Source organism: Mustela nigripes, chromosome 17 (assembly GCF_022355385.1).
Source record: "Mustela nigripes isolate SB6536 chromosome 17, MUSNIG.SB6536, whole genome shotgun sequence".
Lineage (NCBI taxonomy): Eukaryota > Metazoa > Chordata > Mammalia > Carnivora > Mustelidae > Mustela > Mustela nigripes.
Genome location: NC_081573.1, coordinates 45,901,150 through 46,042,128, shown reverse-complemented (window position 1 = coordinate 46,042,128; position 140,979 = coordinate 45,901,150). Strand labels below are relative to the sequence as shown.

Genomic DNA, 140,979 nt, shown 5'->3' with positions numbered 1-140,979 from the left:
TAACCCACTGAGCCACCCAGGCGCCCATAAAAGAATTTTTTATTCAATTATTTGAGAGAGAAAGTAGAGCAAGAGAGAGAGCATGAGTGGAGGTGAGGGGCAGAGGGAGAGGGGAAGCGGACTCTCTATTCAGCTCAATCCCAGCAGCCCAAGATCATGACCTGAGCCAAAACCAAGAGTTGGATGTGTAACAGACTGAGCCACCCAGGCATCCCTGTAGTCTGATAGTTTAGAAAATGATCATTGATATTTTACCAGATCTTGGTTATTGCTTTAATTCCCTTTCCACATTTTCCAGTAAGAAAACCATGATCTGAAGGCACTACTAGTGTGTTAACATGACTATTCGCTATTAACTTAGGTTGACTTCTTTCAAGCCATGTGCTCTAGACCCATTACAATTTATCTGGCTACGACGAGCCTGCTCTGCCATCTCTATCTCTTCCTGTAACAGTCTCTCTGCCTTGATAGGACTGTTAGGTCTTATTTAGCAAAGAAGCATTGTAACCACTACTGCTGGGGTAGGACAGAGTTCTGAGATGTACTGATTAGTTGCCATGTCTTTTTCCACTTTATTTTTTAGAGTGACAGCCCATGTGTGAGCATTTGGGGGTGAGGAGGAGGGGGCACAGGGTGCCACCCAGGTGCCCTGATAACTGGTATTTCCTATGGACAAAACTAGAACTAATGAAATATAAGTGATGTATAGGTAAAAGAGAATAGAATTTTCATGAACTAAGAAAAATGTGTATATATAATATCACATTCTAGGCAAAATCAGTGAAAAGTGACCTGGATACCTGCTAAGAAAACTTCTGTATTACAAGGATTAAGAAATTTTACAATCTGATAGAGGGGGGAAAAGGCTACCTGTTTAAAAAAAAAAGTCTGACTATATTCTTTTCCAAGATAACATTAAATGCCAAAAAGCAAGGGAATGGTGTCTGCAGAGTTTTGAGGGGAAGGCTGAGAAAGGAAAGGCTGTTCCTTGTACTGCGGACTACTGCTTACCCCCCACCCCTTCTTCTAAGGAAACACGGCAGCTCCGTTAAGGACTACATTTCCCAGCCTCCCTTGACGGCAGCAGCATGGCATTGTGATCAGCTCCTGACCAATGGGATATGAGAAGTAACGTGCAATTTCCAGGCTGTACCCTTAAAGGAAAGGATCAGGCTTCCCATTCTCCCTTCTCTTCCTAGTTGATAGAATGCGATCATGGAGGCAGGGAGCTAACACAGCTTTTATAGACCATCAGATGCAAGTCACAAGGTGATGACAGTGGAACAAGGCAGGAAGAGCTTGGGTCTCGTCAACTACAGAGCCAACTTCTCAGCCCTGGACTCCTTACTTACACTGTGATGTGGAAGAGAAAGGAACTTCCATCTGTTCAAGCTACCATTCTGACTTCTGCTACAGCAACTGACCCTATGTTTTTAACTTGTACATCCTGCTAAAACATGGCCTATTGGGAAGGGGCTAGAAAGACATTTTGAGTATCCATGAGTTCCCAAAATATTTGCACCAGTGGATCTTCCTTGTAAAAACAACTGGAATAGAAATGATACAAAATTAAGAGCTCAAAAAGGGTAAAGTTATGGTATACAAATGATTGGTGCTAAATGTGAAGCCAGTTAAAACAGATATATGTTCTAATTTGCTGGAAATAGGACTTTGACAAAAGTTTTTAAGTATTCTTAAGTTATATACTAAAAAACAAGGGCGCCCCAGGTGGCCCAGCTGGTTAAGCATCAGCATCCAACTCTTGGTTTCAGTTCAGGTCACGGTCTCAGGGTTGTGAGACTGAGCCCCATGTCAGGTTCTGTGCAGTCTGCTTGAGATTCTCTCCCTCTGCCTCTCCCTCTGCCTCTTCCCTTACTCTCTCTCAAATAAATAAATAAAATCTATTTTAAAGAACCAATATGGGGCGCCTGGGTGGCTCAGCGGGTTAAAGCCTCTGCCTTCGGCTCAGGTTATGATCTCAGGTCCTAGGATCAAGCCCCACATCGGGCTCTCTGCTCAGCGGGGAGCCTGCTTCCTCCTCTCTCTCTGCCTGCTTGTGATCTCTGTCAAATAAATAAAATCTTAAAAAAAAGAACAAATATAATACGGATGCCTGGGTGGCTTAGTCAGTTAAATGGCTGCCTTGGGCTTCGGTCATGATCCCAGCGTCCTGGGATGAGTCCTGCATCGGGCTCCTTGCTCAGCTGAGAGCCTGCTTCCCCCTCTCCCTCTGCCTGCTTGTGCTCTCTCTCTCTCTTTCTCTCTCTGTCAAATAAATAAATAAAATCTTAAAAAAAAAAAAAGCCAACATAACAATAACCTGAAAAAAATCCACACACTATACTAACAAAATCTATGGAGGGAAGGAAAAACGACCATGTACTAATTCCTTTAACCAGGTGAGGGGGCTCCAAAAGAGACTGTTTCACTCCAGAGCCCAACCATTCGAGAAACACAGGTGTGGGAATGTGTTTTCAAAAAGAGCAACTCCTTGAAGGCAAACAATTAAAAGAAGAGTACTGAAGGGCAAAATTCCAACAAAGGACAGAAGAAAGCAGCAAGGAAGGATTACACCCAGAAAGCATAGAACAAGGCCAGAATTGACATCAGTTATTGAAACACATTTAAGTGTGATAAACTCTACTATAAAAATATTCTCAGCATCAAATACACAAAATTTAACAGGAACACAGGTAAAATGAAGTGACAAAAAATTTTCCAAGGACTTTGGGGGGCACCTGGCTGGCGCAGAGGAGCATGCAATTCTTGATCTCAGGGTTGTGAATTTGAGCCCCACACTGGGCATAGAGAGTACTTAAAAATTGAAAAAAACATTTTTTTGGGTAGTGAGATCAAGTCTCTCTGGAAGGGTCGGTTAATGCTCAAGTGTGCATCCTTTCATGCATACATAAACACAAGGCAACTCCTCAGATAAAAGCAAAGTCCTCCTTTCTCAATGAGGAGATTTAAAGATAGTTATTTTAGGGCAAACTTGACTGTATCATTTCTAAGGATGTAAGTGAAACAGTCCAACGTCTAGTTACTTAACGTAGTTAACTTCTTCTACAAAGGCACGTTTAAAACCGCCTCATCTGGGGCGCCTAGGTGGCTCAGTGGGTTAAAGCCTCTGCCTTCAGCTTGGGTCATGATCCCAGGATCCTGGGATAGAGCCCCATGTTGGGCTCTCTGCTCAGCAGGGAGCCTGCTTCCTTCCTCTCTCTCTCTCTGCCTGCCTCTCTTGCTTACTTGTAATCTCTGTCAAATAAATAAATAAAATCTTAAAAAAAAAAAACAAACCCACCTCCTCTGAAGTAGTGTATTAACTTCCCAGCACTGCTCTCTGGAAATTCACTTTTCACCACTTGGCTTTCCTGAAACTTTTCAAATGCGTCCTCAATCTCAGTGCCTTAATTATCATCAGAGTGACTTCTGTAATTACTTAACAGTCTCGGAAGCACACCAATTGTACTTCAATCTCATGCTATTATGAAACACTTCTTGTCCACCTCACAAGTCCCCAGTTACAAAAGAGAAACTGATTTTCACATTTGTTCTTCATAAAGATATTCATGGGTCTAAAATAGCACTTTCTAGATTGCTCTTTTAATGGGTCCTTGGAGGGCTTGCTGACAAAGACACCTATAACTTGAAGATGTGAGGTCAGACCCCGCAGAAGAATCACCAGATGCACTTCAAATTGGTCTCTTTTTCCAGCTGGTTGGTCAGGTGATCTCCGTAGTCATCCAACACTGTATTGACTGAGGTCATTTCAAGCTAATGCATCTTCCCTAAATAGCATTTATTTAAAAAAAAAAAAAAAAAAAAAAAAAAAGGAGAGGACCCCACAGTGTGAAAGACTCTGCAAGGACTTGAAGAAGACTCTTTGGATGGAAAACTTTGTGGGAGAAAACCTTGTCTTTTATTAAGGCACATGTGAAAAGAAGATGGCCAAAGGCCCATTAAGAAAATAAGTATCTATAATATCTATAAAATGAGAGCAAAGATTGCAATAATGAGACCAGACAAAACAGAACATAACAAATACTGATGGCGTACATGAAAGGATGCACACTTGAGCATTAACCGACCCTTCCAGAGAGAATTGATCTCACTACCCATTACCTGCGGTCCTGTTGCTTCTCATTATTGGGACTTCTCCTCTTGTCTTCTCGGGTCTCCCGTGTAAATGAGAATTCACTCCATGTCTTTCGTCTTGGTCTGGAAAGGCATCTATTTGGAGGCCAGTGGAAAAGATAATTTCTAGTATGTAGCTCTAGCTCTAAGTCTGTAAGATAGCTGTCACCAGCACATACATGGTAATCAAGACAACACCAGGAAAGATGACTATCTTTTTTTTTTTTTTTTTTTTTTTTAAGAACATAGGAATTGTCAAGGAGCTCTTCTGCTCTTGACGTCACAACACCTTCTCTTCCCCAACATCACAAAATGAGGTCCATGGACTGGGTCAACACTAAGAAGATAGAACTAACTTCATTTTAAGAAATTATGTTCTAAGTGTAATATTCTCCTCGTAGTGTGTAATTCCTATCGGTAGAGAGAAAAGAGTTCAGTAGGTGAACAATAACGTTCTTGAACGTGCTTCCTTGTGTTGACTTGCTGTTCCTCACACATGCCGCCCAACATGCTTTAACAAAATCACACCACCTCCCTGACTAGGTCTCACTTCAATTCAGATCATACTGTGTCCCCGGGGTCTCCGTGTGCTTCTGCTGAGAGGAATCCTTCCCATGTCTTCCTCTACTGTACTCCAATGACAAGGAAGTCCCTGATCTTTACCCTCAAAGCAGGTCATAACCTTACTTTTTGCTTCAAAAAGAAAATGGAAGCAATTAAGGTCCCTTCCAGAGTCCTGCCACCAAATCTGCCCCCAACCAGCAAGCATCCACACCCACAGATGCCACCTTCTGTCCTGCTCCAACAAGCTCCCTGCATTCCTACCCAAACCCAGCCCCTCTAGCTGACGCCAGCTCAGACCAAGCACACTGTCCTGGCTACTACTTTCTTCTGTCTTAAGACAAACCACCAATCCACATTGCCTCAGGAACTGCTGCCCTAGTTCCTTCCTGCTCTTGAGCAAAATTAACCTTAAAAATTGTCTAAACTTGCTAAATCCAATTCCTCTCCTGTTCTTCTTCCTCATTTTTAAGAAAAACAACTTTTTTTCTATTTATGTAAAACATTTATAGAGTTCCAGTGTCAAAATTATGAAACCTGTTACATTCAGAAAGATCTAAATTCTATCCTTTCTGCCCTATTCCCTCCCTCCCGCACAAGTAATCACTTTCATTAGTTTTTGGTTTTTTATTATGCTTATGGATGCGTGTGCTAGGCATATATTTACATATGTTCATATCACCCTCTGTCTTAGATTCAAGTAGCATCCCGTACATTGTTCTGCAGATTGCTTTTCTCCACTAAAAAAAACAGAAACGACCGCACTACAGTACACAGAGACATTCCTTATTTCTCTTTACAACCAGGGTCCTGTGGACTGTTTCTACTTTTTTGCTATTGTAAAGAGACCCACAATGAACAGTCTCATTCGTGTGTCTTTTTATATTTTTGTCCATGTAACTTTGGGATAGATTCTCAGCAGCAGGAATGCTCAGGCAAAGGGTAGATGTACATGCAATTTTGCTAGTGACTGCCAAACATCCCTCTCCTTAGAAACTGTATCTTGGGGCACCTGGGTGGCTCAGTGGGTTAAAGCCTCTGCCTTCAGCTCAGGTCATGATCTCAGGGCCCTGGGATTGAGCCCGCTTACTCCTCCCTCTGCCCACTTGTGATCTCTATCAAAATAAAATAAAATAAAATGAAAGAAAGAAAGAAAAAAGAAAAAAAGAAAAAGAAACTGTATCTTCTTGCATTCCCATTAGCAATTTAGGGCAGTATCTATTTCCCTACACTCTTGCCAATGGAATATGTTGTTAAGTTTGTGGATTCATGCCCATGTGTTAGGTGGGAAATGGTTTCTCAGTTTTAATTTGCATTTGTCTATTTTTGGGCAACAATACTTCATAATATGAAACATTAAACTTCTCTCTTGAATGTTAAGGAACAAATTTACAAACACTTCTCCCACCAACATGTTATTTTGGAAGAGGCCTGCCTCCCTGCCTGCCTTCCTTCTTTCCTAGAGACAGAGAGAGCAAGTGCAGGAGCAGAGCGGGGAGGGGCACAGGAGAGCATCTTCGGCAGGCTCCATCTCACGACCCTGAGATCATGAACTGAGCCGAAACCGAGAGTTGAATGCTTAACCGACTGCACCATCCAGGTGCCCTGAAGAGGCACTTCTTAAGTTCACAATAAAATAGCGATTTCTTTCTTTTCTTTTTCTTCCTGGGGCGCCTGGGTGGCTCAGTGGGTTAAAGCCTCTGCCTTTGGCTGGGGTCATGATCAGGGTCCTGGGATGGAGCCCCGCATCAGGCTCTCTGCTCGGCGGGGAGCCTGCTTCTCCCTCTACTCTCTCTCTCTGCCTGCCTCTCCGCCTACCTGTGATCTCTGTCAAATAAATAAATTTTTAAAAATCTTTAAAAAAAAAAAAAGGGGCAGTCTTTCTTTTTCTTTCTTTCCTCCTTCCTTCCTTCTTTTTTTCTTCTTTTTTTATTTATTTAAGTAATCTCTACACCCAACATGGGGCTTGAACTCACAAGCCAGAGACCAAGAGTCAGCCGGGGGCTCCAACAATGGCTAGTTCTGAACACTAAGCAATTACATCATACCAATACTTTAGTTTTAAAGATAATTAGCAATACTGGATCTCCGAGATATCCAATGACCTTTAACAGGAATGTGATGCTATCTAGAGGCAGTAATGAACTTTACACAAAAAAGAGAAATTTCATAATATTATCAGTAATAACTGCCAGACTCTGTTCTAATACTGTACTTGTATTATCTTACTAATCCTCATAACAGTCATCTGAAGGACTGCCAAGGGGCCACAACAGGAAAGTCCCAGAATGAAGACATGAACTCAGACATCTGACTTCAGAGCCTGAGCGCTCAACCACAGAAACATTATATCTCATTACTGGATTGCAAGTTCAGAATTTGCTGAGTTGGCTTAGATAATGGAACAGAATTCTCTTTCAAAACATTTTTTGTTGTTTTTTTCCCAAGATTTTTTTATTTTAAAATTTTACTTGTTTATTTTTAAGAATTTTATGTGTAATTAATATCTCCACCCAACATGGGGCTCAAACTCACAACCCCGAGATGCTGTGAGTTTGTATGCTTCACTGACTCAGGGAGATGCCCCTAGAATTCTTTTTGCCCAAGATTATCTCCTGTACGAACACTCCATATTCCAGAGCAGTAATCTCTTGCAAGTACACAAGTGATAATATCAGAAAAATGCATTTTCACTCCAAAACCAAGAGTAGGTGAAAATGTCTAAAAACTCAACTCTTGAAGAGTGAAAAATGAATGGAAAATCATCAACATTAAGGCTGTATTAAGGGTTGTTTTTCCTATCCTGGAGAGGATTTGGGCCCAATAACCTCCTGTAAGGAAGAAAAACAGTTCACAATCGTAAGGTGACACACTCACATTTGTGACAAACACAGGACCACTTGATTTGCGCAGAGACTGGCCTCATGACCTTGGCCTCGCCAACAACAAACAGTGCTATCACAGCAAAATCTAGCAAGTGTATCACAGAGAGCTTGAAAGGGTGGAGAATGAGAAGCTGGAAGCCAAAAATTTATTACCCTGAAATACAGGGTCCTTTCAATATCATCTGAGGAAGGGGATTTTTTTTTCCTTATAATAGACAGTTATTGCAATGTGTTCTGTTTTATCAAGAACCCATAGATGATTCATTTTTTTTTAAAAGATTTATTTATTTATTTATTTGGCAGGCAGAGATCACAAGTAGGCAGAGAGTCAGGGAGAGAGAGAGGAGGAAGCAGGCTCCCTGCTGAGCAGAGAGCCCGATGCGGGACTCAATTCCAGGACCCTGAGATCATGACCTGAGCCGAAGGCAGAGGCTTAACCCACTGAGCCACCCAGGCGCCCGATGTTTCACATTTTTTAAAAAAGATTTTATTTATTTGTCAGAGAGAGTGTGTGTGTGAAAGAGCAGCAGGCAGAGGAAGAAGCCAACTCCCTGCTGAGCAGGGAGCCCAATGCAGGACTTGACCCCAGGACTCTGGGATCATGACCTGAGTGAAAAAAGCAGACACTTAACTGACCAAGCCACCCAGGCTTCCCAGATGCTTCATATTTTAATAAGAATGCATTTGTGACTTTTCAAAGTGGAACAAAATTTTTACTCAGACGGCGACATTGTAAGGTCCTCGCGAATTCACTGAACTAAGAATAAATGCTGGACACACCCACCATGAGAAACACAGATTAAAAGAAAAACCACACACCCCACTTCAGGCACACAATTCTCATCGCCTTCTCCTGCGGAAGCAAAACGACACGACAACAGTCTCGTCACCCTTCACCTTCTCATCTTCCTCCACCAATATTCTGTTTGCCTCCTTTGCTTTTGTGGCCTTCCCTCTGAAGTCCAAGTACCGAATGGCTTAGGGGTGCACGTGAGGAAAACAGAGTTTACTGCGACCCCTTCCCCCACATCCCCCAAGTCAAGAAACGAAGACAGCATCAGGCACAGGTCTAACTACCAGAGTGGGATGTATATGAAAGTCATTCCAGATGAAGAGTTTCTCACTCCAATCAGTATCACGAAGATCATGATAGCGCATCCTTTGCGCTATCATTCACAGATCATTTCTCTGTGACAAGAAACCTTCTTAAGCACATTCTCCCCCAACCCCCATTTTTTTTCATTTAACCAAACGCTTAAGTAAACCTTGAGGCATAATGTCCATGATCTGCCCTGGAGACAGGACTAGGACACACATCTACTCTTAAGCATTCTCCTCTTGGGTGGTTCCTTCTTAAAAAACCACTTCTTGTCAAGCTGGACCCACCAGGCTTTTCCTTTCCTCTGTTGCCTCCTCCTTTGGATGTCACTTGGCATGTATCTCCCTTTCATGGAACAGACTCCTTAACCAATATGTCCACATGCCGTCCTTATGTAGAATCAGTTTCTATAAATTATGAATTTGGTGGCATGGGACTTCATCACTTACCAGCCTGGCAAATGAAAGAATGTTCCAGGGGGCACAAGTCCACTTTTGATGAGATCCAGTTGGAGTTTCTGAACATGTAAATGCAGCTGGGCGGCTCCAGGGGCCGGGGATCCACCATACCTGCCATAGGAGGACCAGACCCAGATGAGCCTCAGACTCCAAAATCAACCTTTTTTCAAAGTAAATATGAAAACCAAATTTTGCTAGCTTCTAAGAGATGGAACTTAGGATATTCCCGCAAATGTGATGTGTTATTAAGGGTCCAGAAGCGAATGGTCAAGAAAGAATTCTTGAAACATCTTCAGTGCAAGGTGGTTTTATTAAACATTGGGACAGGACCTGAGGGCAGAAAGAGCTACCCTGGGATTGTGAAGAGTGACTGATTACATTCTTTTCAATTGGGAAGGGTTAGGGAAGTCTCTAAGTAATTTGAAAGCAAGGTTTCCCGGACCTTGAGGGGGTCATTTTTTACTATGTAGTAAACCTTAGTTACAAGACCCTTTAGATGGCTATCACTGGGCCATACGTTTGAAGGAAGATTGCTAACCTATACCTCTTAGTCAGGGGACGAGATAAAGGAAGTTTCCAAAGGGATTTTTATTTTTTTAATTTTTAATTTTTATTAGCATATAATGTATTATTAGCCCCAGCGGTACGGGTCTGTGAATCGCCAGGTTTACAAACTTTACAGCACTCACCACAGCATATACCTTCCCCAGTGTCCATAACCCAACCACCCTCTCCCTCCAAAGGGATTTTTAGATGTTAAGAAGACTTGCAGGATCCTGGAGGTCAGGTTAATGTCAAGCTAAGGTTGCTTTTTGCCTCCAGAAAAGTATTAACACTGAAGCAGTTAAGCTTCTCTCTGCCCACACATTATAGATAATTTATTTTTTCATATTATGAGCTCTTTATCACAAGGCTTTGTATTAATTTACCTAGACTTCAGTGAAGATGTTGGTCATATAACACGGCCTTAGATATTTCTCCAAGACCACAATATTACGGTGCATGACTTTGAAAATATCTCTGTAAGAAAGATAACAGGCAAATAATTTCTCTTCTGGCTTCTGAATTAGGAAACTTGGAGCCAAGAATGATGAGGAGAGGAGACCTGGGTGTCTCAGGGGGTTAAAGCCTCTGCCTTCGGCGCGGGTCATGATCCCAGGGTCCTGGGATTGAGCTCCACAGGGAGCCTGCTTCCTCCCCTCTCTCTCTCTGCCTGCCTCTCTGCCTACTTGTGATTTCTCTCTCTGTCAAATACATAAAATCTTAAAAAAAAAAAAAAAAATGATGAAGAGATATTTGCCAGGAACAAAGTGGCCATAAAAAGTTTCCCATTTTAGGGGCACCTGGGTGGCTCAAGTAGGTTAAGGGATTGCCTTTGGCTCAGGTCATGATCCTGGAGTCCTGGGATCGAGTCCTACATCGGGCTCCCTGCTCCGCAGGGAGTCTGCTTTCCCCTCTGACTCTCCCCCTTCTCATGCTCTCTCTCTCAAATAAATAAATAAAATCTTTTAAAAAAAGAAAGTTTCCCATTTTAGAATCCTACACAGCACTTTCAGTGAAATATCAGGTAGGCTAGCTTTTGATAAACTCTGAGAAAATCTGTCTTTCTACACAGACAAATCAAAGGTTAAAGACCCAAAAATAAATATGTCAGAGGAACTGAGGTAATGAAGTAAAGCGACTGATTTTTTTTCAATATACAAAAGCGGAAAGATTTAAATTTTTTTCTTTCTCCTGTTCCAGAATAAAAGTAAGGACTTTTCTTTTATAAACACTCATCTCAGAGCCTTACCTGGACTGTTTTTTTCTTGATGTTTTCCCAGGTGCTTTAGATTTTGCCCAATCCACCACTTACTCCCTTCCTCTAGAGAGTCCCAGAGAAGATTCTGGACTTCCAGGTTCCAAGTGTAAGCAAGGTGTCCCCCCGGACACGACAGTGATTTTCTGCTTCCTCGTAGCTGCAGTGAAACCTGTTAAGTTGATAACAATGATTTTTACCGTGTTGCTCTGGGATATTTAGCTCATTTCCTAGAATGACACCTGTTCTGATACATAACCAAAACCAGATTCCTCCCCTGAAGAACATTTTCTCTGTGAATTGTGAGCAAGAACAGTGTAGGCGCTCAGCGGCTTCCTGGTCCTTTAAATATATTTTTGGTGGGTTTGTCATATTTATTAGTATCATTGTTTTAGGAAGAGGGAATAATTTGTGAAGGAGATAAAAGTCTTTTTGTTTTTCTGTTTAAGAACCCAGGTGGAGTCCCTACCAGCTGAAAACAAACAGCAAAGATCAATAAAGCAATGGGCATTTATAAAGTACCCGCACCTGTGTCTACACAGCCAACTGTGCTTTTAGCTTTACAATAGCTCTTTGCTAAGCCTAGGCTGTAAAGGAATAGAAGATATGGAATAGCTAAGTCAATGTTGCCAAAAATTAAGAAATGTAGTGTGTGTGTGTTTTAAAGGAAACCATTCTTACAGAACCCCAGGACAAATTTAAATTATTGTATTCTGCTTTTTAAATACATTCAAACATAAAACTAGGCATAACCTATATGCTAAAGCTCTTACACAATCATAAAAACCAAAAAATAAATATCTGATGGAAGAATACAAATTAAATACAAACAGAACTGAAAACCAATGAAATGAAAACGGGCTGCACTAAATAGCTATCAGACAGAGAAATATGTTTTGACCACTAAATAGCTATCAGAGAAACAAGCTATGACCACACAGGTTGTTCTGATTTGGCAGGTACGCTCTCTCATACTGTAGCAAAAATCCATTCTCTCACCACTTTTCTTTATTTAACTTGCTGAAAAACCTTTGTTCAGACAGCATGTCATTTGTACTTCACCTGCAAGCCATCCATCGTTTATTTCAGCCAGTTTTCTTTCTTGGTACCAAAATATAAGAACGAATACAATAAAATGCGGGCACTGAAATAGCTTGGTAGGTTTCAGGGTTCAGGTGGTTGTCCAAATGATACTTATATTATTTTTAAAAATCATTACAGAAAGACACTGGTATCCAATATTCTCTCAAGTGTCTATGCCAAGAATACACTCCTCCCTCAGTTTGAAAAATAATGCGGTAATGGAACTAAAGATAAATATGGTATGTTCCTTTTAAAACTTTTACAGTCTAGTTGGGGGGGGGGTAAGACCTAACAATTGTAGTTAATAAAGAGAGTGCCACTGGACAGCATATATCTATGAAGACACAGATGAGGAAGAAATTTTCCCCAGCACTTGACCATCTTGAGATAGAGGGACTGGTCATCTCAGCAGGAGTCAACGTGAGTAAATGCATGGCAAATGTCAAGTATTTAAAAGGTGAAAGAAATAATTCTGTGTGGGGCGGGTGGAATGGGCACTTGGGGAGACAGTACTGGGGAACTGAAGCTAAAAAACTGAAATGTCTTCAAATGCCAGGAAAAAGAGTATCCAATTAACATGGAAGGTTTCTAAATAGCGTCCACCAGGTTTTCGCAGCAATGAAACCGTTCGGGGGCAGGACTTTGCTGCAAAGTCTAGATTTCCCAAAACCTTCATTAACACACATACTTACGTACATACATACGTTTCAGACATTTTTAAGTGAACCCTGGCGCTGATGGAATCTTCTCTGAAGTCAACTCGGGTATCTTACACAGTGCGGTCTTTCATTCCCTATTTACGGTGTCTGATACATACTCCCAACACGTGCTTTACCGAGAGCTTTCAATTTAAACGATCATGATATTGGTGAGCGCGTTGCTTAGAACTGAAGATCTACATATGCGACGTCTCTCGCCCACGTCGCTGGACCAGAACACGGGGCCGTGCACCCCCCAGCGCCAACGAGCCGCAGCACCTCACAGCTCAGAGACTAAGTACCGCGCCTGGGGCGGAAGGGGCGTGGCCGCCGTGATAGCGCGCAGCGGCATCCAGCCACGCCCCCGGGGCGGAGCGAGGCTTTTTCCGCCGCCGGGAGGCCGGCCCCACCCTCTTGCCCGGCGATTGGTGAAGTGGCAGCAGCGCGGCGGTGATTGGAGGGCTCACAGCCATCTCCTCCAATGGAAATGAGCCAGAGGCGGGTCCAGAGGCGGAAGGAGCATGGCGTGGAGGCAGCTCAAAGTGAGTTGAGAAAGTGGGCTGTGCAGTAGCTAGTATTGCGGGCGAGGTGTGGGGCAAGAGGAGAATAAAGGGCTAACGTGAGCGAGGTGTGGACGGGTTTCGGCTCCGAGATCGTGGGGCCCCGGGTACGTCTGTGCGTGTGTGGAGGCACCTGCAAATGCCAGTGCGTGTGCATGAACACGCGTAACAGCACGTTCGAGTCTGGGTAGATGCAGGTCTTTGCCAGCGCACGTGGGCCAGACCTTTACTGACCCCGACACACGGGCGTATAGTGAACACATGACCGCCTAACACCGTGCGCAGGATCCAACGTGCAACGGCCCCAACCCTTCTAGATGAAATTTTAGGGCGGGGGCTTGTGAACCGCGTCCAGATACTTGCTGACATTAAGGGGGCGTTCTACAATCCGCTGGCATTAGAAACAAGACAACAAATACTTGCTTTGTATTAACAGCCGGGAGTGATCCTCAAGGGCAGATCTGACCCCATCACTAACTTGTGTAGGGAGCAAAACTCAAATCTTTATTCTGGCCAGGGTCCCTGCTTATCTCCCCAGCTTCTTTTTAAGTCGTTCTTTTCCTTATTCCTTGGTTTCCAACAAGCCCTTCTCCTTCCCCTCTTCCTTGGATGCATCTCATTACCTTCTGCCACTGAGAGCACCTTTACACTTTTTCCTGAGCCCCACTGCGTCCTAGTTAACTCCTATTTATCCTTTGGATGTCAGCTTTTAGTTGCTTTCTCAAGCAAGCCTTCCTCCACCTCGAGGTTCTATTATTACCCTATACGTTTTTTTTTCTTCATAGCAATCCTCACAGTTACATGTTTGCGTGATCATTGACCAATGACTGTCTCCTCCTGGGATTGTCCTCCTTGAGGAGCACTCCTCGGAGTGCTCTATAACTGTTGGGCAGATGATTGACTGACTGACTGAATGACTCATCACCTGGCAGTAATAACCAGAGAAAAAGCATTATGAAGCATGTTTTGAATAGGATTGTGATTCTTGACTCATTAAGACCTGATGCTTCTTTGATAAAAAATATTTTGCAACTGCTTTTATTATCCTGAAGTAGAATTTATGTATATAATGTGGTCTGTCTTTGTATTATTTTAAAAGTTCAACTAATGTCCTAACTGGAATATAAAAGAGAAATTGAAGGAATTTATAATAAAACATGTATTTCAGCATGTAAGTGTTATGGCATGACTCAGTGAGATATAGTCAGGTGTTTAAGTCTCTAGATATTCTAGTGCCTCAGGGACGCCTAGGTGGCTCAGTCAATTAAGCATCTGCTTTCACATCAGGTCATGATCCCAGCGACCTAGAATCAAACCTTACATTGGGGCTGATCAGTGGTGAGCCTGCTGCTTTTCCCTCTGTCTGCTTCTTCCTCTGCCTCACACTCCCCCTGCTTGTGCTCAGGCTCTCTCTCTGAGAAATAAATAAAATCTTTTAAAAAATTCTAAAAAAAAAATATTTTATTGTCAAACACCCAAGCAAAGCACTATACCATTCCTGAGATCTCTGAAATGGGGAATAATCCTTAGTAATGTTCTGTGTAAAGCAGTGTAGTTATCCCTCAGTCATTGAGGGAATTGCATTCCTGGAAAAGTCTGTGCAGGAGATAGTTGTGTTTATGTGGTGGACTGTAGGCTCAGATAATATGAATAGATATTTTTTACATACTGAGTGTCAGTAAGATGTTCAAAAGTCATACAGGACAGGGACAATTCATCTAATAGCCTACAACAATGCAGGATGTCTGCCTTTACTGAGTCCTCCAAAATACCTACGACAGGTCCCCTAGGAGGCGATACTGCCTCTCTTGAAACCTCTGGCTTGGAGTCCTTCAGGGCACGATGAGTGTCAGAAGTGTGGATACAGGGGCGCCTGGCAGGCTCAGTGGGTTAAAGCCTCTGCCTTCGGCTCAGGTCGTGATCCCAGTGTCCTGGGATTGAGCCCCACATCGGGCTCTCTGTTTGGCAGGGAGCCTGCTTCCCTTCCTCTCTCTCTGCCTGCCTCTCTGCCTACCTGTGATCTTTGTCAAATAAATAAATAAAATCTTAAAAAAAAAAAAAAAAAAGAAGTGTGGATACAGCCACTGAAAGTTGAGGCCAATGTGGGAGCAGGACTAGAAATGGAGGAGACCAGAGTTAGCAGAAGGCTGGGGATGTTTCTTCATGTGACATGTCTTTATGTCCTGTGTGTATGGGTGTAAAGGGCACAGAGAATTTACTGCAGTCTGCCTTGTGGGACTCTAAATGGGCTTTTTTTCTCCCCCAGAAGCGGGCCCAGGATGCTGTGGTCATCCTGGGGGGTGGGGGACTTCTCTTCACTTCCTACCTGACAGCCATGGGGGATGAACATTTCTACGCTGAACACTTGATGCCGGCGATGCAGAGGCTGCTGGACCCCGAGGCAGCCCACAGGCTGGCTATTCGCCTCACCTCCTTGGGGCTCCTTCCTCGTGCCACGTTTCAAGACTCTGACATGCTGGTAGGTGCTCTCGGAACACCTTCTGATTAACAAGCTCTATAGGTAATTCTGACCTCGATGGGCTGTGGCCTGCCCTTGGAGAAATACCAGGATAGCCCGCGTATGTCTGGCTTTGTTTCCTTCTTCCTAGGAAGTGAGAATCCTGGGCCATAAGTTCCGAAATCCAGTTGGAATCGCAGCAGGGTTTGATAAGCATGGGGAAGCTGTGGACGGACTTTACAAGATGGGCTTTGGCTTTGTTGAGATAGGCAGCGTGACTCCGAAACCTCAGGAAGGAAACCCGAGACCCAGGGTCTTCCGCCTCCCTGAGGACCAAGCCGTCATTAACAGGTGGGTGAACAGCTCTACCGTGGAGGCCTCCTTCCCCGCAGGGCACTCTGCGATGTAAGATCTGCCGGTTTTTTCTGTCCTACAGTGTGGACATTTTCCTGCTATTTAGAATGTTCAGGAGCTGTGTTGAGCATCTCCTGTGTGCAGGCAGAAAAACAGGTTTTGGTATTCTACTTTAACACACATACACACTGTAGCTCCGAGAGCTACATGACTTACCTATAATCTGGAGATCATAAGCGGGAGAACTTGAGTGCAGATGTAGACTTGACTTTAGAGTTTGTGCTTTTTCCACATTGTTATTCCAGTGCCCTTGCCCAGCACTGTCCAGTAGAAATAGAATGTGAGCTCTGCGTGTAACATAACATATTCATGTGGCCACAAAAAAATAAGAAAAAGAAGTGGGTGAAGTTAATTTTAATAATATATTATATGTAATTATTGTTTATGGTTATTATCTTTAACTCTAAATCATGTATTCTAAATGTCATTTTAACATATAATCAAAATAAAAATGATTAATTAGCTATTTACCTTCTTTCATTGGTACTAAGTGTTCAAAATCCAGGGTGCGTGTGACTTACAGCGTGCTCGGTTTGGGCTGGCCACATTTCAGGTGCTCAGTGGCACATGTCGCTGGCAGTTCTTGCATTGGACCGTGTAGTCCTGGCCTTTAGTAAACTGGAAAATTTAATAGTCCACATGTACAGCTGCTTTTAGTAAGAGAGAGCCTTCTAGTGTAAAGCCCTTCTCTTTGTAAGCCCTGGGCAATATTCACTACAGCGAACCCAGAAAATGAAAAGTCTATTCTTTTTGGTATCGGAGTTTTGAGAGCCTCCTTGGGAGATTCTGATCAGCATCTTTGGGTCCGGTGATGGCCTTCTGGAAGACTGCCCTTGGGGAATTTTATTGGGCCGCACATCCTGTTTCATCATGCTTGTTTCAGGGAAATTTTCCAACATTAGAAACAAAGTTATTGACTTTCTGTTGCAATGCAGGCTGGGATCGGTATTTCCAGGCAAAGTACTTTGGAAGTCTAAGAACTGACTCTGATTTCTTTTTATCCTGTTTCTAAAAATCAGAAGTATAGTGGAAATGGCCTTGAAGCCAGCTCCCCAAAGTCTCTGCCTTCTGGCTGAGGGCTCTAACCTAGTCCCCTCTCTACCCACGTCTGTCCTCCAGATACGGATTTAACAGTCACGGACTCTCGGTGGTGGAACACAGGTTGCGGGCCAGACAGGAGAAACAGGCCAGGCTCACAGAAGGTAAAGTGGGGGTGCTCTCGAGGGACTTTCTTCCTTTATTGGAAGGAAACCTGTGGGAGAAACGTCAGGAACATTCCTAGTGAAATAAACATGACTGAGCAATAGGAAAAAAACCACTATGGAACTAGGGAATTTTCCTGACTTTATCACAGGCGCCAAGATTTTAACTGAATTTTACAGTTTAGCAAAGACTCACTTAGTTTCTGCCTCGTTATATAACCTGGGTTATATCATAACTGGGGCAGCTTGGAAATGAGCAAAGCAAAGCGGCTCCTCTGTGGTCACATGGTTGGTAAAGACGTGAGCAGGCCTTGAGCGCCGTCTTCCTCCATCTTGCTTTATGGTCCCTTTGTGTGTCTATAAATAATGCATGTTAATTATAGAAGCATTAGTAAATACAGAGAAGCATAAAGAAGGCCATTAAAATGACTCATACTCCTTCCTATTTGGGGAGAGCTGATCCTGGCATTTGGGAAACTATCCTTATGACTCGTTCAGAAACCCCCATTCTGGGATGCTTCCATATGTTCTCCGGGGACTCTGCTTTGCTGTCCCTCAGGATGCATGTGAGTGTGTGTAGCCCTATTTTGTCCTCTCCATACCTTCCCAGTCGCCCTCTGAGATTGTGTGGGGCTGTGGCCATTTTCCTCATTGGGTCCCTCTGGACCTCTTTTCAGGAGTTTAGTCTCGTGTTCTCTGTTCTCTAAGGAACAGAAATTGCAAAAGCTGTGATGCCTTTTTAGGACGGAGTAATTCAGGAATTTCTAAATTCAAAGTCTTAGCCCTTTGGGTAGCTAACTGCTGATAGAGGATCCATTAGCTGCATGAAAGGGATGCTTTTTTTTTTTTTAAAGCCAGCTTACCTGCTCAGGGAACAATCAGCTTACAAATGGTTTGGCTTGGTGGAGGCTGGACTTGGGAAGTCTGGAAGTCTGGAGGCCTTGTGGAGCTTTTGTCTAACTGAACGCTAACCCCCTCCTCACCTCCCTTCCCCCACGGTATATTTACTTTAAAGCTGATGACTAAAAGGGTGACTAGTTTAGGGTATGAGAAGGTGGGATGCTGCTGTTTGATCCCACCAACCTGACACACATTTTGGGGGCTTACTTGCAGTTCCAGGTCTTTTCCCAATCACCAGCTGGAAGAAGTAGTGAGCACCCCTGAGGTATCCGTGACCTTTGCAGATAGGGTGGTCGCTTAGAAGTACAGACAACCTCTTGCTTTGATGGATAGCAGGTTTCTGAAATGTTTTTCTTAAAGTCCAAAATGCAGTTCGATAATCCCACGGGTTTTTAAGTTGGTTGGCTTAGTACTTACTGTGCAAGCAGACATTTTGGAGAGCGAAGGGTGCAGGCATTAATAATTATGCCCAGCCTTAGGCTGGATCCTGGAGCCCTGGCATGAGCGCTCACCCTAGTTATGAGGGGGAATCCCTTCTCAGAGAGCTGAAATTCTAAGTTATTAAAGAGTTGTACCTCTATACTTTAGGCATGATTAGTAGAAAACATTTTCCAGTATTGTAGACATATTCTTTAATTTTGCTTTTTCTTCATCACTGCCCACCGGGTCACGTGACTCAAGGCCAGCAGACAGCCCTTGAGTGTAAACATTTGCCCCTTCTGACATGCCTGTGGATTTCCAACGGTCTGTATGACACTTATGAGCTCTAGCTTTTTATCACTAGTATTTGCACTCCAAATTGCTCCATTTTCCATTAAATTTAAAAAAAAAGAAAAAGGGCACAATGCAGTAAAACAAGCTAGTGGTTGCCCTGACACTGCTGCGCCAAGGTGGTGAGCTCCTCTGGGTCAGCCGGCCGCAGCACCCGCCGCTGTCGTGGTGTTTGCCCACCGGTTCGGGAAGTTCCCGTGCAGAGGTCAAGACCTACAGGGCTGTTCGCTGGCCGGCCGGCCGTGTAGTCAAGGACGTTGTGAGCATGTTAAACTGGAAATGGCATTTGGGGACAAAATCTTGACGAGCGATCTTCACAGAGGGGCTACCCCTGGGAATAAACCTGGGGAAGAATAAAACCTCGGTGGACGCAGCTGCGGACTACGCGGAGGGGGTTCGTGTCCTGGGCCCCTTGGCTGACTACCTGGTAGTGAATGTGTCCAGTCCCAACACCGCGGGGCTGCGGAGCCTTCAGGGAAAGGCGGAGCTGCGCCACCTGCTGACCAAGGTAGGCAATTACACGTCTGGGCTCCGTTGGGCCGCCTTTCCAGCCCACTCCTTTCCGGTTCTTTCTCCAGAGGGAAGCTTCATCATCACTGCTGAGGAGCCGGCCTTAGCACCTGGACCGATAGGGCCCCCTTCTATCCTTGAAATCCCCTCTGGTAACCCTGATTACGCTCAACAGTGATTAATGACTCAGTCACCTGTTCCTGCTGTTACACCATAAGGTCTGAGAGAACAGGGGCCTGGGTCTCTCTGTCCCTAGCAGTGAGCACACTGAATGAATGAATTGGATGACTCTTTATCAAATAGTATTTTTGACAGTAATTCCTTGTTAGGAATTACTAACTTTTAAGGAAAGAAGTCTAAATAAACCTTAATAGATTAGCTAATGCCAGTGACAACACTAGGGATTTAATCTTGGCGATCCCTTGGTTCAAGAGAATCAGATTCATCTTCATGGGGTCCTTGGCATAACTGAGAGCTTTACTTCCGGAAAGGGAGATGTTGCTGGTGCTTCCGTGTGAGAATGAGCTGATGTGCGGCTGCAGTCCTGTGCACTGGGGGCTGTGGCCTCAGGGGACCCCGTCTCTGGCCACATGTTACTGTAGGTGCTGCAGGAGAGGGACGCTCTGCAGGGAGTGCGCAAGCCAGCCGTGCTGGTGAAGATCGCACCTGACCTCACAGCCCAGGACAAGGAGGACATCGCCAGCGTGGTCAGAGAGGTGCGAGTCGGGCTGGGCCCTGGGACACCCCTCCCTGCCTGTGGGTTGGGGGCATCTGGCCAGCTGGACTAGTGTGCGGTTTCCTTTCTGTGATGGTGAGAGCTGGGGTTTGGTATGTGCCATGATGTAACCCGACACGGAATACAGGGCGAGTGTTTGGAGGAGTCCTTTCCCTGTACTTCTTCCTCCCACATTCATCCAGCAAGGGGTCTGAGGCTAGTGCTTGCAGCTTGGGTCAGACTGGGGTATTCTGTCACTGTCTCCAGTGTGACCCCAGGTCCCTGTGTCATAGGAGAGTGGTGGAAACACAGACTGAACCTGGAAATCCTGGGTTCACATCCTAGTCCACCACTTATTACCTAAGGGCCTTGGGCAGGACAAAAGTCAGTGGTTCTCACCAGCCCTGACTGGAGGGCTTTCTCTCTCTCACTGCAGCTGGGCATCGATGGACTGATTGTCACCAACACCACAGTGAGCCGCCCTGCCAGCCTCCAGGGTGCCCTGCGCGCTGAAATTGGAGGTCTGAGCGGGAAGCCCCTCCGGGACTTATCCACCCAAACCATCCGGGAGATGTACGCACTCACCCAAGGCAAGAATTCGGTCCCTGTGTCTTCACACTTGTGTGAGGCTCGCCAGGCTCTGGGGTTTGATCCGAATCAGGGTTCCCTGAACTGCTGCACTCAGCAGGGGCTGGAGGGTGGCAGGCACACTGAGGCTTTCGTGTTGCCCAGCTGTCCTGACGCTGTTGCATGTGCTTCGGTGCAGGCGGAGTCCCCATCATCGGGGTTGGCGGTGTCAGCAGCGGGCAGGACGCGCTGGAGAAGATCCGGGCGGGGGCCTCCCTGGTGCAGCTGTACACGGCCCTCACCTACTGCGGACCGCCCGTGGTGGGCAGGGTCAAGCGGGAGCTGGAGGCCCTTTTGAAGTGAGTGGGGCCACAGGTGGCTTGAAATAGGAGAACTTAAATGTGGCATCAATTTCAAAGATTCAAGTGAAGGAGGTGCTATTCACTGTCTCTATTAATCCAAAAGGGATTCAGAAACACAGGGCAAGGAGGCCCCTGGGTGACTCAGTCACTGGGTGTCTGCCTTCGGCTCGGGTCGTGGTCCTGGGGTCCTGGGATCGAGTCCCGTGTCGGGTTCCCTGCTTGGTGGGGAGTCTGCTTCTTCCTCTCCCACTCCCCTTGCTTGTGTCCCTCTTTCGCTGTGTCTCTGTCAAATAAATAAATAAAATCTTAAAAAAAAAAAAACCCCCCCCCCCCCCCACACAGACAGGGAAAGATGACTGTGTTGCTTCTCTGACAAAGGACAAACAGGGCCGAATTCAAGATTAACTTCCCAGACAGTGTTGTCTATGGGCCTGAGGAGTTTGGGCAGCTACCCTGTTCAGTAACATTGGCTTGAGGTCAGGGAGCTGGAGCTGTTAATACTTGACATTGATTCTCTTCCCGGTGTGAAGACTTAGATGGAAATTCCTCTAGTTTCCTGGGCGAGGACCACAGAGGAGGCACAAGGCATGCCTCTGGGGGAGACAGAGGCAGGGGCAGTCAGCGAACATGGCCTGCCAGCGAGAGCAGGAGCTGTCCTTCATCATTTGCTGAAATTGCTTTGTTTTCTCCTTTTCCAGGGAACAGGGTTTTACCAGAATCACAGATGCCATTGGAGCAGATCATCGGAGGTGAGGACGTTGTCGGTGGCAAGCCTCATGTGGAATCTTCTCACTAAAGCAGGAGGGTCTCTGTGGCTGGATTGAGAGAGGAGAGCGACGTCCCCCACCCACAGGAGCCCTTCCTCTGGCCCAGCTTTTGTCAAAGCCAGTCACGAGTGTCACCAGAACCAACGCGCGGCTTTCTTTAATCACTTGTTGAACCACAACTGTGTTAATGATTCTTTCTGGACTCAAATCCCATTAATATTGCAAGGACATTAAATATTTGAGGGAAAAAAAAATCATGAAAAAAAATCATGGAAAAAATAAAGCCATTTAAAACCTGATTTAAATCCCAGCCCTACCTGGAGGGCCCCGGGCTTTGCCCTGATACTGTAGGTCCTCGTGGGTCTCTGCTGTCTGGGGTTTGCATCGAGCTTCTGACGAGCTTGACTCTCTTTCATTCTATCTTAACTTTTATTTACTTAAAGTTTTTCACTTTATTTTGAAAATACTTCAGACACAGACAAAGTTCCAAGAATCGGGCTTGTGGGTGGCCATCCTCACTCTGTCTGCATGTTGTCTTCCCTCTGTGAATCTGGGTCCTCAGCTTTTCTTATAAGGACACAGGTCATGTCAGAGTAGGCCCCACTCCCACGACCTCAATTTAATTTGGTCCCCTCGGTAAACATAGGATCTCTGCAAATAAGGGCCCGCTCTGGAGGTCTAGGTTAGAAGATTTAACGTAGCAATTGGGGGGAGACACGGTTCAACCCATCACAGGAAAATGGGCTCGCTGTCCCCTTTATTATTTGTGACTTGGGGTGCCATCGGGCAGACAGGTTCTCAAGGTGCTCGAAGACTTTAGACAAGATGCTAAAGAGGTGTGCATTAACTAGAGAGACTGAGCAACACCAGTCTTTTCAATACCGAAAAGCAAATGGCGGAGAGAAGCTGGAAACCGTGTCTGGGCAGTGCTGTTAGGTCTGGTGCACCTTCACAGCTGGCAGGAAATCACCTTTGTTCCCATCACCTCAGTACGGATTTTATTCTAAAGTCGATTTCTCAGAAGCTCTGCAAGAGGCCCAGGATGGTAATGGCGCTTATGGGTCCCGTTGCCTCGTCGTTGAATCTTGGCCTCAGCTGGGCCCTCCTGTGTCGGCTCAGTTTCTTGCCACGAAACCAACAGCTTGTCTCATGCTGTCCTTTTCAAAGACCTTTCTCTTTTTTAAAAAAATAGCCCCAAATAAAAGCCATGGACCTCTTTTCCCCTGTAAGTAACTCTTTCCCAGAGGTAATCACAGGTAACTTTTGAATCTTTATAGATTTTTCCAGAAAAAAATTTTAATATACAAACACATATGTTCATAGCTATCTTTTTATCTCTCTGTGCACACATGTATAGAATAATTTTAGGAAAATAAGACAAAGAAGTGTTTTTTAATACCAAGTCCTATGAGAGTACATTGCTGGTCTAATGCCCCATCATCCTGAATACTGGAGTGTGGCTTTCTTGCAAACAAGTACATTTCGCTGCACAACTGCAACACAACCATCAAAAATCAGGAGAGGAGCACAGACATGTCACTTCATCTACACGCTGTGTGGTAGGCAGCATTTCTAAAATGCCTCCCCCGTTCCCAATGCTCTGTCCTCATTCTCTGGAGCCTAGCAACGTGATGAGCTATCCCTCCCATGACTGTTAAGTTACGTGGTTTAATGTTGGAGCCACCTTGAAGACAGATTATCCAGGTGGGCTCCATCTAATCACATGAGCCCCATGAAAAGCAAGACTTTTCTCTGGCGGAAGAAGACATCAGAGAGATCAGAAGTATCAGAAAGCATCAAAGTGTTGCTGTTTTGAAGGCGGGTGGGGGGCATGAGAAGGAAGGTGTTGGCCCCTGGCTGGTAGCCAGCAAGGAAATGGATCTCAGACCTGCAGCCACAAAGAGCTGGATTTTGCCAAACACTTCAGTGAGCTTAGAAGCAGATTCTTTCCAAACTGTCTGAGTAAGAACCCAGCCTGTCCAACGCCTTGGTCCTGGCCTTGTGATACCCTGAGCATAGAACCCAGCAGATGGGGTGTCTGGGAGTCTCCGTCAGTTAAGCGCTGGACTCCTGATCTTAGCTCAGGTCATCATCTCGGGTCCTGGGATTGACCCCTGCAATGGGCTCCCTGCTCAGTGTAGCTTCTGCTTGAAGATTTCCTCCTCTCTGCCCCTCCCTCTGCTTGTGGGCTCTCTCTCTCTAAATAAATCTTTGAAAAAAGAAAAAAAGAATCCAAGTGAGCCTCAACTACTGATACAAAACTGTGAACTGGGGTCCCTGGGTGACTCAGTCGGTTGAAACTCCGACTCTTGGTTTCCGCTCAGGTCATGATCTCAGGGACCTGGGATCAAGCCCCTTGTTGGGCTCCCTGCACAGTAGGGAGCTTGCTTCTCCCTCTCCCTCTGCTCCTCCCCCTGCTTGTGCTCTGTCTCTTTCTCTCTCAAGTAAATAAAATCTTTTAAAAAATCAAGATCTACATGGGGGCAGGGCTTGTTGCCACTGGGGGCGGGGGTTTTGCTGCTCCCAGGCCCTCTCAGTGGACAAGTAGGGAATACACAGGTGTGTCAGCACACACACACACACACACACACACACACACACACTTCTATATATTGAAAACCATGAGTTCAGACTGATGCCTTCAAATCCAATCCCAAGGCGCACCTGGGTGGCTCAGTGGGTTAAGCCTCTGCCTTCAGCTCAGGTCATGGTTCCAGGGTCCTGGGATCGAGCCCCACATCGGGCTCTCTGCTCAGTGGGGAGCCTGCTTCCCTTCCTTTCTCTCTGCCTCCCTCTCTGCCTACTTGTGATCTCTCTCTCTGTCACATAAATAAATAAAATCTTTAAAAAAAAAAATCCAATCCCAAATCACAACGTTCATTCTAGCTTCTTCCCTCCCTGTACTTGTGACTCCCGTCTGACAATGGAAACGCTGGCTCTCTTAACACTTACTCTGTTTTCTTATTTGGCCCATCCTCTCATGTATATCTTATTCCCGGTTTCCACTCTCTGCAGAGTGTGGGCATCCCTTTCCCTGCTTGGGGCCAGGCACCCTCCGCCCTCCCCCCACCCCCTGCCCCGCCCTGGCCCTCCTAACGCCCTGCGGCTCTGACACCTGCTCCAGGCTGCTCCCGCAGCAGACATCCTCCGTACACTACTGACGCTCTGATCCCTGTGTTGGCCTGTCGACTCTGTGTTCACTTTCCTGGTTGGCGGGGACTCTGAGGCTCCTCACCGCGTGCCCCCTCCACTGCTTTTGCGGACAAGCCCCCTCATTCAGCGTGGGCTTCCATGCTCTGTGCCACCTGCTTGTCTTTTGCCCCATTGCGGGCACCTGCCTTGTTCTGCGCCACCTGATGGCTTCATGACTAGCTGCTTGGGAAAGGGAAGGCATCAGGAAGAGTTATTCTTTGGAAGGTTCTCAGTTGGAGACAGACATTCTGTCTCTTAGCACAGTTGCACAGGTGGCTGTTTCTCCCTTGAGGACCAGAGTAAGGAGTTGGCTTGCGTTCAGGGGCCATGTGAGAGAAGGAGTATGAATTCTTCTTGATTCTCAGAATGTTGCTCAGAGCCCAGAGAAGCCCACAGTGCTAGGAGACATAGACTGACGATGCCCACGTAGCCCTTTGGGGCCCAGGATCATTGAGTGGAATGGTGCTCCGAGTTTCTAATACCATTTGCTAATACATTGTTCACTCCTATATTTTATGTTCTGTGCATAATTGGCCTGGCCAATTTCACATTAGTTAAATATAAGCAGTTAGTAAGTTAAAGCTTATTCTGCAACTAGCTTTTTTCACGTACCATCATGGAATTTTTCAGTGTTCTTTAAGATCTACCATGTATTTTCTGACAGAACTCTGGTTTTCGACAGCTGTAGACACACCAATGATTCCTGATGGCGTGTGTAGGCTGTCTTCACGGTTCCCATCACAGACGGTGCTGTAGTGAGTGTCTTGGTTTATGTATCTTTTGTTCTTCTACTAGAATTTCTGTACAATAGACTCCCAGAAGTGTTACTGCTTGGGCGAAGGTTAGAGGCACTTACATTGTTGATAGTTAACTGCTAAATTGCCATTAGAGAGAGGTTTGCCAAGTTTTACTTTCTCTCCAGCTTTGTAAGGGAGGGACTGTTTCCTCTTATGTTGCCCCACATGTGACTTTCCAACTGTGGGTCGGGAATAAGCTGTTCTTCCTTCTCTACTTTCTGCCTGGGAATAACTTACATTATGTCTCTTCCTTGTGGACAAAGAAAACAGGAACTGTGGGTTTAGCAAGCCACCTTGGGCTGCAGCCAGATTGACTGCCACATCCGTTTCTATGTGTGTGTGTGTGAGAGAGAGAGAGGCTTCCACCAAGTCAGACCACAGGGAAGGAAAACATAAGGGGAATAGTTCTCTCTGGGTTCTCTCATTCTTACCTGTTTGGGTCAGCCTCCGGCTGGTGGGGCCTACAGGAGGGCACAGTGCTGTATCAGAAGGGGCTGGGGTTCCTTCCGGCAGTGGTTTCCCTCAAAGGGGAAGGTCCAGGGGCACCTGGGTGGCTCAGTGGATTAAGCCTCTGCCTTCAGCTCAGGTCATGATCCCAGGGTCCTGGGATCGAGCCCAGCATTGGGCTCTCTGCTCAGCAGGGAGCCTGCTTCCCCCTCTCTCTCTGCCTGCCTCTCTGCCTCCTTGTGATCTCTGTCTGTCAAATAAATAAATAAAATCTTAAAAAAAAAATAGCCCTTCTCTGCTGACCTTCCAACGGGCTGCTCTGGCTCAGGTGCCTTAGCCAGTACCTTTTGTCCAGTTATCCATGAGGACGGGAGCAGGAAAACATCCCATCAGAAAGGTGTTCTTGAGGTCAAGCAGGAGACTGAGACCCATAGTTGAGATGATTTGCTCGTCTTCATCTCAGGGCCAGCGGTGTGACTCGGATAGCTCAGGAGGTTGCTGGTGGCATTCAATCAGTGCCCCTTGGCAGGAAAAGCGAGTGTGCAGGACATTGGGGGCCCTTCAGCTCTGCTCTCAGGTGTAGGCTGGAGAGCACAGGCCCCATCTTGAAGAGACTGTACTCTTCTGTTCCAGCTGGCTGGCCACCCAGGAGGGCCAGCCAGCATCTCATTGGCTCAGAGAAGGCAGAAATCTGCCTGTTTAAGATCTGAGCTGATGCTGTACCAGTCCATGAAAACTGGGTTGTGGACCAGATACGAATGAAGGTCTCTGATTCAGGTGTCTGGCCCATTCCATCCTGCGGCAGTAATTAGGAGCTCCCAGGAGCCAGGAGCACCCGCTGGGGGACGGTTGCAGGGCTGGGAATAATACCAGGGGAAGGCCCACCCCAGGGAGTGCTGTTCACTCCCTGACTTACTGTGGTTGGGGGAAGAGCGCAGACTTCAGAGCTCGACCTCAGGAGACTCACTATTCCTGCTGATGCCCCATCTTTTCACCTGGAAAAACAATTGTTTGGAGGATTAAATGATATCCTTACCGCAGCTTTTACAAAGATGTGTACTGTGTCTCTGGCACATTAGGTACTTATTCGCTGTGAGCAGTCATGTTAATGCTGTGTGCCTCAGTTTCCCAAATGTAAAAGGAAAAGAAGGACATTGTCCATCTCAAAGGGCTGGACAAAGTGAAATAGTGCTTATCACTTCCTACCTGCCTCATGAAGATTATTTTAAATATTTCTCATCATCACGAAAGTCCTGCAAATGGGTAGTATCATGCTTGTATTTAACAAACAAACACAGGGATTGAGAGATTAAGTAACTTCCCCAAACCAGGCAGCCAGCGATCAGCAGAACTGGGCCTCGGCGCCCAAGTATCTCCTTCTGATGCAGGTAAAGGATCTCACAGGACATTCAGAAAAGCATTACTAGGGTGCCTGGTTGGCTCAGTGGGTTAAGCCGCTGCCTTCGGCTCAGGTCATGATCTCAGGGTCCTGGGATCGAGTCCCGCATCGGGCTCTCTGCTCAGCAGGGAGCCTGCTTCCTCCTCTCTCTCTCTCTCTCTCTGCCTCTCTGCCTACTTGTGATCTCTCTCTGTTAAATAAATAAATAAAATCTTTAAAAAAAAAAACTTTAAAATAAAAGAAAAGCATTACTAGTCCTCTTTCCCTTTGTTTTGCCTTCAAAAAAGTTCATCTTCTTTTGGGGCTCTTGGTTGGCTCGGTTGGTGGAGCATATGACTCTTGATCTCAGGGTTGTGAGTTCAAGCCCCATGCTGGGCATGGAGGGTACTTAAAAAAAATGTTCATCTTCTTTTAACGGATAGACTTCCCCCGTGTAGAATTAATTTTTTAAAAGCCTTCAGAGACACTGAAATACGGTGGTAGAATGGAGTTTGGTGATCAAAGCTCAGAACCTAGGAAATGTGGGGAACCTTCTGAAGACACCTCCATGCCAGCCAGGGCTGAGCCTGAAACTCCAATGACTTGAAACATCAATGACTTGAAACATCAATGACTTCTCATCCCACACAGCGTCTCTGGGTCAGGAATTCAGGAGCAGCTCAGTAGGGTGGATCTGGCTCAGCCTCTCTCATGAGACTGCAGCCAGGATGCTGGCGGGGGCTTCAGTCAGCGGAGGCTTAGCTGGGGCTGCAGGATCCCCTTCCAGATGGTTTGCTCCTGTGGCTCCTGTGGAGGAGGCGCTGGCTGTTGGCTGGGTGAGTCAGTAGATCTCTCCACACGACTGCCCAAGGATCCTCAAACCATGGCATCTGGCTTGTTGAGATTGAGTCATGCAAGAGAGGAATGCAAGGTAGAAGCTATATGTCTTTCATGATACAGTGCTGGAGTCATAAACTGTTACTTAGGCCACTTCATTCTGGTCATTAGAACAGGGCTGCTGGTTCTAGCAAAACTAACAAACACAAGCAACAGGATGCCCTGTTTATTTTGAATTCCAGATAATCGATGAATAAACTTTTAGTATAAGTATATCCCATGCAATGTTTGGTACATACTTATGCTAAAAATTTTTTGGCGTTTATTGGAAATTCAAATTTAATTGGGTATCATTTATTTTATCTGGCAACCCTATATCAGAAGCAGGTCACTTAGTCCAGCCTACACTCAAAGGGAAGGGAAAAATGGCTACATTTTTGAAGGAGGAAAACCAGAGAATTTGTGGAGATACTTCTAAACCACTACAAGCAGAATTTTGAAAAGTTTCATTTGGTTATGGTGTTTGTGGATGTTTGCATGGGAGTGTCATGGGATGAAGAAGTTCTGGATAATAATCTTGTACATTTGTAACTTTACAGAAAACTACATACAATATCTCCCTTGGTCCTCAGACAGCCCTGTGAGGCAGGGGAAGCAGTGGTCATGATCTTCATTTTACAGATGAGGAGGCGGAAATGCTCCACAGATGTTATGGGTACAAATGCTGGAAGGAGGACAGATTCTTCTGGTTTCAAGTCTAGTGTGTGTTGTACTCTACCCAGCAGTGTCTTCGTACACCACTGATGCCTTCACATTATATGATGATGATTTTGCGTAGTGGATTCATTTTCTACCTCCTGTCACGTTGTTATTTCAAGTGGGTTATGGCATTTGTGGATCTTTGTTGCTGTGCTGTATCCTGGGTAATGGGGGGAGAAGCTAAGGGCCAAGATGTAGTCCTCTCTCTCCACACTCACAGGCTCTGGAATCCACCCTGGCTGACTGTGGGGGGCCAACCCACTAGCAGACCCTCTGAACAGAGTGACCCAAGAGTGTCCAAAAGAACATCATTCCCTTTTGCCAGGAGGCAGCCAGTCTCATGGGAGGCTGTGCCAAACCAAATGGGGAGTTGCTCTCACCTAATTTTTATCACAAGGAATTTAGACATAATTTAAACATTGAAAGAATAGTGTAATAAATATTCATACCCCCTACTCTTAGACTCAGTAATTCTTACTATCTTTTCCATGTTTTCTCTATTGATATTTTTACCTATTGATATATTGTATTTTGATGTACCATTTTGAGGGAAGTGGTGCATGTGGGAACTTTTCATTCCTAAGTACTTCATAGCCTGCAGCTTCTAAAAATAAGGACATGTTCCTATGAAACTGTAATTCTATCATTACAACTAAGGAAATTAGCTATGATTCTCAAATATTTTCTGACATTCAGTCCATATGCCAGTTTTCCCTATTGTCTTCAAAATACCTTCCACAGTCAATCAAAGCTCACCTATGTGTCTCTTTAGTCTTTTTAACAATTAGAACAGTAAACCTAGCCAAAGACGCAAAGAATCTATACTCAGAAAACTATAAAGTACTCATGAAAGAAACTGAGGAAGACACAAAGAAATGGAAAAATGTTCCATGCTCATGGATTGGAAGAACAAATATTTTGAAAATGTCTATGCTACCTAAAGTAATCTACATGTTTAGTGCAATCCCTATCAAACTACCATCCATTTTTTTCAAAGAAATGGAACAAATAATCCTAAAATTTATATGGAACCAGAAAAGACCTCGAATAGCCAGAGGAATATTGGAAAAGAAAGCCAAAGTTGGTGGCATCACAATTCCAGACTTCAAGCTCTATTACAAAGCTACTAAAAAAAAAAAAGTCATCATCAAGAGAGTATGGTACTGGCACAAAAACAGACACATAGATCAGTGGAACAGAATAGAGAGCCCAGAAACAGACCCTCAACTCTATGGTTAACGAATCTTTGACAAAGCAGGAAAAGAATGTCCAATGGAAAAAAGACAGTCTCTTCAAAAAATAGTGCTGGGAAAATTGGACAGCCAATGCAGAAAAATGAAACTAGACCATATCCTTACACCATACATGAAAATAGACTCAAAATGGATGAAGGACCTCAATGTGAGACAGGAATCCATCCAAATCCTTGAGGAGAACACAGGCAGCAACCTCTTTGACTTCAGCCGCAGTAACTGCTTCCTAGGAACATTGCCAAAGGCAAGGGAAGCAAGGGCAAAAATGAACTATTGGGATTTCATCAAGATCAAAAGCTTTTGCACAGCAAAGGAAACAATCAACAAAACCAAAAGAAAACTGACAGAACAGGAGAAGAAGATATTTGCAAACGATGTATCAGATAAAGGGATAGTATCCAAAATCTACAAAGAACTTCTCAAACTCAACACCCAAAGAACAAATAATCCAATCAAGAAATGGGCAGAGGACATGAACAGACATTTCTGCAAAGAAGACATCCAGATGGCCAACAGACACATGCTCCATATCACTCAGTATCAGGGAAATAAAAATCAAAACCATAATGAGATACCACCTCACACCAGTCAGAATCGCTATAATTAATGCTGGTAAGGATGTGGAGAAAGGGGAACCCTCCTACACTGTTGGTAGGAATGCAAGATGGTGCAACCACTCTATAAAACAGAATGGAGGTTCCTCAGAAAGTTGAAAATAAGGCTACCCTATGACCCAGCAATTGCACTACTGGGTATTTACCCTAAAGATAAAAACGTGGTGATCCGAAGGGGCATGTGCCCCCGAATGTTTATAGCAGCAATGTCCACAATAGCCAAACTATGGGAAGAACCTAGATGTCCATCAACAGATGAATGTATAAAGAAGATATGGTGTATATATATACAATGGAATAGAATACTACGGAATACTATGCAATAGTATGGAATGGAATACTATACAGCCATCAAAAGAAATGAAATCTTGCCATTCGCAATGACATGGATGGAACTAGAGGGTATTATGCTGAGTGAAATAAGTCAATCAGAGAAAGACAATTATCATATGATCTCCCTGATAAGACGAATTTGAGAGGCAACGTGGAGAGGTTTGGGGGGTAGGGAAGGAAAAAATGAAACAAGATGGGATCAAGAGGGAGACAAACCATAAGAGATTCTTAATCTCACAAAACAAACTGAGGGTTGCTGGGGGGAGGGAGGTAGGGAGAGGGTGCTGAGGTTATGGACATTGGGGAGGGTATGTGCTATGGTGAGTGCTGTGAAGTGTGTAAACCTGGCGATTCACAGACCTGTACCGCTGGGGCTAATAATATATATGCTAATAAAAGATAAAAATTATTATTATTATTATTATTTTTTTGTCAGAGAGAGTGAGCACAGGCAGACAGAGAGGCAGGCAGAGGCAGAGGAAGAAGCAGGCTTCCTGCTGAGCAAGGAGCCCGATGTGGGACTCGATCCCAGGACGCTGGGATCATGACCTGAGCCGAAGGCAGCCGCTTAACCAACTGAGCCACCCAGGCGTCCCGATAAAAATTATTTTTAAAAATCTAGAAAAATAAACCTCTGAAGATATCAGGTCAGTTGGCTTGTAAACAGGTCTACATTCTACATTTATTCCCAAAATAAAGTTTATATTTTAGCTTTTGAGCTGCATTGCATCTGGGTGTGGATATGTGATCACATCCTACTGAAAGAGATATAAATGGAAGCATTGTGTATAGCTTCTGGGAGGTTTCTGTTGCCTGGAACATGGGTATGATAACCGGAGCTCTGGCAGCCACCTTACAACTGAGAATCAGGGTCACTACAGAGGCAAAGAGCTTCTTTGAATTTCCAACACCAGCTTTGTAAGTTTACTTTCCCACTCCTTTTGATAAAATAAAGCATTATGTGCTTAAGCCTCTGTTATTGGGGTTTTCTTCCATAGGTCGCCAAATTTAATCCCAGCTAAGGCCAGATGAAAGCCTACTGTAATGTTTTATTCGCCTGTGAGATAGGCTAATCTGCTTTCTACTTGGCTAAGACATATTTCAAGATTTCTCTTTCCTGGGGCGCCTGGGTCCTGGGATCAAGCCCCGCATGGGGCTCCTTGCTCTGCGGGAAGTCGGCGTCTCCCTCTCCCGCTCTCCCTACTTGTGTTCCCTCTCTCCCTGTGTCTCTGTCAAATAAACAAATAAAATCTTAAAAAAAAAAAAAGGGTTTCTCTTTCCTCCAGATGTCGGTTGCTAGTGCCAGACCATCATGTTACCTAACCTCTAGTGTTGACTGAATCTTGGCAGCAAAATGTTCTTTAAGAGCCTTGTGGTTCTAACTGTGAGAAGTGAAGTGAGCGTGGCTTCCGTGTAGGAGAATGGCAGGGGACACGTGCGTGTGCGGGAGCAGAGCAGGGAAGACCTGGAACAGGCGCACAGCCAGGCTTGTGAAACACAAACCCGAGCAGTGACTCAGGCGCAAGGCTCCAAAGGGCAGGGCCTTTCGGAGAAGAGATGTGGTAAGCATGCCATGCCGACTCCTGCCAGCCCAGGAGAGGCTTCCTGGGGCTCCAACACTCTATCTGGGAAGTGTCCCACGGGAAACACAAGGAGTCACAGCCTGTGGAGGCCGTCGGGTCGTCTGGTCGTGCCACCTGATTCCCATTCATCGCTAGGGCTGACTGGGTGGGTCCAGGAACAAAGCTGTGCCTCGAAGGTCCGAATGTTGCCCGGGGGCAGTGGCAAGAACTCCCCCACCCCCTTCCCAGGCTTGGGGAAGACTCTTAGCCTTGGTGTTGCCATTTCGGTCTTGGTTATTTGAGAAATCGGCCAGCCTTTTGAGCTTCGACCACTCTGCTGGATGTTGGATTTACAGTCCTCTAATGGATGCAGTCACATCTTCCTACCTTAAAGCAAAAAGTGTGGATCCCAAGTCTGGGGACCCAAAAGCAATCATTTTGGTTAGGGCAGAATTTCAACTATATTTGAGACTCTGGCATAACCAATGAAACAACGTGTGCATGAGAGAGAGAGAGACAGACAGAGAGAGACAGAGACGGAGAGACAGAGAGAGAAGAAGGCTGACCCACATTCATTTGCTCTTTCACTTTCTCATTCTCCCAACAATAATTTCCTGAGATTCTGCTTCCTGCCCGGGGCTGGGCTGCGTGCTGGGGATGAAGACCACTGAGCTTTCTTACCATCTCTTCGGATCTCAGAAGAGACAAATCCGAACACAACTGACAGGAATCCAGTGGGACACACTCTGCAACCGTGGAAGGAGCCCAGTGCCTCCCTAGAGGAAAGGAGGCACCTGGGGGCAGAGCCTCGGGCAGCTGCCGTAATTTCTCTGTGTGGCTAGGACTAATGTCAGACAGTTTCCTGGGGCCATAATTATGCCAATCCCTAATTTCTTGCAGAGTTTTAACACCACTCCTTCTAGAGAGATCTATCATGGGACCGGAAGGGATGGCTCAACTCTTCCTGGAACCTGGCTGGCACTCTGGGGACATAGTTCCCAAATGCTTTGCTAGGCAGTTTTCCTTGGTGTATTTGCTAATGCTTTTTGCAGCCATGGCCCACGTGGTCTTTGGCTGCTTCCTGGAGGTGATGCCCCCAGGTCCTGGCAGGGTGGGGTAGGGGTTGGGGGGGGGGGGGGCATGGGGCTGGGGACTGCTCTGCTCAGAAGAAGCCCCCACTTTGCTGCTACAGGCTTCTTCTGCTTTGACTGTCAATACTTTAGGGTCTTCCCTAAAAAACAGATGTGGAGGGGAGCCTGGGTGGCTCAGTGGGTTAAGGTCTCTGCCCAGGTCATGATCCCAGGGTCCTGGGATCGAGCCCCACGGGCTCTCTGCTCAGCAGGGAGCCTGCTTCCCACCACCCCTCCTTCCCCTCACCTGCCTCTCTGCCTACTTGTGATCTCTGTCTATCAAATAGATGGAGTAAGTCTTTAAAAACAAAAACAAAAACAAAAAACAACAAAAACCCCCCAAAACAACAACAACAACAAAAAACAGATGTGGAGCCTGCAAACCCCCTTTGGGGTTGAGTCTCCTTCACCCTGTTTGCACGGCCCGCGAGTTCGTCTCTGTCTCTGTCCAGGCTCCACTCTCTTTGCCTCAGGCTTCTGATCTCCTTGGCTTTCCAAGAGGCCCTCAGTCTAGACTTACTGGAGGCGCGAACGCAGTGCCGTCCTCAGCTCTCGGTTCAGCCTGCGGTTCTGCATTGAAATCCTGTCCACAGCCCGCACTTCCTGGGGCTTGCTGGTGGGGTCCTTGCTCCAGTTCCAGTCTGCTGTCTCCATAAATGGGTGTGCCCACTTAGCCCGGGCTGGGAATTTCTGGAGGTGCATACACAAGGGGATTATTACGATTATAATAATGTTAAAAAAAGAAACAACGAGCCCCAAATGGAGTCACATCCCCATCCCCCGCAACAGCAAACCAAGACTTAACTACAGTTTCAACATTTTCCGGGAATGTGACCTTTTAAAAGTCAGTCTGGAATTTCCTGGTCAGCACTGGCGAGATCACCTGCGTGATAAAAACCCTGCTTGTTCCTTCCCCCCTTAAAGAAGACGTCCTGGCCAGAAACAACCCCCCCCCCCCTTCTTAGCCTTTCCTTGTTTCTTTGTGCAAATAACTTCCTTGCTCTCCCTTCTCCTATAAAAGCCTCGTTTTGTACAACTCCTCAGAGCATGGTTTTCTGCTTGCTAGATGGGATGCTGCCTGATTCATGAATCACATAAGCTAATTTGATCCTCAAATTTACTTGGATGAACTGTGCTCTTGGACAATATCCTCACACCTTTGACCTCTGACCAATTTCATACTGGCAGATGATATTTGAAGTTTTGACGGACTCCGTGGGTTTACCAGCTCTGCTTGGCTGTCTTACTGATAGGAAGCTGGTTTGAGGATGATGTTTGATGTAAAATCTTGAAACTTAGCAGTTCCTCATTTATAAAGTGTCAGGATCGATGCTTTTTGGCGGGGGGCGGAGGGGGTTGATGCTACTTTTGAGAACCTTTTTAAAAAGCTCAGGACATCAGTATGTACGCCTGTCAGTGACGCAATTTTCAGAGGAGAATTGGTGGCACGAAGGAAGCAATGTCCATGTTCCAGGCGCAGTGGGATCTCATCGTTCCTGGGCCCTGGTGGCTGAGGGGAAGTGAGATAACCGAGATAAGCGAGAAAGAGGAGGGATGGTGGGAACATGTTTGTTTAATTTTCTTATCAAGACAAACTGAAATTTTGAACATGTGCTGTTCCGAATTCAGCACTCACTAAGGTCATGTACACTCCCGGGAGAACGTGGTGGTTCTCATTCCGTGGCGGCTCATGGCACTTGGGTCCACAGGATTCCATCAATTCGGAAATGTTGATTATTTTGCCGTTTTTAACATCTCTGAAATTGACATGCATCTTAAATTGATGGCATCTTAAGCATTTTGTCCAAGTTTAATTGGCAGGGTTTCCTCCGGCTTATAATTCATAGCATATTAAATGTGATGAAATGTGGCTGTGGTTCCCGGTGTGGGGCGGTCGAGGGCAATGGTCAAGAATTCTTGAGATGTTTTATGGCACAAAAGCTGCTTTTATGATAGAACAGGGACAGGACCAGTGGGCAGAAAGAGCTGCACTTAGCGACTGTGAGGAGTGACTGATGATGTATTTCAAGTTTGTGGAGGAAGGGTGGGTAGAGATAAGGTAAGTTTCTAAGGAATTTCTGTATGGGGTGAGGGCGTGTCCACAGAGCTTTGGAAGTCTGGCTTTTGTCCAGATAATGTCGCTTTTAGTCTGTAGTGATGAAGGCAGCATGAGTTCCTTGAACAGTGTCAGGCTCGGCACATCTCATGTGTTTATCAGCGGCTTGCAAGTTGTAAGGAGATTGAATTTTACCTACACTTCTCTTGTCTTTGTTCTCCTCACCAGTTTCTCCACTTTGGCTATCTTTGGAAAAAAAAAAAAAATCCTAATGACTGGTGCACACCAGCATGCATTTTTACATAATAGGGATGGGGTTTGACCTGGGCATCAGGATTTTTCAGAAACTCCCAAGAGATTTTAAAGTACAGCAAGGTTTGAGAACTGTTAAAGTACAGTATATCTGCCTTATTCAAGCCTTTTCCCAACTCCTAGGTTTCACGGACAGCATCCTCACAGATTCCACTTATAGTATATGGTGCACTCCTCTGTCTCAATTCATGATGTCCTTCTAACTCCATCCACTAATCATTATTTTCTTACTAGAATGTCAGCTCCAGAAGGGCAGGAATTTTGTTTGATTTTCTCTCTTACATCCTCAGCACCTAAAACACCTAGACACATTGTAGATGTTTGATAAAGATTTAATGAATGAATGAACAGTTCTTCTTTTATATTCAGTGCCCTGATAAACTCGTTTCTCACACAATTTCCAATAAATGTGGTATTATATTTAGATGACTTCCCAATCTGGTCATGTTTCCAGTGGTCATCTTTTAGGCCTCAATTTCACATAAAATTCATTTTAAAACTTGAGCTCCGTGTTGTTTCTTCCCACCCAAGCCCTAGCATCCCAGTCCCAGCCAGTCCATATGTATCCATCAGTTTCTTCCCTGAGTCTCAAGTTTAACATCTTGAGTCATTTTCTTTTCTTCTTTTTTTAAAAAAATATTTTATTTATTTCTTTGACAGGCAGAGATCACAAGTAGGCAGAGAGGCAGGTGAGGGGTGGGGTGGGTAGGGGGAAGCAGGCTCCCCGCTGAGCAGAGAGCCTGATGCAGGGCTTGATCCCAGGACCCTGAGATCATGACCTGAGCTGGAGGCAGAGGTTAACCCACTGAGCCACGCGGGCACCCCCTGAGTCATTTTCAAGCCTTGTCTTCCCCATATTTAATTACTGAGTTTTGCAATTTGCTTCTCTGAAAATTCTCTTGAATTTGTCCCTTTGTTTAAATTTCCACAACACTGAATTTGTCTTCTTTCTTTCTTTCTTTCTTTCTTTGATAGACAGAGATCACAAATAGGCAGAGAGGCAGGCAGAGAGAGAGAGGGGGAAGCAGGCTCCCCGCTGAACAGAGAGCCTGATGTGGGGCTCGATCCCAGGACCCTGAGATCATGACCTGAGCTGAAGGCAGGGGCTTAAACCACTGAGCCACCCAGGCGCCCCCTGAATTTGTCTTCTTAGCTTCTCTTTATTCACATTTCAAATGGCCTCACATCTACCTGCCAGCAACTGTTTTAATTAAATGCTTATGAGGATTATAATATACAGATGTAAAATATATGATAAAAATAACATAAAGGATGGGAGAAGATAAAGAGAATTAAATTGTTCTAAAGTTCTTATATTGTTTGGGAAGTGGCAAAGGCACTAACTTAAAGTAGATTATAATTAAAGGATGCAAATCTTGAAATCTTTGGGATAACCATGAGAAAAATAATACAAGAATATATAACAAAATAGTAGGGAGGAAAAAATGTAAAAACTGAGTAATATAAAAAAGGCAGGAAACAAGAAACAAAAGATTATGGGTTAAATATAAAACAAATAGTATAATGGTAGACTTGAAACCAGCTCTATTAGGAATTATGTTAAATATAAATAAACTAATAAAGATTCCAATTAAAAGGCAAAGATCATCAGAATTGATAAAAAAAATATATATCAGTATGGAAAGGAACACTCCTAAGTCAAGAAGCCTGCTGTCTATGTTTTCTTCTAGGAGTTTTACTGTTTCAGGTCTTACACATTCAAGTGTTTAATCCATTTTGAGTTAATTGGTGTATATGGTATAAGAAAATGGTCCAGTTTCATTCTTTTGTGTTTAGCTTGCAGTTTCCCCAATGCTATTTATTGAAGAGACTGTCTTCATACAAGACAGTATATTCTTGCCTCCTTTGTTGTATATTTTCTAACTGTATATGCATGGGTTTATTTCTGGGCTATCTAATTTGTTTCACCGATCTATGTGTCTGTTTTTATGATAGTACCAAACTGTTTTGATTACTACAGCTTTGTAGTACAGTTTGAAATTAGGGACCATGATACTTCCAGCTTTGTTCGTCTTAAGATGATTTTGTCTTTTAGGGGTCTTTTGAGGTTCCATGCAAATTTTAGAATTATTTGTTGTAGTTCTGTGAAAAATGCCATTGGAATTTTGAAATGTATTGCATTCAATCTGTAGATCATTTGGGTACTATGGACATTTTAACAATATTAATTCTTCCAGTCCATGAATATGGAATATCTTTCTATTTATTTGTGTCTTCTTCAATTTCTTTCAACAATATATTTTTAAAAAATTTTATTTACTTGAAAGAGAGAGAGAGAGAGAGAGAGCATAAGCACAAAGGGAGAGGGAGAAGCAGACCCCTGCTGAGCAGGGAGACTGATGTGGGGCTTGATCCCAGGATGCTGCAATCATGACCTGAGGAGAAGACAGATGCCTAACCAAACTGAGTCACCCAGGCACCCCCATCAATGTCTTTTTATAAAAAAGGTTTCCCTTCCTTCCCTCTCTTTTTTGACTATAGGTGATGATGCACAACGTTACATTAGTTTCAGGTGTACAATATAGAGATTTGACAAGTTTATATATTATGCTATGTTCATCACAATTATAGCTACCATCTGTCATCACACATCACAATTGTAATATCATTGACTATACTCCTTTATGCTGTGCTTTTTATATCTGTGACTTATTCATTCTATAACTGGAAGCCTATATCTCCCACACCCCTTCACCCATTTTCCCATTCCCCCATACCTCTCCTCTGGCAACCATTAGCTTTTTCTCTGTATTTGTAGGTCTGATTCTGCTTTTTGTTTATTCCTTTTTTCTTAGAGCCACATGACTGAAGTCATATGATATTTGTCTTTTTCCCTCTGACTTATTTCACTTAGCATAATACCCTCTAGATATTTCCATGTTGTCTCAAATAGCATGGTCTCATCCTTTTTATGGTTGCATAATATTCCCTTGCATATAAATACACCACAACTTCCTTATCCATTTGTCTATCAATGGACACTTAGGTTGCTTTCATATCTTGGCTATTGTAAACAATGCTATATGGGGTGCATATATCTTTTCAAATTCATTCTTTTCTGTTTTAGGGGTAAATACCCAATAGTAGAATTATTAGATCAAATGTTATTTCTATTTTTAATACCTCCATACCCTTTCCATAGAGGCTATATCAGTTTACATTCCCATGAATACTGTATAAGTGCTCCTTTTTTTCCCACATCTTCATCAACACTTGTTTTTTCTTATAATTTTGATTTTAGCTATTCTGACAGGTATAACATGTCTTCTTTCATTTCTTATTTTATTTATTTCAGCCATCTTTTTTTTTTTTCTTGGTCTTGGTCTTCTAGTTAAAGGTTTGTTGATTTTCTTTTTGAAGAACCATCTCTTAGTTTCATTGATCTTTTTTTTTTTTAGACTTTTTGGTCTCTATTTCGTTTATTTCTGTGCTGGTGTATTATTTCCTTCCTTCTACTAACCTTGGGCTTCATTAAGTTTTTTTAGTCACTTTGGGTGTAACGTTAAATTGTTTATTTGAGATTTCTTTTATTTCTTGAGGTAGACCTGTATTGGTGTGAACTTCCCTCTTAGAACTGCTTTGCTGCTCCTCATAGATCGGCCAAAAAGATGATCTATCAAGGAGAATGTTCTGTGTGCACTTGAGAAGAATGTGTATTCTGCTGTTCTTTTTTTCTTTTAAAGTGATCTCTATGTCCAATGTGGGGATAAAATTCATGGCCCCAAGATCAAGACTCACATGCTCTACTGACTGAGGACCCCGGGAACCTCTATTCTGCTGCTTTTGGATGGACTATTCTGTATACATCTTTACATCATTTGAGGCTGATGTTTCCTTATTGATTTTCTGTCTGGGTGATCAATCCATTGACATAAGTGGGGTGTTAAAATCCCTTCTGTTATGACTGCTGTCAGTTTCTCCCTTTAGGTCTGTTAATGTTGGCTTTACATATTTTGGTGCTCCTATATTGGGTGCATATGAGTTTATATGTGTTATATTTTCTTATAGTATTGTCCCCTTCATCATTATATAGTGCCCCTCTTTGTTTTCCATTAGTCTTTGTTTTAAATTTTATTTTGTCTGATAACAAGTATAGCTGCATCAGCTTTCCTTTTGTTGTCATTGCATGGGGTATTTTTCCATCCCCCCACTTTCAATTTTTGCATGTCTTTACTTCTGAAGTGAGTCTCTTCTAAGTAGTATATAGATATGTCTTTTTTTTAATCCTTTCATACACTTCATATCTTTTGATTGGAGCATTTAGTTCATTTACATTTAAAGTAATTATGGATAGATATGTATTTATTGCCATTTTGGTAATTGTTTTCCCGCTCTTTTTGTAGTTCCTCTCTTCTCTTATAGTTTGATGATCTTCTTTTAGTGTTGTGTTTAGATTCCTTTCTCATTTTCTTTTGTGTATTTACTTTGTGGATACTGTGAGATTCACATATCTTATCCTATGTTTATAACAGTCTATTTTAAGTTAATAGCTACTTAAATTTGAACACATCCCAAAGCTCTACATTTTTACTCCCCCTGATGTTTTATGTTTTTTTTTTTTTAATTTATTTATTTGTCAGAGAGAGAGGGAGAGAGAGCGAGCACAGGCAGACAGAATGGCAGGCAGAGGCATAGGGAGAAGCAGGCTCCCTGCCGAGCAAGGAGCGCGATGTGGGACTCGATCCCAGGATGCTAGGATCATGACCTGAGCCGAAGGCAGCTGCCTAACCAACTGAGCCACCCAGGCGTCCCATGTTTTATGTTTTTAATGTCACTTTTTATATTTTAATTTTATGTATCCCTTAACTAATTATTGTTTCAGTTAATTTTACTATTTTTGTCTTTCAACTTTCTTAATAACTTTACAGGTGATTAATCCAACCATTACTATATAGTTACTTTTTCCAGTGAGATTTTTACTTTCATATGTTTTTTTTCTTACTAGTTAGTGCCATTTCTTTTCAGCTTAAATAAATCCCGTTAATATTTTGTGAAAGGCTGGTTTAGTGGTAACAAACTCTTTGAGCTCTTGTTTGTCTGGAAAACTTCTCTCTCATTCAAATATGAATGATAATCTTGCTGGATAGAGTATTCGTTGGAAGCTTTTTCCTTTCAGCACTTTGAATATGTCATGCCACTCCCTTTTGGCTTGAAAAATTTCTGCTGAGGAATCTGCTGATAGCTTTATGGGGTTTCCCTTGTATATAACAATTTGTTTTTCTCTTGCTGCTTTTAAGAGTTTCTCTTTAACCTTTTTTTTTTTTTTAAGATTTTATTTGTTTATTTGACACAGAAGGAGAGGTCACAAGTAGGCAGAGAGGCAGGCAGAGAGAGATGGGAAAGCAGCCTCCTCGCCGAGCAGAAAACCCAATGCGGGGCTCGATCCCAGGACTCTGAGATCATGACCAAAGCTGAAGGCAGAGGACCAACCCACTGAGCCACCCAGGCACCCCTAATTTTAACTTTTAACATTTTAATTATAATGTGTCTTTGTGTAGTTCTCCTTGGGGTCATCATTTTTGGAACTCTGTGGACTCCTGGACCCAGACTCTTTCCCTCTCTAAATTAGGGAAATTTTTAGTTATTACATCTTCAAAGAAGTTTTCTGACACTTTCTCTCATTCCTCTCCTTCTGGGACCCCTGTAATGCAAATGGTATTTTGCTTGATGTTGCCCCATTGGTCACTTAACTTACATTTGTTTTTTAAATTATATTTTCTTTTTGCTACCCTGTCTGGGTGAGTTTCATGCTTTATCTTCCAGGTTGCTGATTCATTCTTTTGCTTTATCCAGTCTGCTGTTGAACCCCTCTAATGTATTTTTCATTCAGTTTTGTATTCTTCAGCTCTGTGACTTCTACATGGTACTCTTATGTTTTCTTTTTCTTTTCTTTATTTCTTTTCTTTTTTTTCTCTCCTTCTTCTTCCTTTTCTTCTTCTTTCTCTTCTTCTTTGGTACTTCCAAAGTTTTCATTTTCTATCCGAGCTTGGTAAGTTTCTTTATGATCATTACTTTGAATTCCTCATCAGGTAGATTACTTATCTGTCTACCATTAAGGTCTTTTTCTGAGGTTTCATCTTACTCTATCGTTTGGAACACATTTCTCTTCTTCCTCATTTTGCTTGATTCTTTGTGTTTGTGTGTATGTATTTGGCAAAACATCTACCTCTTTGTCTTGGAGGAGTGACCTTGTTTAGGTGATTATCCTTCTCATTCAACCTTGCCCTAAATCTTGGTTTTCTCATAAATCTTTGTCTAAACTGCCTGATTTAGTATTCATATGACCCCATTGTAGAAGGTGTGCCAAGACTTGTCAGAGACCCAAGAGGAGGAATTTCACTTAGTACCTAGTTTCAGGTTGATTGGTAGCCAGATCCTAAGGAAGCAGTTTTTTTTTTTTTTAAGATTTTTTTTATTTATTTGAGAGAGAGACAGTGAGAGAGAGCATGAGCGAGGAGATCAGAGGGAGAAGCAGACTCCCCATGGAGCTGGGAGCCCGATGTGGGACTCGATCCTGGGACTCCAGGATCATGACCTGAGCCGAAGGCAGTCGTCCAACCAACTGAGCCACCCAGGTGCCCAGGAAGCAGTTTTTAAATCATTCATATATACACAGTCCAGTGGGGTTGCAATTGTAATCTCTGCTGCCTTCTTGACCAGGAGATCTGGAGGTGTCCTCTGGGTGACAATTGCAAAAATCAGGGCTCCAGATGAGTGTATTAGCTTTCTGGAAGTCTTGCTGAACTGTAGCAAGGCCACGGGGGTACAGAAGGATGGTGTCTCCCTGCTTACATTCCCTGGGAGTGCTTCTTTAGCCTCTAGATTCATGGGAAACTTGATGCAGGTCCCTCAAGCTGAAGTTCTAGGTTGAGGAAATAGACTTCTTTACAGGAAGACTGGGATTATGTTCCAGTATGCCATCTGAGCAGTTCTCTGGGGGTTGTGGTCTGCCAAGAACTGTTTTTCTGATTGTTACAGTCCCATTGAGCTCTGGAACACAAGTCCTCTTGGCCACCAGAGCCAGGCAATCAGGGGTGTCCCTGTGTGGGCTGAATGTGCCTGTTGGCTTTGGCAAGGCTGCTGGAGAGTGTTGGGGCTGGGGCACACTAGTAGCTTCAGAGAGGCAGCACTAAAATATCTTGACTTTGCTCACCCATGGGCTTTAGCAATGCAGTAGGATAGTGCCTTGTCTTTGCACAGATCCTGGCTTTAGACTGAAAGCAGGAGAATGCCATGACCTCTTGCACTTGCCAGCTTAAGCCAGGGGCAGCAGAGTATCACAACCACCTGTTTGAAGACTTTAGCTTAGATGGAGTGGGAGGTGCTGCCTCTGAGCTCATCTGCCTATGCTAGTAGACCATGTGGAGAGAGTGCAAACAATGGTGTCCTCCACTGCCTCCATCTCCAGAGAGCATTTCACCTGTCCCCTGCCCCTGCAGGCAATGTCCCCAGATCAGCAAATAAATTTCCCTCACGTATGGTGTAGGTGCTTTTCAAACTGCTGTTTTTTTGCTGGGTCTTTGCTGCTCTTTTCTGTGTGAGAGAGACTTCCAAGAGGGGAATCTCAATTTTCTAAAGCACTTTGGGACCTCCAGATGTCAGCCCCATGGGTTTTCCCAGTCCTACATTCTAGGTCTTGTATTTCTAGAGCAGATATCAGAGGCTGGAGTGTATGATATAGAGCATCAACCCCTTGCTCCTCTGAGAGAATTATCTGCCTGGTGCAGTCCCTACCTATTGTGTTTGTGGGCTGGGGGTGGGCTTTTTTGGTGAGACTGTGTCTCTGCCTCTCTTACCCATCTTGATGTGGTCCTTTTAATCTTTTGTTTTGGAGAGCAGTTTACTTAGTTTTCAAAGGGAAATTATCCATATGTAGCTGTAGATTTGGTATGTCTGTGGGAGAATGTGAGTTCAGGATCTTCCTGTGCCACCACCTTGGATCCTCCCCATTCTGCCCCCTCCAATTTAAAGCCCTTCAATAAGAGAACCAGAGGCCTATATGGCATCATTGGAAAATTCCTCCCAACAATTAAGAAAAATAATATCAATCTTGGGGCACCTGGGTGGTTCAGTGGGTTAAAGCCTCTACCTTCTACTCAGGTCATGATCTCAGGGTCCTGGGATCGAGCCCCGTATCGGGCTCTCTGCTCAAGCGGGGAGCCTGCTTCTTCCTCTCTCTCTCTCTCTGCCTGCCTCTCTGCCTACTTGTGATCTCTCTCTGTCAAATATATAAATAAATAAATCTTAAAAAAGATAATATCAATCTTACACAAACACTTTCATGTAATAGAAACATAGGGAACACTCCCCATCTTGCATTAAGAGATCAACATCAGCTTAATAGTAAATCCTGATAAGGATATTACAAGAAAGGAAAATTATAGACCAATATTTCTTATGAAGTCAGATGGAAAAATCCTAAAAAATAATCAACAAATCAAACCCAGCAATATTTGAAAATTATACTACATCATGAGAAATTGAAGTTTATTCCAGAAGTGCAAGGTTGGTTTAGCATTCAAAAATGGAGCAATGCAATTCATTACATTAACAAAATAGATAATCTGAATGAATAAAGAAAAATATCTGACACCTCTTTATGTTTTAAAAAGACTCCACGAACTAGGAATAGAAAGGAACTTCCTTATGGGCACCTGCAGGGCTCAGTTGGTTAGGTCTGCCTGTGGGGTCTGGTCATGATTTCAGGGTGGTCCTGGGATTGAGCCCCACATCGGGCTCCCTGCTCAGCAGGGAGCCTGCTTCTCCCCCCCCCCCCCCCCCCCGTGGTCTCTCTCGCTCAAATAAATAAAATCTTTTTTTTTTCAAAATGGAACTTCCTTAATCTGATAAAGAATATCTACAAAAACAAACAAAAAACAACAAACGAAACAAAAAAGCACTTAACAGTGAAATTTTGAATGTCTTTTCCCTCCCTGAGTTTTGGAGTCAACAAGAATGCCTGTTCCCCATTTCTATTTAACACTGTAACAAAAATCCTAGTTAGTGCAATAAGGCAAGAAAAAGAAATAAAAGGTATAAACATCAGAAAAGATGAGGTATAAGAGCCATTATTTGCAGATGACATGACTGTGTACCTAAAAAATTTAGATTAATGAAATTATTAGATTTAATTAGTGCATCTACCAAGTTGCTAGATATAATTTCAATATACAAAAATCAAGTGTACTTTTCTATGTTCATTATAAACAATTAAGAAATTAGATGAAAATATCATTTATAATAGCCATATGAATTGAACACTTAGGAGTAAAGCTAATGAAAGAGGTACAAGACATCTACCCTAAAATGTACAAGGCACCGAAATTAGTGACAACTTAAATAAATGAGGGCATATACCTTGCTAATGGATTGGAATATTCAATATTGTTAAGATGTTAATTCTCCCCAAGTTGATCTAGAGATTTCATGTACTCTCAATCAAAATCCCAGCAGGACTTTCTGTGAAAATCGAAAGCTGATTTCAGAACTTATATGAGATGCAAAGGACTTAGAATATAGGATAGTCCATAAAGACAATCTTGAGGAAAAAGAATAAAGTTGCAACACTCATAATACTGGAGAGAAAGATTTACAATAAAGTTCCTTATGAAGACAGAGTTGCATTGACTCAGGACAAGATAAATTGGCTAATGGAAGAGAATAAAGAATACAGAATATAGAAAGAGACCAACACATATGGTCGCCTAATTTCTAACAAAGGTGCCACTGTAATTTAGGGGCAAAGGATGATGCTTTACATGGAAAAAGATGAACTTGAACTTTCATCTCACATCATATACAAACATTACTTCCACATGGATTATAGAGCTAAATCAGAAAGGCAAAACAAACTTCTAGAATAAAATTTGGGAGAATTTTCAGGCAAAGAATTCTTAATCAGGACACAAAAAATTACTAACCATAAAATTTAAAAACTAAATAAGCTAGGACTTATTAAAAAAAGAACTTCTATACTTCTGTTCATTTAAAACGCATGTCTTTTGTTTTTTGTTTTTTTAGAGAGAGTGCCTGAGTTGGCATAGGCAGGGTGCAAAGGGAATCCAAAGCAGGTTCCATGCCCATCTTGGAGCCCAATGCAGAGCTCAATCTTTCAACCCCAATACTGACCCAAAATCAAGAGTTGGAAGCTTAATTGACTGAGCCATCCAGATGCCCCCCAAAATATTCTGTATCTTGATCTGAGAGTGGATTATGCAGTTATTATACATATATATTCATTGGGCTGAACACTTAAGATTTGATGTTTATAGGAAATGATGCTGGATCAACTGTCTACCCATATGGAATAAAATTAGCCTGGCTTCCTACCTCACTTTCCTGAACTTATGGAAGATATTTATAACAAATTAGAATCATCTTAAAGTCCCAACAATGAGGGAATATTTAAAGTATATAGGAGGAGTGCCTAGATGGCTCAGTTGGTTAAACTCAGACTTGATTTCAGCTTAGGTTATGATCTCAGGGTTGTGAGATCAAGCCCCGCATAGGGCTCTGTGCTGGGCATGGAGCCAGCTTAAGATTCTCTCCTTCCCTCTCCCTCTGCCCCCTGTCCCCACGCTCTCCCTCTCTCTTAAAAAAAAAAAAAAAAAGAAAGAAAGAAAGTATATATGACATATTCTTTTTTTAAAAAAGATTTTATTTATTTATTTGACAGAGAGAAATCACAAGTAGATGGAGAAGCAGGCAGAGAGAGAGAGAGGGAGAAGCAGGCTTCCTGCTGAGCAGAGAGCCCGATGCGGGACTCGATTCCAGGACCCTGAGATCATGACCTGAGCCGAAGGCAGCGGCTTAACCCACTGAGCCACCCAGGCACCCCTATATGACATATTCTTAAGTTAGGAATATGATATGACATTAAAAGTGTTTGCTACAACGTGGAAAACACCTACTACACTGGGTAAAAAAGGCAGACCACAAAAATTCTGTATAAAGAATTATCAAAACTATGTAGCAATATGTACAGTCGGGAAGGAAGCAACACCGAAGTGTTGGTAGTGGTTATTTGTCTTGGGGTGACAAAATAATGGGAAGACTTTTTTCTTATTTGCACTTTTCTGTAGCAAGCAAAATTTCAAGACTTCAATAATGGCAAAATAAACTTTTAACAACTATCTTTTTCCTTCCAAAATCAAAAGTCTGCTCTTCACGTTTCTCTGTCAACTGCTGTCCTGCTTTATTAGTCCTTCAAGCTTTTCTGCTTTCTGCTGTCATCACAAAACGTGTTCACTACTTCCTGCACCCGGCTACACTGTGTCCTCTCAGCTGCCACCTCCTCATCTTGTCCCAGCCAAACTCCCGATTAAGACAGAAGGCCTTTGGGCTGGATACTCGTGGTCGTCCAGTTATTAAAGGATGCCCAAGGAAGAGAGGCTGTGAACCCTCCCAGATTGCCCAACAAAAGGGACAGCTGTAACAGAGTTTAGGTTTTGTTCACAGGCAAATGCAAATTTTCATGCACCTCACGGGTAAGCATTTGTTCTCCAGTGGTGGTGAGAAATGTTTTCTTTCTAGAAGGGGCCCTTGCAGCCCCAAGGGACAATCCTTCCCTCCACTTCATAGGACCACAGAGCTGCAGTCGTGTCACAGCAGATATGCAGGGATGGGAGAAGTTATGGCCACTTACAATAAAGATTCTCAGACTACTCAGACTCATTGGAGCTCATCTCTGGAAGGAGGGGCCTGGGCTTTGCCTCTTAATGTCTGTCAGGTGATTCCCCCACCCCCTTCATTTTTTTAAACATCATTTGATACATAGATACATATTTTAATAAAGTACAATTATAAAATGTACATATAGGAACCTATCACCCAGCCCAAAGCTGGATCATTAACATAATTTATCTATATGATTCTCTCTTATGCCTTCCTCTTGGCTCCCTATGAGAAGTAACACTACATTTTGTGTTTTCCATTTTACTAAGATATTAAAAAAAATACAGTTTTTGTCTCCTTGGCATCTATGCTTGCTTTTTTTTTTTTTTTTTTTTTTAGATTTTGGCCTCAAGAGAAAGAACTTTATTTTTTTTCATGAATTTTTTATTGCAATAAAGTATATATAATTTTTCTCTTTTTACCAATTCTAAAGTATACAATTCAATGGCATTGATTACATTTATAATGTTGTGTAACCAACACCACTATTTCCAAAACTTTTTCATCACCCCAAACAGAAACTCTGTACTCATTAAGCAATAATACCCTCTTCTCCCCTCCCCCAATCCTTGGTAACTTCTCATCTGCTTTGTGTCTGTAAATTTGCCTCTCCTAGATATTTCACATAAGTGGAATCATACAATTTTTGTCTTTTTGTGTCTGGTTTCTTTCAGTGAGCATATTTTCCAAGTTTGTTCATGTTGTAGCACGTGTCAAAAATTACACTTTATTGGGACACCTGGGTGGCTCAGTGGGTTAAAGCCTCTGCCTTTGGCTCAGGTCATGATCCCAGGTTCCTGGGATCAAGTCCCATATGGGGGGGGTCCTTGCTCAGCGGGGAGCCTGCTTCTCTCTCTGCCTCTGCCTGCTTGTGCTTTCTCTCTCTCTCTCTCTGACAAATAAATAAATACATAAAATCTTTAAAAAAATTACACTTTATTTGTTCATCTATTGAAGGACACTTGGATTGCTTCTACCTTTGGGCTATTGTAAGTAATGCTGCAATGAGCGTTGGTGTACAAGTATCTGTTAGAGTCCCTATTTTCAATTAGTTTGGGTATATACCTGGAAGGGGAATCGCCGGGTCAATGTTTAGCTTTCTGAGGGAGCATGATACTGTCTTCTAGAGAAACTACACCATTCTACATTCCCTCCAGCAATTCTCCAAACTCTTGCCAACACCTGTTTTATATACATTTTATGTAATTTTAATTTTAAATTTTTTAAGCAAACTCTATACCCAACATGGGGCTCAAATCCACAACAATTGAAATCAAGAGCCACACGCTCCACAGAATGAGCCAGCCAGGGCCCCTTATGTGTGTGTGTGTGTGTGTGTGTGTGTTTAGTTGTAGCATCCTAGCAGGTGTGAGGTGGCATCTGGTGGTTTTTGGCTTGCATTTCCCTCCTGACTTTTCCAGTGACATTGAACACCTTTTCATGTGCTTCCTCGCCATTTGTATATCTTCTTTGAGAAAATGTCTATTCAGATCATGTGCCTGTGTTTTAATTAGATTGTTTCTTCTTGTTGTAGGAATTCTTTATATATTCTGGATATTAAGTTGTTATCAGAGTTATGATTTATAGATATTTTCTCCCATTCACAGATTGTCTTTTCACTTTCCTGATATTGTCTTTTGATGCACAGAAGTTTTAAATTTTGGTGGAGCCCAATTTATCGATTTTGTTGTTGTTGCTGTTACTTGTGATTTTGGTGTTATACAGAAGAATCCATTTCCAAGTATGTTTGGGTTTGAGCTCTAGAAAAGTGGTATCGTTTTTTTAAAAGATTTTATTTATTTATTTGAGAGAGAGATAGAGAGAGAGCATAAGTAAGCAGAGCAGCCGGCAGAGGGAGAGAGAGAAGCAGACTCTCTGCTGAGCAGGGAGCCTGATGCTGGGCTCTATCCCAGGGCCCTGGAATTATGACGTGAGCTGAAGGCAGCCACTTAACCAACTGAGCCAACTAGGCACCCTGGTATTTTTAAAAAATATTTTATTTATTCATCGGAGAGACAGAGCATACCAGAGAGCACAAGCCATGGGGAGGACCAGAAGGAGAAGGAGAAGGAGGTTCCCTGCTGAGCAGGGAGCTTGATCCCAGGACCCCGGGATCATGAATTGAGCCAAAGGCAGATGCTTAACTGACTGAGCCACCCAGGTGCCCCAAAGTGATATCATTCTTACAACCTCCTGAAACTTGCCATTTTCTTTCCAAATTATGATTATCCACGTTCTTTCCCAGTTCATTCATTCTCTTAGATGTATAATACAGATGGTCCCTGACTGAGGAGAGTTTAACTCGTGAGGTTTCTTTCCTCCTTTAAAAATTTTTTTTTTTACTTTATATTTACTTTATATTTAATTTTTAAATTAAAGTATAGTTGACATACATTATTATTAGTTTAGGTATATAACATAATGATTCAACATTTATGTACATTACGAAATGCTCATCATGATAAGCGCAGGTACCGTCTGTCCAACACAAAGCTACTCCGGTATTATTGTGTATATTCCCTCCGCTGCACATACGTCCTTACGACTTATTAATTTTATAACTGGAAGTTTGTACCTCTTAATCCCGTCACCTATTTCACCCATCTCCTCACCCCTGACTTCTGATTTTTTGATTTTATGATGGTGTGAAAGCAATACACATTCAGTGGAAACTGTGACTTGAATTTTGATCTTTTTCCAGGCTAGTGACATGCGCGATGACATTCTCTTGTGATGATGGCAACTACAAGTGGCCACAGCTCCCAGTCAGCGACATGATCATGACGGTAAACAATCAATGCACTTAACCACCATTCTTTACCCACATAACCATTTTGTTTTTAATTTTGAGTACAGTATTCAATGAATTACATGAGACACTCAGCACTTACTATAAAATAGACTCGGTATGAGATGATTTTGCCCAACTGTAGGCTAATGTAATTGTTCTGGGCACATTTAAGGCAGGCCAGGGTAAGCAATGACATTTGGTAGGGGAGGCGTATTAAATGAATTTTTTTTTTTTAAGATTTATTTATTTGACAGAGAGAAATCACAAGTAGACAGAGAGGCAGCCAGAGAGAGAGAGAGAGGGAAGCAGGCTCCCCGCCGAGCAGAGAGCCCAATGCGGGACTCGATCCCAGGACCCTGAGATCATGACCCGAGCCGAAGGCAGCGGCCTAATCCACTGAGTCACCCAGGCGCCCCCATTAAATGAATTTTTGACTTACGATACTTTCATCTTAAGCAGGTTTATCAGGACGCAGTTGCATTATAAGCTGAGGAAGATCTGTGTTCTATTATACAAACAAACCATGTTATTTAGCCATTCCCCTATTAAAAAAAAATTTTTTTTTGGCTTAGCAGTATTTAATGAAAATTAGGCATTCACAAGTCAAATAGGGTCTGTGGCCGTTGAGTTGGAATGTCTATTGTCTATGTGACTTGTTTTCTTTCTTTTTTTTTAAATTAAATTTACTTATTTTCAGCATAACAGTATTCATTATTTTTTCACCACACCCAGTGCTCCATGCGATCCGTGCCCTCCATAATACCCACCACCTGGTACCCCAACCTCCCACCCCCCCTGCCACTTCAAACCCCTCAGATTGTTTTTCAGAGTCCATAGTCTCTCATGATTCACCTCCCCTTCCAATTTGCCCCAACTCCCTTCTCCTCTCTAACTCCCCATGTCCTCCATGCTATTTGTTATGCTCCACAAATAAGTGAAACCATATGATAATTGATTCTCTCTGCTTGACTTATTTCACTCAGCATAATCTCTTCCAGTCCCGTCCATGTTGCTACAAAAGTTGGGTATTCATCCTTTCTGATGGCGGCATCATACTCCATAGTGTATATGGACCACATCTTCCTTATCCATTCATCCGTTGAAGGGCATCTTGGTTCTTCCCACAGTTTGGCGACCATGGCCATTGCTGCTATAAACATTGGGGTACAGATGGCCCTTCTTTTCACTACATCTGTATCTTTGGGGCAAATACCCAGGAGTGCAATTGCAGGTTCATAGGGAAGTTCTATTTTTAATTTCTTGAGGAATCTCCACACTGTTCTCCAAAGAGGCTGCACCAACCTGCATTCCCACCAACAGTGTAAGAGGGTTCCCCTTTCTCCACATCCCCTCCAACACATGTTGTTTCCTGTCTTGTTAATTTAATACCATTCCGATCAAAATTCCACCAGTATTCTTCAAAGAGCTGGAGCAAATAATCCAGAAATTTGTATGGAATCAGAAGAGACCCCGAATCGCTAAGGAAATGTTGAAAAACAAAAATAAAACTGGGGGCATCACGTTACCTGATTTCAAGCTTTATTACAAAGCTGTGGTCACCAAGACGGCATGGTACTGGCATAGAAACAGACACATAGACCAGTGGAACAGAGTAGAGAGCCCAGATATGGACCCTCAACTCTATGGTTAATTAATCTTCGACAAAACAGGAAAAAATATACAGTGGAAAAAAGACAGCCTCTTCAATAAATGGTGCTGGGAAAACTGGGCAGCTATATGTAGAAGAATGAAACTCGACCATTCTCTTACACCGTACACAAAGATAAACTCAAAATGGATAAAAGACCTCAACGTGAGACAGGAATCCATCAGATTCCTAGAGTAGGCAGTAACCTCTTCGATATCAGCCACAGCAACTTCTTTCAAGATATATCTCCAAAGGCAAAGGAAACAAAAGCGAAAATAAACTTTTGGGACTTCATCAAAATCAAAAGCTTCTGCACAGCAAAGGAAACAGTCAAGAAAACAAAGAGGCAACCCACGGAATGGGAGAAGATATTTGCAAATGACAGTACAGACAAAAGGTTGATATCCAGGATCTATAATGAACTCCTCAAACTCAACATACACAAAACAGGCAATCATATAAAAAAAATGGGCAGAAGATATGAACAGAGACTTCTCCAATGAAGACATACAAATGTCTATCAGACACATGAAAAAATATTCATCATCACTAGCCCTCAGGGAGATTCAAATTAAAACCACATTGAGATATCATCTTACACCCAGTTAGAATGGCCCCCCCCAATTTTTTTTGAGTGTAGTTGACACACAATGTTACATTAGTTTCAGGTGCACGACACAGCGATTCAACATCTCTACATGCCATGCTGTGCTCACGGCGAGTGTAGCTACCATCTGTCCCCATACGACGCTCGTACAATATCACTGACTTCATTCCTTATGCTGTGCCTTTTATTCCCATGACTTATTGTCTCTATACCAGAAATTGTATCTTCCTTCTCCTCTTCACCCATTTTGCCCTCCCCCATCAGATAAGTAAATAAATCTTATAAAAAATAATTACAGGATTATAATACCAGGAGAACCACTGCCATGTAGCATGGTTTGCGCCAGCCTACACTAGAGCTTTAATCATTTTATGTGATTTCTTGCAGAGAGCTATCAGAGAAGGCACAATAAATACATTTTACTGATTTCAGCATTGGAGAAATTTTATGCAATAGGCAGATGTCAACACTGGTGGGGGAAATGATTGTGAAAAGGAAATGTTTTCTTTAGAGCCCTGTCTCAGCCAGGTTGCAGGAGCGTCTATAATGGGTTTAAAATAACTCACAGAAGGGCTTTGTTTCTCAGCGCTGAAAATGCTCCAAAACAGAGACACAGATTGATGCTTCCTCCCCCAAGTCCTGCACACAGCATCTGATTTTGGGAAACCCTTTGGCAGCCACATGGGGTCAGAGTGTGGCCAGGCTTCTTTGGGGTTTGTAAAGAAACCAGGGAAACTCAAGTGTGAAGCAAGAGCTCCACTCTGATCAGGGATGTTGTTTGTGGCCCTGTTACTGGAAAATGCAATGACCTTATTAACAAGGTCAAAGTTGTGTAGACACAGGAATTACAACATCGAGAAGGGGTGGAGTGAGATATTGAGGGCATAAAAGCATCGGCAGGGGACCCCACAGCACTGCTCTGCCAGAGGCAGGACAAACCGAGGATGAGGTGAGTACGCAGCTCTGCCCCTCCTGCCCTTTCTCTAGATGACTGCTTCCTTCTCTGTGTACAGCCTTTACCTCCACGACAGTCCAGGTATAGGCGAAACCAAAGGGGAGATGCAAAACAAACCCAAAGAAATAGGGCAGATGCTTTAAATTAGAGCAACTTAAGAGGTTTCGTGTGTTCAATCTTCTGCTTTTCTGCATCCGTGAGAATGCGACTTACTCTAATGGATAGCTCTTTCCTCGAGGTTACAAAGTTTTCACCTTTGCAGGGGATGCCTGCCAGCAGCTCCCATGGTAGGCTTTCTGGCAATTTAAATATATTTATTAGCATATTTTCTCATTTTTAAAAAATGCATAGGACCAAAGGTAACACATTTAAATGACCCAATGAAGGCACTGAGATTTTATCAAAATAACAGAAGAATTTTTTTTTTTTTTGAAATGTTGAAGTCGCACGACTACAAACTTCACATAGCCAAGCGTTCTCCATAGAGCTGGCTTCGGTCAGCGAGATGGGGAACTGGTGAGTGCGGCCCGGGGCACTGGTGCCCACAGTCTGGCTCTCAGGAAGCCAGTTATCTGCCTGGAACCCTTTTGGGCATTTTGAGGTTTCCTGAAGGCAAATTATCATTAGCAGGAAAACCATGCAAGTGTTTTAAATTTTGTATATTTAAAACCTCTTGGAAATGGAAAATTTTTAAAAGTAAAGAGAATAGCATATGAAACCTGTTTTCCATCTTCTGGTGATCCACATTTTATTAGCAGCACCTTGTGGCCCAGGACCTCAGGGGAACAGTGAGGGAGGCTTCTTTTCGCAGGGGGGTTCACGTGTTACTGGCAATTCAACGTTTCCTAAATGCCGCCAGAAACTGAGGCTCACAGATCTATACGCCTTTCTACCTTGGTGGTCCCTCTCGGAAGCGCATGCAGGATTCCTGGCGGGGCAGAGCACACTGGAACCCGGGCATACCGAGGACCTGCCTGAGTGTGTGTGTGGATGGGGGTGGCGGCCGCTTCTTGGTGCCAGCACTTCCGTACAGCTTCTTCTCTGGCGGCCCAGCGGAAGGGGTGTGGGTGCCCAGGGGTGCGGGTGTGAGGCCGGGAGACCAGGTGCTCACTCCTTCTTGTTGTCTCTCGGCAGAGCCCTGGGAGTGGTCACTGCCCTCCTGCTCTGCGGGCAGCTTTACGCAGCGGACACTGGCAGTGAGGCCACAGACCACGCAGGTAGGTGTTGGGGTTCGGGGGGGAGCCTCACGTCTCAGCACTGCCCTGCCTCCTTGCAAGCCTGCCGGATTGGCGCCCTCTCTTCGGGAAGAGCCAGGTCCTGCATCTCGTCCTGATGTCTGGTGTTTCATTCCAGTGGAGAACTCTGGGGAGCCGGGATAGAGCGGGGATGGCCTTCCCTTTGGTTTCCATTGGAGCTGGAGGGTGGCTGATGTGCACAGCAGCCTCTTCTCAACAGATTTCTCAGTCCCTGGGATCAGTTTCTGAGTCTCGCCCTCCTCCTCCAATGAATGACTTTCTCTTTGCAGAGGTCAGTGTCCCAAAGCCCCCCGAGATTGAAAATGGCTACGTGGAGCACTTGATTCGCTACCAGTGTAAGCCCCTCTACAGACTGCGCACTGAAGGAGACGGTAAGACTTGGACAAGTGTCCCCGCACCCTCCTCTGCCCTGGCCTTTCTGTGATGAGCGGAGCCAGGGGCGATGGGCCAGAGCGCTGACACATTCTCCATGGAACCAGAAGAGGTAGATTCTAGTAAGGGTTTTGTCACCAGTAACTGTGGCCTCTTGGGAAAATGAACTCAGCCTCGAGTTTGCCCCTTTGTGAAGGGAAGGCGATGCTATGTAGCCTGCCCACCCCAGAGGGACATCTGCATCTCCCAAAGGAGACGTGGTCAAAGAAGCAAGGGTGGCACTAGTGAAGACGGCAGGTGGCCCTGACCTAGCACTGTGCTCCGCGCGCTAAGTGCTTCACATGTGTCTGCTCATGGAGTTTTCATGACGTCCACCCCCACCCAGGAAGCCAGTTACTATTCTCATAGCGCTGATGAGGCACAGCGCGGTTGAGTAACTTGCTCAAGATCAGGTGGCCTGGAGGAGGGAGAGGTCAGGATCTGTAGTCACCGCGAGTCTGGATGGCATCGCTGCTGCCACACATCCGTCTTGCGGAGCGCCACCGGACCCCAGCACCTGGCCTCCAGCGCAGCGCTGCTCCCTGCCTCCTCGTTCCTGCCCTTCCTTCTCCTCTTTTTCTAGTTCTCTTTAAACACCTTCCCTCCTCATGCTCAGGGTAGACTCAATTTCTCTTTTGATTCATTTCTTTCCTTTTGTTTCAGGAGTGTACGCCCTGAACAGTGAGAAGCATTGGACAAACAAGGTCACTGGAGAGAAGCTGCCTGAGTGTGAAGCAGGTAGGAAGCCAGGAGCCCTGGGAAGCTGACCGAGGGTGGGTGTTGAGAGTCTCCTGCACCGGCAGGCATCTCGATCGAAAGGTCCCAAAGGTGCATCCTTCCCGACTGCTTTCCTTCAAGCACATGAGAGCCAAGATGCGGGACCGGGGAGAACCACAAGGGGTCAGGCTAATAAGCGAACTTTTAGGTGAGGATGCTCCCCAGCAAAGTTCACTAAGGATCCTGATCATTTGGACCTTCAGGATATTGGCTGAATCCACTGTCTACCCTGGCCTCTAGGGTCAGGAGGCCCTGTATGTTCACATAGGCTGTTCAGGGAGCCCAGAGTCAAGTGTAAAGCAGGCAGAACGAGTTGTGGGAGGGCCGAAACCAGCCAAATCCACAGACGGGTGATGCAGGCTGGCGAGGGGTTGGGACCTGTGTTTCTAGTTATTAGGAAGAGATGTTGCTCTTTCCGTGTCCCTCCTGGGACCAGAGGATCCCGCCTGCCCTCTTCTGCTACTACTAACTACACTAAGTTCTCGTGCAGAACTACTAACCTATCTTGTATTAACTGCAAGATCTAAAATCTGAGCTCCAGCCAGTGCTGGGACACATCGCTCTTTATGCAGAGGATGAATCATTATAGCCTCTCATCCTTATGACGAATTTCAGGGAGTTGTGGACGTGTCTTTTTGTGATAAATGATTTAAATATACATACAGTTCATCAGCCAGCATTTGAAAATCTCAGCATTCCTTTTTTTTTTTTTTTTTTTTTTTTTTTTTGGTGAGTTAGAAGAGCACTTAGTGTCTCAGTGATGTACACAAGAACCACTTTAAACTGTTAACTGTGGAAATGAGAGCAGCAGGTGGTAAAGGCAAGGCGTGTCGATATTTCTGTGTAGAAATCAACACGACAGTTTCGACAGCAGCACCTGGCCCCGCCGGCCCCCTCTCTCCCACACCGGGAGACTCACACTCCCGCTCCTGACTTTCTTGCTCTCCCTGACAGTATGCGGGAAGCCCAAGAACCCGGTGGACCAGGTGCAGCGCATCATAGGTGGATCCGTGGATGCCAAAGGCAGCTTTCCCTGGCAGGCCAAGATGGTCTCGCACCATAATCTAACCTCCGGGGCCACGCTGATCAATGAGCGATGGCTGCTGACCACAGCTAAAAATCTCTTCCTGGGCCATACGGATGATGCGAAAGAAAAAGACATCGCCCCTACTTTAACACTCTATGTGGGGAAAAACCAGCTTGTGGAGGTTGAGAAGGTGGTTCTCCACCCTGACTACTCCAAGGTAGATATCGGGCTCATCAAACTCAAGCAGAAGGTGCCCATTAATGACAGGGTAATGCCCATCTGTCTGCCTTCCAAAGATTATGCACAAGTCGGGCGTGTGGGCTATGTGTCTGGCTGGGGGCGAAATTCCAACTTTAGGTATACCGAGCTACTCAAGTACGTCATGCTGCCTGTGGCCGATCAAGACAACTGTGTCCAGCACTACGAAGGCAGCACAGTGCCCGAAAAGAAGTCGTCCAAGAGCCCCGTGGGGGTGCAGCCCATACTGAATGAGCATACCTTCTGCGCTGGCATGTCCAAGTTTCAGGAAGACACCTGCTACGGGGACGCGGGCAGCGCCTTTGCTGTGCACGACCAGGAGGACAACACCTGGTATGCGGCCGGAATCCTGAGCTTTGATAAGAGCTGTACTGTGGCCGAGTACGGTGTGTATGTGAAGGTGCCCTCCATTCTGGCCTGGATTCGGGAAACCATTGCTGGCAACTGACGCTGACTGTTGGCAGCCCCTGCCCAAGGGCAAGAACTCACTCTGGAAGAGGGGAAAGTGGATGGGAGTGGAGGGGAGAAAACACGGTGTGAAGCGGTGTGGAGTCAATCAATAAAGAGCTTTCTTTTGAGTCATTTCTGTGGGTTTTTAGCCCAGGCCGTTCCCTTAGTTACTGTGCAGCAACAGCTAAGCGGTGCTCTATATTGGGGCGTGGCAGAAACCACCCCAAGCCAACCACAAACCCCTAAGGTGGCACAGAACTGTCCTGTGCTGGGGTCACCCTCAGTGACCACATGCCAACCAGACAGCAGGCCTCAGAAAGGTCACGGTTACCCTTGTTTCAGAGACAAGGAAACAGACTTGGAGAAGGCAAGTGATCTGCTTAAGGCTACACCGCCGGTAACCCAGGCCGGTCTGAATCCGAACCTCAGCTCTCTGCCCCGCACGCTCTTGCTTCTGGGCAGTGAGCGAGGGGATCGTGCGAGCTGAAGAGCAAGACGCTAACTCACCGTGGGACAAAGACGAGGGTTCTGACCCAGGCGGAATCTTGCTATATGTGCTCCCCACACAGCAGCACTTCAGAAAACAAAGTAAGATGAGGTAAAGGCAGGAGCGGTTCTGGACTTGCTGGGTCCAGATCGCAGTGCGGCCGTACGTCTGCCAAGGGCCTTCAGTCCCTGCTTTCCTTTCTGATCGGCTCGAACCAGATCATCTCTCATGTCCCTACCCACATTCTGGAACTTGGTAAAGAGGTACAGGTCTCTTCCTCAGTAGGGTAGGCTTTCCTGGGCTGGAAGAAACCCAGCCTTTACCAGGAGCCAAATGCAAGCCACCAGAGTCTTCCCTTTCACGAAGACAGGCTCTTGCTATTAAGGGTCTCCCAGGAGAATGGTTTCAGAACCCTTGTAAGCAGGAAGCTCTTCTAACTTCTTCCCCTCTTCCTGGCTATTTAAGCCCTTAGGACACTGACCTTTCCTCAAGATAACCTTTGGTCACATGAAAATAGGGCCTCGCTTTCTCACTGGTGTAAAATGCCCCGAGGTCCTTGTTCGCACACCAGGGCCCACCCCGCCCTGCGAAGCTGTCCTCACGCGCACAGCCGCACAGCACAGCCGCCAGTACTTTTCAACCCCTTAGAGCTAGAGGACCAGTGGAGATCTTACACCTCTAGTCTAAAACCTGTGAAAGAGAGAAGAGCCAGAAGCGGAAACATACTACACACACATGAACAGAATGCCTCTCAGAATACAGTTTTGCCTTTTCCTTCTGGTACTATCTTTAGCACTAAGTTTTCTTGAAAAAAAAAAAAACAAAAAAACAAACTTTTTTTAAAAAAACAATTATTTGGTTGCATTAAGTGGCTTCTGGACTGTTCAGCAGGAAGCCTTTGGCATTTTCTCCATTCACTTGTCTTCTCTGGCTTCCTCCCCAGCAGCACCATCTGCCCTCCTGGGCTAGTCCCTGAGCTTCAGGGCCCCGGAATTCCGTGCAGCTCTCTGAACACGCTCGCGGTCTCCGGCCGACCTTCTTGCTCCGGCGCCCTCTCCGGACATGCTCCCCCTCTTCCACGCAAGCGCCTCCTTCCCTCCGGGAGGGGCAAGCCTTGTCTCTGCGAAGCGCAGGAGTCGTTTGTATTTAGGGAGCATCGGGCACAGGGCAGGGCACTCAGTATGAACCCAAACGGTACTTGCAGAACGGAAAGCGAGTAAGGTAGGAACAAGCACACAAATCGGGACTTCAGAGAAACATTCCCTGCACACCTCGGGCGGAGAGGAGTCAGGGTAATTTTACAGGGCAAATTGTGAGGGTTTTGTTTTTGTTTTTTTTTTTTTTAAAAGATTTATTTATTTGACAGACAGAGATCACAAGTAGGCAGAGAGACAGGCAGAGAGAAGCAGGCTCCCCGCGGAGCAGAGAGCCCGATGCGGGGCTCCATCCCAGGACCCTGAGATCATGACCTGAGCTGAAGGCAGAGGCTTTAAGCCACCGAGCCACCCAGGTGCCGCACAAATTGTGTGTTTTTGCTGGTATCTGTGCACTTACTCCACGTCAAATACTGTGTGATTTAGGCTCTGAAAGAAAGTCCAACAACAGTGAGAGGCAATGAAGACGTTTTATTCTTTCACAGGGGTCTGGAGGGAGGTAGGTCTAGTATTTACTCACAGGCTCAAAACCTCTAGGGACCCAGGGTTTTACTGTTCTCTGCACCTTCACTTTCCATGCTGGTCCTCATGGTCCTGGGATGGCTGCCGCAGCCCCACGGATCAGGAAAACCAGCACGGCGAGAGGGGAGAACACAGTGGTGGCGGCGGCTCCCTCCTTTCATCAGCGAAGGACACCAGAGCCCCCAGCAGCCTTCCTTCTGTGCCCGTCAGTGGCCACCTCTTCCTGCAGATGAGGCTCGGAAGGGAAGCAGCTGGTGAAGGGGGAACGTACTTGCAGCGACAGTGCTGGCCTGCACAGAACCCGGCTTCTGCTGGCCAGGAGGCCTGCAACTGGCTGATCCTGCCTGGCCCCTGGCCCTCCGACTCTGCACCTTTTCACTTGTTCTAGAAAGTCAGGATCCAGAGGCTCTATGAGGTTTTGAGAGAAGCAGTGACTTGCCCAAGTGGTTAGGGCAGGTCATGCTGGGGACGCCAGAAGAGCAAGAATTCTTCATCAAGTTATCAAAAGGGGCAAATAACATAAAGATGTTATTTCTTCTTCTTCTTCTTTTTTTTTTTTTTAAAGATTTTATTTATTTATATTTGACAGAGAGAAATCACAAGTAGATGGAGAGGCAGGCAGAGAGAGAGAGAGAGGGAAGCAGGCTCCCTGCTGAGCAGAGAGCCCGATGCGGGACTCGATCCCAGGACCCTGAGATCATGACCTGAGCCGAAGGCAGCGGCTTAACCCACTGAGCCACCCAGGCGCCCAAGATGTTATTTCTTCTAACAACTCTGGCATCTCTTTCCAGTCTTGAGTCCTTGGAGCGAAAGCCCCAGAGAGAAGCAGCACTCTGGCTTCTGGGAAAAACCTGCTCCTACTAACTACAGGTAGCTCATTTTTTTGGCTTAGCTCAAACTAGGTGCTGGATGGTAAAGGTTCAAGGTCTCATTTCTTGGGCAATTTTGTAACATAAAAACTAGTAAAATGAGCAAACCAGGATACTCTTTTAAAAGTCTAAGCTAGGGGCGCCTGGGTGGCTCAGTGGGTTGAGCCGCTGCCTTCGGCTCAGGTCATGATCTCAGGGTCCTGGGATCGAGTCCTGCATCGGGCTCTCTGCTCGGCGGGGAGCCTGCTTCCTCCTCTCTCTCTCTCTGCCTGCCTCTCTGCCTACTTGTGATCTCTCTCTGTCAAATAAATAAATAAATAAAATCTTAAAAAAAAAAGTCTAAGCTAGAAGGTTTCCAAAATAAAGCAAATCTGCCCACTCTCAGCAGAGAATCACTTATCCAAGAGAAACAGGGATTACAGGGACTGGCGACGGGAGCGCGCGCAGTCACGCAGTAAACACCTGAGTGGAGTAATGGGCGAGGGGGAGCCTGTGTGTGTACACTTAGGGTACAAAAGAAGTATTTCTCTTCCTGTGCAAACAGATTTTCTATTTTCCTTGTGTATCACATAAACGTAATTCAACAGTAGTAGGTAATGTTGGAAAGGACTCTGTATTATCTTAAGGGATAAAGAGAAGTACAATATAAACTCAGAAAATCACGCTGGGAAAACGGACCACGGTTGTCTTGACTGCTCGGAGGTTTGCAGCAAGTAGACATTTCAGCGTCGCTGCTCATCACGGCACCAGCATGGCCTTCTATTCGGGGGCGGGGGATTTTCTGTCCAAGTCAGACCTCTTCTCCGCTGGGATGCTGAGCACCTTTCTGAAGGACTCCAGGAAGACAACACAGTCGGATTCGGGTACTGCTTCAACATGTGCCTTTGTCTTCAACTTTGAGTAGTGAATGTGCTAAATGTCTTGATAGAGAAGGTCATATTTGGGAATATTCTTGGGATCAATAGGACTTTGGACAATAAGTTTCCCCCTCATTGCTCCTCGATAAATTACTTCAATCAAATCTATGAAGTCCTGCTTGGTTTTGAAACTTCCCACAAACTTAGTGTGATCTGGAGACCTAGAGAGCATGGGAGAAAAACAAGCTCGCTCAGAACTTCTGGCGATTACTTGTGGCAGACCTTCAGGATAAACAAAATGAATCGCTGCTCTGTTACTTTCTTCTCATCAGTGACACTTAAGACATGAAGCCTGACATTGACTTCTGGTTGCAGTTAAGGGGCCCATTTGATACAGGACTAAAACCAGTGCCATCAGCCACTGGGGCGGCATGTGAGCCCTATCACGTGAAGAGCCTCCACTTCAAAATCTCTTTTAATCACTTCTTAGCTCCTTCTCCAGTAGAACTCCCTGGACGCTGGCCTGGGCATAGTTTGTGGCTGCTGCTGTTGGCTTCACCATGGAAAGCCCATTAACTGGTCATCGTCTCGGAGTTCCCCTCATGGATACTTTTGAATGGTGAGTATGAAATCTTTATTTTTTATTTTTTTTTTTACTAGTTCAAACTTCAAGTATGCTAATTGTAGAAATTTTTTAGAAAAAAAATTACTGGGGCGCCTGGGTGGCTCAGTGGGTTAAGCCACTGCCTTTGGCTCAGGTCATGATCTCAGGGTCCTGGGATCGAGTCCCACATTGGGCTCTCTGCTCAGCAGAAGGCTGCATTTCAGTACATCCTTCCAGTGTCCCTCTGTGGACATCTATGTTCTTTTTTTTTTTTTTTTAATTTTATTTATTTATTTGAGAGAGAGCGAGCAAGCGAGCATGAGAGGAGAGAGATCAGTGGGAGAAGCAGATTCCCTGCTGAGCAGGGAGTCTGATGTGGGACTTGATCCCAGGACTCCAGGATCATGACCCGAGCCGAAGGCAGTCGTCCAACCAACTGAGCCACCCAGTGTCCCCCCTTTTTTATTTATTTATTTGACAGACACAGATCACAAGTAGGCAGAGAGGCAGGCAGAGAGAGAGAGATGGGGAAGCAGGCTCCCTGGCGAGCATAGAGCCTGATGTGGGGCTCGATCCCAGCACCCTGGGATTACAACCTGAGCTGAAGGCAGAGGCTTTAATCCACTGAGCCATCCAGGTGCCCCAACATCTACGTTCTATATATTCTGCTTTCTAAATAATAGTGGGATGAATAGCCACACAGCCAATTTTGCCCACTTTTATGATTATTTTTCCTTCAGAGAAATTCCTGGAAATACAATTGCTGGGTTTTTTATTCTCTTTTTTTGGGGGGGGAGAAAGTCTATGAGTTGGGGGGTAGGGAGGGAAAGGGTCTTAGGCAGACTCTGGGCTCCCTGCCTGACCCAGGGCTCGATCCCATGACGTGGAGACCATCAACTGGGCTGAAATCAAGAGTCGGATGCTCAACTGACTCAGCCATCCTGGTGCCCCCAAATTTTATAGACTTTTAAGATGGGAAATAGTGTCATAAATCACCCTTGAAAAAGACTGCACCAAAATAATACTTAACTGTATCCTAGGAGAATATATAGCTTTAAAATACTTAAAACAAGTAATATTTAACGTACGCTTAGAGAGAGAATGGCAAAACAGGAACACAGATCTGACAAGCAAATACCCCACTCACAGCAGGAAATGATAACAACCACAGACGGGCTGAAAATACATGCTAAGTATTAGGACGCTGACTGGATGCAGTGGAAGGTGTTAAAGATTTCATAGTGCTTATTCTTGACAGAATTGGTTGAAGAATGTTTTCTAAACCTTTTGAGTGGCAGAAGATGGGTCAGTTGGGCAGAGAGAAGCAAGTCTTAGTTTGCTAGAACACTTCTTTCCAAATGTAGCCTACCAGTCCCAGACGTTTAAATACAACGGCCTATTTTGTTTTAAACGAAATTCCTGGGAAACTTTTAATAAAGCTGTTCTGCATTTTCTACACTGAAGGATGGTTAGCGCTTCCCAAATCGTACAATTCTTTCATGCTTCAGCAAGAGGTTAAAATCTGCCAGTCACACTGGAAACACTCTTTTTTGCACCCGCGTTTCACGTACAAATGAGTGGCCCAGCTGAGGAAACTGCGGCAGCACAGGCGGGCAGGTGAGTTATGGCAACTACTTGGGTAAAAGAAACTCCCACCGCTATAGTAATTGCAAGTCAATCAGACTTACCCATAATCCACTTTCATATGTTGCCCATTGAAGAAAAACACAGTAGATGGAATATAACTGATGTCAAAATAGTGCGTGTAAACGGGAGTTCGGTCCACATCTACCAGATAAATAGCAGCCATTTTACTCAGGTCAGAAGAGGTCTTAGAAAGCTGCAAAGAGAGAGAGACATGTACGTCATAATACGAGAGGCAGTTAAGGTTTCTTCTGTGAAAACTTTTTACTTGAATATTCTATTTGAAAGAAATTCCTGGGGCGAGAATCTCTCCTGAGTTCCACATTAGATACAGTATAACCTTATCATTCAGTCTGAGTTTCCTTTGGTAGACTTGTGAGAGGGCCGTGGGTAAAATGAACTCATTACCCGCCAACCCTTTATTTTTAAGAAAAAATCTGTTCTTGGTTGTAAAAAGTTTTTACAAACTTTTTGTGAATTTATAAAATCCACGTTCACTTAAACACAAACAACTCAGAACTATGTACTGTACATTGAAATTCCCTCAAATCTCTTCCCTTCCAATCCCCCCATAAACAATAATTGTAATAAAAATAGGGAAGACTTGCATGGCCGTTATTATGTGCTAAGTGTCCAAAGTGCTTTACACCTGTTAACTCATTTAATCCCTGCAACATTCCTATGGTCTCCATTTCTTAGACGTAGAAATTGAGGTAACCTGCCTCTAGTCACACAGCTAGTAAGCAGTACAGCTGGGACTTGGAACTCGGGCAGCCTGGCTCGGTGATATTCCATCCCCTCTACAGCTGAGGATATAATCCTCTGGCCCCTTCCCCCTCATGTTAACACATCATTTTTGTTAACACACTCATTTTTAATCACAGTACTAAATATTCTTATACGGGATTCACACTGTGGGTGGCAGCAATAGAGATGCTGGGAAGAGATCTCAGTTCTGGGGGAAGTCTCTCTCCATAAGAAACACAGACAGGAGGGCGCCTGGGTGGCTCAGTGGGTTAAGCCACAGCCTTCGGCTCGGGTCATGATCTCAGGGTCCTGGGATCGAGTCCCGCATCAGGCTCTCTGCTCAGCAGGGAGCCTGCTTCCCTCTATCTCTCTCTCGCTGTCTGCCTCTCCATCTACTTGTGATCTCTCTCTGTCAAATAAATAAATAAAATCTTTAAAAAAAAAAAAAAAAAAAAAGAAACACAGATAGGAATAAACCTGTTCTGTCTCATACTCCCCTCTCTGCTCATCAGAGTATGTAGGTGTGTTATGAAACAAGAGATTATCATTGGGCACACACTGGAGGCAACACACTAAGAAAGCTTATCTGCAGGCAGAGAGAAAGAAGTTCAAACCCTAGCTCTTAGGTGGGGCACTTACCCCCCACCATGGGAGCAGTAATTTTCCCACTGTTGTGGGGACCGAGTAAAATAATGTTCACAGATGCTTGTTAATAGTGTTTCTGGTTCTCCACTGCCTTGGTGAAACTGAACTTGAATGGCTGGTGTTGCAGAAGGACATCTAGGACAGACTCAGCATAGTTAGAGCTTTGGGGGCTCAGCTCAGGCCCGTGAAAAGTGTGCCAACAAATGAAAAGTTGTGTCCCTGGGCCTGGCTGCTCCTTTCCATGTACTTTATAGATATTGAAGTGAGAATCCATAGATTTTTAATAAAAACCATTTATTTAAAAAATTCACTTACTATATCATCTAGCTGCAGACAGACAGGATCCTCGTCTCTCCCAAACCTGAGGACCAACACCTTCTCTGCGGTACTTTGTATTGCTTGGTCTACTTCTTTTTTGCTAGTTAGCTTGGGCAATAGGAAGCTCATGTTGAGAAATCCTAATAGTAATCCTCACTGTCAGTCCTGAAATACAGGTGCAATATTTAAAGACAGATTAAGTGCACATGTCCTAATTAAAACAACAAAAACAACTTTATTTTTGGAGTAGGTTATATGTATATTTTATTCCCAGAGGAAAAATGGTTTCATACAATACAGTGTCAAAAAAGTAAAAGGAAAACACTAAACGCACAAACTGGTGGCAAGTCCTTCACCTTAAAAAGAAACAATGTAGAAATGTACGCTGTGAAAAATCCCCCTCCCCCTGTCTGCCCTGACTGGCCCCATTCGTACTAGCCTATCTTTCCCCACACACCACATAGCTACTTTCATTAGGTTCTCATGTATCTTCCAGTTTTGTTATGCATTTACAGGAAAATACAAACATGCATCCCTCTGTGTTTTCCCTCTTTTACCCCAAGAATAGCCTATTCTATCTGCCAGTGTGCCAGCAGGAAAAAGATGGCATTCTCAAGTTTGGCCATTTAAAGAGATTTTCATGAAGGCAGTGTATAGGAAAACAACAGAGTACAGTGCTCTACTTCAGCTAGTAGAGCAGGGTGCTGTTCCTACCCCCAGGCCTGAAGGGGCCACGGGAGGGAGAAGTGTGTGGTGGGGACCACGGGGTGCAGAAGGTCCGTGTAGAGGAGGTCAGCCTGCAGTGAAGGGATGCAGCCACTCTTCTCCCTCCCTCTGATCTCCTGCTGATGTGCCCACTGGCTGACTCAAACTGGAACCAGATGGCAGCGGAGATGCAGAAGGCAGCCCAGTCTTCTGATCCCAGTTTAGAGAAAGAGGAAGAGTGCAGGTGGAGTGACAAATGACAGACGTCCGGCACACATGTCCAGCACACATACTTTACCCACTCTTCTGCACTTTGGAGTGTTTTACCTAATATGGGAAGACCTTTCTCTATCTCTATACATGTTGTTACAACAACATACTATTTTGTGCATGGACCATACATTTAGAAAAAATTTTTAAACATTTTATTTAGTTAGTTGAGAGTGAGAGCGTGAGCACAGGGGAGGGGCAGAGGGAGAGGTAGAAGTAGACTCCCCTGCTAAGCAGGAAGCCTGACAAGAGGCTCAATCCCAGGATCCTGGGAAGATGACCTGAGCCGAAGGCAGACGCTTAACTGAATGAGCCACCCAGGCACCCCACTACGCATGCACCATACTTTTTAAGTCTTTTATTGATGGGAGTTTTATCTTAAGTCCTGGCTTCAAGATTCTTGGTGCATGCCTTACTAGAGGTACCTCACCACACGTCAAACAAACCAATTAAGAAGGGTGTGTGGGCCCACCCCACACAAAAAAGAAACAAGTCATAAAACACCAAGATAGAAGGGACCCAATCCAATTCCCTCATTTTATAGACTTGTTTGCTTACAGTTTTGATTCTAGCTAAAACAAGGACTAGAATCCAAGTCACCAAATTTCTAGTGCAGTGTTCCCTCTGCTATAATCAGTACCTATTTTTATGGTTAAGAAAGGAACTTTATTTTTGAGTCCATCCACAAGAAACTCCATTGAGAACCTGACATTTTCAATCTGGTCCCAAAGTAGGTTAATGCTATGAAAAGGGAAGATTTCTTTATGTGTGTGTGCATGTGTGTGCATGTGTCTGTGTGTGTGTGTGTGAGAGAGAGAGAGAGAGAGAGAGAGACAGAGAGAGACAAGTCACATTTTAAAATATTAACTAATAAAATTCATATAGGAAATAAAATTATTCCCATAATAAGTCATTTTTTAAACAGGCAAGTTGATTGCCAGAAGGGACCTCATCAAATGTCAGTAGCAGAACAAATTACTTACAAAGGGGAAAGTCAAAGAAAGGATGGACCTATTCCACGAAAATTCAATGATACTGACACTATGATACTGACAAGGAGAAGGAAGTGAGGAGAAGACAAAGCTTCAACGGGGTGAGGGGACCGTATAAATGTTGGAAGGAAGAGAAGAAAACTGATGCCACACCTAAGAATATGTTCATAGCAAAGAATACCAACAGCAACTTCATTAAAAGAAGAAGCAAAGGGACGCCTGGGTGGCTCAGTTGGTTAAGCGGCTGCCTTTGGTTCAGGTCATGATCCCAGTGTCCTGGGATCAAGTCCCATATCGGGCTCCTTGCTCGGCGGAGAGCCTGCTTCTCCCTCTGCCTGCCATTCTGTCTGCCTGTGCTCGCACTCTCTCTCTCTGACAAATAAATAAATAAAATCGTAAAAAAAAAAAAAAAAAAAAAAAAAAGAAGAAGAAGCAGCACAAATGGACCAAAATATTTGAAAAGTTAAGCTTGAATAGTAAACAAAAGCAAATTAGAAGATTATTTGACAAACCCATTAAGTTGGTAAAGCGAAATAATAATGCAAGAGCATGAACGGACACACACTGCATGGTGCCCGCTGTAATACAGAGGAGCAAAACTTTTCTAGGAAGAAAACAATCCGAGGAACACTTCCATCTCTGAGACTTAATTCGACACATTCACAAATATTTATGCAGAAAAAAATACTCTCAAAATCTTAGTGATGAAAAACTGGAAACACCCTAGATGGCCTAAAATAAAGGGACTGGAAAAATAAACGATAGTACAGTCCTAAAACATACTATTACACGACCACTGAATACCGTGATACAAATGAAAATGTCAGATACCGAAAAGAAGTTATAAAACAGTATACGAAGTGTGATTCTACTGCTGTACAAAACCTAATTGTAATACAAATACATACATTTGCCTAGAAAACCAATTGGAAATAAATTTCCCCAAACACCATCAGTGGTTATGCCTGCGAGTGGACAGACAGGTGGATTTTCTTTACATCGGAGAGAGCGCCTTTCTTTTTCCAAAATATTCGACACAATTATACATATATTTAACGAAACCTGTGGCTAGGCTACTCCTGGCCCCTAACTGCTACGGAAAACGATACTTACTTTATTTGCACAAGTCACCTCCCTCTCTTCCACTTCAGGACCGTCCACACCCGTCTCCAAACAAACTGGGACGCCGGCGACACCTTCTCTGCCAGCGTTTAACCCACAGCAACCCAGCCGCCACTGCTTAGCAACTCTCCGCGTACCGCTCGAGAAAACGGAAACGGAAAAAGAAAACGCACAGGCGCAGTAGGTAAACTTGCTGTCCCTCCCAAAAGTCCAACAAGCGAAAGTGGTTATTCTAGTCTCGCCCACTTTGCCCGGCTTCGGCCGGAAGCTGTAGAGTCACTTCCGCCCTTACTAAACATGACCGACCTCCTTCCCTCGCCCTCCTTCTCTTCTCGCCTCTCAGACTAATTGTGATTGGTTGCAACGAGATTCGGCGGTGTCTCTGATCAAAGTCCCAGAGGAGGACACTCTAGCCTTGAGTGCTCGGTCGCTTTCTGTCTCACACTGGGAGGAGAGAACCCGCGTTTTCCGGGCTGCACTCGATGGTATCTTTGGACGGATAGAAGGGATCGCGCAAGGTATTATGGGACAATAATGGCCGCGTTCAAGATTGGTGTCTGGATCTGTAAGGCCTTCTGAGTGCGGGGTGGTGGTGCCGGCGCCCCAGAATCTGGGACAGAAGGTCCCGAGAGTCGAGCTTGGTGAGGTGAGTTTCCCTTCTTCCTTCCTGACCTGCCCTTCCCTGCTCCTGGCCCATAACTGCTACGGAAAACAGCAGCTCCTGGCGGCGGATATCGGTCCTTCGCTCAGGTTCCTGCCCGGGTTTGCAAAGTCTCGTCCCTGTCACCCAACTTGCCTTTCTCACCTTAGGGATGCTGCGCCGGTCAGCCCTGGCCCCGTCCTTTCTCCTTGATCTGGTCAGATCCTGCTACCTGGCGCGGCCTCTTGGAGGTGCAGGGATGCTGTCCAGGGGTCACCCTGCACCCTTCCTCAGGCTTCTGCATTAGCCCCCTCCGAGGCCGAGTCCGAGCACGAGTACGGATCCTGTGTCTTTCTTTTCTCTGTCATCGTGGTATCTTTATTAGGTGATCTCCTGGACTGGAGGGCGAGGATTTTTGTCTGTTCGTTCTCTTCTATTCCTGTTGCCCAGAACAGCAACTGGCTCACAGAAAGAAGTCAGTGAAAAAATTGTTGAATGAGTAAATCTAGTTTTTCCGAAATTGTTTTTTTTGGATCCTGTGTGGCTTCTCTGTCATTAATCATTCGCCAGAATCCAGCCTCTTAACTCCTTATTTGTTTTCAGCAGCTAATTAAGTCTTGTCAGACGCCTTGTCCTGGGCTGTTGGTATGTACCTTTGCTGTCTCTAGAAATATTTGGTTTCTCGTTCTCCATTACTCTGTTTAAATTCATTCATCCATTTATTCAGCAAACATTTTGCTAGGCACTGGGACAGCAACAGCAAGACAGATGAGGTTCCCTTTTTTCCCATTATAAGAGTATATTTTCTAGTTCAGACTACTGCTGAGCAAAACATGTATGTGTTTACCTTCCTATTTAGATATGCTCTCATGCATACAGATGTCACCAATATGCAGCTCTCCCTTTTCTCTTGTGCCTGATGGCGTTTTTCAAAATGCAACTCTTCTGTGTATGTTCATGTTATGTGTTCAGTCTGTTTGGCTTTATTTCTCTATAGAGCCGTGCATGTTAATTATTGCTGGGCAAAACATTCTGGATTCTGGTGGTACCCTACACCGTGACAGTTACTTTGCTTCACTGACTTGTTGAAAGGGGAGCTACCCAAGCACGCAGGAATCAGTGTATGTTTATAAATGGATGGTGTGTCATGGAGGGTAAAGAGGAATTTGTTACAAGTTGAGTGCCAGAAAATCTTACAGTCACCTTAATACTTTTCATGAACACCATTTCATAACCCTGTGTTTCTCATCAATATTTTTTGAGAAGGTGGGTTGTTATTAAACAGATTTCAACTGCTGTGAGGTAATTGTTTTCTATGCAACACAACTGGTGCCAAAAAAGCCATTAGTGTATGGATCACACGGATGGCAGCCTTATACACCAATGTGCCTACTCTACTGTATCTGTAGTTTAAAGGGAGGGAGAGGTAGAACAACTCAGGTAGAAAATTTTGAGCCCCAGCTGGTATATAGGAGCACACTAAGTAAAATAATAGAATACATTTATGTAACGCTGTATGTTTACAGAGAGCTTTCATATACACTCTAGCATTTAATTCTCACAGTAACTCCATGGATTAGATAAAGCAAAAAGTATTTCTGTTTTACAGATATAGAAATTATGCCTAACCAAATACTAAGTTATCTGCTTACAATCATACAAGTAGAAAATGTAAACATCTTGCATTCTGAGGATTCTGACTTAAAATCTAGTGGTGTTTCCCCTATAGTCTCTTTCTAGATGCTATTATGTTCTGGCAAGTGTCGCTTAGTAAGGTCTGTTCTTGCCCGGATGATATTCCCTTGGATCCTGGTGTTTGGTGGGTGTGCGAATGTGTGTGTGTGTTTCTGATGTGTGTTGGGGTGGGAGTCAGAGGATCTTTTGAGATTGTTGGTGACTTAATGGAAAGGTCTTGGCAAGAGGTAGCTAAACAAAGCCTGGTCATGATGGGGAGGTTAATCCCCTGAATATACTTCTAACTTCAGTTATCCTGGCTTATAGCAGAGTTGAACCTTCTCTTACATCCAGTACAAAATGGGTTGTCTTCCTTCCACAGACATCCCAGGGCCTGTCATGGAGGATACCAGCGAGGATGCCTCGATTCATCGATTGGAAGGCACTGATATGGACTCTCAGGTTGGCGGTCTTATTTGCAAGACCAAAAGTGCAGCCAGTGAGCAGCATGTTTTCAAGGCCCCCGCCCCCCGCCCTTCATTGCTGGGACTGGACTTGTTAGCTTCCCTGAAACGAAGGGAGCGCGAGGAGAAGGATGATGGGGAGGACAAGAAGAAGTCCAGAATCTCTTCCTACAAGGACTGGGAGGAGAGCAAGGATGACCAGCGGGATGCTGAGGAGGAGGGCAGTGACCAAGCTGGCCGACACAGCCGGAAAGACAGGTAAAAGCTGTGGGTTGGGTTGACCCAAAGGGAACGAGAATGCAGGCCAGGAAATAGCATCTCATGTTTATGTCTGTTTTCTAATTGGATGTGTAGATCTTCATGATTTTATTATGATTCTGTAATATTGAAGGTACATAGGAATTGGTGTTTTCTTCAGATTTGTGGGGAACATTCAAAGGCAACTAAAGAGAGGATGGAGGTTAGAAGTGCTCTGGGTGGTTGCCATAGTAAGCCTGCAGGGAGATAAAGTGGAAAAGGACAGGTCAGCCAGCCAGAGGTCTGGGGGCAAGGTTTTTCTCTCATGTTTCCTCGGGAAACATGTTTCCTCCCTGTTTCAGACATTATCGGTCTGCTCGGGTGGAGACTCCATCCCACCCTGGTGGTGTGAGCGAGGAGTTTTGGGAACGCAGTCGGCAGAGAGAGCGGGAGCGGCGGGAGCATGGTGTCTACGCCTCATCCAGAGAAGAAAAGGATCGGAAGAGAGACAGATCACGGGATCGAGACTGTGACCGCAAGAGAGACAGAGGTAACGGTCGGCATCATTCACATAGTTCTGAGCAGAGCCATCGGTAGTCCAGTCGTGATTGGGATAGGTGATACTCTGGCCAGAGCAGCCCGGTTAAACATTTGAAGTAACATGTCAGCCTCTTTCCTGTTGCAGGAGTTTTTCTAATGCCCAATAATTAGGGAGCCCTATTGGTTTTGATTGTGTCAGGGTTAGGAATAGCAGGCAGCTTAAGAACTGATACTTGCAACAAAGCTGCTTTGCTTGAGTGTGTGCTCCTCGTTTTATTATAGTTGGTGATATAGGTGATAACAGGTCATATGTACAAAAAGCCAGAATTTACTACAGTGCTGGTGACAGAGAAAGGACAGTGCTGTGGAGCAAAGCTAGACATAAAATCCAGTGCTGGCTTTGCTTAGTGTTGTTTTAAGTTTTATAGCTTATACACTTGTAACTATTAAACAGCTATTCACTGTAGACTTGTAACTATTGTTTTTTGAATTCTTGCAGGAAAATAACTGTTACTGTGAGTTTGAAACTTTCTAGCCAGTAACTATTTTTTCCCCTTGAGAGAATGGGGATATGTGAGTTTCAGGAGCCCATGGATCGCATTAGAACAGTGCAGGTTGCACCTGTGAGTGAGTGGGAAGGCCTGTCCTTTCTCTAGGGTGAAGACGGGTGGAAATTAGGATGGGACACGTATGTCCTAAGCTCTGTGTGTGACTCTTGGCAGATGAGCGGGATAGAAGCAGACACAGCAGCAGATCCGAGCGAGATGGAGGGTCAGAGCGCAGCAGAAGAAATGAACCGGAGAGCCCGAGACACCGACCTAAAGGTAGACTGAACCATCGCTTGTGACTTGTGAGGGGTCGAGTGTATAAAAGGCAGGGCGAGTGACTCCTGTCCTCAGTTGATTTTCTGTGGGCAGAGTCAGAATTGCTGATTTCACTATGAACCTCTAGGAATACTTGGTTCTGAATCAGGCGGGGACGCCTTGGACCTGGCGAGTCGGATCTGGTCCTTTAAGCTGATAGGCCAGTTGGCTGAATGGCCAGTTCGCCAAATGGCAGGAAAGAATAGAGAGCTGGAGAAGAGGATTTATTAAAAATAATTATTTATATCCACAAGGAGTATGTTTGCTGAGAGAAATTGGCTGTTCTTTCAAATAAACATACTTTAAAAAAAAGAAAAATATTATAAACCCATGAAAACTGGATCATTAAAATCCAGGTATCTTTTTTTTTTTTTAAATATTTTTTTAAAGATTTATTTATTTATTTGACAGACAGAAATCACAAGTAGGCAGAGAGGCAGGCAGAGAGAGGAGGTGGGGGAAGCAGGCTCCCTGCTGAGCAGAGAGCCCGATATGGGGCTCGATCCCAGGACTCTGGGACCATGACCCGAGCTGAAGGCAGAGGCTCTAACCCACTGAGGCACCCAGGCACCCCAAAATCCAGGTATCTTTAAAAACTGTCCAAACCATCTTACCTGTCACAAATAGATATAAAGTTTATGCATAGCGGAAGAGAGAAATTTGGGGGATTGACTTTTGGCTGACAGCTCTAGAGCCCGAGTTAGATGTTTCCTGTGGTTGTGTTCTTTGCGGCCTCAGATGCAGCTACTCCTTCAAGGTCCGCCTGGGAGGAAGAGGACAGTGGCTATGGCTTCTCAAGGCGCTCGCAGTGGGAATCCCCGTCTCCAACGCCTTCTTACCGGGATTCTGAGCGGAGCCATCGACAGTCCAGTCGTGATCGGGATAGGTGATGTTCTGGGCAGAGCAGCCCGGTTTCTCTGGGTGGGTGGCAGAGGGTGGACGTGAGGAGGGCAAAGGGGTCTGGGCTGGGAAAGCAGATGGCCACTGGGGAACACGTCGCAGCCTAGTGACTGCTCAGTGCTGCTGCTTCTACTGCTGCCCAGGTCTGTGCGGAGCAGGTATTCAGACGACACACCTCTGCCAACCCCATCCTACAAATACAATGAGTGGGCCGATGACAGAAGACACCTGGGCTCCACGCCCCGTCTGTCCAGGGGCCGAGGTAAGGCAGGGAGGGAGGAGGCAGGAAAGCAGGATGACTCGTCCCAGTGAGGTCGAGCACAGCTGGACTCGGGAGCAGTGTGGCTCTGCAGGGCTGCTGGCATCCCCTGGGGATAAACTGGGGTCACTGGGACTGACCTGCTACGTATTCTCCTTCAGGAAGACGCGAGGATGGTGAAGAGGGAATTTCGTTCGACACAGAAGAGGAACGGCAGCAGTGGGAGGATGACCAGAGGGTAACAACTTGACATCTTTGGGGCTCCTGGGTGGCTCAGTGGGTTAAGCCTCTGCCTTCAGCTCAGGTCATGGTCTCAGGGTCCTGGGATCGAGTCCTGCATCGTGCTCTTTGCTCGGCAGGGAGCCTGCTTCCTTCTTTCTCTCTCTCTGCCTGCCTCTCTGCCTGCTTGTGATCTCTCTCTGTCAAATAAAATCTTAAAAAAAAAAAAGAAAAGAAAAAAACGGGCGCCTGGGTGGCTCAGTGGGTTAAGCCGCTGCCTTCGGCTCAGGGCATGATCCCAGGGTCCTGGGATCGAGTCCCGCATCGGGCTCTCTGCTCAGCAGGGAGCCTGCTTCCCTCTCTCTCTCTGCCTGCCTCTCTGTCTACTTGTAATCTCTGTCTGTCAAATAAACAAATAAAATCTTTAAAAAAAAAATAAAAAAGAAAAGAAAAGAAAAAAACGACATCTTTGACGGACTGAACGAGGGCTAGTGGCCCTCTGTGGGGAGTGGGCCGTGAGTGAAGTCCCGTGGAACTGGACTTTGGTGAGGGAGCTTAACACGGGGCAGGCTCGGGAGCTGAGCCCTATTCAGTCCTGAGGCCCTGGATTCGGTTCACGGAGGCACAGGCTCCTGCACCAGCTCCTTCACCAGACGTAGGGTCGACCGGAGTTTTTAGTTGAGTGCTGGTGCCACCGTGTGGTAAATGTAGGAAGTGCCGTCACGAGTCCGCGCCCAGAGTTCTCCAGGTGGCTCATCTCCTAGTAGGGTGGCCCTTGCCTGGCCCCATCATCCCCCCAGTGACTTTTTCCCAGACATCTCTTCTCTGGCCTTGTCATTCACGTACACTCCGTCTGTCCCTTGTTCTCGATGCCTTGTCCCCTGTGTTGCAGCAAGCGGACCGGGATTGGTACATGATGGATGAGGGGTACGACGAGTTCCACAACCCCCTGGCCTACTCCTCTGAGGATTACGTGAGAAGGCGGGAGCAGCACCTGCATAAACAGAAGCAGAAGCGCATTTCGGCTCAGCGGAGGCAGATCAACGAGGTGGGCAGCCCGTGGTAGTCGGAGCCGACTCAGCTGGAGCGGGGGCCACGCCGTGGTGGCACAGCTCGCCTCCCAGTCACTGATGTACCCGGTGCCGCTGTACCTCTGGAGGCAGAGGAGGGGTGGGCTTCAGATAACTTCCTTCTTCTGCAGTCCTTCCTCGAGGGCTGCCGTGGATGGGAACTGATAGGGTGGCTTCTGGCTCTGTGTTCTTGGTGTCTCCGACTGGGGCTGGGGACACTCGCCATGCGTCTGTCTGAATAGAGGTTCTGACTAAAGGGCTGCTGCTTAGAAAAAATACTGCTGGTGATTTGGGCTCAGCAACTCTGCTTTCTAAGGAGCTGCAGGGTACAGAGGCCCGGGACAGCTCTGTGGCATCCCCTGGCCCGTCTGTCAGGACTTGACGAGTGGACTTGCCGGTGACCTTTCAGGATGCCTTTTGGTTGCAGTCTGAGCCTGGCCTCCTGTTGTGTCGTCACAGGATAACGAGCGCTGGGAGACCAACCGCATGCTCACCAGCGGGGTGGTCCATCGGCTGGAGGTGGACGAGGACTTCGAGGAGGACAGTGCGGCCAAAGTGCACTTGATGGTGCACAACCTGGTTCCTCCCTTTCTTGATGGGCGCATCGTCTTCACCAAGCAGGTGAGGCTCCCGGGGCCCGAGAGAAGCCAGCTTAGGTAGAACTGAAGTGGAAAAAGGAGAGAGGAGGAACAAGGCCCCTTGCCTGATGGGGTAGCAGTCTGTTCCGTTTCCTGGGGCTGCTGTGCAGTGGACCTTCCTGTTGAGTTAACCATTAGTGGGGAATTTCTCTTTTTCCTCAACCTTTTGCAGCCAGAGCCCGTGATTCCAGTCAAGGATGCCACTTCTGACTTGGCCATTATTGCTCGAAAAGGCAGTCAAACAGTGCGGAAGCACAGGGAACAGAAGGAACGGAAAAAGGTTGGTTTCTTGTCATTGGGGGTTGGGCTGTCTCTTGTGAGAGTGGGTTTTTTGGTTTTCTTTTGGTCTTTTTTCTTTTTTAGAAAAATCGTATTAGATCTCCTAGGTAGGGTTCTTGTTGGAAGTTTGATGACCCTCCCAGAGCAAGAGCAAGCCGTTGGAGGAGGGCACTGTGTTCTTCTGCCACGGCCTTAGTGAAGACAACCGCAGGGCCTGATGCTCAGGGAGCTTGAAATGGGGAAGCAGGCTCAGTACCACTGCCGCCTTGTGGGGACTCACCACCTGCTGGGTGCAGCTTCTTGTCAAGTGGGATTAATTTTCCATTGATCGAAATCGTGTTACATGATGTTTGGTATTGTTTTCAGGCTCAACACAAACACTGGGAGCTGGCTGGAACCAAGCTAGGAGACATCATGGGTGTCAAAAAAGAGGAAGAGCCAGATAAAGCTCTGACAGAAGACGGTAAAGTGGACTATAGGTAGGCATCCTGGTCAGCAGCGGGCTGTCTCTAACGAGGACACTTGCTGGGGAATGGATAGAATTGTGTTTTGTGAATAGGAAAATCATGTCACTTCGGGTCTTCTGGTCCCTTCTGGTCCCTTCCTCCTGGGCTTTCTCTTCTACCATCTGTGGGTTTTCCTAGATAGTCTTCCTCTGGCCTCTACTGCCACTGCTGTAGGCGCCACCCCCGCCTGCTGGCCTTGGACACCTCACATGGGTCTCATGCCAGTCCCATAGGGTAGGTGCTGTCCTTCCCGTGTCCTGTGTGCACCAGATGACGTCCAGGGAGGTTAACTGGTTTGAGGTCACCCGGTTGATAAATGGTGGTTTGATGATGATCCCTGGACAGCGGGACTTGGAGCCTAGTATCTTAGTTACTCTGCTTCAGTGTGTTTCAGATGTTCAGTAGGGACAGTGGGGTTTGCCCCCTTCGATTTCAGTTTAATGGAAGGAGGAATTACTTTTAATAGTGGTTTGAACACTGAAAGGATTGTCTTGTCAGAGAGAGACATCCCCGTTCATAGAGGTTTTTAGACAGATGGTAAAGAGCTGCTTATTGGGGTTCCCACCTTGGGTAGGTGACTGGACTCAAATGTCCCTGGTGAGTCTCATTCTCTGAACATCCTAAGGTCTTGCCGAAGCGGCATCCGAGTGAATAGTCCTCTGTACCCCTGTGAGAAATGACCCAAGTGAGAAGTCGGTACAGCCGATCGGCTCTTGTTAGCCTGTAGTTGATGTAGTCCCATAGGCGTTGACTGTTAGCTGACCAGGAGTGATGGTCAAGTTAGGAATACCCATGGGTGGGCCGGCCAGGGGTCCAGTCTCTTGGGGGAGGGCGAGTGGCAGAGGCACGGACTTCGGCGACACTGAACCGCTCTCTCTTTGCCTTGCAGTCTGGGGAGACTCACGTAGTACTTTTGAGTCTAGGCCTGGGTGCATGTGTCACATACTTGCGTGCTTTCAATGAAAGCTGTTGGTCAGGACGCAGTGGGTGTGTTCGTTCTCACAATTCTTTGAAAATGAAGCCGCTCAGACTGTGCTGTCCCGCCCCGAGGAGAGAGACGGGGTCTGAGCCGGGGCCGGGCACGGTGGCCTCGCCGTCTCCTTTCAGCCCTTCGCACGTGGTGCCAAAACCGCCCCTAGTGTTCGCGTGAGATCCCGAGCTGCGGGGCAAGCTCTTTAGGGCGGAGATTTGGCCCGTTTGCTCATCTGAGATCCTGCAGGTCCTACTGAGCCTGAGGGTGTCGTGTATGTTGTGGCTTCTCCGGCAGCAGTGCCAGTCCCCGAGGCAGAGGACAGGAGCAGCGTTTCAGGTTGCCTGGCTGCGCGGGGCTCTCAGAGCCTTCTTGTGTCTCGGTGAGGTAGTTCTCGTTCCGGGTGCCGGAAGAAGGGCAGGAGCCCGCTCAGGAAGAATAGCGTGGGAGATTGTGCAGGGTGATGGGGCTCCTTTGTGTTCTCAGGACGGAGCAGAAGTTTGCAGACCACATGAAGAAAAAGAGCGAAGCCAGCAGCGAGTTTGCCAAGAAGAAGTCCATTCTGGAGCAGCGACAGTATCTGCCCATCTTCGCTGTGCAGCAGGAACTTCTGACTATCATCAGGTGATTCCTTCCCGGGCCCGGGACAGCCACGGTTGAGTCGGGTTCCCCTTTGTCCCTTGAATTTACTCAGTAGCTCTTCTGCTTTGGGGCGTTGCATCTGATGGAGAACACAAAGAATTTTTTCTTACCTGGTACGGGTGCTCTTGGCTTTTTTGGCCAAAGCAGGAAAGACAGCGTTGCTTTGTTACAGTTCACTTATTTAACCCCCACAGTCTTCTAGACGTTTTAGGAGGTCTCTCGGTTCTGGGCTGTTATCCCAGGGAAATCCACCTTTCCAAGCGGGTGTGCTCCTTGGATAGTGATGTGGGCATAGGAGGTGGCCCCGTCTTCTCAGAGGCTCCCTGGTGGCCTTCCACTCAGCACGCCTTGCCCGTCATCTTCTCTCCCTTGTAGAGATAACAGCATCGTGATCGTGGTTGGAGAAACAGGGAGCGGTAAGACCACTCAGCTGACACAGTACTTGCATGAAGACGGTTACACGGACTACGGGATGATTGGGTGCACCCAGCCTCGCCGTGTGGCTGCCATGTCTGTGGCCAAGAGAGTCAGTGAAGAAATGGGGGGCAACCTTGGTGAGGAGGTGAGTGGGCGTGAGGGCTGAGCCGTGTGGCTCCCATCTGGCTGAGCTGATCTGCTAAGGCCTGGACCCAGCACAGGCTGTGCCAGCCGTGACCTGGGGCCCAGGGCCTCTGAGCCCTTTCTCTCTGACCTTCAGGTGGGTTACGCGATCCGCTTCGAAGACTGCACGTCAGAAAACACCTTGATCAAATACATGACGGACGGGATCCTGCTGCGGGAGTCGCTCCGGGAAGCGGACCTGGATCACTACAGTGCCATCATCATGGACGAGGCCCACGAGCGCTCCCTCAACACTGACGTGCTCTTTGGGCTGCTCCGGGAGGTGAGGGCTTTGGGGTACACTCCGTCTGTGCCCTTGAGGCTTTGAGTAGCGTGCTGTTGGTGCTGGAGGTGGGCCTGGGCTCTCGCCTGGGAGGCTGAGGGGGGTCTCTGACAGGCCAGAGTGTCCCCCGAGGCCTCCAGGTTGCCCGGCTCAGACATGGTGTTGTAGTTCACTCTGCTCTTGCTCAGCTGAGTACTCGTGGTTCTCTTGGCTCTGGCTTCCTGGCTTCAGGCTTCAGGATTCTTAAGAGTCTAATGTGCCAGTCCGTTAGCTTCGGCCTCTGTTTCATTTGGGGGTAATGTTGGGCGCCGAGGGTTTCGAATCTCTGGGGAAGCCTCACACTGACCTTTTCTCTTAGGTGGTGGCTCGGCGCTCAGACCTGAAGCTCATCGTCACGTCAGCCACTATGGATGCAGAGAAATTTGCTGCCTTTTTTGGGAATGTTCCCATCTTCCACATCCCTGGCCGGACTTTCCCTGTTGACATTCTCTTCAGCAAGGTACTGAGGTTTCCTTTTTGAACCAGTCCTGATCTCTGATGAGAAGCCAGCCCCATCTGTAGCCCTGAACATACCCCACTCTCTAGCCCCACACCAGTGACTGGCCACCGGTTCCCAGAGGGGTGCCAGCCTGCATTTCCCTTGATAACTGCCCTCTGACTGTGTCCCTGGCTGGTGTTGCAGACCCCGCAGGAGGACTACGTGGAGGCCGCAGTGAAGCAGTCCTTACAGGTGCACCTGTCAGGGGCTCCTGGGGACATCCTTATCTTCATGCCTGGCCAAGAGGACATTGAGGTGTGTGCCTTGGTCATGACTCTGATGAACGGGTAGTGTCGTGCCTGTGAGGCGCTCTGGGGTCTCATGGCTCCTCTCTCTGCCATCAGGTAACCTCAGACCAGATTGTGGAACATCTGGAGGAACTGGAAAATGCACCTGCCTTGGCTGTGCTGCCCATCTACTCTCAGCTACCGTCTGACCTCCAGGCTAAAATCTTCCAGAAGGTGCAGTAGCAAGAATGTCTGTCCTGGGTCCTCACTTTTGGGTCTCCCTGGATTCTGCCCCAGGGAGGCCGAGAGAGAGAGGCTGTTACTTTTCTGGCAGGGGTGGGGGTGTTCTTTCCCCTGTAGAGTCTTTCCTACCTGTGGGCCTACAGCCTGCGCTCCTGTACATCCTGCCCGGCTCTAGGCTCCAGATGGAGTTCGGAAGTGTATCGTTGCCACCAACATTGCTGAGACGTCGCTGACTGTCGATGGCATCATGTTTGTTATTGACTCTGGTTATTGCAAATTAAAGGTAAGGAAAGACATGGGCCCTGGGGCCCTGGAACGTCACAGTAACTCAGTTGGAGGAGGGCAGGCCCTGGGTCCTCAGCCCATAGAGGCAGGATGGACTCAGAAGTGCTGGTACTATTTCAGAGGCTAACATTGGATTGCTGATTTTGCCATGTACTTGACCAATTTAATCCTAGTGATAACACCACGAAGTAGATGATTTAGTAACTCAGTAGAGATTACAGAGCTGATATTTGTGGGAGAGATTTCTTAAGTTTCCTGGCTTCAAAAGGATGGCCGCTGGCTTGCTAGAACACCATGCTCTGTGATGTGTAGCAGCCTGGGCTGTCTTTGTTTGAGAGCTGCCTCTCCTTTGCCCTTGCTCTCTCCTTTATCAGCCCTTTACTGTCTCCCCTCCCAAGGTCTTCAACCCCAGGATTGGCATGGATGCTCTACAGATCTACCCCATCAGCCAGGCCAATGCCAACCAGAGGTCGGGGCGTGCTGGCCGGACGGGCCCAGGTCAGTGTTTCAGGTAGGAGCCCTGTGCTAGCCTGCTTTCTGGGGCAGTACCGGGATTGCGGAGTGTGGAGCTGGGGCAGTGGGTGCTGGACTGTGATCCCGCACAGGGATGCCGGCCCCAGGATCCCTGAGGCTGGGCACTGGTGGCAGGACTGCCACCTGTTGGTCTTCTCATCATCCCCTGCCGAGCGGAAGCAGCAGCCTTCCCAGGCACCTGTGAGGTGTGAGCGGCTTTGGGTTTTAGGCAGCCTGGAGTGGCATTGGAGCCCAGGGCACTTCCCTTCAAGGGTAGATTGAATAGATTTATGGGGTTCTGCAGTTTTCGTTTTCATTGCTTCTAATTTTTAGAAATACTCACTATAGAAATCCAGAAAGTACGGAAAACTGTAAAGAAAACAAAAGCAAGCCATGATTCTAGTCCCAGGCTCATTGGTTCCAGACCTAAAGCACATGCGTAGGCTCATTGGTTCCAGAAATAAAACACATGTGTAGGAGACTCCAGCAGAAGCGTGAACTGGCGGGACTGAATTTAGAACGGGTGGAAATGCAGGATGAAAGGGGAGGTTGGCCTCCAACCCCGTGGCTTTCAGCTCTTCCAGCCTTTCTGGGGCGCAGGCACTGGGGAGAGTTGAGCAGCACAGCTCACCCCCCAGGGGGATGCCCGTGTAGGCGTTGGGCCTGTTGGAGACTCAGCAGGGCCTGGTGTTCTCCCCGGCAGGCTCTACACCCAGAGCGCCTACAAGAACGAGCTCCTGACCACCACGGTGCCTGAGATCCAGAGGACCAACCTGGCCAACGTAGTGCTGCTGCTCAAGTCCCTCGGCGTGCAGGACCTGCTGCAGTTCCACTTCATGGACCCGCCGCCTGAGGACAACATGCTCAACTCCATGTATCAGCTCTGGATCCTCGGGGCCCTGGACAACACTGGTGCGTGGGCCCCGGCGGCTGGGGGAGAGATGGGGTTCTCTCTTGACCTCACTGCGTCTCCTCAATGTCCGGATTTGCCCCTCTCCCAGGTGGTCTGACCTCGACGGGTCGGCTGATGGTGGAGTTTCCCCTGGACCCGGCGCTGTCCAAGATGCTGATTGTGTCCTGTGACATGGGCTGTAGCTCGGAGATCCTGCTCATTGTGTCCATGCTCTCCGTGCCGGCCATCTTCTACAGGCCCAAGGTGGGGACGTGGTGTCCCGTGCTTCTACCCCAGCGGCCGCAGCACAAGTCATGGGGCTTGAGGAAGGACTAGAGGGAACTGGTTTCCTCTGTTATTATTAACATGGGATAGCGGGACAGGAGTCAGAACTTTCAAAAATAATCTTGCTGTTTTCTGGTAAGCACTTTGGGGTGAGGGAAAGCCTGGGCTACATGAGGGGTTCTCAGAGAGTGATTTGGGAATTGGCAAGAGCGTTTTTTATCTTCCAGTGTAGTTGTGTCTCAGCCCTCGTGTTTTAGAGTAAATATTTTGTTATGAGCTACGTTATTTTCCGTGTTGTCAGGGTCACACATCGACGTGTTTGAAGTTGTGTGTGCCGGCAGCTGCAGGGTCTTCTCAGAGGGCCTGGACTGCCTGTGCTCAGAGGAACGGTCCTTTTTCCTTTCTAGGGCCGAGAGGAGGAGAGTGATCAGATCCGGGAGAAGTTTGCTGTCCCCGAGAGTGACCATTTGACCTACCTGAATGTCTACCTGCAGTGGAAGAATAATAATTACTCCACCATCTGGTGTAACGATCATTTTATCCATGCCAAGGCCATGCGGAAGGTAGGGGCAGTAGCCCAGATGAGCGGGATGTTGGGGTGAGGGGTGGTAGGGAGCAAGAGGGGAGGGCTCGCTCCTTCTCTGCTCCGTGTCCTGCCCTAGGTCCGGGAGGTACGGGCTCAGCTCAAGGACATCATGGTGCAGCAGCGGATGAGCCTGGCCTCGTGTGGCACTGACTGGGACATCGTCAGGAAGTGTATCTGTGCAGCCTATTTCCACCAGGCGGCTAAGCTCAAGGTGAGCCGGGGAAGCCTGGTTGTGGCCCCTTTCTGGCCTGGTAATTGTTCCAGAGCAAAGTTTTTTCTCATTGTCCAGTCCTGCAGATCTGGGCTTTCCCCACGAAGGCCTGTGTCAAGGCAAGGGATGCAGTGGCTGCCCACATGAGGTGTGATTTCTTGCTGTGGTTGGTCACCTGTTACGTCTCTTCCCTAGGGAATTGGGGAGTATGTGAATATCCGGACGGGGATGCCCTGCCACCTGCACCCCACCAGCTCACTCTTTGGAATGGGCTATACCCCAGACTATATAGTGTATCACGAGCTGGTCATGACCACCAAGGTGAGTCTTTTCTGACACAGTTTGCGTGACGTAGGCTCACCTGGCTGGGCCAGGCCTCTGTAACCCTTCCTTGCCTTCCGGTATGTGCTTTGAGCTTGGGAGACTTGAGGCCACATGTGCTGCTTTGAGGGGAGTTGAGAGACTGGTTTTCAGTTGGGTTTCGGGGAGGCTTATGTAGAATTAATCTTTAGATGACAGTGGCCTCAGCTGCGCCAGTGGCATGTTTCCTGCTTCCCGCCTGGGTTAAGCAGCCCCCTTGGTGTCATGGGAAGGGCTTTCTGAGGGTCGAGGCCTTTTCTCTTGGATACTGGGGGGCATGTTTTTAAGCATGGAGACATTTCCATGGGAGAGAGGATTAAAATTCTGGTGTCGAGGGCTTATGTCCGCCTTTTTCAGCCTCGGAGAGCTGGGGATAGTCCCTTCCCACACAGGCCCTCATTGTGGAACTTCTGTGGAAAGCCCAGCCCAAAGCATTGGCCCTTCTGTGATGACCACTCTGTGATCCTTCCGCCTCCAGGAGTACATGCAGTGTGTGACTGCCGTGGATGGAGAGTGGCTGGCGGAGCTGGGCCCCATGTTCTACAGCGTGAAACAGGCGGGAAAGTCTCGGCAGGTAAGGGCCCTGCAGGTTCCATGAAGGTTTTGTTTGCCTCCATGGGTGAGACCCATTTTTTGCTTAGGCTGGTATTGAAGACATGTCATCATCTGACTCCTGCCTTCCTTACGTCTCTCTCAAACACATAAGCTGGGATCAAGCCAGATTGGTCTGTTAGATTTGCCCCATCTGCTCCAGTTGCTTGCTTGGCTGAGCTTTTTTTCTTTTTCTTTTTTTTTTCCTTTTTATGATTTTATTTACTTATTCTGAGGGAGTGGGACAGGGAGAGAATCTCAGGCGGACTCCTCCTTGAGCTCGGAGCCCAATGCTGGACTCGATTCCATGACAATGAGACCATGACCTGAGCGGAAATCGAGAGTTCGATACTTAACCAACTGGGCCACCCAGGCCTTTAAAAAAACCAAAAAAGTTAATATTAGAAAGTCCAAATATTCATAAAAGCATAAAAAACAGTATAGGGAGCCATCATGAATTCATCACCTGCTTGCCATAATGATTGACATTGGTCAGTCTTGTTGGGCTTATTCCTACCATCCTCCACACACTCATTTTTTTTCCTGGAAAAATTTTAAAGTGCATTTCAGACACATTATGTCACCAACATAAACTTGAGTAAACATCTTGTTTAAAACTTACTTGTTTTTAAAATGTCACTTTGTTTTTAAAATGTAACTTTTGTGCCATTATCGTTTAACAGAATTAATCCTTAATGTTATTTAAGTTTCCAGTTTCTATTCATATTTCTCCTTTTATCCCAAAGATAACTTTTTATGATTGATCTGCGTGGATTAGGATCTGAACATGACAATTAGTTGTTACATGTGTTAAGTCTTTTATTCTAGAGCATGCTCTGCCCCCATTCTTTATAATGGCATTGATTTATTGGAGAAACCAGGTCACTTATAGAGTGTCCCATGTTCTGTACTTGGTTAGTTGCTTTTTCATGAGGGTGTTTAACTTGTGCCTCTATTCCATGGTAATTTTATAAACCAGAAATTAATCTCAAGGCATGATAGAATTCAGGTTTAGCTGGTTTGGGCAAAGTTGCGTAAATACATGTGGTGTTATGAACGTCCTAGATCTTGTCAGGAAGCACGTCAGGTCTGGTGGTCCCACTTTTGAGGATGCTAAGCTTGATCAGTGGTTCTCCCCGATCCCACCAGCAGAAGTTCCCTAGCTGCTGCTCCATCTCCCCGTTGTCTTACTGTCCATGGACAACGACTGCCTAGAGCTAGGATTCAGGGCTACAGAAGGTGGCAGGGCTCCTGCTTCTCCTCTTGTCAGTACTGTCTGCATTGGGCTGGCGCACATCTTCCTTGTGCGTATTTTTCCCAGTCAGGGGGTCATGTCTCCCTAGTTTCTGTACCTCCTGGCATCACTGTGCACTTGGTAAGAGTGTGAAAGTACTTACTGAATTGAGTGGAGTGCTGAGGCATGACAGGGTTCGGACTGAATTGTGCAGCGTCTGGCTTGACTCAGTGAGGAGAATAGGCTTCAGCCTCAAAAGACAAGGTGGCCTTAGTGTTGGGGCACAGAGCCATATGGCCCCAGCTCTGGAAGCTGACCCAGAGGACACAGCACCTGGCTTGTGGCAGAGTGTGGATGAGGCCTCTTCACCTGCCGGTCCCCGGTCCATCTCTCACTTTTCTAGGAGAACCGCCGACGGGCCAAAGAGGAGGCCTCTGCCATGGAGGAGGAGATGGCCCTCGCTGAGGAGCAGCTGCGAGCCCGGCGGCAAGAGCAGGAGAAGCGCAGCCCCCTGGGCAGTGTCCGGTGAGCTTCGGCCTCGGAACCCAGGCTGGGATGGAGCCCGTCTGTGGGAGGCTCTGGGGACCGGCCTGAGAGACCGAGCAGGTCCCGACGCAGGGTTGCGATCTAAGACAAGTTGAGTGTAGGGCTGAATGGTGACAGAAGTTGACCGGTCCCGCATGGGGGCATGGGAGGAGTTCCAGACACACTGTCTCCAGTGGTGATATGTCTGCAACTCCTGGTCCCTGTCGTGTTGTTCTATGGCCTGTGGTTGGCTGGAGAAGTTCCAGCTTCACTGACAAGTGAGGACTTGGAAATCATGGTGGGGATGGGAGGGGAGCCTGGGAGCCTGGGAGCCAGGGAGCCTTGGTTTCTGTGTCTCTGCTGGCCCGGAGTTGGCTCAGACTTCACTGGTGAAGGGCACAGTTTTCTGCAAGACTGCCTTCACTTCAGACCCCAGCTGCAAGTTGGGGGGTTGCCAAAGGTCACTCTTACTTCTGACCAATTTGCTACAAATTTGGGGGTCCCCGAGGACTCCCCCACGTTCGATAATTTTCTAAAATAACTCATAGAATTCAGGAAGGTACTGTGTTTATGATTACAGTTTTATTATAGCCAAAGGATACAAATCAGAACCAGCCCAGTGGAGGGGCGCAGAGAATCAGGTCTGTGACGGTCCCGCAGGCGAAGCTTCCACTGTCCTCAGGGCCCCACAACCCTTCTGGCATGCTGCGGTGTGCACTGCTGGCCAGGGAAGCTGCCATGTCCAGAGCTTCAGTGTCCAGCGTTTTATTGGGGTTTCATTCATGGGCGTGAATGGTTGAGTAAACATCCATGTGGTTGACTCACTCCCCAGCCGCCTCCTTTCCACGGAGGCTGGGCTGATACCATAAGGTCACATTACAGCCCTGAATCATCCTGAATCATCTCGTTAGGAGAAATTATTAGATGTGGTCTGAGGGCCCACCGGGAGTAACAGAGACATTCAATCCCACGGGTTTAGAGATGACCTCCCAGGACCCGGGGACAGATGCATGGGTGGTTCATTGGTAGAATTCTCGCTTGCCAGCACCTGGGGACAAAGGCCAGTTAGATTCTTTATTAGGCCGATGGAGTGGCAGCCTGGTGAGGTGACTGGAAGGCTGCTTCCACAGCTCACCCAGGAGGTATGAAAGGAATTATTTAAAGAGCTACCTCCCAACAGTCCTTGGTGGATATCAGAATGAGGTGATTATTTTATTCTGTTCCCCATTACACGTGAGAAAGGCAGCGGGGGTGGAAATGTGCTGGAGGAGAAGACCTTTCAGTCCCAAAGCCTGCTTACACACCACTTAGAAACAGCAAGGCCTTGGGCTCTTCGTCTGCCTGGGCATCCTGGTTGGAGTGAGCAGCAGCGTGATTCCTCGTCCCTCCTTCTGTATCTCCAGGTCTACAAAGATCTACACTCCAGGCCGGAAGGAACAAGGCGAACCCATGACCCCTCGCCGCACACCAGCCCGCTTTGGGCTCTGAGCTGAGGCTTTGTCTGCAGAGGATGCAGCCGTGTATGGAGTCCTGAGCCCCACGGCTAGAGCACCTGGGCCCGCCAGCGAACCCCTTCATCTGCGCGCTTTCATCTGTATACGTCATGGCCCCTGGGGGAGGCTGCAGCAGGGGCCAGCTCTGCCATGGGGAGGAGGAGTTCCTCAGTGCAGGAGTTCTCAGTGCGGAGCAGCAGAGAGCAGCCAGGGCCGTGAGAGGGGGCCGGACCCATCGTATCCAAATAAACCATTCCCAGGATGCTTGGTGTATAAATGACGTGGCCGTGACTATGGTTTTTTAAATTCTGTGTAAAGCAGCAAAATGGAGCTAGAGGGAATTGTAATTTGGTTATAATTCAGGATTTGGAAATAAATTTATTGTTTGTAAAATGTTATTGCATTTCAGACTGTTCCTTTTTCCCTCACTGCCCTAAATCACATAATAGGTGAGAAGATGGGCAGGACTCTGACTTGATTTTCCTTGGGTGGATCCTTCTAAAACCTCAGCTCGCCTTATTTCTGTTCTCTGGGTAGTGCCTCTTTGAGGCGGTTGGCAGATGGGACGTGGCTATAGGGAAGCGTAATGGCCTGGGGCCCTGGACTGGTTGAACTCTGGGGGTGCCTTGCTCTTCCCGAGGCTGGTGGGCAAGGCAAGGCTGGCCAGGGGCCAGGCGGGAAGTTGATGAGCAGCCATGTGCCCTCTGCCCTTCCCCAGGGGTGGGGTCGAGGCTCTACTGCTCAGAATGGCAGAAGTTCCTGCTCTGCATGTGGAAGGGTGATGTATTGGCAAAAATAGACATTGCTTATTGATTTCACATAAAAGATGATCCTTGCTGGATCCTCTAGTCCTTTCTCTTATGAAGCAGCCTTGATCTGCTGAGGTGGCTTTTTGGGTATTTGGCCTTTCGTATGACCCACGGCCCTTATTTTCTGATCACCTGGGATGGGGCTTCTGCCAGGCATGCTGGTTACAAGGTTCTGTGCTGGGGCTGAAGAGCTGCCAACTGATGGGCTTGGCCTGGGGCTCAGAAGCACCTTGAACGCAGGCCGCACTCAGCTCCAGCCTCTTGGGTGGTGCTGCTCACTTACTTCTATTCCTTTTCTCACATTGTCCCTGGGACGTAGATTTAAAATTTAAGTCAGTTTTATGGATGAGTTTGGAAGCCTGGCTTCACCAGCCACTACCTCTAATTCCATTCTTTATACCTCTAACTGCTTTTATTGGGAATTCAGGTAGAAACTGACTTTTCATGGCTCTGGATTGAAGAGAGGGCTTCTGGCTGCTCCTCTGGGAAGGCTTCTAATCTTGGCATCGGGAGGGCTAGCAGAACGTGTCTACCTGCTCTATAGAAAGAAGCAAGCTGAGTATGTGATCTCATTACAGACTTGGGCTAGGGATGCATCAGAACAGGGCAAAAACTGCCATTCCAGTGGATATGGCTTTGTTAGTAAAAGGCTGTGACCTTGGCCACGAGCTTACCTTCACATTCCCTAGGTCACAAAAATGAAGCCAGAGGTTATGGAAACCATGGGCCAACCCAGGAATACATACAGGTGCCACAGGCTGTTTGGGGAGGGTCCCTGCCCAGCACTTCCTGAATCTTCTTTGGCGTTGGGACTTCTGCACAAGAGTCTCTCTGGACTTCTGTCTCTAATGTTTTCTTTAATTTATGGACCTTTTCCATTCAGATCTACCTTAAAATTCCTTCCAGCTTTATACTCTGATTCTTTACCACTCTTCCTCAGATAATAACCAATTTTTGCCCCCAGAGATAAAAAAGCATGTCTATGACAACAGCCCTGAAGTGGGTTCTGAAGAGTGGCCTTCAGGCTTCCTGGTGTGAGGGAACAGTGAGGCCGCTGAACTGGACACCTTTATGGGCGCCTCCTCTTGCTCTCAGTCACGTGCATCTCTCCGTAAATGCCTAGGTGATGGTAATGGCACTTTAGACACATTAAAGATGTCAGCATTTGAGGGTCTCAGGCTGAGATGGGGGCTCATTCTAGGGACCCCAGAGCTTGCCTGCCAGGTCCTATCTATGGCAGGAAGCCTCCTCCTCAGCTGGGCTGTGTAGAGAAGCCTCAGAAGCCAAGTGCTTATGGGGCACCATGGTGGTTGCAGAGAGCTCCTCCTTCCCTTTAGGCAGGTTGCAGTGTCTGATGTCTGCTCTGGGTTTCTTCAGCTTGGGGGAGGAAGTTATACTCCGGTGGGCAGAAGAGGATCTGCTACAAAGGATTCTGTGTGTCCCAGGTATCGGAATCTGAGTGACATCTTCCCATTGGGTGGCCAAAGCACACACTTTACTGAAAATCCCCTTGGCTAAAGTTAGTCCTAGCTTTGTAACTCTTTCTTTCCTTCCTTTGGTTACTTCTTAGAGCAGTTGTAGGTGCACAGCAGAATTGAGCAGGAAGTACTGAGATGTCCACCCGCCACAAGCACAGCCTCCCCACTAACAACATCCTCTACCTGACCGGTTCATTTGTCACACTCGATGAAGCTACACTGACACATTATCCTACAGACCCCAGACTTTACGTGAGGGTTCGCTCCTGATGTTACATACTCCATGGGTTTGGGAAATGTATAATGACATGAAACCAGCACTACTGTATCATAGAGACCATTTCTATTATTAGCTATTCAAATTACTTTTTAGAAACGCCTTTGGTTATTTATTTTTTTAAAGAATTACGGTTAGCTTTTCTGGCCTTTGCCTTACCTTTAGAGAAACTACATTTCCCTAAGTTCAACCCCTCTACCCCATCAGATCTCCCTGGCTGGGCTTGCACGGCCAGATGGCTGGGTGACCTGTCCATGTTTTTCTAACTCTGCTGCTCCTTTGCTCCCCATAGCTCACTACCTGCCCTGCTCTGGTGGAATGACCCCGCAAGAAGGGAAAGATAGCTTTGAAAAAAATGTACCACATTCAAAGTATCCAGCTACTACTGTCCAAACCAGTAAATATGACCCATTTTCATAAATAGAGGGACAAAATGCTTTTTTTTTTTTTTTCCCAGTAGACTGTATTGGGGATTTTAATGACGTTGAAATTTTGTTTGAATAAATGGGCCACAGGCCAGAAGCAGGAAATCATTTCATTACTACCAGGTTCTTCACTTTTTGTTTCCTCTGGAAAATATACCCTTACTCTAAACCTGATGGGGATACACAGTGCAAAATAAGCACAAGCAATCAGACAACAACTGTCGCGGCGGAGACTACCAGAGAAGCCCGTCATTCCTGCCCCAACGCTGCATTTTCCTTATTTGCCAAGCGCTGGCAGGGACATGCTATGGAGCATGTCTTGGCTTTTGTCTGGCTGGGGAGGGAGGCAAGAATATTTAAGAATCTTTACCAGCTAGTGGGTTTCTTCGCTTCTCCTGCGCCCCCCCACCACCTAGACACAAACGCTTCCATTTCTTTCTCTTACTTTACCTTAGTAACTAATTTCCTACAGACCAAGAATATAAATTCCAGACATGTATTCAGTTTAACAAAATCCTACCACAATAAAATAGTTTAGCTGTCCTTGGAGTTTGCTGTAATGGAATTGTATTGAGCTGGCTGGGGAGAAAAATAAAATTGTTAGAGGAGAAATGCAATATGGCGGAAAGAAAGCGGATGGCTATGTCCCTTCTCCGTTCAGAAAATGCATCACTCATGTCTCTGCCTTTCTTTTGGGTCTTGGGATTACTTTCCTTTTTGAGGTTTTTAAGTTTTTTTTTTTTTCTTGCATTCCAGGTACATAGAAAAAATAAAGGGGGAGCTAATTATCTATTGTTGGTTTAAAAACGAATCCAAATAATCCAAATAAACTTGCTTCGAGAATTATGGCTTTCTCGTATATATGAAAGTCTTTTAGAATCCAGAGAAAACAGGGATGAACATGTTGCTGTGGGCTGGAGGGGACAGAGATGTCTGCAAGACGCCAAGAGCTCACGGAGACTGCTATGCTCATGTCTTTATTTTAGAATTTGGGTCTGGAGATGGTAGTATGGTTTCAATGCTCACTCCACTGCAGAAAGTGGACAAAACTCAATAAAATGTTAGCATCTTGCAAAATAGGCAGGGGCCTTGATGCATTCCTGTAAGAGCTGATCCAGGTCAAGAGAGAGGGGTGGAAAATCACTGTCCTCTGAAAAACGTACGTGGAAATGATGCCCAGGGCAAGATGATGATTCTAGCAATATGAGGAACCTGAGGGAACAGGGAGGAAATGACAATCTTGATTTGAGGAGAAATTAATGAGATGATTCCTCAAGGACTGGCCTCATGGCTAGTCAGCTCAGTTGTGGGGTAACTTCTTCCCTTTGGGGTAACATGGGGTCTGAAAAGGTAGTTATGGATCCAGGCTATACAGGGATCAGGGTGTTCTTGTTGGGTTTTCAGAACACATTATAGAAGGAAGATGTTTATTCTGGCTGTTTCCCTCTTGTCCCCACACTTCTCAAGAGGGACTGGGTCAGGGGAAGGGATAGGTCTGAGATATGAGGCACTTGGCTATCATCAAAGAGTCTTAGATCAGAACAAGCCTTAATTCACTCACCTCTTCCCTCAGCAAGTGAGGAAAGAGTGATCTCTGGTCCAGAGTAGCTAGAAATTCTGTCCCCCAGTTCCTACTTTGAATTCCCAATCTAATGATCTCTTCTTAAGAAATAATACCAGGCTGTTGCTATTTTTTTGAACCATGGGACTAAGAAAGACAATATCATGTAAGTAGCAAAAGACAAATGGCAGACATACCGGAGCAGTGGGGTATCCCAACAAACTTGGTGATGTCCATTCTTTGGGTCATGTCCTGGGTCGTCCCCCTCCAGCCCAAGGTGGCACACACTTTTCCCTTCTGTATGGGCTCCGTCTTGCTCGGGCCCAGGGCTTTGGTGTATAGCCTTGGGTGCCCGGTTTTCAGCTTCTTCTCCTCTATTTCAGTCTTCAGTTTCTTGTTTTCTTGCTGCAGATGGACCATTACATTGTGGAGGTGGCTGGGGAAGGAGGGAAGAACAGGAGTTGTTTGGTCTGCTTCAGCATCTTTTTTTTTTTTTTTTTTAAAGATTTTATTTATTTATTTGACAGAGAGAGATCACAAGTAGACAGAGAGGCAGGCAGAGAGAGAGAGAGAGAGAGAGAGGGAAGCAGGCTCCCCGCTGAGCAGAGAGCCCGTTGCGGGCCTCAATCCCAGGACCCTGAGATCATGACCTGAGCCGAAGGCAGCGGCTTAACCCACTGAGCCACCCAGGTGCCCTGCTTCAGCATCTTTGTTTCCCACTTTATCAAGGGCAGATAAAGGCACCACAGGAAGGAGGGCCAGTGACATCCAAGTCCTTTCAGAACTGGCGCTCTCATGTTCCATAGAGATGGAGGCCTATGTGTATCCATTGGAAGAAGCCCAGGCCCAGGGTCAGGATGGGCCCAAAACCAGTACTTCTGAGCCACTGCGTCATGTCAGCTCAGGGTTGGTTTTCATATCTGTCAGATGGGGACAGTTGAGTCTGATCTGCCTTTTATGCTTCATATAAAGCTCCAGTTTGACAAATGATGGAAATTTGATTTGAAGAGCTGGAAGGCTGTCATGAAAAATCCCATGTGCCTGGGAAACACTCTCATCTAGTTCTGATGCCAAAGCCAAGTTCTTTCCCTTCCCTTTGCTAGAAGGTTAAGAGCCCAGGGAATCCCAGCTCTGTTGAGAGCTTGGGTAAGTAACTTGCCCCCATCTTATGGATGAAGAAATGGTGGCTGTGATGTAGGTGAGGTGAAAGAACTTAGCATATCTCTTAGGGCTCCATTACTGGTCATATTTCTCCAAACCAATGTCGAGGGCAGTGGGGGACCAGGGGCTCTGGAACCAGACACCCCAAGTTGGAGTTCTGGCTCTGCCATTTACTATTCATGAGGCCAAGGACAAGTTATTTAGCCTCTGGGTTCCTCTCTTTCTTCATCCATAAATGGGAATTTTAATGGTACTGAACTCATGAGTTCTCATAAAGATTAAATAAATTAATACATATAAAGCACTTAGAACAGTGCCTTGCACATGTAACAGATAAATATTATTTGTGTCATTATTATTATTAAGAGATGGCTTTTCTTCAAATAGGTTCAAACTCAGGAATGAGTTCTTTGTGAAACAGAAATTCCTCGAACTTGGCATACTATAAGAAAAAGTTCTGTTTTTCTAAAATGCTCTGTTACCTTCAGGTTTTTTACAATTTCTTTTTTAGCTAATCCCTTTCAGAAAATGCTTTCATCCAAGTGAAAAACTTCGTGGTCTATTCTAGAGGGAAATCAAAGAATTCTTTCTGAACTTCCACGGGCCTGGGCTTTGCCCTCTTGCTCTCTATAAACCTGGCCAGTGTTGGAGACACCCCTGGAGTCCCTCATGTCACTGCCACACTCCATAAGCCACTGGGCCTGGAAGTGGGGTCCTCACCATGCTCTCATTCCCTGGCTCTCTGCCACTCTCTCTGGTCCACTCCTGTCAGCATTTCCAATGCCTTCAACATCCTGTACATTCTATCCAAGCCTCTCAGTTCCTCGACTTCTGTATTTCAATGATCTGTCCTCTCCTTAAAGTCTGACACCATCCTATGGTCACAGCTCAGAACAGAGCTTTCCACCTGAGGCTGATGAGTGGGTTCCATGTGTGCTGAGATGTAGACACCCTCAGCTCTTGGGGCAGCCACTGGTTGGTCAACTTGTCTCAAACAACACATCCCAAATTCTTCCACTGTGCCAAACAAATGTGGTTATTTTCTAAGTGTTCCCTGACAGAGGGTTGGGAGCCACTGCCCGAAAGCTTGTCATTATCTGTGACTATCCCATCTCTGAAATCTTGATTTTAGACATCCATACTTTCCTCTCTGTCCCCAAACTTCCAGCACTCCTCCTACACTACCGTCTGATTAGCCACCTTTGACCGTAAGGATGAAGCATGGCCACAGGAGAAGGTAGAGCAACAAGTAGAAGAAACTTTGGTCCCCAAATGACCACGTGGGACAGAGGAACCCCACCAACCCGGACTATTCACTTCCTAGGGATGGTTCTTCCATGTTCTATGTTCCTTCATTTGGAGGTCTCTTTGTTACAGCACCTTAGCCTCTACCCTGCCTTTCAGTTCCTGTTTCCTTCTTAGCATTTTGGTCCTCTGAGAATCATAGAAGATGACAGTGGGAAGGGGCATGGCATAGAGATTAGTAACCCCTTTCCATATTGTTGATGAGGGAAGACCCAAAGAGGTGATGTGCCCATGGTCACATAAATGCAGATTCATGACCCAGAATCTTTCCACAGTACCAGCACTTTCCTGAGGTCAGCTGCATGTATCTAAGGATAAACCCAGACCTGGCCTGTGGCTGGCCCTTCTCCTTAGGGCCCAAGCAGCAGCCTGGATGGTGTGGGATGACTTACTCCTTTTCACCAGTCAGCTTGGCAATATATTTGACTTGCTCACGGAGCTTGTTTCCTAGTTTCTCATTGGCGATCCTGTAATAAAATCCATAAAAGAAATCCCCCCCCCCATGAGAAGAGCACAGCTGGCTGGCTGGGAGGCTGGCGTTCTCAGCAAGGCATCCGCTGAGCCCTAGACCCCAGCTCATCACCCACTCCCCAAGCTAGAGCCTCCCTAGCACCTGGCAGTTGAGGGAACCTTCCATTCTCAATTACTAGGCAAAATCACCGTGATCTCAGTGAGTTCAAGGGATCTAGGCAGGGAAGCCAGATTCCAGGTTTGGAAGAGGAAATTTGACCTGCAGCAGAGCATCTTCTTTATCATGGGGCTGCTCTCTTTCTAAGTCAGCAGGTCTTCCCGATTCTGCCTGAAAAGTTGAGGCCCCTCCATCTTATTCCCAGCTCCTGAATGTGAGCTATCACTGAATTCATTTCCCTAGAAGGCAGCGTGTGTGTGTGTGTGTGTGAGAATGTGACACTATTCTTTGGCATATGTGCAGTTTCTCAGCTCAGCCCAAGCCTTGGGACCCTGCCTTTCTTTTTAATTCCTTACTTACTTCTGCTCTTTTGCCCATTGCTCCATGTTGGACATAATCTGATCATTCTCTCGGCGTAGCCTACAGGTGTCTTTAGTCACAGACCGCTGGGGCACACTAGAGGGCTTTGGTACGAGAAGAAAATGAGATTGTTAGGGAGAGGGGTGCGAAGCACAGGCCTGTCACCTCCCTACTCCCAAATCAGGTCTCTTCTCTCTTCCTGGAAGAAGAAACATTGGTTCTGCTGTCTAACCCCTAGGCCAGAGTTGGACCTGACACAGCAGCATCTCACCTCTAATAGTGCATGCACACAAAGATGACATTACTGAGCAGGGCACTGTTTATAGTAGAGACAAAGTAGATGTGTATACTTACAATAATGATTTTTGGGCAAAGGCATTAAAACATCTTTGTTTTAAAAAAGCAATATATTAAGCCAATATTTTAACAGATGGAAGAAAAAATATCTTGAGGAATGGATGCCTTTTTTTTTTTTTCCTAATACAAGCAAAGGCCTTGTGGCTAAACCAAGATATCTGTGGCCACCCGCCGTGAACTTCACTGCTCCAGGACAGGGGCATAAGGCATGCTCGAAGATCTCTTAGCAGATTCTACTGCAGAGTAAGTGAAAATGTCAGGATGGGTGCTGGAGGAGGACTGCCCTGGGCATTATCTAAGTCAGGGACAGCTGGTATACCTGATCAGGAGATGGCAGTCTTCTCTGGAATGGGCCTTTGTTCTGCTCACTACCTCTATCAGTGAAGGCACAGGAAGATAGTTGGGTTGAGAAAACTGCTGTGGGCCTTAGAGCACCCAGACCCTACCTTGTACTGAATAGAGTGGGCTAGAGGTATCATTTCCTTGCTCTTAGGCACTCCCACCCCCACCAACGTTGGTCTAGTATCCAGGTGGTTGTGGATGGGCTGGGAGGTCTGGGAGGAAGTGACCAGAAGCTGAGGAGTGCCCACCTCCTTCTCATCTGCCAGGAGGTTCTCTTTCAGGGTGGCCATTTCCTCCTGGAAAGCCCGGAGCTGCTCTTCTTTAGCTGCCAGCATCTTGAGGTCACTCTGGTGCTGCTTCTGCCACTGCAACACTTGGTTGCTCATCTCCTCCAGCTTCTTGTCGAAGGCTTGAACCTGTTCAGGGGCACAAAGTGAGGAGACAGACCCCGGCTGGCCGGCTGCCCGTCCTGAGCCCAGAGGCTCTGTGAAAAGGCAGGAGAGCCGCTTTCTTGACTTGGGGAGACTCCTTGGGGGGGGCACTTTACTTCCAGTACCAGCAGAGGGCGCCCCTGCTCTGACTGTTACCACCTTTGCCTTAAGCTCCCAGAGCCCGCAAGTGGAGGGAACCCTTCCGTCAAAGGGAATGGCTCTGCACTAAGGACTTTCGGGGCGAGAGGAGAGAAACCCTGGGGACCTGGAACAGGGACACAGCCTAAGCTCCTGGCTGCTCCTCACCTCTAGCTCACTCTGCTGTTGGAAGCCCTGCAGTTTTTTTAGTTCCATGTTGAGCTTTTTCATCCTCTCCTCGTAAGCAAGGATTTCATCTTCCAGCTGAGCTTTCCTCTCTTGGGCCTGTGCCAAGCTTCGGTGCAGGCTCTTGGTCTCTGAGGTCGTATGATTGAGCTTCCATAAAGACAAAGGGGATAAGAATGCCTGTCACAGTTCTTTGGCCTATTCTATTGAGTGCCGAATGGAGAAGGGTTCCCGTCCATGCTCATCCCTTGTTCAGGGTAGCACAGACACCTGCTCACTTGCCTAGTGTCCCAGAGAGGGGTGGGAAGTGACAGTGGTTGATTTGCTACACCCTCATTCCCCTACCCCATGTCCTCTTTTTCCATTTCTCTGAACTGATCAGCTAGGCACGATCGGCACTGGGTGAAGCACAAATTGCCCCCCCCCCCCCCCCCCGGTCATCTGTGGGCAGAAAGAGTTGTTAGATTTGGCCTCATTCTTTGTGTTCCCTTTCTCCCCCCAAACGAGTCCTCACTACAAGGAGGCAGGCCTTCCCTGGAAGGACATCCTAGCTCAGGCAAGAGTTTGCAGAGGTCCTGGTGACAGCCAGTTGTGCGGGGAATTGACTCTTGCACTTTCCATGCTCCTCGGACATTTCTTTGCCTCAAACAGCCCTGGAGAAGAGCGGGTGCGGCTTACCTTCTCGAGAGTTTGTGTCAGGTCATCTTGGCATGCGACTGACTTTCGGGACAGTTCCTCATAGGCTTCTTTAGAGACCATGGTCTGCAGATATTGCTTCTCCTTGTGCACAGCCTTCTCCAGCTGGACCTGCAGACTCTCTAAGGCATCCTTCTGAAGGACTAGCTTTAGGAGGGAGAACATCACTATCAAGGTTCATGGCTACAGAGGAATTCTCTGTGTCTACAGGAAATGGACAAGAGCGAGGCTCTCTTCTCTCTGTACTAACATGCAGAGCAGTCTGTGATAAGGCCTCCACCCTTCCCTCACTGTTATAAAAGGAACAGCTGCCTTCCCAGGCTCTTCAATATGCTTCTCCCCACATTTCCCCTTCTAAGTTAGCAGCGCCCCCCCCCCCCCCATACAAGGAGTACTGGCAGTACTGGGCTTTGATGTATTAAGTACATGAATAATCCCTTTCACAGAATCTATAGCCTTTAATAAGGATTTGGAATTCAGTTCTAGGTCAGGAACCATGATACAATATTTCATTTGTACATTTTATACCTTCCTTAGTTCCTGACCTAGTCCACTATACTCGATGCACCATGAGAACAGGACTGTATGTGCTTCCTTCACTGCTGTATCTCCACTGCCTATAGCTCACGGCATGTTATATAATATGTGCTCAGTAAATACTAAATAATTGTTTTTGACTGAATGAATTATTTTTTAGGGCAATGTTTGGAATTAGGGATGCACTGAACATGTAGTTCTGATAAAACATGTTTAAAAACTGAAGTTGGTGTCTTAAACTTAGTAATGAGTATTCACGCTATAGTTAAAAAGAATTGAGATCTGCAGTTAGAGGTTGTGGTTCTTTCATTTATTTAATCACTCTGAGCCTCAGTTTCCTCTTCTGCAAACCAGTTACTTTCAACTGTTTCATAGAATTTTAGTGGTGATCAAATGAAGTTATATAGGTTAAAAGGGCTTAAAAATTACTATACAGCTGTGAGTTTGGTCCTGAACATGCTAAGTAACAGGACATGTTTTTAAATACTTTTAAGTACAAGGCAGAGATCTACTTCCAGCTTCTGTTCTTTGGTATTTTATCTGTTCTTTGGTATTTTAATACACCCACATCCTCTATGTGGCCATCTACACAGAAACACACAAATTTGGGTTTCCTTCAGTAACTGCTCCAGGCTTGAAATTTATTTATTTTTTTACATGGAATTTTGAATATCTTCAAGTCTAGGAAATGGTGAGATAAGAAGTGTCAGATTATACTTTTGACTCTATATTTACAAGTGCCGGGAAGGAAACCATTCCGAAAGATAAAATAATTTGGTCTTCTGGAAAAAGAAATGCATCTTTTTTGGGAACTTCTGAAAACATGGAGTCACCTGGGTCTGCCCAATAAACCAGAGGAATCACTGAAGAAATTGCAATTCACTGTAAGCTCTTGATAATTGGTAGCCAGATCAGGAAATGTCATCACAGAGGTGGGATAACATAAAGAAAGGTGGTGACATAAATCACAGGGATGTTAAAAGCTAAAACAGAAGCTTAATTATTTGATTTTGTTATTTATTTATATGTAATAAGTATATATCATTTATTATTTGTATTATTTATTTGTTTTTATTTTTAAAAATTTCCTGCAAAATATGGGCTTATTTGGGAGTGAAAGTGGACTATAATCTGGCACAAAGAAGCAGTGGCAAAATCATAGGGAAATCTGGGGAAGAAAGGAGCAGTATTTTTTTTGAGAAAAGAGGTAAGTTGGGAAGGCTGTTATGAACCAAAAGTCCATTGGAGTTTGGAGACTTTATTTTAAACTTCTCTAACATCAGTGGTTTAGCTTGGAGAAAAATATTAAAAATCTGTAATATATACATATTTATAAATTATACAATCAAGGAGTTTTAATAAAAGTTCTTATAAAGATGTACTCTCCCCCTTGCCAAAAGCATTAGGCCTAGATGGTTTTATGGGTGAGTTTCTCTAAGTCATCTTTGATTCCTTACTTCCTCTCACATTCAGTCCATCATTAGTCTGGTCAACTCCGTTGCCAAAACACATGAATTTGCTAACTTCTGTCTTCACTGATGCTATGCTAGCTTGAATGGCAATAATATCCTAACCGGATCCCTCACTTCTATACCTACCCTTCTCTGCAATGTATTTCCACACATTAGTCAGAATTATGCTTTGAAAACTTAGCTCAAATCACCTCTCCAGTGCCTTTAAGGAAATATCATCAATGTCTTTTCATTGCTCTTAGAATAAAACCCCAAATTGCTTAACAGAGGCCACAGTGTCTACCCCTACCTATCTTTCTATTCTCATCCTATGCCCACATCCTCCTTGAGGACTGCACTCCAGTCATACTGACCTTATTTTACTTCCTAGAACGTTTCAAGTATTGTTTTAAAAGAGTAATACATGACACACTGTCAGGACTCATACTAGGAATATAAGGGTGGGCCAAAATTAGGATCAATTAATTAATTTTATTCACCATATTACAAAGAACACCATACCAAAACAGATGGATTCCATTAACATTAAAGCAAGAAAAGGATGTTATGTTGAACACCAAACTGTAGGTACTGTGCAATGCAATAAGACAAAAAAAAAAAATATATATATATATATATATATTTAGATTTTTTATATATCTATTTGACAGAGAGAGATCACAAATAGGCATAAAGGCAGTCAGAGAGAGAGGGAGGAGGAAGCAGGCTCCCCGCCAAGCAGAGAGCCCGATGCGGGACTCGATCCCAGAACCCTGAGATCATGACCTGAGCCGAAGGCAGTGGCTTAACCCACTGAGCCACCCAGGTGCCCCCCCCCCAAAAAAATATTACAAAGACTTAGAGAACTGTTGTTGCTTGCAAATGAGATACAATCATCTACTCAGAAAATCCATAAGAAGTAACTGAAAAACTATTACTGCTTAGAAGTGAATTCAATAAGAAGTCCAAATACAGAATAAATATGTAAAATAAATTAGCTTTCTTATTAACAGTAATTAATTATAAAATGTAGTGGAAAAATGTCCTAGAATCAAAGAGATGAAAAAAAATCTCAAGATCTATTGCCTTCAGTTAGTAACTTTAAAAATTGAGATATGGAATATTGATGAAAGAAAATGCATTTTAGAATGCAAAACTAAGCCTCTTTCCAATAACCTGTTTCAACTGATAATACATCTACTATATTTGAGGTATGCTTTTAAAAAGTTGAACATGTTTATACACACCAAAAAACCCCTGCAGTCTCCTGATTTCTATCAAAGGAATTCTGAAATGAGTGCTTTTCCTTCCACCTTTACACGGTTATCTTTCTTTTGGCAAACATGATAATATGGCCATATTAAATACTGAGGTAATATCTCTTATATTCAGGGAGGTTCCTTGGGAGGGGTCTCAGTGACTCAGACCTCAGCACTGGACCACAGCAAAGGAGAGATTTATATCTCTAGAGGACAAAACTCCAGAAATGTCAGTTTCTGTGCTATCTAATATGGTAGATACTAGCCACATGAGGCTATTTACCTTTAAATAAAACTAAAATTAGTTAATATTAAAATTAAAAACTCAGTTCCTTCGTCATACAAAGCCATATTCCAAGCAGTCAACAGTCGCATATGGCTAGTAGATACCGTATATTAGTAGAAAGTCCCATTGGCAGCGCTGTTCTTATACTTTGCATAGTCCATACTATTTTAAGATTAACATATTTTCTTCTTAAATTATAAAGGAATCAGAGCTGCTTTCATTTGTAACACAGAGACCACCTATCAAGATGCTATATTTGTTTCCTGCAGAAAGATGCAATCTATGCAGTTAGGGAAAGTATTGCCATTCATGATGAAGGGGAAAGAGGTTAGGTGTTTGAGCTAGATGATCCAGGTTCAAGTGGTGGTCCCTCTCATTGCTTATTCATTGGTTACCTTGAGCCCCAGCCTTTCTTTCCTCTGCAAAATGAGGATCAGGGTAATGTCTATCTTTTTGGGAGTCAACTAGATGGAAGGCATGTGAAGGGCATAAGTAGATGGTCAATAAATGATGACTGACTTCAAGCATGGTGCCTTGTATATGTCAGATGCCATTTACACTTTTCTGTCATTTTTATTTGTGTGATGACAAATGACTGTCTCCCTTTCTATGCCCTTTCTGTGCTTTGACACTATTTTTGGCAGTGTTCCCTAGCAAATTGCCCCCAACAATGGACTCACTCAACTCTGGTCTGAAATGTTGCTGTGGAATATCGCTGCCAAAGCCCAGATAGTTTGGGAGATCCAGCAGATATCAAATAAGACCTTCCACATATATTTCTTTGACTGAGCAAATGGTTGTGGAAGGGTTACCCCCACTTCGAGGAGAAAAGTGGAGCTAAAGGCACTACAAGATACACGTGGGCTGAGCATTTAGCTGCATTTCCGTGGTGGAGGAGAGGTCAGTGCTGATTTCAGGTCAAGGGTCACAGGGCTTACGTTTGCACTCCCTCAGGGTTTCTGTCAACTCACCTCATTGTTTAGCTCTTGGATGACTTGCTGGGAGGCATTTTGTTTGCTCAGAGAGGATTCCAGTTGTGCGGAACATTGCATTAACTGTGCTTTGACATTCTCATTTTCCTCCTCCAACATCCGCAAATTTTCCTTTGTCTGCTCCCCCATTAGAGAACAAAACCCAGAAAAGAGGTGTTACCTCAGACTCCCAGAGCAGCCTGCTCCTCCTTCCCACGCCCCCAGCTCCATTCTGCAGCCTGTGGTGTCTTGGGCCTTCTCTCTCCTTCTACCTTGCCTTTCTTACCTTCCCTCCCTTCTCTTCTGAGGTTTGAGCACCCACGGCCTCTGTATCCTGCCAGGCTCAGTGGGGCTCGAGTCTTGCCCTGGATTCGTGAACCCAGCCCTCCCTGGACTCTCCTTCTCACCATTTTTTCTTTCCTTTTTTCCTCCTGTCGGAATGTCTCAAGCTCTTGCTCCAGCAACTTCTCCTGTTCTTTGCTCTTTTTCAACTGCTCCCGTTTCTCCTCCAGTAATCTTGTCACCTCCTGAAGCTCCTCGGTTAGACTGGTTTTGGCAGAGCCTTGCTCCCTGTGCTGAGAAATAAAGACTAGCCTGAAAGAGGATGTCTGGGTGGCTCAGTGGGTTAAGCATCTGCCTTTGGCTCAGGTCATGATCCTGGAGTCTCGGGATTGAGTCCTGCATCAGGCTCCCTGCTTGCTCTTTCAAATAAATAAAAAATCCTGCCTTTTTTTGGTTTTGTTTAAAAAGAATGGCCTGAAAGACAGTCTTAAGCTGTATATTTTTGAAAAAACAAAACCACCACCCCTCCCCAGACAAAGAGAATGGCTGAGATAAATATGAGGGGAACCCGTTGGTTATTTAGCATGGATAATAAAAAAGTTTCCTCAGATGTCCAGCAATATTTTTTTGGTTCAATTAGATATACCAACTTATTTTATTTATAGATCTAGTTCCCACAGCAACAACCTTCTCTCCCACTTACCAAATCTTTCCACATAAAAAGGAATAACATGGAGGACATTAGGAGAAGGAAAGGAAAACTGAATGGGGGGGAATGGAGGGGGAGATGAACCATGAGAGACTGTGGACTCCAAGAATCAAACTGAGAGTTTTAGAGGGGCTGGGGGTGGGGGCTGGGTGATTCCGGTGATGGGTATTAAGGAGGACATGTATTGCGTGGAGCACTCGGTGTTGTATGCAAACAATGAATCTTGGAACAGTGTATCAAAAACTAAAGATGTACTGGATGGTGACTAACATAACACAATTAAAAAAAAAACCCTCTTTAAATAAAGTTAAAAAAAATCTTAGAAAAGCACAAAAAGAATAATTCAGAGATTGAGGACTTTAAAATGACTGACAAGGATAGTTCTGAATCCTATTTAAAAAAACCGAACATTGTCCTCTGACTGTTTTTAAGCTTAGCCCTTGAGAATGCTTATTATGGGTCGTGGGAACTAGAGCTAACAGGCTGGCTTAGCCTTCTCACACAAATGCTGGATAATTAGTTTGAATGGATTGGTAGTAGCATCTTCCCCAATAAAGACCAATATATTTAATCTCAGGCAGAGCAGATGCTTGGGCTGGCAGCCTACTTGCCCGTTATACCTGGTGTTGAAGGAGTTTTAGGTGGTCTAGCAGTTCATTCAGCTTCATTTCCTGCTCAGTCGTGGTCTTCTGGAACTGCCTCTTTTCCTTTTCTGAATTTTCAAGCTTCTTCCGGGTCTCAGAGAGTTCCAATGTCAGCTCCTCTATCCGCTTCCTAAAGCAAAATGGCGACAAGAGGAAGACAGACTTCAGGATCTGCGTTAGCAGATTGTGAGCTCGCTGCCCGAGGCTTGCTACCTCAGTCCCAGGCAGTTGCTGCCGAGTCCAGACCGGCTCCCCAGAGACAGAGCCTCTCCCTGGAAGTGAGACAGTGGTACCTGTTGGGGGCGAGTTCCTCTCCAGCCATCAAGGAATCCTTCTGCAGCTTCTGAAGTTCTCTCTGCAGCTCCTGGATGGTCTCTGTCTTCTGCTTCTCCAGGAAAAGGTAGCTTTGCAGTTTCCTCTGCGCATCCTCCAGGTTATTCTTTGCCAGAAGGGTCTCTTCTTTGTACTGGGAGGCTTGCTGAGCTACAGAACCCAGCAGACAAGCCAGGCACATGTGTGTGGGAGAAGGGATACGCATGTGTGAAGATCTGACTCTCAGATAAGACCAGTTAAAAAGACTGTTCCTTCAATTTGTGACCTATTTCAATTTACAATCTGTCCTTGTTTCTCTCCATCTCATTATCACTCCTAAGGAGCTCTGTTAAGTCATCTGTCTTCAGCTATCCCCCAGCTGTAGACTGCTTCTGGACTAAAGTTAAACAAATCAATATAAATTGCTCAGTATCTCTTATGTGACTCATCCTGTCGTTAGGGACAAATCCTGACCCTAATGGACTTTAGAGTCTCGTGAGGGAGACATAACCAGCCCACGTGACCTAGAAAACCCAGTCATGTGAACTGTGCACTCACCGTGAACTCCTGTGAAACAAGATCAGTGTGGGTGAGAACAGTTGGGGAGGGACTTACGGAAGGACAGAGATGCTGCTGGGCCTGGGAATAAGGAGGAGGAAGGGAATTCCAGAGGGGGAAGCATTCGAGCAAATGCATAGGAATGGAATGGGGGAGGCAAGTGGGAAGAGGATGGGAAGAGATGGGTTTGACTGGGAAGGACAGTGGGAAGGAGTGCTGGAAGACTGCCGAGTGAGTGCATGGAGGAGTGCTGTTAGACTGCTGAGTGAGTGCATGGACAGGAGTGGGCTTTGGAAGATTCTGAAAGCCAGAGAGAAATGTTTAGAGTTAAGTTAGTGGGTTCTTGAGCAGAGACCTGGCAAAAAGATTATTAGAGGAAAATTGAAACATATTAAAAGGAGAAGGACTTCCTAAAGTTTCTGTTATTGTTTCTGTTGAAACATCACCTTTGTCTCCATTTTTCAGCCTGGGATGCTGGACGAAAGATGGTGTCAACACAGGAATAATGATATACCTTGGAAGAAGGAGGAGGAATTTCTTTTCTAAGCAGAGAAGAGGAAGTTCAGTTTGGGGAATGCTGGGTTAGAGGGGAAGGTGGATTGCCCAGGTGGAGCTACTCTCTAGAGACAAGAGTGACCACAGGGGGCAAGTAAGGGTTGGGGCTCTAGGTTTTGGAGTTGTTCCAAGAATGAAACTAGAAGGGGGAAGGCAGAGATTAAGGGATGGATGACTACTGTCAGAGGAGGGAATGAGATTTGTGAAAGAAGAAGGGACTTGTTTGATCTCCAAAGATGGGAAAAAACTGTTGAGGGAGGGAGGCCAAGACCACCCTCAGACACACACGGTTACAGGAGGGCGGGGAAGGAGGCCACACTATGGACATTCCCCCCCCCCAATTGATATGTCACTCACATAACATAACATTAAACACTTTAAAGCATACAGGTCAGTGGTTTCTGCAATACTCACAAAGATGTGCAACCATCACCAGTACCTAATTTCTGATTGTTTTCATCCCCCCGAGGGCAAGTCCATGCCCAGGGAAAGAAGTTATTAATGACCTCTGGCAAAGTAGTTTCAGCAGAGCAGCAAGGACATGATCCGTAGAGCAGGCTAGGCGGGAGAGAATGTGTTGGGAGGCAATAAAGGGGAGAGAAGGTGTCTAAAGGAAGGGAAGAATAAATTGTGTGACGGAGGTCCTGGAGAAGTTGGGGAGGAATGCAGAGCACAAAGTAAAGTTCCGAGCCCTGGCCTCCCTGTGATGGCGAAAGGTGAACTTCAGAGGACGCTGCTGGGGAAACAGCAGGCGTTGAACGTTCAGCAGTTCACCTTCCCAGTTAAGGGCGAGTGAAGGAGCTCTGGCGGGCGCTGTGATCCCTGTGAGATGTGCCATGAGATCGTGACAAGGTCTGCAGTGAGGAGCGGGGAAAGGAGCAGGAAGTGGCCTTCAGAGAAAGAGGGGGGACTGCCCTAGCCCCGAGCGAGGGTTTGAAGTGTGGTGGGGACACCGTCTGCTGAGGGCCTCACCTGCCAGCTTCTGTTGCTGTTGGGCATCTTCGAGATTGTCCTTCAGCTTCTGGATCTCAGCTCGCAGGGCCCCACACTCTGCCCTGGACTTATCCTGCTTTGCCTCCTGGATGGTGCTTTCAAGTTCTGTTGTCATTCGTTGCTGCTTCTCCAACTCCATCTCCTTTTTCATGAGGCTGTTCTGAACCTGTGACAGTTCTTTCTCGAGCTCATGCAACATTTCATCTTTCTCTTGGAGGAGCTGAGGAAAGCAAAGGGTGACCACTGATAGAGGCCTGAGCAGCTACCCATCGAAGCTGGGTACAGATTATCTTGAGCCCTCTCCAGCCACCATCTTCTCTGGCCTGGATATCACACAATCTCCAACCTCCACTTCCTGCCTTAAGTCAGTCCATTCCCAACGCAGCAGTCAGAAGGGGCCCTCTGGAAGCCTAAGTCCAATCTTGTTCTGCCTCTCCTCAAAGCCCTCTGCTGGCTCCATGTATTTGGAAAAAGGCCACTCTCCTTCCAGCAACCTCCTGGGATGCTCTTGATGGTCTGGTTTGACCTCACCTCCAGCCACCCCTAACTCTCTTGGTTTGAGCTTGTCTCCTAGAATATTCTAAGCAGATTCCCACCTGAGGACTCTCGCCCTTGCTACTCCCTCTGCTTGGAATATTTTTCCTGAAGACCTCTGCCTGGGTGGCTCCCTCACTTCATTCAAATCTCTGCCAAAATGTCACCCTATCACAGAGGCCTTCCCTGACCACCCTGTGTGAAACAGGAACTTATCAGTACCTGGCATTACATTATATATTAGTTTTGTGATTTGTTTATTGTCTGTCTTTCTGTACTAGAATGTGAGCTCCAGAGGAATAAGCATGTTGCATGTGTTATTATATTCTTAATGCCTCGAGTGGTACTTGGCATATCACAGGAGCTCAAAAATACAGGGTGAATGAATATATGAATGACTCAGAATTGTTTACCCAGACTCCTGGCTGCGTGTGGTCATCTTTCCAGACACTTCCATTTTGACTAATGGATGCCCCCCTGCACTTTCAAATTGGGAGCCTGAATGAAGCCAGTCAAGCAGTTGGATGATTTCTGCTATCTCTGATAGAAGAGTAGAGTTGGAAGTGCACTGACTGTATAAGCTTGCATTGGTTTTACAACATTTCTGTCCTTACTTCTATTCCTAGGCTTTTCCAGGACGTTGACTTATATTGAGAACTACAGATCTTCTAGGGCATAGTTCCATCAATATTTTCAAACTGCCTATATGCATATTCATAAGGTATTTGTAATTTTATACACTGAAATTCACTTAAAGTTCTTAATAAGAACTACACAATATTTAAAGCATTTCTTTCCACGACCAAGCATAAACAAAAGCATAACAGAACAATGCAAGTGTGTCCCAAACTCTCTACCTTGCAGGCTGGGAAAGTACCTCTTGTAGAGTCAACATATCTATGAAGGTCCCTGGATAATGGTGTTTTATTTATTTATTATGTGCTATGAGAGGTCCCAAAGAAGTGCTCAGAACTGCCTCTGGGCCTAAAGCACCTGCAGTCTCATACTCATGTGTTGTTCCCTCAGGCAATCTCACTGGGTGCAGAGATCCAGAACCTGCCCTGGACCAGGTCTGGCCTCACACCTGTCCTGTTGGCAGTTCTAACCAGAGAGCTCCTCTTGCCTTACCTTGTCTTTCTTCAAGCCCAGCTTCTGGGTCTCTGTGAACTGCATCTGTAGCTCCTGTAGCCGCCTTTGTAGGATGGAAACCTCCTTATCCTTCCTCTCCATATGGGCAGATGTCTCTTCCCGCAGCCCGTGCAAGTCCAGCTCCAGCTTCATCATGTCTATGGCAGGAAGGGACAGAGTGCTCCTTACTCAGAGGAGGGCTCCAGCTTCCTTCTGCCTCTCCCTGCTGCCCCCCACACCCCACCCTCTCCGGGTTTACCCTTCATGATGTTCTTCTTCTGCTCTGACACAGCCTCTAGCTCCATGCGCAAGTCCTTCACTAGGTTCTGATACTCCTCCACATGTAGGCACTGGCTGTCTTTCTGCTCCTGCAAGTGCTTAAGTATCTGGGCAGGTAAGATAGGACCAGGGCAGGATGAGCACATGGGGCAAGAATGCTTCTAAAATGCCACCTGTCCAGATTTGGCAAATCCAGAGAGACAGAGAGGGGAGAAGTAGGTGCCAGGGACCGAGGGAGGGGGTGGGGGAATGCCTGCTCATGCATACAGGGTTTCTTTTCAGAATAGTAAAAATATTCTGGAATTAGTGGGGATGGTTGCCCAACCTTGTAACTGCTTTAAAACCAATGAATTGTATACTTTACATAGTGAATTTTAGGGTATGTCAATTGTATCTCAATTAAACAAATTAATTTTAAAAAGGATACATCAGACTTATCACCTTCATGCAGAATGTGTACAAAAGCCACCATTCCTTCTGCCCTACAACAATTGACATTGATGGAACACCTTATCATGTGCCAGGCACTGTCTTAGGTGCTGGGGGCCATAGAATAAGAAACACAGAAACAAATATTTGACCCCATGGAACTGACTTCATAGTGGGGTGAGACAGATAAAGAGCACAAGTGGTCCCCTGTAGAAAATGTTAACAGTTGATATGTGCTATAGAAGAAACAGGTGCAGTTCCAAACTTTGGCTGTAAAACTGAATACTACCAGACACATTCACTGGGACTTGGCATATACTACATACAGGATGCTTGTAGCAGGGCCAATCAAGTTCACACAAATATAAACATATGATATAAAAATAAAAAATAAGCAAGAAAACCCAGAATCAAACCCAATGCAACTTGACACCCCCCAGGCACAAATAAGCAAAAGCTCTCCCACCTTTTTAATGTCTTCACAATCTTCTGAGGAGCTAGGAGGATGTCTGTGTGTGGCTGTATAGGAAGCAAAGTCTGCTTGTAATTTTATCAAAGCCTCTTCACGCTCTAGAACCTGCAAATGAGTGTGGGTTAGTTATGCTGAATGATCAATGTAATGTGATTATTACTAGTATGATCTTTGGCAGGGTGTTCTTTTTTTCAGCCCAAGTTTGTTATAATACTAAGTAATTCATCACAAACTTCCTGTGGGGTTGCAACAGAGGAGGAATTAGGTTCTCAATCTTACATCAAGTCTCAGTAAGGCATAGACAGTGGTTTGTCTGAGTCTGCCAGTGGCCACATTTTGGACTCCTTCCTGAACCTCTGTGTGTTCCAGCTTATGAGGCAGAATGTTCTCTAAAAGCTGTGATGGAAAGACATCTAATCTATCAGAGGATGGGATTCAAAATTCAAGTATTAAAGAAGGAAGTTTTTATGGAATGCATGGATGTGTATGTACTCAAGAAAATTAAAAATTATGAAATTTTTGTTCTTGGTTTAAAATAATTCAAACAAAACACAAGCATCAAAAAAAAATAAGTGACATCTCTCCACTTACTCTCCACGCTCATTTCTAGTAAGGGGTGGTGAGCACTATAGGCAATTTACGGTATGTACTTCTATATTATAAACAAAGACTTTAAAAAATGAAAGTGGAATTGAACTATACATGGGATTTTGCGACCTTTTCTCAACAATAGCTCACAACCCCATTTAATTCTTATAGTCTGCTGAATCCTTTTTCTTGGCCGTATATCATTCTACAATATGTAGAATGTTTCTGTTTCTTTAACCATTTAAAAAAAAAATCTATTCAACCATTTCTCTATTGATGAGCACTTAAGTTGTTGTGATAGATTTGAAGTCTCTTTAGAATCTCAAACTTCGTGTGGGTTGGGGGCATGTAACCACAGAGATGATGAACAAAAGGTAGGGGCAAGTCTATATAAGACATTTGAGCAATCTTGCTGACCGAAATAACTTTAGGTGACTCTTTTTCCCTCCTTTGTTTCTTCATGGATTTATTTTTGGTCTCTCAGAAAAATATTCTAGAAGTCACTTACCAAAGCATTGCTGCAGGCTAATTTATTTCGAAGTTCCTGGATTAGATCATCCTGTTCAGAGACCTTTTGCCAGACTTCAGACAGTCGTTTCAGGGTCTCCTGATGCTCTTGAATCATGCAGGAAGATGTGTATATACGCACTTTTGAATGATCACCCTTATTCTCAGTCTCCTGGGATATTTGGAAATAATGAGTTGGTTTTGTTCATACTATTCGAGTTAACTTCAGAATGCCATATGCATGGAAAATCTCTTAGATCTACATTCTGAAAGTTCATGTTCACATATGTGAATCACAGCTTTCTTCATAAAAGAAAAAATTAACAAGTGCATACGCATGGTTGAAAGTTCAAACAGTTCACAAGAGAATATCCTGTAAAGTTAGTCTTCCTCCCTCTTGGCTCTCCGCGACTCAAGTCCTCTCCTCCGCGACAGTCTGTGTTACCATTTTGGGGAGTATCCTTCCAAGGATATTTTATGCATCTTGGTATATGCATATATGCATATGTATATGACCCTCTATTTTTTCCCCTACACAAATTAAACTCTTCTAAAACGCTATTCTAACATTACGTTTACACTTGACAATTTATTTAGGATATTTCCCATATTGTTACTTGTATATTTATCTGATTTTTCTTTTAAAATTAATATCAAATTGCACATGTATAATATACATGATCTATCTAAAACAGTATACCATTGTGGGCAAGTCTAAATTTCTCTTTGACTGTACTACCTTTAATCCCATACTTGCTATATTTTCCAGAGATGACAATTTGTGCACATACTTCTAGAACTTTATCTATACACTTACATACATAATAAGGAATTTGTAGAATACAGATGATATTATGTTGGCCTTTTAAAATATAAAAATATATTTTTTTCACTCAAAAAGATGTATTAGAAATATATCCAGGTTAGTATATGTACTTCTAGCTATTTTAAATTGCTTTTCAATGGGCTTATCTAATTTCTTATTGATGGGAATATCAATTGTTTCCAAGTTATTTTTCTAAAATGAAGTTGAAATGAATATTTTTGCACGTAAGTCTTTGAGTACTTATTCTGGTATATGTTTGGATTAAATTCTTAAAGTGGGGGGGGTGCCTGGGTGGCTCAGTGGGTTAAAGCTGCTGCCTTTGTCTCAGATTGTAGTCCCAGGGTCCTGGGATTGAGCCCCCGCATCGGGCTCTCTGCTCAGCAGGGAGCCTGCTTCCCCTTCTCTCTCTGTAGGCCTCTCTGCCTACTTGTGATCTCTGTCTGTCAAATAAATAAATAAAATCTTTTAAAAAAATTCATGAAGTAGGACTGCTAAGACATATTTAAAGTTTTGGTAGATACCACACCATTATCCTTCAAGAAATTATACCAATTGACACTCCCGTTAGCATGAGTATGCCCATTTTCCTAGAACCGTTTAAAAAAATTTCTTTCTCAAAAAAAAAAAAAATGTCTTTCTCGGGAGAAAAACCATGAGAGACTCTTAATCTCACAAAAGAAACTGAGGGTTGCTGGGGGAAGGGAGGTAGGGAGAGGGTGGTTGGGTTATGGACACTGGGGAGGGTATGTGCTATGCTGAGTGCTGTGAAGTGTGTAAACCTGGTGATTTACAGACCTGTATCGCTGGGGCTAATAACACATTATATGTTAATAAAAAAATTTTTAAAATGTCTTTCTCTAGGTCATCTGAAATCATGTATGAGGGTTACTACATGCACATGGGTCTGCACCAACAATGAAGTGAACTGATTTAGATAGCCAGAAAAGAGGAAAGAGTTACAGTTTGGAGAGTAGATCTTTCCCATTAAACTTGTTTCCTTAATTGGGCTTTTCCAGGCAAAGTTAGAAATAGTTTATGTTCACTAAGCATGAAGCAAACTGTAGAAGGGTCAGAGAGAAATCTAAACCTGACCATAAATAATATTCTTATAAGTAAGTTAGTGTGTAAGTGGGCAAAAGAATGGAAAATGACAGAAAATGACAGAAAATCTTTTAAAAGATTTTATTTATTTATTTGATATAGAGATAGGGAAGAGAGAGCACAAGTAAGCAGAGGAAGAGGGAGAAGAGGGCTCCCTGCTGAGCAGAGAGCCCAACGCTGGGCTCAATCCCACGACCCCAGGGATCATGACCTGAGCTGAAGGCAGATGCTTATCCAACTGAGCCACCCAGGTGCCTTACAGGTCCAATGTTTTAATACCACAGGGTGAAAAATAGAAATTAATTTTAAAGTAATAGAAGAAAACTTGAAGAAATTATTGATTGAAGAAATTATCGATCTTCAGATTAAAAGTGTCGGTTAAATGTTGAGAGGCTTAATGAAAAATAAACTAAGAAACCTTGAGTCTAAACCCCTCCAGAATTCCAAGAAATAAAACTGGCAACTTACAAAAATGAGAAACATCAAAATCTAACAATTCCTCTTTAATACTGGATGGTACAGGACAATGTAGCAATAATTTCAAAGAGTTAAAGGAAGGTGTTCCTGAAAGTTTATATACCCAGCAAACTAGCAATTAGGAATGAAGACAAAGTGATCTTTTTCAGACATGTAAATACTGAGAAACCTAGCCACTCACAATTGTTTCTGGAAGAATTAATAAACAAAAGTCCAAGAATTTAGAAGTGTTGGAGTATATTGCTTAAGTAATGATTAAAAATTGGTTTTATTTGTAATCTTAAAGAAATGCATATTTTATATGTTATATAAACAGTTTCAGAGATTAAAAGAGAAATAAAAACCTTCTAACTCATTTATTTTAGGGTAGCATAATCCAGAAACCAATACGAGATGAGAGCACAAGGATTTGAGTAAGCAAATTAATCTCATTTCTGAAAATAGATACAAAAAATACAACTTTAAGCAATTTAGTATAACAGTTTATTGTAATATAATGATATATTGTTATTATTAAAATAAAGTAAAATAATAAATAAAATAAAATAATATATCGCAATCAAGTAAAGTTAATTTCAGGAACATAGAGATTGTCCTATAAATGAAAATCTATTAATGTAATTCACTTCATTAAAGGGGAAACCTCCATGACAACCTTGATAGCTGCTAACAAAAACATCTGATGAAGTTGAACATTCATTCCTGACAAAAATTCTCAATAAACTACATATAGACAGTCACGCTTCCACTTGAAAGAGAATATTAACAAGCAGCCAAGAACAAACATACTTATTAGTGAAATAATAGAACCATTTCCTTTAAAATGAGAAACAAGGCAAGGATGTTATAATTCAGCATTGTTCTGGGGTGTCCCGGTCAATGCAGTAAGATGCAAAATAAGTTGTATGATTATTGAGAAGGAAAGCAATTTAGATATACCAAGCAGTCCACTGAAAATCGGGTCAGAGAGTTTAATAAGGTGATAGAACAAGAATTTTCCTATACATCAGAAATAGTTAATAAAATTAAATGTATACAATCTCATTCACAAAATCAGTAACAACTATAACATATCTAGAAGTAAACTTAGCAAGAAATATGGAAATCTATAAAGAAAAGTATAAAATCCTATTAAAGGGTGCCTAAGAAAACAAATAAAAGTAGAAGCATGTCATGTCCCATAGAATATGCTAATTCCCCCAAATTAATATATAATTTGAAAGTAAATGAACATAAATCTAAATTTTGCCAAGAAATATTTGGAAGTCAAGAACAGGGAAGGAGGACCTACTTTGAAGGAGCTATCAAAACCTATCAGTTAAAGTCACTAAAAACTGTGATCTTGGTGCAAGAACTGGCAAATAGATCAAAAGAAGAGAGTTGAGAAAGAACCACATGTACATGGGGATCAGCATATATACTGAGTTGGCAATTCAAATCAGCGGGGATAGTGTTCAACAAATAGAAGTGGGACAGCTGGAGATACCTTTTGGTAAACATAAATTATGTGTATCTATAGCTATATATATACATATATATATATAGGTTATCTATCTAGCTATCATCTATCATCTGACTAATCTATCTATTCATCCATCCATATCAATTCCAAATGGACTAAAGATAAAAATGTAGAAATAAAAAAATATAAAAGTGCTAAAAAAATGAGGTAAACTTTTGTAATCTTAGGGGGTAGAGAAGGCCTTCCTAAGCAAGAAATAAAACCTAAGGGTCCTTGGGTAGTTGTCGGTTGGCTGTCTGACTCTTGATATTGGTTTGGGTCATGATCTTGAGGCCATGAGATCCAGCTTTCAGGCTCTGTGCTGGGTGGGGAGTCTGATTGGGATTCTCTCCCTCTGCCTTTGCCTTTGTCCCTCTCCTGCTCTCTTTCTCTCTCAAATACATAAATCAATCTTAAAAAAAAAAAAAAAGGAAAAAACCCTCAAAATCTATAAAGGAGGACTGAAAGACTTAACTCCATAAAAATTAAAAAATTTCTGGATGGTGACAAATACCATTAATAAAGTAAAATGAAAAGTTACAAACTGGGAGAAGATACCTGTAACATACGTAGTAAAGCATTATTACCTGTAATATATTAAGACACTCCTATAAGTCAATACAAAAAACACTAAATACCCAATATAAAACTGGTTAAGGATTTAAACAAGTAATTCATCAAGCTGAAATCCACCTGACTGATACAATCATGAACAGTGCTCAATACTTTGTTAGTGTGGTGGGCACTGTGATGTGTCCCCTTCAGCAATGAAGGACTTACTCCCCCAGCTGCTGGGAGTGCTTCCTAAGACAACCTTCAGCTCTCAGCCATTTCTGGGGATTGCCTGGGCTGAAGAAAACTGCTCTGCTCCAAGTCATGCCTCTCCCTAAGGGCAGATCACATCCATAACTGATCAACATGGAGGAAGAAGGCCAGCTCCCTTCTCCCTAATTTGGGACCCCTTTGTATATCCATCCAGCCCCAGAGCTTCCACAAGACTGGCTGAGGCCTTTGTTGGGACTGCATTACAGCTCAATTTCTCCCTCTGCTCCCTGCTTCCTTCTCCTTCTTCTCACAGGTGTTGATACCAAGGGCTCTCTCTAAAAAAAAAAATGTACTGCATGTCAATCTGTGTCAGAGTCTGCTTCCTGGGGGAACCCAACCCACAACTGTTAGAATGAAAGGAAATGAAAACTGTAATGAGGAAACTTGTTTTTGTGTGTGTGTTTTTTTTTTTTTTTTTTTTTTTTACCCCATGCGTCAGTTTAGCACAACTTAAAATGACTAAAAACATACCATGTGAGTGTGGGGAAGCAAGTTCCCTTAATTATTATTGGTAAAAGTGTAAACTGGTAGAAGTATCTTTCATTCAATTTAGAAGTATCTTTTGACATTAAAATAAATGTATTCCTTGACCCAGCAATCCCGCTTCAGGAAATTCTCCCGTAGGAATAAGGATGTCCATTACATCTTGTTTGTAATAGACAAAATAGGTCAGCAGATGGTATAGTCATACCATAGAATACAAGGTAGTTACTAAAATTGTCAAGACATATATTTAAAAAGCAAGGTATAGAACCACATTTATAAAATGACCCATTTATGTAATAAGAAAACCCTAACCATTTATATATGTAACTGTATAATAAAAGACTGAGGAAGATTCCCAACAGATTATTCAAATGATTATCTAAAGGGAAGAGAGTAGGGTAGAGGAGGCTGAAAGCAGACTTTTACATTTAATTTCTGTGATTCTGTCTAGGGAACCTACATTGTTATATTACTTCTGTAATTAAAAAAAGCAATTAAAAGAAAAAGAAAGATTCAGGCATTTTTGCTCTGCTTTGTTACCTTTCATGGACTTCACCTCCTGTTTGATCCTGAAGTCATGGTTTGCATGAGTCCTGTGACCGAGAAGAGCCCCCCAGCCAGAACCTCATGAGAACATGGAAGATGTGGGAGCCCATTTGGTATTTTGATTTTTGCCTTATTTGAAGTGGTAGCACTTTATATTAATTAAGGAGCCTCAAAATTCTTAGGGAGGAATCTTAAAGGAGATGTGAAGGCTGGAAGTTGAAAGCCGGGGGCTACAAAGTTCAAGGGAAGGAACGACATCTGGTTGGAGGTTTGGGTTTCCCGCAGAGAAAGCAGGGACTGTTACCCGGTGACCACCTGGGAGCAGGTCCACTTGCTGGAGCTCCTAGGCAGTGAGTGGTGTGAGGCCTTACCTGACCGACGATCCCGCTGAGCTCCCCCTCCAACATCTTCACTTGGCACTCCAGTAACTCGATGTTGCTCAGGGAAGTCTGGTATTTATCCCTGTAGAGGCTTAAACTCCTTTCTAGGGAGATGATCTTGTCCCCGGCCAAAGCAAGTTGTTCCTGGGCCAAATGAAGCTTCTCGCCCGTGTTCTCAGTATGATTCCCCATTTCCTCCTCATAGAGAATCACCTGTTGGTAAAGGAATGAAACCGCATTGAACTCATGGAAACATCCATTGAGGAAAGGGTATGGCTATAAGGACCCCACGCAGAGGAGTCTTAGGTCTTCACTAGAAACCTAGAAGTACGGAATAGGCCCAGCACAGATGTAAAAGCTACGATATATAATATCAGAATGTTAATGATTAGAAATTAAAACATAAAGATCGTCCGATTCGGACGGTAAGCTTCCTGAAGGCGGGGACCACTGTCTATTTCGCATCCGTCTGGCGTATAGTGAAAAGTCAATAAGGACTTGTTAGTTGCTTAGCGGGAATGAGTCTGTATAGCTCCATTTTTTTTTTTTTTTTTAAAGGCTTGAAATGCCCACCTTTCCTTCCTAGGTATTCTCTAGAGATCTAATTTAGAAAATGTGGAGCCCCTCGTGCACACAGCAAGTTCCTAAGAGATTGAGGGGGAACAACCCCAAGTTCCTCTGGGACTTGGACGGTTCTTATTTAGCCTGTGTTCTCTTCCCAGTCTTCAGCTAATCGATTGATTAGTTGACCAACAGACAGTTATTTATTGAGCGCTCTTAAACAATGTCTTGGGTGCTGGGGGATATTTACCTATTAGACACAGGCTCCTCCCTCAAAGAGTTTACAAACTCTTTAATTTGGGGAAGGTATGATTTATAATCGGCAAATAACTATATATAGCTGACTATGGTCAACCGAATGGCCAGATTTACATGTACTGAAGGAGTTAAGAGCAGGAGGGTCATCAGGGAACATTTCATTTTGGTTCAAATAGTTCACTGTTGAATTTGGATAGAACTCGTTCTGTCGGTCTAAGCTAATTATGCTTGCTGCCTGCCATCTGAAGTTTCTCGTAGGAAGAGGTCATTTAATTTGAGGTGTTGATCAGAAAAGGGGAAGACAGAAAGAATATTTTATATTCAAATGTTTATAACAGAAGCTATCAGTGACTCTCTCACATTCTGAAGGCATTCACCGTTCCTTTGAATGCTAAACCCATTCCAACCACAAGCATCTTCAACTCTTTGCCTGAGGGATGCTCTGGCCTCAGGAGCCCACTCCCGCAGAGGAGCAAGACAAGGCAGGTTACCAGTATGAGGGAGTTAATACCCCCAGGAGCAGCCTTCAAGCAATGACTGGGTGGTGAGTTGGGATCACTGTGAGGCATGCTCTACACTACCTCCCCCAGTTCTCCAGAGGGGCTGAATCCGAGGTGCCCATGGTAGTGATCTTAATACTGATTTTCTTTATAGGGTTCCTGTCTTTCTTTGACTCACTTCTCCACTCTCTCTCTGGGATCACCTCTTGAATTGACTACTTTACATTCATCGACTTGTCTTAGGCTCTGCTGTTGGGAAATTCAGCCTTACACAGAAGCCTGATGCTGCTGTGCAACCAAGTATTGGGGAAAATTGGCAGAATGCCTAGAGTAATTTTTTCCAATGTTTTCCCAGCTTGAGATCATTTTCAGTGACTGCTATTTACCAGATCCCACATCAATTATCCCCCTCCTCCTTAGTAGTTGAGACTTGACTTCATTTGGGACAGCAGCGCATGTCACTGAAATACATTTCCTTGGCTTCCTAAGAACTAGCTGTAAGCCACGTGACTAACTCTGGCCAACGATACATAAATGAAAGTATTGTGTGGGACTTCTGAAAAGTGTCCTTAAAAGAGAAGAGCATGTCTTTTTTTTCCCCCCACCTCCTTCCCTGCCCTATCCTGTTTGGAACAATAAGTGATGGCTGGAGCTCTAGCAGCCACCTTAGGAGATCTAGAAAATGGAAGTTTTGAGCTGATGATGGTAGACCGAAAAGGGAGGACCCTAGGTACTTGATGACACATGCAGTTCCTGTAACATTCCTAGACCACCTATCTCCATCCTTCTTCTATACATCAGAGAAATAAACTATCTAAAGTCACTATTACCTTGGGTTTTCTGTTACATGCAGCCAAATAGAATCCCAGCTAATTCAGGGTTGCTCTATCCAAGCTGGACTCTTGTTTTAAGAACGGGTCAGTTTTAGCCCAACCCTACTTTAGTTTTATTAAACTATGGTTTATGTTCATAGGCTTTGCCCTCAATTATACTTTGTAGGATAGCTTTTCTCTGTTTCTTTCCCTTCCAATCCTTTTCAGCAAATTCTCATAACATTCCCTTTTAAAAAAATTCTACATTCTGTAAGTCCTCAAAAAGCCTCTGGAATTACTCCTTAAGCAACAGCACCATCTTGGACAGTCCTTGGAATTTTATCTCTAAAGGCAAAGAAGAAAATGCTCGGGGAGGCTGTCTGTCTCACTCCTTAGAACCCATAGTTTCACTGCTGCTAGTGCTACCATTGTTCAACTGGTTTAAATTCTATAGTTTTGGTCTTTGGAATTTACTCAGAATTCCACAAGGATGCTCTTTCTGGTTTAAAAAAAATACTATCTTGGGACATGAATGGAAATGAATGTTCAGAATATACTTGAGTCTATATGATCTAAAACTCCAGCCTGAAAAAAAATGACTGATCTGGTACTCTCAGTGATTGACTCAGACTCAATGTCTGGTTATCTTATCAGTTATCCAAATGCTAGGAATTTTTATATTATCAAAATCTGGTTTTTCTAAAAATGGTTCATTTAATAGACTTTATACCTTTTTTATAACCCTCAGAGACCTAGAGTCTTTTGCATTTAAATTGCAATGATAATAGGATGGAAATGATGGACCTATAAGCAATACCCCCCCAACACACACACACTTCACATCACATGTCACATGTACACTGATACCGGAGCTTTCACCCAATTATGCCATTTTCTTTAGTTTTCTCTGTTCAGCTTCATTAAGATTAAGAGTTAAAGAGGGGAAGTTGATAAAACCTGCTCAAGATGTTGAGAAGCTCTCTCCTGTAAGGCCAGTGTCTGCTTTCTAGTAGGTGTGGCCTGATTTCAGTGGGTACCTGGGCTTAGGAGCCATTTCCATAGTTATTCTATCTATACCTCATCTTCTTTCAGTTTGCAGTGATGGTGGAGAAGAACCAGGTCGGAAGTCTGCTTCTCTAGGACAGACTGATACTGCAGGAGGGAACAGTAAGAAGTCTGCAGCTCCTCTGTGCGGAACTCCAGTTCTTGCTGAAGGGCTAGCAATTTTTTCTTGAGTTGTTGGAGTTGTCTCAGATGGCACTGTTTACTGGGCTCAAACTCCATCCGCGACTCCTGGAATGCTAATGCTTGTTTCTTATTCTGCAATTGAGATAGAATATATCGGGAAAAATACCTTTCGGTTGTCATTAAGGATACATTCATTCTTTGATTTTTTTTCATTTGTTCCACCATTGACCTCCATCTCTCGGTCCTTTTATCCACACGCATTTGGTAAACCTTTCACTCTACCTACGCTGAAACATCATTTTGTATTTCCATCCTGTAAGGAGGACTTGAAAGAAGAAAAAAAATCCTACTTCTTTCCTACGGGTTAGATCTACAACTCATATTACTCAGGCCAGAAGAAAAAACATACACCTAAAGGACCTAGAAAGTAACATAAAAATACACACAATAATATGATTTTTTTTTTGTCTTCACATTTAAAGATAACTCAATTGATCTAGACAATTGATCTAGAACACAACAGAATTCTGTTCAGTTTTTGGGCTAAAAAATTGATTTACACTCAGATAAAAGGGCAAACTCTTGGGTGGGCTCTTGGGGAAACAGCTTTCTGGAGTGCTGGCCAATGGGAGGCAGAGATTATTCAGGCACATTGACTCTGTTGTCTCCTCCTGAAGGAAGATGTGACCTTATAGATGCTGTGTGTGTGTGTGTGTGTGTGTGTGTGAGAGAGAGAGAGAGAGAGAGAGAGAGAGAGAGAGAAACAGGGAGATCTCTTCCTGCCAATCCACAATCAGGTTGAAATGCTGCTAGACCCATCCTATATTTTCATTCATTCACTCAATAAGCATATGTTGAGCACCTACTTTGTATCAGGTACGCTGCGGGTAGGATACATCCCTGAGTTGTTTATTTCAGTACAGGCGAAGTCTTTGCACTGAAGTTCCTATATTTTCTTGCCCAATAATCTCTGATGACATGTGAGAGAGAGGTGGATGAAGAGGGTGGCCCATGGGCATTCCTTAACTCCCTTCTCTGTTTATAATCCTCCTACCTATTATGTAAAATCCTGTCCAATTTTTGCTCTCCTTCCTCTTTTCCCTGCAAAGCCATCTTTGCACCAATACCATAGACTTTATTGGCATGTCTTTACTATGGCATTTCACATTCTGCTTTGCATTACAGTGACCTCTGTGTAACTTATCTTCTATTAGATTATAAGCCCCTGGAGGGCAGGGGCCATGTCTGCTTCTATAGAACCTAGACTAAAGGTTTATACACAGTTAGGTATTGAAGGAAAGTAGGAAATTAAATAGAGACTAGGCAATCTCACTGGTTCCCCAAAATTTGAACTTGTGACCTTGGCCTCATTAACAGAGTACTTTCAAACTTTCTAAAAATTAACTTTTTTTTTTTTTTACAGTTTTAGTGAAGTAAATTTGTGTATCACAAAATTTAAGCACTCTAAGTATATAGTGCAATGATTTCTAGAAAATTTATGGAGTTGTGCAACCATTGTTAGAATCTGGTTTTAGAACTTTTCCATAACCTCAAAAAATTCCATCTTGCCCATTTGTCACTCTTGTTCCTACCCCAGCTCCAGGCAACCACTAATCTCTCAGAGCCTTTCTGCCTCTATGGATTTGCCCTTTCCAGACATATCACATAAATGGAATTGTATAATATGTCATCTTTTGTGTCTGGCTTCTTTCACTTAGCATAATGTTTTAAGGTTCATCCAAGCTATAGCAAGAATCAGTATTTTCTTCTTTTTTATTGCTGAATAGTATGAATATGCCATATTTTGTTTATCTGTTCACCAGCTGATGAACACTTGGATTGTTTCAGTTTTTGGCTATCATGAATATTGCGGCTATGAGGATTAACATAGTAGCCATGTATGGATGGGATATTTTCCTTTATTTTTAAATTTATTTATTTGACAGAGAGAGATCACAGTAGGCAGAGAGGCAGGCAGAGAGAGAGGAGGAAGCAGGCTCCCTGATGAGCAGAGAGCCCGATGCGGGGCTCGATCCCAAGACCCTGGAATCATGAGCTGAGCCGAAGGCAGAGGCTTTAACCCACTGAGCCACCCAGGGGCCCCTGGGATATTTTCCTTTAATTAATTTGTTTAGCAAATATTATGGTGCCCCTAGTATGTGTCAAGCACTGTAGTAGGTAATGGGGATATAGAAGTATATAAAACAGACAGAATCCCTGCCTTCATGAGTTTGTATCTATGCGGAGGGGGGAGGCAGCAAGTTAAATAAGTGAATTATGTAGTATATTAAAAGGAAAAAGTGCTATGGAGGAGCGTAAAGCAGGGGAAAGAGATGAAGAATGCTTGCATGGAGGCAGCTGTAATACTGAATTAAGTATTTTCATGGGACCACATTGAGAAGATGACATTCGGGCAAAGACTTGAAGGAGGCAGGGAAGGAGCCTGGTGGGGATCCATAGCAGGAACCTTCCTGGGAGAGATAACAGCAAGTGCTAGGGCGTAGGGGGTGGGAGGTGCCTGGTCTTGTCTGAGGAGCCACGTTATTCTGGCTGGAGCGGAGAGAGGAAAGGGGAGAGTGGTGCCAGATGAGGGGAGCACAGGAAGGGAGCTCAACTCCTTTAGGGCCATGTAGGCCATTCTAAAGAACTGAACTTTTCCTTTCAGTGAGGTAAATAAAAGGACATTGGAGGGTAGTGAACAGACAAGTGAAATGATGTCCTTTAGGTGTTACAAAGTACACACTGGCTATGCTACTGAAAGGCAGCTGTAGTGGGGCAAAGGTGAAAGCAGAGAGACCAGCAAGGAAGCTGCTGCAAGAATCCAGGCAAGAAGTGATGGTGGCATGGACCAAGTTGGAAGTTGGGAGAAATGGCCGGATCATGGATATATTTTGAAAGCAGGTCTCATGGGATTGGCTGCTGTGTTAGATGTGGGATGGTAGGGAATGATGGTTATCCAAGGCAGGATGACTCCAAAATGTTGGTCCGAGTAAATGAAGATAGAGTCTTTATGAGAGTAATTCTGTTAGAGCTTGGACTGAAAAGAGGGGAAAATCTCTGGTGAGAGAGAGTGGGAGTGGCTCACTTAAGATAAGCGAGGCTCAGCAGAGCTCAGGACCAGAAAGACAACAGCTGATTGTGTCAGTTCATTCTGAATGAGAAGACTGAAAATGGACCACTGTGGTCACCAACAAGAAATCCTAGGCAAAGAGAAGCTGAACTCTTGGCCTGAATATCTGGTGTATGTGGCTGGAGGGAAGTTTTTTTTTTTTTTTTAAACATATAATGTATTATTTGTTTCAGGGGTAAAGGTCTATGATGCATCAGTCTTACACAATTCACGGCACTCATGATAGCACACACCCTCCCCAATATCCATCACCCCACCCCCCCCATCCCTCCCAACCCCCCTCCACTCCAGCAACGCTCAGTTTGTTTCCTGAGATGAAGTCTCTTATGGTTTGTCTCCCTCTCTGGTTTCATCTTGTTTCATTTCTCCCTCCCTTCCCCTGTGGTCCTCTGTCTTGTTTCTCAAATTCCTCATATCAGTAAGATCATACAATAATTGTCTTTCTCTGATTGATGGAAGCTAATGATATTTCTTTCTTAAACAATGCTGATTTTGTATTTACTCTGTGTAGCTGTAATTGCCAACATTTATATTACATGTTTTTAGTTAAATGTTCTTGTTCTTTTCAAGATAAGAGTGTTGTTATTCTCACAACTCATCCGTGAAGGGACTTGGGAGGGGCGTTTGTGTGGGTGTTCATGCACACAGTTGTGTATAGGGGATGTTCTTAACAGCCCAAGTCTTCTGACTATACAGGTAAGATGAGAGGTGGGAAAAAACTATTAGGAAAAAAACATGGTCAAGAATAAATACCTAATAAGTATTAGGTGGTCCTAATAAGGCTAGGACTAAAGCAAAGGAGTGAATTTCGTGGGGTAGGGCTGATTCAGAGGACTTTATTTTAGTGAAGCAGATACCCAATAAAATCCTTACCAAATTATGCTTAAATTCTGTTTTTCTTGGGTTTGTGGAAGTTGACTTGATCTCTGACAATTAAGAAACTGGATTCTTGGTCCCTCAAGGACTTGTGTGTGACTGATGATTTGGACCCGCCTCTCCACTGATGGACAGTCATCAGTTGAAAACTAAATGTGGTCTCTTCATTGTTCATTCTTTCTTAGCTTCACCTTATTTTCATATCCCTGTTTTCTCTTCATTATACAAAAGAATTAAAGAAGAGCTTTTTTTTTTTTTTTTTTGAAAACCCCTTTCTTTAGGGCTTCCCCTCTAGTATGTGGTACATCATCTATTCTTAGGTGTGTTTGTAATTGTTCTTTGCTTAAAAGACACATGTCTTTTCCTATGTTTATAAAGCTTAGTGACCTGTCAGTGATACTGGTGAACTGCTTGTAACTTCTCTTCCCCAGAGGTCATGATGAATATTTTGGGTTTAATTTTGGTTTGAGGTAACATGATAGACCAGCCAGATGATAAGAGTTCATCCAAATCTTCCAGTACAGGGCAAACACAGCACCTAACCAAATCTGTCTGGTTATAAAGATTCAAGAAGTGCTCACATATGCAGAGAAACTAGAGTTTCCTTGGATGAGAATTTTAAACATTTGTACACTATAGATACCTGTGAGTTTAGAGAAACCAAGTTTCAAAGTCTTGGAGAAATTCTTAGACTTATTTGAGACCTATTAATTTCTACTTGTTTATTGCTAAGTACTCAAAAGATTCTTTTTCTTAATTGTAAATGAATAGAAAATGACATGCTATGGATTAAACCTACATTTCATTCATATATATGTGCCAGAGAGCACTGTGATAAAGGCATCAGTACATTTCCTATTATTTCTTTGTCTCCCTTTTTAAAAGTTTTCTTTCCAGGGAAGACAGACATTTTATTAGATTCTACTTTGACCTTTAAACTGAGATTTGGAGAAAATGAGCAAGTTGGAAGTAATCTTCCAGAAGTGAGGTTAGTTCTTGAAGTTACCATCCAGAGATGGACTTGATTCTGGAGGCTGGCCCATCTTGTTTCTCAGATAAATTTCTCTCCAGGCCTGAACTGTCTTAACAAACTGAGGGTTGCCGGGGGGAGGGGGTTTGGGAGAAGGGGGTGGGATTATGGACATTGGGGAGGGTATGTGATTTGGTGAGTGCTGTGAAGTGTGTAAACCTGGTGATTCACAGACCTGTACCCCTGGGGATAAAAATATATGTTTATAAAAAATAAAAAATTAAAAAAATAATAAAAAAAAAAAAAAAAAAAAAAAAAAAAAAGGATGGAGAGCACTGGCCACAAGTAGGAACTTGTTCTCATACTTAGTCAATTTTTTGGCCATACTTATGATCAAAGAGATTATAGCTATTGCTCTTTCCTTGCCTATGTGGCTACTTGATCACAGAAGGAAATTAATTGGCCTGGCATGATTTGCCTTTTGAGAAGTCACTTTGGTTTCTACCCAATACTTTGCGCTTTTCAAGTTGATGCTAATTGATTGATGTTAAGTTCTATATTTTCCCCGATATTGAAGTTAAGCTGACAGGTCTATAATTACCAGGATTGTCCTTTTTCCCTTTTTAAAAAGATGAGCACTTCATTTACCCTTTTTCAGTCTACAGGGACTTTCTTTATCCTCTTGAGTTCTCAAAAATAATCGCTAGCAGCTATGTAATAACACCTGCCAATTCCTTAAGTACTCTTCAAAGTATGTCATCAGGTCCTGCTGATTTGCCTAAAGCCGGCTTTTCAAAATACTTTTTAACCATTTTATTCCCTATTCTAGTTTGTGCTTAACTCTCTTCTGTCTCAGATTGGCATTGCTCTGGTAACTGGATCCCTGCTGATTTTCCCCCTTCATTTAAGAACTGAAAGTCTCATCATTCCCCAGTCATTGTCATGAACTTCTTTCCCTATCTTTGAGGTGTTAGGTGAGATATTTTCCCTGAAACCCTGGTTTAGCCTTTTACCACTAGATAGGTTTATCAGTTACTTTTTACATTCTCTACCAAGTACTTTCTTATATTGGTAGAGTGTAGAACTAGGTGTTTAAGTGATGTGCATTTCTTTTGGATACATCTTCATCGCTTAGACATTTTTCTCATCTGTGATCTCTGTCTACCAGAGAGTCCCTTTAAGGGGTGGGGGAAAGCTCTTCATTTTGGAATAATTTTAGATTTGCAGAAAAATTGCAAAAGTAGTAGATAGAGTTTCCATATACTCTTCACCTATCTTTCCCTAAGGTTAGTATTTTATGTAATTGTGGTACATTTGTCCTGCTAGGAAATTAACATTGGCAGGTTACTATTACTTAAAGTACACCTTCATTTGCATTTTATCAGTTTTTCCACTAATGTTTGTTTGTTTATTTGTTTCTGTTCTAGGATCCAATCCCAGATCTTACATTGCATTTAGCAGTTCCATTAAAAAATTTTTTTTCGGAGCGCCTGGGTGGCTCAGTGGGTTAAGCCACTGCCTTCGGCTCAGGTCATGATCTCAGGGTCCTGGGATCGAGTCCCACATCAGGCTCTCTGCTTGGCGGGGGGCCTGCTTCCTCCTCTCTCTCTCTGCCTGCCTCTATGCCTCTATGCCTCTATGCCTACTTGTGATCTCTGTCAAATAAATAAATAAAATCTTAAAAAAAAAATAAAAATTTTTTTTTCATTCCTAATAACTCAAAGTGATATTTCTGTGTCCTAATTTCCATCAAGGATATATTAACCCATATTTGACCAGTGACTTTTATCTTCAGAAATCAAGCTTCTTTACATAGTTTAATGCTAAGAATAGTGTCCTTCATCTACTTCAAAGATGAGGTTGACAATCTGGGCTGTCCTAAATCTCAGGGTATTCTCCCCAGGCCACCACCAGGGCCAAAGTTGTCTGGGCAATTGCTCAGAGAGACCCTGCTTTTTCTAATTTGCTCATTCTTATGATATCTCTGTTGTTCTTTTCTCCTTTCACTTTAATCGAGGCACTCTTTGGTTCCTGGACAGGGCCAGAACTACCGTGGGGCATGTGATGTGCAATTTTTCAGGAGGCATTCCGCCTCAGGGTGGGGCAAGCTCAGGGCTGGCCCATGATGGGGGAGAACCCTGTCAATGCTGAACCCTAGTACTTCATTTGCTTCACCCTCATCTTATCTCTGTTCCTGGGTTTTGGAACACAACATATTCTTGGTTTACAAGGTTACCCACCCCCTGCCTGCCATCCCTGTACTTACACATAACATCTGATGTAGTCTTTTAATTTTCTCTCCTAACTGTAGATCGGAACTATGACCTCTGCCTCATTTCTCCAGATCCTTGTTAGATATTAGTCGAAAATTTCAGAAAGTCTTGGGTTTCCCCTCTGTTCCCACATTACATTTCCTTGTAGAGGGCAGATCTTGCAGGGATTTTCTGAGTGGATGAGTATAAGTCTACATCTAATTGTGTATTTGTATGCATAGTCTGCAATTTAAATTCTGCACTAAGTGCTAGGAAAAAAAGAGCCTGTTTTAAAGCTTATTTCAAGCTGTTAGACCTTCTTCTGGGCAATTAGAATAATAAAATGCGATTTAATGCCTTTCTCCTTCCAAGTTGCTAGGTACGTTTATAAGCCACATGGCTTTCCCTGACTGGGGGAATAAATAAACTTGGACAGCAATGGTGAAAATATCTTAAAATGTTAATATTTAGAAAGAAGTAAATTATGGTAATATTTTCCCTGAGATCCATTTAGGAAAACCGATGGATTTTCCTGTGTTTGTGACCTCCTGGGGGAAGGACAGTAACACTCAGTAGGAGAAGGTGGAATTGCTTTGTTGGTAGCATTTTTAGGGCATTGCAGAAGACCAATCTGTGGTTTCTATAGGGAGATGGTAAGTCCTGGAAGAACTCTAACAGACACAGTTAAGAGAAACCAGATCCTTGACCACAAATGTGGAAGATGGTGGAATCTTACACAGCAGCCAAGGCTAACTTGGGGGTCTGGTTGACAGGTCTGTGCAACTGGTTCCTGCTTCATGTTTGCCAAAGACTCAAGTCCCTAAAAGGAAATGAAGGCTGCAAGTAAGGCATTCTTTCAAACTCAAAGATTTAGAGAACTATGGGAAAATATTTCCCGGTTGTCTCCCCAGCTTATGGGGATAAATTTAGTGACCAGTTTAAAGACCCTAGCACTAGAATTTCCAAAGAGAGAAAACCTCCAGCTGACGTGAAGTTGCCCCAGCTGATGAACTCCCTAGCCTACAGTTAAGTATTAATCAAAAAAGATGATCGTGCTCCTGTTTACACACGTGCAGGGCAAGTGTTACTGAGTATCTGGGCTCCCACACCTCTGGAAGGAAGCCCTGTGACAAGGGAAGGGGTGTCCAGTAGGAGTTTGCATGGAAGTGATCTTGGGAAACCATGGAGAAATGAGACAAGGAAAGGAAAGGAGCCTCAGAAGGGCGCGTTATCAAGCTAGTTCCCACGTTGGGCAGCTGATGTAGGATCCTATTGAGGAACACCAGGAAAGAGCATGTCTGGGGTGTTCCGTGACTGAGGGGCAGGAGTGATAGGTTATTTAACCACCTCCCCGTCAGTCATTGGTAGAGGACTGCTTTTGCGGGCATTAGTCATTCTGCATTTGAGCTTGACTGGTGACAGGGTTCCTGCATCCAAAAGGAAAGCTTGTAGGCCGAGAGCTGCCGATGGGGTAACCCAGATCACCTGCTGCACTGATGAGCAGTGACACCTCTGAGCAAGTGGGACAGTTGTGATTTTCATGGTTGACTTAGAAGTTTGTCTAAAATCCATTAGGAGAAGCTACTCTCCTTACATAACTATGATTTGGTCTTTTCAGGGCCATGGGCCTCAGGAGCTGCAAATCCAGGTGTGAAAGGCCAGATAAGGAAAAGACAGGGCCTCAGATGTAGATGACCTTGGAGATAGCTAAATGGAAAAATCTTGAGGGCAGGGATGGGGTTTTTGTGTGTGTATGTGTGTGTGTTGCAGTGTAAGTGTGTTTAATTCTCTCTCATTGCCTGGTCAATCAATGCTCATGAATGACTAGTGGAAGAATTTTCTATTATTGCTCCTAAGGGAGCAGAGGTGAAAGTTGAGGGAGCAGAAGTGGGTAGCAGCCGCTGAATCCCTTACGTGGTTGTCGCTCATCATCGCCTCCTCCACGCAAAGCTGATTCTCCTGCAAGGTCTTCCCCTGTCTCTTGCAAACATCGTGCAGATTTTTGATGTCAACTTGCAGGCTCAAGAGCTTGTTGTTCAGGCTGCTCACTTCTCTGTCTCTCTCCCCAGCCTGGGCAGTCAGAAAAACAAAAGCATCAATTATAAACTATCAAGAAAATGCTTACTTTCGTTCACTTAACTGGTTGACAGAGACTTTAAATTTGCTGGAAATTTGTCCGTCAACTCTTAGCTGTTATTACTCACCCAGTATAACATTTACACAGTATCCATTTGCGAGGTGTCTGAGCGCTCTGCATTATTCAGACAATTACTTATTTACATTAATTAATCTTCACCCACTGCTGTGGGGACATCGCAGACACTTCCCCTGTTTTTCAAGAGGAAGTCAGTGCCTAGAATAATTCCAGGCACCTAGCAGACTGTCTATAAATATTAATGGCTCTGCCACCGATGAAATGAACATAGTGAGATGTCAAATGAACTTGTCAGGACTACAGTGAATCAGTGATGGAGTTGATGTTGATTCTGAAGTGTCTTAACTTTCTCTTCTTACCCACTAAACCAAAAGACCTCCCTTCCCTGTAAACCTAGTGCTTGCTTTTCTGTGGAGATGTACACGAAGGAAAATAAAAGCAAAATCACTGATTGCATAAGATAATTTGCCTTTGATTACAAGTGAAAAGATTAGCTAATTACAGGTAGGTCAGAATGGAAATTAATGATCAAGAACAAAATAGAGAGTGTGGCACAGCAATTTGAGTGAGCTGTGGTAAGAAAGTGGATTCCCCATCACAGAAGGATGCCACCTTCCACTCCCAGTGTTCTGGGTGGTAACGGTACGAAAAGAAATGATTTAGAAGCCCTTTGTGAACCTGTCCAGTACCTTAGTCCTATCACTGTGCAGACGCTTCATAACACTCAAGAGGGCAGGTCCTACCACCTCCGAGTTTTAGATGCTGGAGCCGAGGCAGCTGCTTTTATGGTAGATCCTTGCCTTGTATTAGATTAGCCAAAGCGGGCTCTTTGGTGAAGATTCCTGGCATCTATTAAAGAAACACTCCCAAGAGAAATCAACAAGGAAGTGGAGGAAAGCAGGACAGGAAAGAGGGAGAAACCAGTGAAGGGCATGATTTCAGACAAAGTCCTGCAGGCAGTAGCTTCAGCCTGATCCCAGAGGGAACTCTGGAGTGAAAGTTACACCTCAGAGCTCGTCTTGATTAGTTGCAAAAGCTGGGCTGTCAGACTCATTATCAGTCAGTCAGTGGCTAAGGGCTGCCTTGTGGGATGTAAGCTCCCAAGGATTTCCAGCTGTCTGCTCTTATGAGGAAAGTGACCCCACTAGCCCAAAGGCAATTCTTCTAAGAGAGTTTCAGGTGCAAAAGTACACAGAAGCCATGGGTGCACAGAAATGGTAAAGTGATCCAAACGACAGTGCCCAAGGTCCCCTAGCTGGTTAGCAGCAGAATGAGGAGAGTTCTGCTCTTCTGACCCTATAGCCAATGATCTGCCACCATATTCCACTGATTGCTTTGGTTTCTTAAATATACGAGCTACATAACTCTCATTCCTAGGGGAGCTGGAGACCTGATATGGACATCGTAAATCAAGCCTTACCGGACAGGTCAGTTTAAGAGACCTCTGCGCAAGGCCGAGGGGGCCAGAGGATAACCACGAGAATCGGACACCACAATGTCAGAGTATTCGGAATTCAGAAGGTTTCCCAGAAGTGCTGCTGTCTCAGCTGATTTATTTCTTCATTTCCATTTAGTACCTGGATTTTTTTTTTTTTTTTTTTTTTACCACTTTACAGTTTAATTAGGTTAACGGCATGGCTCTGTCATTAAAAGGATTTCATTATCTCAAAACTCTCTCTCTTCCTCCCGTCCCTTGTTCCTCACTTTCAGAAAAATAACAGTGGATGTCAACTGCCCCAAGCATGTAATTACCATTACTACAATTTACCAGGGACTCTCTTAAGAGAATGTGTGTAGAGTGGTGTATGGGCACTGTTTTCTAACTAGAAAACAAAATCCTTGACCTGACAAGGAGCAGCAGCTTGATCCTAGCGCTTTAAATTTCCTTTCTCATTGCTGCCACGCTGGGAATAGGGAATAGAGGCTCTCTGGAGGTTGGGACCCTAGGGATCTCTTCCCTTCTTGCTCCAGGACTCTTCGGCATCTACGAGCAGATTAGGTGACAATACAATGCCTGTTCTATGGAAGTGTCAAATGTTCTATACTCTTGCCTTACTGCTGAATATATGCATTTTAAAGTGAGGACCATGTCACCAGATTGTTCCATGTGGAGCCTGACACACTGTGGACTCATTAACAAAGTAGCAATGATATACAACTTGAGCCTCTACAACTTAAAAGCTCAATGCCCTCCCTCTGTCAGGCCAATAAAAAACCCTTCTCCCTTCAGTTTTAGATGTCTTCTGAGCAGAAGCCTGCTTGGCCCCATTCCAATGCAGCAACAGGACTTCAGAATTGGATTTTAATGTAGATGATCTCATCTAATTTGGACAGTAGCATTGACTCAGAGTCTCTGAGGCAATTTCTTCATTCAGAAAATAAGAGGCTTGGAATAAATAATTCTTTCTTTGAGGATTCTGTAAACCAATTGAATAACAAATGTGTTTTGTTGGATGTCAAATGAAATTTGCTTTTGAAATCAAAGCCTAACCATTCATTTTAAAAGTCCAGATCATAAAGAGTTTTTAAAAAAATTTATCAGAACAGGTGTGAAAATGTTAGGAGAACAATGAGGTGACTTTCATGCAAAACAAAGTATTTTTTACTGCTGGTAGTGGTAAGAAGAGGATGCGCTCACCTCAGAACTCCAGAGTGTTCTGGAGGCAAGTGTTTCTGAGTTCCAGTAAACCTAATTTCTTGCTAATATCTTGCACAGAGGTCACTGTACACTATTTCTAATCCTATCTATTTTATGAAGGCTAAATTCCAGGCAGATGCCTTTTGAGTATCAATATGTGGCAGGAATTGATTTAATCCGACATTTCATCAGTCAAAGCTCTGTAACCAGTACTGGGGCATGAGAGGAGCTGAGAGTCATAATACTGACCCTCAGGCACCATCTGATCCTGTCCTAGATCTGAAGTCATTAATGATGGCTGAAATCACAAGCCTCTGCTCCTAGGTGAGTTTTCACTTATGCAAGCGATGTTCTTAGATACTCGAGTTTTGCTTAGATGAGGTTGGGACCTGGTTACTGCTTAAAGGCATGTGACATCAGCAACAGCTACCAAGTGCTGGCAAAGTGGTGAGTGCTCGTACTGTGGTTGCATCATGATAGTTATTGGAAAATAGATTGATTACTGAAGAAAATTTTCTGTATTGATTCAACGGGTCTTTTTCAAAGAGCATGCCTTCTCGAACATACATTTCCAAGGATAGGAAGAAATTTTGCTCTAGACTTCAAAGTATTGACACATAGTCCCGTGCTTCCTCTTGGAGGAAGCTGATGTTAAATTGAGGCTTGTGACTCACAAGCACTCTCAGAAGTCAAGAGCATTACAAATTTTTAAGATGGCAGCAGTCCCTCAGGATTTGGTACCTGAACAAGAAAGCTTGGGTGGCAGTTTCTAGGAGTCAACCAACGACACCATAAAAGTCATCATCTGTGGGAAATTGTCTTTTTTTTTTTTTTTTTTTAAATCTGAGGATAAAGGCAAATCTTTAACAAACAATGGAAAACTACTTTTAACCGCTACTACCATTCATTCAGAATGTATCAATTTCTCATGAGAGGTATGTTTTAAAAAGCATAAAACCTTAAAAATCATCATTGCTTCAGGAATCTTTACATTTTACTTATGTAGTAAGAGTTTACAGTTATCTATAGTAATTTCAAGCACTGTTATCAATATTACTAACTTGATTTCTGAGTTTACTTTACCATCAATAGAAACATAGCAGTTTTTGATTACTTATAATGGGAGTTAATGGGCACTTATACAAGGTTTTGCCTGTAAGCAAAAATTTTGGAACCAATTTTGTTCATCTAGTGAAGAATGAGTATATTTTATTGTGTTCTAAACTCTTTAAAAAATTGGCATACTGCATAAATATATGGGTTAGGATACACATGGCATACGGCAGTGGTCCGCCACCTCTGGAATACGGGCTGATTTTTATTGGCATTTGGGCAGTTGCTACATACTTTTCTCTATCATATCCTTGGGAGAAATTATTTTACCAGAAAGTAAGCTCCACGAGAACATGGATCTTTCTCTCTTTTGTTCACTGCTTTATCCTCAGCCTCCGAACAATGCCTGGCACATGGAAGGTGGTCCAAAGATATCAACTGAATGACGAAATGCCCTTCTAGAAAATCCATACCAAATCCTTGTTCCCTGCAGAACATGCAGCAAATCCTGTACAGCTCCCTCCAGTAATCCAGCAGGAAAGGAGCTGAAACATCTCTTTTAGAAAGTATTCATCTCTCTCTTTTTTTTTTTTTTAGTATTCATCTCTTGATAGGGGGTCTGTTGAAAGCATATATCATGTGGGGCAATCTTATACTACCCTACACATCCCCCCTTAAATGCTTTTTGGAACAAGTCAGGGAATAGGTAAACACGGTTTGACCAAAATATTAGACTAATTAGAACACTCCATTTCCATATCATTCCAGTTAGAGAGACAATGCTTGCAACAATAGCCACTACCTTTTAAATGCTTCCTACGTCCCAAGAACTAGTGTTTTACATGTGGTATCTTACTTAATCCTCAAAGCAAACCTTTGAGAGGGGTGTTAATTATTCATATTTTCTACATAAGGAAGAGGAAGGTCCCAAAGGGTAAGTAACATGCCTGATATTATACTACTATTAGATATGGACCCCAACCCATCCTAGCTCACGTCTGGGCTTTTAAACACTATTATCTGCTGCCCACCTCTGTTTGTGATATTCTGGGATTGTTATTCCTAGAATTTTGAATCATGAAACTTGAGAAAGAAGTTCACTGTAACATAGGTTCACCTCCCTGTGTGTAGGAGAGTTAGGAGCCTTACCTCATCTTTCATTTCCTTGGCACCTCTCAATTCTCCTTTAAGCTTTAGCATTTTCTGAGCTTTGTTATAAACCTGCAAAAGTCCAAGAATTTAAGATGATAAAAGTAGAAATGAGTCTGGACTTTTAAAGATTTTCTCATCTGGATCCACGCTGTCAGCAGGGAGCTTGGAAAAATTTCCTGAACTGTTAGCAATACCTACTTGTCTGTCCATCTGTGTTTTCAAAAGTGTGTTAACACCTTCACCAGACAGACAGAATTAAGGGTTTACATCTTTTCCCAAAACTAACACTTGGTGGACTAAATAATTTCTGAATTCACAATTTCTTGGAAAGTAAGAGTCCTGAGATGATCTTACTTTCTGACTTAAGTATTCAATGGCTCAAATATAGTTAACATTATGTACTAATTATGAAGACAGAACGTGCACAGCCCACCTTCTTTCTCAATATAACCCTGGGAAGTAGTTATTATTACGATATTTGTTTAAGGAGGAAACTAGTCCAGAGAGGCTAAGTGACTTACCCAAGGTCACATGAGCTGTCTTACTACTCCTTGAGAAGCTGTCATTAATTTGTAACTGTTACTTTGGAGATACCTGATGATGTGGTGTTTTTCAAAGCATCGGTTTACTGTAATGTGGTGCTTGTAAAGTTATGAAACTTGTAGAGGGGCTGAAAATTATCCATATAAAAAGTCTCAAGGAAAACCAAAGTTTTTTTGCATATGTATGTGTGTACTTAGGTACAGGATGATGCTTTTCAGGTCATAATGCTCTTACTCATTAAAGTAATCTAATTTATTATATTTTTCACTCTACAAATTTCCACTAGGCACTTACCTGCAGAATAGTTCCAAGAATGAGAAGCTATCAAAATACTCATTCTTTGTAATGAACCACATCCTCCACCCCTAATATAAGCCAAGAGGAAGAAAGAATGCTGGCGAGACATGGAATTCGGAATGTTTTGTGGGGTTGTGTTCTGGTATGTTGCATTGTTTACTCTCTTTAGTCTTTGTGCACAGAGATGCATCATGGGAGTGGGGATTTAGCTCAGGCCTACTCAGTTGGGAGAGGCCGGGTGATGTTGCAGGAATGAACATCCCCCAAATCTCAGTGACTTAAAACCATGCAGGTTTCTTTCTCACTGTGCTACATGTCCTTTATGACTCAGCTGGGGCTGCTCTTCATTTTCCTCAGCTGGTAGAACCTCCTCTAGTATGTTGCCTGTTGCCACGGCAGCAGAGGGAGAACACACTGGTTCTTAAAGCGGAAGCTGACACACTTCACTTCTGCTCATCGTTCATTGGCCAAAACAAGTCACATGGCTATGCCTGACTTCTTCCTTTATGCCTTAAAGGAAATAATGATGAATGTCACAGATGAGGTCGACATTGGGTGTCTTAGCTGGTCGTACTGCTATAACAAGATACCACAAACTGGGTAGCTTCTAAACAATGGAAATTTCTCACAGTTCTGGAAATGAGAAATTCTTGACCAGTTTGCTAGAAGATTAAGTATTTGGTGAAGACCCACTTCAGAGACATCTGTTTTTTGTTTGTTTGTTTATTTGTTTTTATTTGTTCTGTTTTGTTTTTGCTGTGACTTTATATGGCGGAAAGGCAAGGGAGTGATCTGTAGTCTCTTTATAAGGGAACTAGTCCCATTGATAAGGGTTCCCATCTCTTGACCTAATCACCACTCCAAGTCCCCATTTCTTAATACCATCATTTTGGGGATTAGAATTTCAACATGTGAATGGGGGGGGGGGCACAAACATTTAATCTACAGCACTACACAAATGAGAAGACTAAAAATGGTGTGGTTTAAAAACAGTAAACAGGGCACTAGCCCACCAAACTTCTAAACCTTGTTCAGCACCTAAGTTAAGGAGGAGCCTTTGGAAAGAAAAGCACTCATCTCTCCAAGGCTTTGTTTCTGGCTCTATAAACTGGGTGGTAGGTGCAAGTGTTGTATTAAATGACTATTGACTTTCCTAGCACTAAGGCTCACTGATTCAACGTTCTACCTTGATGCACATCTTTCTTTAGTTGGAACCATGAATTCAGCCCAAGCATCATACAAAAGTTGGAATGGAACAAATATATCCTTGAGAATAATATTCCTCTACAGGCAGACCTACAGGATGGTCAAGAGATGACTCTTAAACCAAGTGAAATCTTATCCCAAGGCAGAAAAATGACTGTCTAGATTGTGATGATAACATCAGCTACGGAGTTATACAGCTATGGTTGCAAAGGACTAAAGTATCTGGAAGGAAAAATGGAAGCAGAGGCTCTCTTATTTGCATGAAAATACATTGGGCTTTACTAAGTAAAGTAAGTGAGAAGAAAAAAAAAAGAGGGAACTAAGTTGTGTTCCATGAAGGAGACGTGGGAATCCTGTGAGTCATTAACAACAGCAGTGGGCAATTTGAAAGTGCTTATGATGAATAAAATGGAAGGGTTATATGATAAATTTTCAATGCATTTGACAGTATGGTTTGCCAGATGGACAAGGAAGAGTGCTCTGAGGAAGCTTCAGATGTTTTATAAAATGGTCATGTGAGCCTTCACAACATTCTCTGAGGGGTGTGGCGGGGCCGATATTTTGTGGAGGAGAGAACTCGTTACAGAAGGAGACGCTCCCTACCTGATCTGTGGATTCTGATCTCTGGGTCTAGGACTTGAATGTCTTCTCTCTTCTCAAACGCTTATTCTGTGTCTTCTGTGGTACTATCTCTGCATCTCTTTTGAGACCTTCACTTCCTCATGCCTCTTCTCTTCTACTGGCATATCCAATTCTGCCACATCTGCCCAGGGAACTGCTTTCTTGTATTCAAAAGTTCTGCTCCTTTTATCCTTCCGGCAGGCCTTCCCTTGGTGACAGCTGTGACCAGAAAAACAACAACAACAACAAAACCGGTTGTAGTGAAAACAGAAACTTGGTCAGAGCATCTCAGAGATGTTTGTGCCTCCGGGTAGGCTTCAGCCCACACTCAGAGCACCTTACAGATTCCCAAGAAACACCGAGCACTGTACCTTACACGAGTGACTAGTTTAGCAGGTATGAACTCAAGTGTGCAAAGAAAAAGCAACCATTTTTCTATTGTTCAACCCGGTTACTGAACTCCATTTTCATCGAATGTCAGAAAGCAGAATCTTAGTTATTTCTGAGAAAGTGCCATTGTTTTCAGGTTGAAAATAATCAGTCCATGATTCCTTCCACCTTTTTAAAGTCTCTTCAGAGCACACCTAAATTCCGGGGTCCTAGGTTGGAGTCCGGCATTGGAGGTGGCTCTAGTCCATGGTCATATTCCAGCTCTCCCAGGTGGAGTATGCTGAGATGTCTGTGTCTTGGTCAACAGGCTGCATGTACTGCATTTTCCTCGTACTGTGGGCTTTGGGCTGATGACCCTCTTTCATTCTCCAAGGATGCTCCCAATGCAGAAAGAGACACACACACATGGCAGATTGGTCTCAGGCCCTCTCTTCTTAGGCCCGCCTTAACATTTCTGCATTTTGCCTAGAAAGGCATTGAGAGAAAGGGTATAGGATCCTAATTAAGATCTTGCTCACTTTTCTGCCCCCCATTTCTGGTATTGATCAAAAGTATCTTTTGCCCCTGGTTTGCTAAGCCTATCTGGGATTCTATTGTTTCCCTGACTCTTGCCCTCCTAATCAATCTCATCAGGGTCTAATTCTCTTGCTTATGCTCAAATTCCCCTCTCCTTCCCTTTTCCTAACTCAGAAAGGCTTTGTTTAGTGTCTGGGAGAGGAAAGAAAAAGTACAAGTGAATGAATTTGATGAAGTGTAGGTTGAGTGGGCAGGATGGGAAACACGTGTTAGGGTTTCATACACCATTTACCTACATGAGGTTACACTAATGCCATAACCACAGACTGCTCATACTGGCTCTCTTCCCAAGGAACTGGTAACCAACTGCCTGGGTGTAGGGATGGACTACTAGCCTTAGAAAAAATGAGCTAATGTTTATAAGAGAAATAAGAACTGGGGATGGAATGTACAACATGATGACTATAGTTATCACTGTTGTAGTCTATTTGAAAGTTGAGAGTAAATCCTAAGAGTTTTCATCACAAGGAAATAAAGCATTTTTTTGGTATCTATATGAAATCTTAACTATGCTTATTATGATAATCATTTCACAATATATGTAAATCAAGTCATTATGCTGTACACATTAAGCTTATACAATGCTGTTTGTCAATTATATCTCAGTAACACTGGAAAAAAATTTAGGAGATAAAGTTAAAATTTTCCCTGAGGGTTAATCAAAACGAGTAGGTTTACCTACACTCAGCCATAAGTTGTTCCTTTATAAGTTATTATTGGGTTTTAGAATTTTCTCCAATGTTCCACCCCCTACCAATGAAAAAGGTGTGATAAATTCCAGGGCTCTTAATTCTTAAAATAATGAGAGGATGTTCAATGCTTCCTCTATTTAAAAAATATATGAAGGGCACCTGGGTGGCTCAGTGGGTTAAGCCTCTGCCTTCAGTTCAGGTCATGATCCCAGGGTCCTGGGATCGGGCCCGCATTGGGCTCTCTGCTCAGCGGGGAGTCTGCTTTCCCCCTCCCCCTCACCTGCCCCTCTGCCCACTTGTGATCTCTGTCAAATAAATAAATAAATAAATAAATAAAATTTAAAAAAATATGTGAGCACCATGAATTTATAGGGATGCTCTTTGTATAATAAATTATTCCTACCCAGAATGCATGGATGGAGCTATATTGTGCAGAAGTTTAGCATGAACAGGGTCTATTCTTTGGGTCCAAACTCAGTTTTTTTTTTTTTTTTTTTAAAGATTTTACTTATATATTTGACAGAGAGAACGATCACAAGTAGGCAGAGAGGCAGGCAGAGAGGGGGAAGCAGGCTTCCTGTTGAGCAGAGAGCCTGATGCGGGGCTCGATCCCAGGATCCTGAGATCATGACCTGAACTGAAGGCAGAGGCTTAACCCACTGAGCCACCCAGGCGCCCTCCAAACTCAGTTCTAAAAGAGAAATTCCTTAATCATGTAGGGCATATCTGATAGGGGAAGGCGGAAGGGGGAGATGACACTAGAGATGATTTTGCCAGGGTTTGGGGTTCTGGACCATAACTTAATGAATAGGAACTTGACACCAAGGTCTCTGATCGGGTTATTGTCCAACCCTAGGACCGAGGCGCTTCTGGAGAGGAAGCATGGCTAGTTGGGTCTTCCCAGAAGGAGACTTTGTAATGGTGGAAGAAATGAGGGTCCAGGAGGAACACGAGCAGGGTTTCCAGGATTTATCAGCCTCATTGTCACAGGTGAAATTCTCTCCCCATGTCTATCTTCTTTGATACTTTTCACAGAGGCTATCAATCACCTGTTCCAGCATCCATACTCCTTGTCTTCCTTCGTAACAGAGCCTTAATTTTATTGGGGTGTCCATGTGCTCATCTAAAAGGCTATGAAATGAACAAAGGGGGAAAAAAGAGAGACAAACCAAAACACAGACTCGTATCTAAAGAGAACAAACAGACGGTTACTAGAGGAGAGGTGGGTGGAGGGATGGGTGAAATTGGTGAAGGGGCACCTGGGTGGCTTAGTTGGTTGAGCAACTGACTTTTGGTTTTGGCTCAGGTCGTGATCTCATGGGTCCTGGAATAGGGCCCTGCTTGGGGCTGCTGCCTCCACCCCGCATCAGGCCCCATGGGGCTCCCTGCTCAGTAGGGTGTTGGCTTGAAAGATTGTCTCTCTCTACCCCTCCCCTCACTCTCATGCACATGCTCTCCCTCTCAAATAAATAAATAAATCTTAAAAAAAAAAAAAAGAGTACACTTACCTTAATGAGCACTGAGTAATATATGGAGTTGTTGAATCACTATATTATACACCTGAAACTAATATAACACTGTATGTTTACTACACTGGAATTAAAATAAAATAAAAATAAATAAATAGAAGACTAACTACCTCAGCCTCTCCTATAGCTAGCTTGTTATGGCTGCACATCTAAGTTTTGGTCACTGAGATGTACAAGGAAATACTGTGGGAACCTTCCAGAAAATCTTCTTAGTTAGTAGTAGTGTACAGCTCTTCATTCTTTCCTCCTTCCCCATGATTTAGAATGCTGATTTAAAACAACCATTTGGAACCGAAGATGCTCATAGAGACAAAACAGAAAGAGCCTAAGCCCCTGAATGCTGTGGAACCACCATTCAGAGAGCAATTTCTATCTTAAGTCTCTGTTATTTTTTATTTTTTTAAAGATTTTATTTATTTATTTGTCAGAGAGAGAGTGAGTGAGAGCGAGCACAGGCAGACAGAGTGGAAGGAAGAGTCAGAGGGAGAAGCAGGCTCCCTGCAGAGCAAGGAGCCCTATGTGGGACTTGATCCCAGGACACTGGGATCATGACCTGAGCTGAAGGCAGCTGCTTAACCAACTGAGCCACCCAGGCGTCCCG

The 140,979-nt window shown here is 44.5% G+C and overlaps 6 protein-coding genes and 2 long non-coding RNA genes across 13 annotated transcripts in view; 3 read left to right on the top strand and 5 right to left on the bottom strand.

Annotated features, from left to right (window-relative positions):
* The window catches only part of PKD1L3 (polycystin 1 like 3, transient receptor potential channel interacting), a 57,988-nt gene extending 46,765 nt beyond the window's left edge, over positions 1–11,223 (bottom strand). The window contains 4 exon segments of the mRNA XM_059381628.1: positions 4,123–4,230; positions 9,129–9,248; positions 10,930–11,061; positions 11,064–11,223. Coding sequence (XP_059237611.1) covers positions 4,123–4,230; positions 9,129–9,248; positions 10,930–11,061; positions 11,064–11,223 — 520 coding nt within the window.
* A 1,958-nt stretch (positions 11,224–13,181) lies between these two features.
* Positions 13,182–22,241, top strand: DHODH (dihydroorotate dehydrogenase (quinone)). 3 transcript variants are annotated; one of them, XM_059381835.1, is made up of 9 exons: positions 13,182–13,258; positions 15,543–15,755; positions 15,886–16,085; positions 17,268–17,350; positions 19,342–19,529; positions 20,134–20,247; positions 20,683–20,819; positions 21,013–21,172; positions 21,874–22,241. In XM_059381835.1, exons 1-9 carry the CDS (start codon positions 13,238–13,240, stop codon positions 21,997–21,999), a joined length of 1,242 nt encoding a protein of 413 aa, XP_059237818.1. In that variant the 5' UTR covers positions 13,182–13,237; the 3' UTR covers positions 22,000–22,241. The 3 variants fall into 3 exon arrangements, with proteins under 3 accessions (XP_059237818.1, XP_059237819.1, XP_059237821.1); XM_059381836.1 differs by having other exon boundaries at positions 20,683–20,836; positions 21,874–22,013; XM_059381838.1 differs by lacking the exon at positions 13,182–13,258 and adding an exon at positions 13,298–13,383.
* LOC132005076 (uncharacterized) lies at positions 16,094–19,335 on the bottom strand. Of its 2 annotated transcripts, none has more exons than XR_009400720.1 (3): positions 17,547–19,335; positions 16,620–16,766; positions 16,094–16,435 (listed from the first exon to the last, which is right to left on the bottom strand). It is a non-coding gene; the product is annotated as an uncharacterized LOC132005076 (long non-coding RNA). The 2 variants fall into 2 exon arrangements; XR_009400719.1 differs by lacking the exon at positions 17,547–19,335 and having other exon boundaries at positions 16,094–16,222; positions 16,305–16,435; positions 16,620–17,261.
* Positions 21,183–35,172, bottom strand: LOC132005075 (uncharacterized). Its single transcript, XR_009400718.1, has 3 exons — positions 34,765–35,172; positions 27,295–27,373; positions 21,183–21,458 (listed from the first exon to the last, which is right to left on the bottom strand). It is a non-coding gene; the product is annotated as an uncharacterized LOC132005075 (long non-coding RNA).
* Positions 35,173–54,197: 19,025 nt separating this feature from the next.
* Positions 54,198–58,618, top strand: LOC132005331 (haptoglobin). The gene is made up of 5 exons (XM_059382321.1): positions 54,198–54,301; positions 55,442–55,524; positions 55,833–55,934; positions 56,638–56,712; positions 57,706–58,618. The coding sequence occupies exons 1-5, from the start codon at positions 54,297–54,299 to the stop codon at positions 58,482–58,484; spliced, it is 1,044 nt and encodes a 347-aa protein (XP_059238304.1). The 5' UTR covers positions 54,198–54,296; the 3' UTR covers positions 58,485–58,618.
* Positions 58,619–62,112: 3,494 nt separating this feature from the next.
* Positions 62,113–69,666, bottom strand: TXNL4B (thioredoxin like 4B). Of its 3 annotated transcripts, none has more exons than XM_059382323.1 (4): positions 69,414–69,503; positions 66,331–66,498; positions 64,668–64,819; positions 62,113–62,352 (listed from the first exon to the last, which is right to left on the bottom strand). In XM_059382323.1, exons 2-4 carry the CDS (start codon positions 66,460–66,462, stop codon positions 62,241–62,243), a joined length of 396 nt encoding a protein of 131 aa, XP_059238306.1. In that variant the 5' UTR covers positions 66,463–66,498; positions 69,414–69,503; the 3' UTR covers positions 62,113–62,240. The 3 variants fall into 3 exon arrangements, with proteins under 3 accessions (XP_059238306.1, XP_059238305.1, XP_059238307.1); XM_059382322.1 differs by having other exon boundaries at positions 62,262–62,596; XM_059382324.1 differs by lacking the exon at positions 66,331–66,498 and having other exon boundaries at positions 62,262–62,596; positions 69,414–69,666.
* Positions 69,667–69,713: 47 nt separating this feature from the next.
* DHX38 (DEAH-box helicase 38) lies at positions 69,714–88,587 on the top strand. Its single transcript, XM_059382319.1, has 27 exons — positions 69,714–70,068; positions 72,119–72,458; positions 72,800–72,987; positions 73,700–73,801; positions 74,579–74,726; positions 74,884–75,002; positions 75,161–75,237; positions 76,111–76,266; positions 76,748–76,909; positions 77,099–77,206; positions 77,572–77,684; positions 79,168–79,305; positions 79,699–79,885; positions 80,021–80,206; positions 80,565–80,705; positions 80,889–80,999; positions 81,089–81,205; positions 81,390–81,497; positions 81,898–82,010; positions 82,716–82,924; positions 83,014–83,168; positions 83,597–83,752; positions 83,852–83,986; positions 84,182–84,307; positions 84,825–84,920; positions 86,575–86,696; positions 88,100–88,587. The coding sequence occupies exons 2-27, from the start codon at positions 72,136–72,138 to the stop codon at positions 88,182–88,184; spliced, it is 3,681 nt and encodes a 1,226-aa protein (XP_059238302.1). The 5' UTR covers positions 69,714–70,068; positions 72,119–72,135; the 3' UTR covers positions 88,185–88,587.
* On the bottom strand, positions 87,259–134,590 carry PMFBP1 (polyamine modulated factor 1 binding protein 1). The gene is made up of 20 exons (XM_059382320.1): positions 134,522–134,590; positions 129,441–129,596; positions 120,188–120,430; positions 116,971–117,192; positions 110,839–111,009; positions 109,737–109,847; positions 108,822–108,948; positions 108,563–108,720; positions 106,880–107,120; positions 104,776–104,965; positions 104,459–104,612; positions 103,255–103,422; positions 102,848–102,985; positions 98,326–98,490; positions 97,630–97,797; positions 97,141–97,308; positions 96,194–96,297; positions 95,598–95,672; positions 92,937–93,175; positions 87,259–87,744 (listed from the first exon to the last, which is right to left on the bottom strand). The coding sequence occupies exons 1-20, from the start codon at positions 134,570–134,572 to the stop codon at positions 87,716–87,718; spliced, it is 3,078 nt and encodes a 1,025-aa protein (XP_059238303.1). The 5' UTR covers positions 134,573–134,590; the 3' UTR covers positions 87,259–87,715.
* Between the last annotated feature and the right edge of the window lie 6,389 nt (positions 134,591–140,979).

Coding starts and splice junctions, on each gene's coding strand:
- DHODH (XM_059381835.1), top strand. CDS start 13,238: ATGGCGTGGAGGCAGCTCAAA. Junction 15,756..15,885: donor TTCAAGACTCTGACATGCTG/GTAGGTGCTCTC, acceptor CCTTCTTCCTAG/GAAGTGAGAATCCTGGGCCA. Junction 20,248..20,682: donor TCGCCAGCGTGGTCAGAGAG/GTGCGAGTCGGG, acceptor CTCTCACTGCAG/CTGGGCATCGATGGACTGAT.
- LOC132005331 (XM_059382321.1), top strand. Junction 55,525..55,832: donor TGAGGCCACAGACCACGCAG/GTAGGTGTTGGG, acceptor TTCTCTTTGCAG/AGGTCAGTGTCCCAAAGCCC. Junction 56,713..57,705: donor GCTGCCTGAGTGTGAAGCAG/GTAGGAAGCCAG, acceptor TCTCCCTGACAG/TATGCGGGAAGCCCAAGAAC.
- TXNL4B (XM_059382322.1), bottom strand. CDS start 66,462: ATGAGCTTCCTATTGCCCAAGCTAACTAGCAAAAAAGAAGTAGACCAA. Junction 64,820..66,330: donor GTCTGCAGCTAGATGATATA/GTAAGTGAATTT, acceptor CTCTCTTTGCAG/CTTTCTAAGACCTCTTCTGA. Junction 62,597..64,667: donor CATATGAAAGTGGATTATGG/GTAAGTCTGATT, acceptor CATGCTCTCTAG/GTCTCCAGATCACACTAAGT.
- DHX38 (XM_059382319.1), top strand. CDS start 72,136: ATGGAGGATACCAGCGAGGATGCCTCGATTCATCGATTGGAAGGCACT. Junction 75,003..75,160: donor CCGTCTGTCCAGGGGCCGAG/GTAAGGCAGGGA, acceptor ATTCTCCTTCAG/GAAGACGCGAGGATGGTGAA. Junction 86,697..88,099: donor AGCCCCCTGGGCAGTGTCCG/GTGAGCTTCGGC, acceptor CTGTATCTCCAG/GTCTACAAAGATCTACACTC.
- PMFBP1 (XM_059382320.1), bottom strand. CDS start 134,572: ATGCTAAAGCTTAAAGGAGAATTGAGAGGTGCCAAGGAAATGAAAGAT. Junction 98,491..102,847: donor TCCAAGAGCTAAACAATGAG/GTGAGTTGACAG, acceptor TCCCTCCTAAAG/CTAGTCCTTCAGAAGGATGC. Junction 93,176..95,597: donor AAGCTGACTGGTGAAAAGGA/GTAAGTCATCCC, acceptor CTCCTTCCCCAG/CCACCTCCACAATGTAATGG.